Here is a 144179-nt window from a genome sequence, read left to right as displayed (position 1 = left end):
TTAGAAGACCTGTGCAGATTTGGGGAATAAACTATCTTGATGTAGCCCAGGGGTTGGGTTATTTCATGCAAAGTACTTTGGCAAATACCTTCAGAGAATCACCCAAGCAAATAATGTTTCAGATCACTGGGTTACTTTTCTAGCAGAAGACAAGAAAACATCTGACAGACACCATCAGGACAGCTTTTGCATCCATGCTTAAAAAAAAGTCCTGTGAGTTAAAGGACTGCATTAAACAGCATTTAATTAGTACAGCAGTTTCCTTTCTAGCTTTTTAAAAAAAGGGCTTAGTTCCTTCATCTAACGCTCATGTCATAAATATTGACATATTAAAATAATATTGTTTATTAAGCTATATATATATTTTAATTAACAGTAGATGCAACAAAAAAGTAAAATGTACAAAAACTATATGGACAGAACCATTGGTTTCACAAATATATTCATGTTATTCTACTCAAAACATTTACACAGGAAAAAAATGGAAAGTTAACTATTTATGATATGTGCATTTCTAAATAACCCTCCAAATGGGAAATCTTGCGGAGAAAATATATGCCTTTCTAGCATTGTTAGATTTTATTTTTTTTGCAATCATAAAAATATGCCATATACCTTTCTTTTGTACTCCATTGGTTTCCAAACTATTGGTATGTAATTGACAAACGTCATAAATATGTGAATAAAATAACATCATTTTATTTTTCTTGCTTTTGTATTGTTACCTGTAAGTATCTTATCAGAGGATGCAATGGACATGTTCCCTATTTCAGGGAATAAAAATTTGGATATTTTGCCCATTACATCTGAACTCACCTAACTTGGAGTCTTATTAATTTAATGTTTTACTGTATTAAAGTTACTGTTAGTAGTGGTATTAATGATAGTATTCAGTTCAATGACTAGTTATTCTATTTCCTTGTTTCATGACTGACTGTACTCTTTATCTGATCTTAAGCAATTATAGACTATTTATAAATCAGAACTATAGTTTTATTATTTTGTGAACAATATGGTTAATAAAACTGTGAAGATGCAAACCAGCCTTCCTCAGATTGATAATCTTGATTTAGTTTTAATGTTATTTAGTTTTCTAGTCTGCATCTCAAAGGAATTTCATTTGGCACTTCAAGAGAGTATACCTGGTATTCTATCGCCCAATATTCTCTCCTCAACAACAAACCTGCAAGGTAGCATTAGCTTTGAAAGTAGTACAAAGTTGTGCAGGCAGTTTCCAGGCTGAATGTGAAGTTAAGGCGAGTCTTAATGGTCCCAGTTTAATATACTCATCCTCTCCTGCCAAATATGGTAGCTAGCAGCACCATTCTTACCACTACATTCATTTCTCCCCCTAGGCAGCGGCGGCGGTGGAGGAGGAGGATGAGGAGGAGAAGGAGGAGGAAGTTGTGTTCTGAAAAGCAGAACCCAACTTTTCAAGGATATTAATTTCAAATCTGTCTCTAGGCTTCACAAAAATCACAGGATTATTCTTAGAAAATAACTAGAGTGTCCAGAAAAAAACACAGAAATGGTGGAAAGCATCCTGAATTGTGAAAAGAGTAGCAGGAAACAATCTCATTGATTTGTCTTCTGGTAAATATATATTTTGTTATTATTTTTATCAGCCTTAGCAGATGTTTTGTGAAAGCGTCCATATCACAGACAAGATTTGACTTGACAATTGGCACTCTAATTCTTATTGATTCAATTACATCTAAAGCTGTCTATATTATGACGATTTGTATTTCACGGCAGGATACATTCTAGCCAAGGATTAGAAGTATAAACAATGCTACATATCTCCTTTTTGTTTTGAACTTTGCCCAGTCATGTGTACTGCTTTTAAATCTCTATTTTCAAAATGTGGAAATAAGAGCTATGTCATCGATGATCTGAGTTGAATGATACGTGCATTAATTGGCTTTATGTGATCATTATGCTATTAGCAAGAAAACAAAAACAGCTTTCATGAATAATTACAGTTTCAACGTACTCAGAATATCAATGACTAGTGTTGCCTGATGAAAGGCTGAAGAAGTATGGCCATAACAGACTTGTTGCATCAGAACTACACTTGGTCTCATCATTTGGTCTCCAGTTAGAACATCCAGGATGTTTGAAGGACAGGTAGAAGGACAGTTTGAAGGACAGGTTACATTATAAGGTAAAGATAAAGGTTCCCCTCGCACATATGTGCTAGTCGTTCCTGAATCTAGAGGGCAGTGCTCATCTCCGTTTCAAAGCCGAAGAGCCAGCACTGTCCGAAGATGTCTCCGTGGTCATGTGGCCAGCATGACTAAATGCCAAAGGCGCACAGAATGCTGTTACCTTCCCACCAAAGGTGGTTCCTATTTTTCTACTTGCATTTTTATGTGCTTTTGAACTGCTAGGTTGGTAGAAGCTGGGACAAGTAACAGGAGCTCACCCCATTATGCGTCACTAGGATTTCGAACCTCTGAACTGCCGACTTTTCGATTAACAAGCTCAGCATGTTAGCCACTGAGCCACCGCATCCCTGCCAGGGACATTATACTTAGCTTTTGTTTAAACAATATGGCTAATTGATACAAGAAGATGTAGCCTCCTATATTAGCCTTTGTTTGGTCTCTCAAGATACTAGCCATCACTAGCAGTGCACCTTGGACCAATTCATTGTCTATATATCTGCCCCACAAGTAAACTACACATATCAGCAGGCAAAACTGCACATCAGTGTATCAGATAAATATCTCTTTCTAAATCACAATGTTTTTTTTCATGACAATAAAAAAGAGGCTAACTTAATATCTCATATAAAACATTTATTGCCCAAATAGAAAATACCATAAATCATGAAAATACATTTATAATGATGGCCATACAAAGAAATATCTCAAAATAGTAGATAATAAATCTGGTTGGGAAACATGCTCCTCCCTCAATCAGCTGTAGACTACAGCCACAGTTGTGGACCCATGCTTTGTTTTTACTTTTTAGTGATAAGGAAGTCAAAAAGCTATCAATAAAGTCAAAAACATTTGTCAGCACTCCAGAAAACCCTTTGGAAGCCATACTAGGCCAAAGGCTTCCACGCTGCCACATTTCATCCATTTTTAGTGAAAAGTTTGTTGTTTTTTATTTGTAGTTCCATGGTGCCTTCTTCTGCCCTTATTTCTGTCAGTGTTGAATATATTGTCAGATTAATTAGAGGGCTAAGGAAAATCTATAGCTCCGGACTATTTTTCTTCCTAAACTCTTAACAAAGAAGATACTTTATCCTTATAGATCTTGGAGTGGGTGGAGGTAGGAGAAGGAGAGGACAGGGGCAGCTGCAATAAGATGGGATTTCATCACAATTATAAAATATGGATCATGAAGTCATAACATAATTTAAAAAAAAATATTTGAATTTTGCACAGGGTCCTTGGGATGCATGTTTCCTTCCTTATTTCCTTTGGTCAATTCTGTGCATGTCTTTAGGTGAAAATATTGTACAGCTAGACACACACACACACACATGAATATTGGACTTTTCTTAGTTAAAAAAAAATCTCATGACTGAGGGACAGACCATTTCTTCTGCTGTTCCAAAATGAGTTTCAGGATCTACACAGACAAAACAGTTGTACCCACACTAAACAAAGATAACAGATTCTGGGGGACTTTGAAACCGTACATAAATATAAAACTACAAATAAATGGGAGACATATTGTTCAGAGGCCAAGAATGGGAATTGTTGAATTTGTTTGTATGAACTGTTGTGTTACCTCACTTCAGCAATGGTTTTTTGCAATATAACATATAAGAGAAAAAGCATTACAAAATATGCTCACTGACTCTCCTGTGTCAAAAATGAGGTAATGTTATACTTGTACATAAGACAAGTCAATACTATGACCATACTAATATTGACATTTGTTTTGTTATTGCTACCAGTGAAACAAAGAAATGTCAATCTTGAAACACATACTGGATCACAGTACATTGAATGACTGTTCCAATGGGGCAACAATGAAATATAATCACATAGGACACAAAAATACTCTAAAGTGAACATTAAAACAAGTTACAGAAATTAGATCTGACATTCCTGATCTGTGGTGTCTCTGCAGCTGGTCTGGGTCTTCTTTGTATGAAATTGTATGGATTTTGGTTTGGCTGTTGGTCACCATGGAGACTTGCATAGGTCTCTGCATCATGCAGTTCACCTGTAAAGACATGTATGTTCCTTTGGTGATAGATTAAGATCATGGATCTGGTGGCAATAGTTACTGTACATCATAAACCACCTTGTGCTTAGAAATTGGGCTGAGTTTAAAACTATAGCATAAATTTTAAACTTTATGGTCAGTATAGATAATCAGTCTGATGCGAAGCACAGTGCTCTGATTCCAACAGAGTCATGCTACATGACAGGATATCTCCCCAAATTTTCTTTCTTAAAGAATCATAAAGAATCACATACAATTGATTACCTCATGTGCTCTGTTATAAATACTTAGAAAGGATTCTCAGAGCTTCAATAAGGTAAAGATAAAGGTTCCTCCACACATGCGCGCTAGTCATTTCCAGCTCTAGGTGCGGTGCTCATCTCTGTTTCCAAGCCAGCGAGCCAGTGCTGTCCGAAGACATCTCCACGGTCATGTGGCTGGCATGACTCAATGCCAAAGGCACATGGAGTGCTGTTACTTTCCCACCAAAGTGGTTCCTATTTTTTTACTTGCATTTTTTGCATGCTTTCAAATTGCTAGGTTGGCAGAAGCTGGGATAAGTAATGCCATTACGTCACCCCATTATGTGGTGCTAGGGATTAGAACCGCTGAACTGCCAACCTTCTGATCGACAAGCTCAGCATCTTACACACTGAGCCACTGCATCCCAGAGCTTTTATAGAAGCTGCCAAATGCAATGTTTCAATGCTTTTTCAAGAGGCAACTGGACTTTCTGATTTTTCTTTGAAGACATTTCACTTCTCATCCAAGAAGCTTTTTAAGCTTTGACTGGATTTAGAGAATGGAAGATTTATTCTCCTTGCAGACAGCTGGTCATTTGAATTCTTTTATTGAGTGGTTAAGGCCACCTGGAGGTTTATCTGTGTTGTCAGGGTTACCTGAGTGAGGCAAATGGGAGTGGAGCCTTCTTAGAACTGTTGAAAAGACTGTGTTGTAAACTGGAGATAGATGATGTCATATCCCGCCCTGTCTGTTGAGAGAGAGAGCTGTTCAATTTTGACATAGATGGCCTTTTTGACCCCACTTTTAAACCAGTGGTCCTCTCTGTCCAAAATGTGGAATTTGGTGTCTTCAAAAGAGTGACCTGTGTCTTTGAAATGCAGATGGATTGCTGAATCTAGTTCTCATGGGTTTGTTCTCCTATGTTGTGCCATGCATTTATGAAGTGATTGTTTTGTTTCCCCAATGTATAGATCTGCAAATGGCTCACTGCATTTTACTGTATATACCACGTTGCTCAATTTGTGTTTTGGTGTTTTATCCTTGGGGTGGACAAGCTTCTGCCTTAGTGTATTCTTGGGTTTGAAGTATGCACATATGTTGTATTGGCTGAAGATCCTCGTGAGCTTTTCTCACATTCCTATAACGTATGGAATGACAACATTGCTTTCTTTATTGTTCTCTTTGTTGTCTGTTACAACAAAGTACAGGTCTTTTTTGAGATTTGATGAAGGCCCACTTGGGATAGCCACACATTTTTAGGGCTTCCTTGGTGTGTTTCAGTTCTTTCTCTTTCCCATCTTTGTTGGTAGGCAGGCCTTCAGCTTGGTGGTGTAGGGTTCTAATGATTCCCATTTTGTGTTCCAGTGAGTGGTGGAAATCAAAATGCAAATATTGAATATTGTGTGTGGGGGGAGGGTGTTTACAACACAATCCTTTCAATAGTTCCAAGAAGGTTTCACACCCATTTGCACCACTCAGGTGACCCTGACAAACAGATAAAGCTCCAAGTGGCCTTAATAGCTCACTAAAACAATGCAAATGACCAGCTGTCTGCAAGGAGTATAAATCCTTCCATTCCCCACCATCCAGTCAGAGCTGAAGAAGCTTCCTGGATGAGAAGTCTTCAGAGAAAAACCAGAATCCAGTTGCCTCTTGAAAAAGCACATTTGGGACAACCATGACCTGGATGACTGAGAATCTCCATAGACAAATTCACCATTACCTTTATTTTTTATTTTATTTATTTATTTTGTCATATAGTATATATAAGCATAAGCATGAAATAACTATATAATATATAAACATATATATAAGCATAAGTATGTAATAACTATATTAATTGAGTATAATGAAAGGAAACAATAGAACAGAAACTGTAGGCACGCTTGTGCTCTTATGCACGCCCCTTACAGTCCTCTTAGGAATGGGGTGAGGTCAATAGTAGACAGTTTTTGGTTGAACCTTAATTCAGTTTCTCCTCCTGATTCATTCTCTTGAATATGTGAGAACCTGTAAGCATTTTGCTGCCATTGGATGATGGATTACTTGTTGATACCTTCATTAGTTTAAGACACTGAATGGTGAAAAAATGGATATTATGTCCATTAATGAAGAGGAGATGGAAATTAATGAATTTATGGTCCTAATCTTATTAGTGTACCTTTTGTCTTATTACCTGTTAAGTCCTTTGTTCCTGATTCATGCTTTCCTTTAACATTGGTGTGGTTTTCTATGGGTGTATCTGCATATTTCATTGCTACGATAGGAGGCAATTCCTTGTCTGAATTTAGTGGAACATCTTTAAAGAAATGACAAAAAGAAATGCTAGAAAATGTGTAGTTTGAAATTCTCCATTTCAATCAGTCATACTGTCCATAAGGATGGCATTCCCAGCATCTGTCAGTATTCCAATACCCTCTTGTCATTTCTATCACTCCTAAGATTCCCTCCTACACTAGCTAATACTTTCATTTTATGCAAGGGTGGTATGGTCTGGATACATAAACTGTGGCATCAGAAATTGGGTATCAGAAAGAGAAAACGAATTAAATAAAATAATGCATTGCTTTTCCTTTCCTGTACCTTGTGAGAAAGAGTTTTGCATGCCATTAGCTGTGCAATCTTGAGATAATTGAGAAGATTCGTGGTTGAGGCCAGCATCTTCACTTGATCTTCCCATGATCTCATTCTCAGTTGCAATTGTGTTTTGGATGAGAAAATAAGTGTGCATTTTCCCTTTGCCCTTCACATCAATTTCTCCCCTTTCCTTAATGTCAAAATTCTTTTCTTTGAGGCATCTGAAACATAAAAGCAGTAATGGACAATGTTTGTCATTTTTTTTACTACAGGAAATCAGAAATCAACCTTTTTACAAATAGTTTTATAGAAAATACTATAGTTTTATGGAAATTGAAAAGTTCTATGGAAATAATTCCCCCCCCCCCATATTATTGTTCGAGAAATTTTAGATTTTAAGGTTTGTCTTTACTAAAGCAATAGGGACGCGGTGGCTTAGGGGCTAGGACATTGAGCTTGTCGATCGAAAAGATCGGCAGCTCAGTGGTTCAAATCCCTAGTGCTGCCGTGTAACGGGGTGAGCTCCCGTTACTTGTCCCAGCTTCTGCCAACCTAGCAGTTTCGAAAGCACATAAAAATGCAAGTAGAAAAAATAGGGACCACCTTTGGTGGGAAGGTAACAGCATTCCGTGTGCCTTTGGCATTGAGTCATGCCGGCCACATGACCACGGAGACGTCTTTGGACAGCGCTGGCTGTTCGGCTTTGAAATGGAGATGAGCACCACCCCCTAGAGTCGGCAACGACTAGCACATATGTGCGAGGGGAACCTTTACCTTTACCTTACTAAAGCAATGGCAATAGTGACAATCACCATTACTACACAACTGACCATTTTACTGGATGGCTTTATTGGTAAACCTGATAACAGTAAGATCTGCTAAAATTCGAGGTGCAAGAAATGAATCATCACTGCAGAAAAATAGAGAGAAACTTTTACAGCTATAACTTTTCTGCCAATCCTGCCAAGACCATGCACCTTCAACATCATTACTTCAGTATTAGAAACCTAGCATACTGTTGTGAATCACTATGAATGTTTTAAATTGTAAAATGGAATGTGATATACAGAAATCTCATTTTGATAGACGTTGAGATATGGCTGCCAGAAAAATAACAGGAAAAGAAGTAATGGAAAAACAAGGCAGCAAAACTTAATAGTGGCAAAAAGACTTATCCAGATTTATTTATACGGTGGGGAGGGGAAACAAGAGTTAAACCAAGATGCAAAAAACAGGTGAAGTTTGCAGAAATAGCTAGATTGACTTGTTTGATCAAGAAAGAGGTTATTTTTATAAAAGACTGGAAACCGTTTATAGATTTTTTGCTGAAAATGAATAAAAACAAACATTTGGGGATTTACTGATTAAAAATATTTATTTATGGAAAATAAATAATATGATGTGCAGTATGGAAGAGTGGAGATGTAACATCTCCAAAAAAGTGACTTCTTTAGATATCTTTGTTTTTTATTATTCCAACAATTCTTTTATTCTTTTATAATCTTTTCCTATTTTGCCTTCTATGTTTCTGTAGTTTTTAAAATCTTTGTAAAAACTTCTTTCAGTATAAATTATTTTTTTAAAAAAAACACAGGAACAAGACATCAAAACTTCACAAAGAGAGGATTTCAAGTTAGAATTGGTTAAGGAATTTAAAAAGTGGCTTTCAAGCAAATAGCTTAATAGCAATACCACTTAGACTTATATACAGCTTCACAGTGCTTTACAGCCCTCTCTAAGGTTTACAGAATCAGCATATTGCGTCCAATAATCTGGGTCCTCATTTTACCAACATTGGAAGGATGGAAGGCTGAGTCAACCTTGAGCCTGGTGACACTGAAGCCGGCAGTCAGCAGAAGTAACCTGCACTACTGCATTCTAACCACTGCGCCACCACGTCTCTTAATATCATGGAACAGAATACACATTGATCAAATTCTTACAGATTGCATTATTGTATTAATGATGTAATACAACAGAGTTTTTTTCATTTAATATAAGCTAGAATGTTACTACAGATATTTCCATTGGTGTATATTCCATAAATATTTGACACCATCAAAAACTTGCTGCCAAAATTGCTATCAATCCAACAAGCCAGGAGAGGAAGTTTTATCATTTCCTACCCAAGAAATGGTACAATATAGCAATTAGCTATCCTGGTTGTGAATTCTGGGAATCATAATGCAACTCATCTGAAGTTTCTCCACTTAGGAAATAAGCCCACTGAACTGAACAGAATGACTCTGAACAGATGTGTATAAAGTTATACTTATATGTCACTCATTCTTCTTGTGGGAATCTTTGTATCACCATATTACTCTCGGTCTTATATTTTTAATGTCACAATAAATTCAGTAGAATATAATTTATAGTTTTAGTTTCCAGAGTTACTATACCAAATTAAAAAGTAAGGTGCATTTTAATTTAGATTAATGCTATTTAAAAGTTAGAAAAACAGAAATTGGTTTTTTTTAAAAAGCTTCAAAAAAATTTGAAGAAGCCTTTAAAAGAGAGGAGAGGAGAGGAGAGGAGAGTTTTGTTATAATTTTATCTTATTGATACATGGGAGGAAGAGAATTATTCTATCCTTTGGACAAGTACAAGGAATTAAATCTAGACAGGTGAATACACCTTATTATTTTAAAATGATATTTTTGTCTTATTATATTTGTTGCTTTTTTATTTGTATCCTTACGATTTATATTGATATGGACTGTTTCCTGATTGCTTATTTATACCCTATGACTATCGTTAGGTGTTGTACCTTTGAATTATTGATGAACATATCTTTTCTTTTATGTACACCAAGAGCGTATGCACCAAGACAAATTCCTTGTGTGTCCAATCACACTTGGCCAATAAAAAAATCTATTCTATTCTATTCTATTCTATTCTATTCTATTCTATTCTATTTTATTCTAAGACAATTTAAAACATTTATAAAACACTCCATAAAAGAATGTATATTATCCCTAATCTAAACTATGTAACTGTAAAGCCATTTTCCCTAGTCCAATCCAAACTGATGCTTTCTAGTTTTCTTAAATTTCTTTCCCTAACTTCCAACAAGCCAGTCGATAATAAAGCAATGGTTTAAGAACAATAATATTACTCACTGATAAACGCTGCCACTGAGGTGGATTTTGTTTGGCACTCCATGGCTCTCCATCCGGGATGCTATATTCACTGTATCTCCAAACAAACAGTAACGTGGCATTTTTTCTCCAACAACCCCTGCAAGGACAGACCCTGTGTGGATCCCAACCCTAATCTGAACAAGAGTTCAAAATAATAATTAAATAAACAAACAAACAAACATACTACTGAATCTATTTGCTCTTTTTTAAAAAAATCATAGAATCATAGGGTTGGAAGTGACATTAGACATCTTCTAATCCAACCCCTGTTCAAGGCAAGAGACCTTATACCATCCTGGTCAAATGGCTGTCCAGTCTATTCTTGAAAATCTCCAGCAATAGAACATCCACTCCTCTAGGGGGTAATATATTCCATTGATTAATACCTATCACTTTCAAGAAATTTCTCCTTAGGTATAGGAGAAGCTCTTTAATGAGCTTCAACCCATTACTTCTCATCCTGCCCTCAAGTACTTTGGAGAATAATCGACTCCCCACCAGACAGCTATAGTGTCACTCCAATCCTTCTTTTCAATAGGTTAGATCTACCTAGTTACCTTAATTGTTCATCATATGGTTAACCTCCAGACCCTTTATTGCTCTTCGCTGTAGTCTTTCTAGGGGCTCAGCCTCTTTTTTCCCCCCTATATCAGGGGTCTGCAAACTTGGCTCTTTTAAGACCTGTGGACTTCAACTCCCAGAGTTCCTCTGGGAGTTGAAGTCCACAAGTCTTAAAAGAGCCAAGTTTGCAGACTCCTGCCCTATATCATGGTGATCAGAATTCGGCACAATAATCCAGGGATGGCCTCACTAACGCTGTATAAAGTTATACTATCACTTCTCGTGATTTTGATGCTATCCATCTCTTGATGCTATCTTAATTTAGACAAAAATCATGTCTTTTTATATTTCTATTTTCTACTCACTTGAATAGGATTTTCAGAAACAGGGTTTTTTATGTCTTTGGCTGCTATGATCATTCCCAGGGCAAAGTTGGCAATCCGTTCAGCATGGGTTGATACCGGGACAGGGACACCCCCTACAACCATGTAGGCATCCCCTATGGTTTCAACCTAAACAAAACAAATAAACAGAGTGAATTTCAAAAGACCATGTTGAGTTTCATTCAATATATTGTTTACAGCCAGATTGAAGATAGAACTGCTCAGGCTTTCTCTTTCTACAAATGGAAAGCAAAAGATTGCTTTAGAGCAGGGGACTCCAACCTTGGCAACTTTAAGACTTGTGGATTCAACTCCCAGAATACCTCAGCCAGCAAAGCCGGCTGAGGAATTCTGGGAACTGAAGTCCACAAGTCTTAAAGTTGTCAAGGTTGGAGATCCCTGCTTTAGAGGTTCTCTCACAATTTGCAAGTGAGGTTTTATGTAGCAAGATGAAACTTCCTGGCATTGCAAAAGGAGACATATACTTTATTTGTTCCCTTACATTTTTTAAAATATGATATTTTATCAGCATGGAATTTTCACATTTTAAATATGAATTATCTCACTGTGCATTAGTGTTTTATTGAAAAATTATGTAAATATATTAACAAACATTGGGAGTCCTTGGTACTGTCTGAGCTTGGTTACTTGTCTGGTGTTAACTCCTGATTATCTGGGTGTTGGTTGCTAGAGAGGATTGTTTACTTCTTAGCTTTTTTATTGTGTATAAATGTGGTTTATCTCTTATTTATTTTATTAGGATACAAATAATCAAGCAGAAAATAATATCCTAATCATGGAACTACCAACAAGAAGTTCCCACCGACACTGACAGGGGACTGTCTAGTATGTTTATTTGTGCAGACACTTTAAATTTTAATTTATGCTTTATTTTTTAGAGATTGCTAGGAACCTGTAAGCAAATACAGGTCTCTAATGATTCTCTGACAAATCAGAATAGGGTTGCAAAGGAGCTATTTTTGACCTCTCTATTCCTTTCTCCCCATAATATAACTTTCAGGATATCAACTGAAAATACCTTGTAGACATCATGTACTGTGGTTAGCCTGTCAAATCGTAGATACATTGCATTTAACATGAGGACTATCTGAATAGGCTCACACTGGGCACAAATGTTGGTAAAAGTCACAACATCACTGAATAATATGGTACATTCTTTGAATTCTCCTATAATTAAAGAGGAAAAAGAAGAGAGGGGAGTTTTAGAAATCACGTCTAGTTTCATAATTAAATTGATCACAAAATTTATTTATTTATTATTTATTTATTATTTAGATTTTTATACCGCCCTTCTCCCGAAGGACTCAGGGCGGTGTACAGCCAGATTAAAAAACAGTACAATATATAAATTAAAACAAAAGTTAAAATAACATATTCTATAAATGGCCGAAAATTTAAAACCGTCAAATTTGACCCATAAAATTCATAAAAATACCCCAATTAAAATTATTAAAATTCAAAAAGTTTAAAAAATTAAGCCAGTCCCGTTTGGATAAACAAGTGCGTTTTCAATTCATGGCGAAAGGTCCGAAGGTCAGGTAATTGACACAAACCACGGGGAAGTTCGTTCCAGAGGGTAGGTGCTCCAACAGAGAAGGCCCTTCCCCTGGGGGCCGCCAGCTGACATTGCTTGGCAGACAGCACCCTGAGAAAACCCTCTCTGTGTGAGCGTACGGGTCGGTGGGAGGCATAAGGTAACAGCAGGCGATCCCGTAAGTACCCAGGCCCTAAGCCATGGAGCGCTTTAAAGGTGGTAACCAACACCTTGAAGCGCACCCAAAAGACCACAGGTAGCCAGTGCAGACTGCGCAGGAGCGGTGTTACACGGGAGCAACGTGTGGCTCCCTCAATCACCCGCGCAGCTGCATTCTGAACTAACTGAAGCCTCCGAGTGCACTTCAGGGGTAGCCCCATGTAGAGAGCATTGCAATAATCCAGACGAGAAGTGACAAGAGCGTGAGTGACCGTGCATAAGGCATCCCGGTCAAGGAAGGGGCGCAACTGGCAAACCAGGCGGACCTGGTAAAAAGCTCTCCTGGAGACGGCCGCCAAATGGTCTTCAAACGACAGCCATCCATCCAGGAGAACGCCCAAGTTGTGCACCCTTTCTGTTGGGGCCAATGACTCGCCCCCAACAGTCAGCTGCGGTTGCAGCTGACTGTACCGGGGTGCCGGCATCCACAGCCACTCTGTCTTGGAGGGATTGAGCTTGAGTCTGTTTCTCCCCATCCAGACCCGTACGGCCGTACAAAACTTAACAATACTGCATAAATGTATTAATATACTTAGTATTTTAGCATCTATTTACAAAATTGTCAGGATTCCAAGTAATACATCCATAGAAAATAGAACTCTGAGGCAGGTCAGTTCCTCAAAGAATAGTTTTAATGGATGTATCATATTGGCACGATCTGGTAAAACTGACTCTGAATGTTCCCACAGTTTTCACCTAATTAAAAGTTTTCCTCTCTTTTTCAAACAATCAGTCACATGTATAATAAAACATTTATAACACATTTATAAAACATTTATAAATTATAAAACATTTGCTAGACCAATTTTTGAATACAGCTCGCCTGTCTGGAACCCATACCACATTTCAGACATCAATACAATTGAAAGTGTCGAGAAATATTTTACAAGAAGAGTTCTCCACTCCTCTGAATACAACAAAATACCTTATGCCACCAGACTTGAAATCTTGGGTTTAGAAAACTTAGAACTCCGCCACCTTCCACAGGACCTGTGTTTAACTCATAGAATCATCTATTGCAATGTCCTTCCTGTTAAAGACTACTTCAGCTTCAATCACAACAATACAAGAGCAAACAATAGATTTAAACTTAATGTTAACCGCTTCAATCTTGACTGCAGAAAATATGACTTCTGTAACAGAGTTGTTAATGCTTGGAACACACTACCTGACTCTGTGGTCTCTTCCCAAAATCCCCAAAGCTTTAACCAAAAACTCTCTACTATTGACCTCACCTCATTCCTAAGAGGTCTGTAAGGGGCGTGCATAAGAGCACAAACGTGCTTACCGTTCCTGTCCTATTGTTTCCTTTTGTTATATCCAATTAATATAGTTATTACATACTTATGCTTATATATATGCTTATATATTATATAGTTATTTTCATGCTTATGCTTATATATACTGTTGTGACAAATAAAATAAATAATAAATAAATAAATAAATGTATTCTGTTTTGGCTACAAAACCCCAGCTATCTAAATTCCCCCCTCCCTATCCCTCAGCTCCAGTGTGGCAACACTGAAGCCTCAAAATAGCTCCGGTCAGGTCAGCTTCAAGATTGACAAAAATATTAATTGTAAAATATTTTTCAAAATATATTAATCCAGCTTCTTTGTTACTTTGAAAATAGAATCAGATAAGAAAATGGGCAAATGCCAAAATTCATAAAGATATGCAAAAAAAAAAAATCAACATACTGTGTTATATTAAAATATTTTCTAACTAGTGGTCCAATAGATTCAACATTAAAAAATACCAGCTTTACAAGGTATGCATTCTGTAAGAAAGCCTAAATTTATTATATCAATTGTTGTTTGCTGGAAATGTTAAGAAAGGCTTTTAACTCTCACCATGTGAAGTTAGAAATGACAGAAAGTAGCATTCTTAGAGCGAAGGCCATGGGAGTTTAAAACAAAAATTACTGAAAAATAAATTAGTACTGAGATGGAATCAATATATCAAATTTCTTTGATAGCAGTGTATTCGGGAGTGGGGGTGGGGGGAGGACCTAACATAGCTTTACTCTTGGCCAGGGGTGAAATCCAGGTTCTGGAGAACCGGTAGCGGAAATTTTGAGTAATTCGGAGAACCAGCAAATATCACCTCTGGCTGGCCCCAGAGTGGGGTGGGAATGGAGATTTTGCAGTATCCTTTCCCAGCCATGCCCACCAAGCCCACACCCATAGAACTGGTAGTAAAAAAAAATGGATTTCACCACTGTTCAAGGTCCATACATTTTGAAGGTAAAAACATTTGTGCACTGGCTGTACATTGCCCTTAAATGTCTACCACTGATTCCAAGCAACAGATATCATAGTAATTACTGATCACAGTCTTGAATATATCTAAACTTGTCTGTATCTCATTGCATTCACCTGCCTCAACTCGTTTCCCCTCTTTGAGCTGGTTGGCAACATGTTTAGGCAGCATGGCATACAGGAGGGCTTCTGTTTTCTTCCTTTCTTCCTCCAGGTGCTTAGACAGAATCCGCAGCTCCTCTTTTTTCCTCTCCAGTTGATTGGAGAGCTCCATCTCAGCCAACCGCTGTTGGTTGAGTAAGATCAAATCTCTAGTGACATCATGGGGAGCTATATCAGAAATGTGCATATGTCTTTCCTCCAACTCATGCAATGTACGCAGCAGAGGAGAACAAAGGTACAGCATGCATTGAACAGACTCCATCCAGATCATCTGTCCTGTTCAAACAAATGAATAATGATGGGCAGGCATTAAATATTGAATATATTATATTCTTCCCAATCTGATTCCTTTCTGACCCACCCAGAACACACAAAAAACCCACAACCCATCTACTGGGAAGACAATCAAAGGCCAAGGCAACACTGTCATATAATGGCCATAATATTGGCCAGATTTAGGCAGAGACACCAAATTGCCACTGATATGTAAGATGCCTTTGTGCAAAAAGCTTTTTGCCATCAAAAGACCAAGTCACATGGCAGCTGTGACTTCGTGGCATTTCATTCTTTTTTTTCTATTATGCATGTGCAAATGCATAGAATACTCACTGGATGGGCATTTCCCCACCCTGCAATAGTGCACCAGGCTTCTACCAATCTCACAATTTGCTGCCCCTGGGACATGGTTATTTTCTGCACTGTGCAATTTGCACACTTGCTTGTGGCAGCATGCATCAGCATAATGTGTACTATATTCTTATCAGAAAAGCAAGTTCAGGGTTTGCCTATGGAAAACAATCAGGAAGGAAGCCAGGTTCTCCATAATATAAAATGTTTGTGTTCAGAGGTTTTATATTTTATGGAGAAGCCTCTACCATTTGTAATAAAGCAATTCAGCCTATGGAAACAGAAGTGTAACTTTAGAGAGAAATTGTGTTTTTCACATGACATAGTTATCTCTTCAGTGTGTTATTGCCTAATAGCTATTGAGAAATGGGAAAACTACCTCTTAGTTCTAACATAGGACGCTGCTTCCAAGAGTCCGGCATCATTTCTCTCTTGGTCCGGAAAACAAATTGGCTGTTGATAAATCTTTGAACACTGGAGATGGTAAATTTCACTTCAGGGCGTACAATAGTGAAGTACTGATTGAGACGGATGCCCAATGTCTGAAGGCCAGGCACAATCTTTTGAATGCTAACCCCAGCTTGTTTCACTCTAAGCTTTAAAAAGAAAACAAAACAGGATTCTTGCTGTATACTTTCCCTATTTCTTATTCCACTGTCAATAGAATTTCATTTTATAAACATTACATGTAGCTTTCTATAATTGTTACTAATTGCATAAATTTTCCAAAACTGCTGGATTGTATTATCAGTTGTATCATTGCCATCTTCATCATTACATCCAATCTATCTACAACTGAAGGACTCATTTCTTCCTTGAATCCCTACAGAAGGGATGAGCCAGTGGGCAGACCTAATTAACTGCTCTATATGCAAGTTGCCTAGCAGCAGGCAGAATTAAAGATGTTTGCGCATAGCCAATTACAGGGCAGGCAAGCATGAAGCAAATAACAGGTTCATCATGACATCATCAGAGTAGTGATGCAATATATGTACTTGCATCAAACATCATAAAGCAAATACATGACTGACTCATTCATTTGAAGATATTGGGATGCACATGTAATATATTGATGTCTTTATACCTTGTTATGCATGTCTAATGCCCTTCTGTGCATATATTAAAAAAATTACCATTGCTGTTTTAGGATACTGTGTGCCAAAGAAAATTTGTGCGGATAAGCATATTTGCTCTATTATGATATCAGCTTCTGTTTGAATCTGTTTTCCCTGTTTTGAATTTGCTGCTTGGTTTATTACTGTGTGAAATAAAGTCTGCCAATTTTGAATTTAGGGATCCAGCCTGCTTACTCATATATTTTTATAATAAAAATAGCTCTACACCTGTTTTCTTAACCCTTCTTTCATTCTATAACTGTTTTCTTAATCTTTCTTCATCCTTTATCTTGTATTCTCCAAGACCACATCACCATGTTATGCATAACTGTTAAACTGCTTTAGTGTGGGAAAATGTAAACTAGGTACGTATGCATGCACTCTAGTGAATAATTTGGCAACACAAATAGAAATGGGATGAATGGATAGGGATTATTATCCCAGAATAATTAATCTTGTAAATAAGCTTGTAGTTCTCAGTAATAAATAATATAGATAAATAATGAATGGATGGACGGACGGACGGACGGACAGAAAGACAGACAGATACTGTAGATATAGATAGATAGATAGATAGATAGATAGATAGATAGATAGATAGATAGATAGATAGATAGATAGATGATAGATCACAAATGTAGCATCCATCTTTGATGCAGTTGTACCTTCTTCCATGGTCCCGAAATCTGTGTCAACTATTCATTTACATGGGAACAAATCCCACTTATTTATGGAAAGACATACATGCACTTTAAAACAATCCAATGTTGATTTTCTTACCAGTTCATCAAAAACAATATGAAAGGGAAGACCGACGCAAAATGTCTTTGGGTCAATCCAGAGAGTCCTGGGATAGACAGGATCAAATCCTTTAAGAAGTCGACCTGTAATATGAAAAAGAAATATTTTCATTGTCATTTTAAGTCACTGACAGAATCAGCAGCAGACTAGTGCTTGTTGTTTATTTATAAATATTCATTATTCTAGTCACTCCTGTCTTTCAAGAGCTCATGTCTGTTGATGGGGATTTTTTTAATATGTATATGAATATGGTACAGTTTCAAGCACTGAAATACTGAAATAATATTTATTCTAAAATTAGTTTTGAATTGGAGCATTAAAAGAAAAACATACATAATTTGGTTGAAATGGAAAACTAAGAGCCTGTAAAAAATGAAGATGCAGTACATTCCTTTAACTCTTTGCACATCAGCAGTCGTGTCATTTATTTTTTAAATATATAACATCCCATCTCCTGCCCTATTGGACTTGTACTACCAACAATTCATATTTTAAAAATAAAATTGATTATATAATCAGAATTCGGGATCAGTGATGGGTTTCCTTGTAAAATGCTTTCAGTTTAGTTTTTTAATGGAAACTGGAGAGCCTGGGTTCAAGGGTGTTACTTGCGCCAGCTCCTGCCAACCTAGCAGTTTGAAAGCATGCAAATGCAAGTAGATTAATAGGTACCACTTTGGTGGGAAGGTAACAGCATTCTGTGCACCTTTGGCATATAGCCATGCTGGTCACATGGCCATGGAAATTGTCTTTGGATAACACTGGCTCCCTTGGCCAAGAAACCAGCTTCTTAGAGTTGGACATAACTCACAGGGTAACTTTTACCTTTTTCATTAAAAGAACAACTGACATTATAGCTAACCCATTTACCTTTTCCAATTGTCACAATTCCTCTGATTGTTTCCCAGTGGCTCCTTTTGACACTTGTTTTATCTCTGATCTTATTCATGGTTCTTTCAAGTTCCTGTGGAGTACATCAAAAGCTATCACAAACATATTTTTAAACATATTTTTAAACTAAGAAATAAACTATTTCCTAACAAAAGAATAAATGTAATTGCAAAACACAATTTCAGTTTAAAATGTTGGGCTTCATATTTGTAACTACTTGAAATAAGTACAAATATGCCTCATTATTTCAAAAAATTGAAACACTTTTGGATGTACTTATCCATGTATACCTTCAGATTTGTAAGCATGCACATTTGATCATTCAGCTCTGTACCATATCCTGCAGATACATTTTTCAGAGTTGGCATGTGTAAATTGATGCTTTGTATATCACTAAAAATATATGCATACACAGATATACATTGATATTTCTGACCAAAAAACCCATTATTTTTATGACCCTGTAATCCCCTAATTTTGACCCTCTAATCCCTTAGAGTCAAGGTGACTGGAATGGAGCTGAGGCCATATGTCTTTCCTAAAACCTATGTGGAGCTTACAGTTCATATTCTTTCCTGAGAGAGAAAGATCTGCTGCTAGCTAGAATTGAACTCTCAACCTTCAGACTGAAAGGTGAATGTCTTCACCACTAGGCTATCACACCCCTCCCCCCAAAAAAAGCATTATAGTACCTCTTTATTCAATCTTCTTTCTGCCTGAGCTCCAGAATTTGGAAGGTAATGTGAGGAAGAGAACTTGTTTCTCCTTTTGTACGTAAATACAGGTTTTTGTGTTACAAGAAATACAATGTGTTCTTTTTTCCCTGTTCTTTCTTCTTCTTCTGTCTGATTGACAATTTCCATTGAAATTTCAGTATTGAAAAAGTCCAAAGCTGCTGCACCAATGATTCCTGAATCCAAAGAGAAAAAAAAATCCAGGTGATATTACATATGCTTATGTAATATTATCTTTAGCATATTTACTCAAGCACTCAAGCAATGTTTGTTTCCTTACACAGTGAGTCTGCCAACAACTACAATCTCAATTGTCAGCCTTAATAAACAGATTTTATTTCAAACAAATGTCGGTTTCATTGGTTCAAATCATACAGCTCTGGTGCTCATTAGGTTACTTCGGGTCTAGGACTTTTCGCCTCAAACTTTTGGCTCTGCCTGTTTCTCCACCAGGGTTTCTCCTCTGTGTTATTATGCCTCAGCACTTTGGGCCATGGCCCCTCTGTCCCAGTCCCTTCGTGGCAGCCCATTCGTCACAGTACAGTTCGCATCGGACTTTTGGGCGCACAGGACAATTTGAAGCCAGCCAATCGGTGCAGGGGCTTGAGGGCTTCCTTTTGTTTTCCTAATTGGCCACTAATTGGTCCCCTATTAACTCAACGAAAGGTGTGTGGATTGTTAGTTATGTCCTAGGGAAACAGGGTGGCATTTAAGAAAGAAAAAGGATTTTTGAAGGATTTAGATCTTAATGCAGGAAGGATACAATTGATTTTATACATATGTTTTACATAGGTACATGTGTTATAAATGCTTAACAAATAAATGCTTAAAAGGAAAATGCTTTTTTTAGCAGCATAAAATATATTATACAATAGACTAACAAGTTTTTACTATTCCTTCATTACTGTTTTCTTTTTGAATTCTCTCATTCCCTACACAGGGGAGCTTCCACCACCACCCCTTCCATCGCCTAACAAGCACCTGAGGCCATTTAGCCTTGTCCTAGTAAACTCCTTCCTTTTTCTGGGAATTTTCCTCTACAGCCCCCTTCCCCCCTGTCTTTTGTGGCTGGATCCCTCCCCTGACAGAGCCTCCCTATGAACCGCAGCCCCCGCTCTACTCCCAAAGCCCTTGAGCCCCCGCACCGACAGGCTTCGAACTGTCCTGTGTGCCCAAAAGCCCAACGCAAACTGTACTGCAACGAATGGGCCGCAGTGAAGGGACTGGTACAGAGGGGCTGTGGCCCAAAGTGCTGAGGCATAATAACATGGAGGCGAAACCCTGGTGGAGAAACAGGCACTGCCAAAAGTTTGAGGCGAAAAGTCCCATTCCACTCCATTTCAGTTCAATCTCTATCCCTCAGACTGGTGGTAGTAGAATAAATTGAAGTGAGAAATCATGATCTCAGAAAAATGGACAAAAATGTAATATTTTTAAAATATTCATTAATCCATTAATTATTTGGCTATTCTAAAGAAATAAAAAAATCAGAATACAATTGAAAATACAATAAAATAAAAGCTGCTATATCTTACCAGTAATAAATGTTTAATCTAGTTTCATGTTTTTTCCATACAAACCTCCCAAAGGAGAGAATTTTTCAATAGAGCATGAGGATGCTAAATGCTACCATCATTATCTTATGTTAAACAGATCTGATGGTCTACCACAAGAGCAGGAAATTTAGTGATCACTGAAATTTGAACTTAACATATCTAGCTAGCTAGTTAGCTATCAGAAGGAAAGTACACAAATATTAACATAATCATTGTTAATAAAACTTCAGCATTTCAAACTCCATATAAAACTCATTTACATAGAGCAACTTACCTGGAACTATGTGGCATAAGCCTCTTCTGTCTGAATAATAATGCAGATACATTGACCCATCTTCATTCTTTTCTACTCTAAAGGAAGGAGCGTTCATCTCCTGAAAAACACTCAAAAGGAATAATATTACACTTGCTGCAGAGAAAGGTATAAAGATAGAAAGAAGTGGCTTCTGCTATATTTCAGAAAGATTATATGTACAATGATATTTTAGCCTCTCTTTTTAAAGTTACATCATGACTCTCTTCTTTCTATAATATATCCAATGAGCAAAACCATAAATCACAAGTTCATTTTTTTTCACTTTTACGCCAAATGTCCATAAGGTGTTTCCAAATCACTAATAAATGTAGGAATTGTCCTTTTTCTCATCAAATAAGCATCTTGTTCAACTTAGCAAGTTTTGTCCAATCATCAACCATTCCTCCATGGTGGCCCACAAGCATATTTTAATAACTGATATCGGAGTAAAAGAAATCTTGCAATTGTTGCTCTTTTTGAGGCATCAGAAATCTGCTCCCTGATACTGGTAGCAGTGTGGAAGCATTACAACATCTTTCAACATGTCCATCATCTTTATAATACATCAGATTAATTTTCGTCTAATCTACTATCACACACCAAGTTCTAGAGGCTTTCTTTCCCACTGCATACTACAATTATTTTTTTTAATTGTGAGCCCCAGTGGTAGAAGTGCAAGCAGGGATTCTACAATTAAGTCTTTCTATTCTTTCTGTCAAACAACTTGCTACTTTTCATACAGGTTTCCTTTTGATAAACATCATCCCCTAGAAAGTCTTTATGCATTGTGGGAATTTAATGTTTTCCTGTCTGTTGCACTCTTAGGAAAAATCTATCATCTGAAGCTGGCATTTAATGGAAAGTGAGGGAAACTGTAGTATCTCACTGATGTTTCCTGAATCCAGTTAGAATCTCCAAAGATAAATCTTTCTTAGGATTACAACAGAAGTGCCTTGATTCTGACGATAGTAAGGTCACAGTAATAATAAAAATATTATTGCTGGTTGTCTAATGAAAAGAATTTGATTTGATAAAAACATGCATATTTAAAATGGGAATCAGATTTTATCAACCAAGTAAATCATCAGAATTCATAAAATACATGTATTTATGTGTGCCCATAGATACACACACACATACTCACACATGTACACACATATATATACATCATAATTTTCCTATCTTATTATTGAGAAGATGAGTGAATTCATAATGAAGAATCAGATTTCTCTTCTGTTCTTATAGAATTCATTTCTACTTGCCTGGTAAGACAGACTGAGGTAACTGTGTAATGCATCCAGGTTCTCTATAAATTCATACAGATTTCCTCCCAGCGTTCTCAGCATATGGTCATAACCTGACTGTTTACAGAATTCAAAGAAATATTCTCCAAATTGTTTTAGGACCATATCAGGGGAAACATCTAGGAAAATAAATATATATTACAATATTACAATTTCATGTTTCAAGATTAGAAACCAGTTAATTCAGGTTAATTCAGAACACGCCCACATCACCACCAATATTGTCCCCCAATTCTTCAGAAGCAGTTTGATGCACACCCATAATTTACTTTTTATGATCTCCAGACATTGAAAACATGCAGGGAGCATGCTATGCCAATTGGATATGCCATACACACACAAACACATACACACATACATACACACTCACACACAGAGGGAAGGAGGGAGGAGGGAGGGAGGAAGAGAGATTTTCATTTCAATCTACATGCATTTGTTCAGTTGTTTGTCACAATTTCTCCATATCTAATATCAGGGGAAACTTTGCTGCAAAGCCTCAATTTGCCTGCCCTGAAAACCTATTGCATTGTAATGTGGGAGAAAAATGACAGCATTTCAGGAACATGTAACTGGGTCCTATTCCTGATAATTCTAGCTTGTAGCAATGGTCACAGGCTACAATAGGATAAATGGTAAGATACATTAAAAAAATACTTATCAAGATGATAATGGTGGTTGTTAGTGGTAGCGGGGGTGATGATGTTGATGATAATGATAATGCCTTGTTCTTGGCATTAGCTCAAAACGATACATACCTAACATTTGGCATGCCTTGTCAATAAGTTGCATTGTGATCTCATCTTTATAAACTTCAAAAGTAAAAAAAGTATCCTGTACTCCAGTTTGGACTCTATAGCGAAAAGACAAAGCAAACAAATCTCATAACTGTGTGTGTGTGTATATATAAAATTAGGAAGTTAAGTTTTCAAATCTAATGAGAAAAGTAGAAGCCATACTTTCTGATCATTTTGGGAAGAAACAAACCTATGTCTTGATTAACATGGAAGTGCAAAAGTTATAAATCTTTAATCAAAGAGAAGCAAAGTGTGACTGATGGTATACCTCGAGCAAATTTTATATATATATATATATAGATTTTATATTGCAAGTACTAATTCTATCTTCTTTGTTCATCAGTGTAACAACACAGGCAACATACAGTATTATATACAGCATTATATTAACACTATTTATGAAACCATCAAAACAGTAACCGAGCAATGACATCATAACCTAATTATTTATGACCTATTCATTACATAATGATAGAATATGTTTTCTTCAGAATCTGCCATTCAGTATATTTTTATCAGTCTGTGGAATATAACTGAAGTTCACTATCAGTCAAAGGAATGTTTCTGCAAAAACAGTCTTCAACAAGCAAAAGGATGGAAACAAGAGAGTTTAAAAAAAGAAAAGCAATCCAGAAATAAAAATTGGCAAGCTGGAGAGAAAAGGTCTGGTACAGAGAAAGTGGCATTTGTAGCCTTCCCACCTCACCTTCTTTGATGAACAATAAAAGTTTGGGCCAATGCTCATATTTAGAATTCTGAGAGCTAAGCTGAACTCCCTGTTGGAAAGTCCAGCACGGGAGCATGAATTCAACAACCCAAGAGTGAGATAGTTAACATTAGTTTCATTATACAGAGTTTATTGAAGTGATCAATCCCATTAGCTGGCGTTTCATGCTATTGTCAGAAAGTCTATTCCACTACAGGTAGTCCTTGGTTAATGATGATAATTGGGCCAGAATTTCCATTGCTAAGCAATATGATCGTAACGTACAACATCAATTGATTGCACTTAGCAACAGCAATCCCAGCACTTCTCATTGTCATTGTTAAGCAAGAATTGTAGTCATTATATGAGCTCAGGTGATTTAAAAGCAGGCCAGCAAGCAGGTAACGTTTGGTGTGAAGCATGGCATGAGAACGGCAAGGCTGCTGCTGAGCAGGGGAGGATGTGAATGACTTAGTAGAGCAACTCACAACTTACTCTGCTTTCTCTGCCATTGACTTTGCTTTGGAAGCTGATAGTAACAAATGACAACTATGTGACAAAGGGATGCAACCACTAAGTGCAAGCTGGTTGCCAAGGACCCAGATTGTGCTTTCAAGTGACCACAGGGCTGCTGGGATGGCTAGTATTTTGAGGACCAGTTGTAAATACTACTAGTCCAGCACTGTTGTAACTTTGAACGGTTGTTGAGCAAGTTGTCAAATGAAGACTACCTGTACATGATCACCTTCTCAGTGTTCTTCATATATGGAACTGAAATTGCACCACTATAATTGTCTGTAAGAATTCCCCAAAGCAGCAGAAAAAAAGTGGATCCTTCACATGCTTTATTTGGAACTATGTAATTTGATTTATTGCTTCAAAATAGATTTCTACTTTAATCTAGAACTGCAAATGTGCATTGAGAAAACAAAACAAAACAAAACAAAAAAAGTGATGTTGTAAATATTATCAAGGTAGGTGAGAAAGCTAGCTTGGAGTCTGGATTCCCACATGGGTCAGTCAAGAAATCTGACTGTGAGGGATAAGAACACCATATCTGAAAATCTAGAGTAATTAAATACAATAGTGGAGGGAGAAAAAAGAATGGTGAAAAAAAGGAAGGAAGGAAGAAAGGAAGGAGTAGATCAGGGATGGGATCCTACTGGTTTAACAACTGATTCACTAAACATCTGTGCACCAGATGTGTGCTGTGTGTGAGCGCGCAGTTTGCAGAAAATTGAACTTCCGTGTTGCTGAGACCAAGGAAAACAGCTGAAGAGCAGCAATCCACTCTGCCACTCTGATCAGCTGGCTTTGGAAGCAGAAATATAGGTTTGTGGGCCCACTTAAAAGAATGAAAGAACCACTTCGCGCATGGCTGAAAGTCGGAGCTAACAATTCACCAGAATTGGTTGAAACCCACCACTGAAATAGATGAGGGAGGAAAATGATTCTATTTCAAAATTAGCCGTTTTGCAGCAGCTAAAAGCAATGCCGTCAGAAGTTCAGGTGACTTCCTTGATGGTTGCAACTTATCTTTATCACTCTTTAGCTTATTTCTGCTTGTAAAGCATATGGAGTGAGAAAATACAGTAGACCTATCATGTCTGGGCTGAAAAAATCCAAACAATCACTAAATGGTTGCAAAGAGATAAAGGAAAATCCCCATAGCCAAAGTATGGCACTAGGTTTTTTTTAAAGAGTCTGAAGTCAGATGGGATTGAAGGATATATGCCTTGTATTCCGGGTGGCAAAGGAAGAACAGATTCTCCTTGCACAATAGTCAAGAGAAGAAGACAACATTTAGGATGATAAAGACAGTAATGGGAAGCCTTCATTGGTCTCAGGCAGTGGTGAAATCAAAAATTTTTTACTACTGATTCTGTGGGCGTGGTGTGGTGAGCATGATGTGGCTTGGTGGCTGTGGCTTGGTGGCCGTGGCAGGGGAACGAAATTGCAAAATCTCCATTCCCTCCCCACTCCTGGGGGAAGGATATTGCAAAATCTCCATCCCCACCCCATTCTGGGGCCAGCCAGAGGTGGTATTTGCCGGTTCTCTGAACTGCTCAAAATTTCCGCTACCGGTTCTCCATAACCTGTCAGAACCTGCTGGATTTCTCCCCTGGTCTCAGGCCTACTGTTGCTGTAGTAGTGGCAGACATGTGATATAACGCTTCCTTTTCTCTTACCTATCCTCAATTACCATAGAGCAGCAGGGTTTACCATTTGAAGATTGGCCATGAGACCCAGAAAACTACTTAACAAGTAGGTCTTTTGGAAGTGACTCTGTTCTGCATCAAGGCCTTGCCTCAAATCATATTGCCATGGTGAGTCTTGCTTTAACATGCAAAACTGAATTGCTCTGCCTCTGGTGCCTTGAACCAAAGCAACAAGGCAGGAGGATTAGTTTTAGCTGTAGCCTTTGACTGGATTGAAAAAAAGTTGGTTGGGGGGGGGGGTTTGCTTCTGAATTGAAACAGGATGACTGGTCCAATGTAGTGCTTCAAGGGGTAATAAAGTTCAGGATTTCCCTTCAGAAGAGAACTTCATTCAAAATTTTATCAAAGAACCCCATCAAAGCTTGGCTCAGCCGTATTAATAATAGATTAATTACTGCATAATCTGTCAAGCCCCATTGCATAATTTCATGAGTCTAATAAATCTGTTAGACTTTGTCAAAGGATTTGATACACCTTATTATAATGGCTTTAAGCAATTCCTAACATTTGAACTTTCTGAATAATTTTTCTAGGGCTAACTTACCTTAAATTTTCCCATATTTCTTCACCATATTTTTCAACCACCAGAGACTTTAGGCATGTGTTTATAAATCCATACTGTAAAAACAGAAGTAAGAAATATAGAGAAAGAGAATTAATATGGCACTATATGATTCTCAATAATTCTTACATTTGTATTATATTTCTTTACAAACCCTATACCTGGATCTTTTAATGTAGTAGAATTGCAATGGAAAAGTTATTAACATTTATAAACAAAGACATTCCAGTGGATTAAAACACCAAAATAAACATTAATAATAGCTTTTTTCAGTAGGTTATCTTCAAGAAATATTTTGCTACATTCTCCATGATCTGTAACCAAAGTGGCTATTTCTCCCATATTTATTTTTCATTGGTAAAAGTTGTATCAATTTTTGCTGAGAGATCTGTAGACTTCTGTTGAAAATCAAGTCTATTTTTGATTGAATCTATCTGTGTGTTGAGCTTCCATCTAAGTTTGTTTTTTACTGATTGTGACTAAAGTACATTGATGTTTGAACTCCTGATCTCTCCATCCCACTTTTGTTGCTCTTTCTCTTCTTAATTAAAGTAATATTAATTCATAGGTATCACTGTAATTCTGTTACTTGCTATACTCAAAGATTATTAGTAGGTACTGATATTGTTATACCTTATGTGAAAAATAAAATTGCATTACTTAGATTTCAATGTTAATAGTAAAATTCCGTAGTTCTTTACTGAAGGATAAATGAATTGTATTACAGTTGCTACTGTTTGGATTATATTCTCTTGACCATCTAGTATTGCTTATAATACAATAGGCTAGAATACTATAACTGTAGATTCAAACAACCAGCTTCAAACAACCAGTCACATGTAAATTCGAACTAACTACTTTATTGCTCTCTGTCTTTAATACAGGAATCTCCCTGAACTGGCAGCTTATACAGGAAAGACCAAATAAGGCTCAAAGGCATTTGGTGGGAGGGGATGTCAGACCTTGCCATCTTGTGTTTATGTGGTAAATCCACACTAATTCCCCTCTCAAGACCTCCCTCTGACTGGGATGGTTGCTCTCCAACAATATTTTTGAAAGCAGAAAGAGATAGTTGGAATCCAAATGTTAACAAGAGATTAATGAAATAATGAAGGAGAGCCAAGACTGGTATGGTTTTCACAGATTTTGGTTGTCAATTGTAGGGTATGTTTCAGAAGATGTAACATTTTTCTCTAGTAATCACAATGACTAAAATTTGGAAGATGGCCATAAATATTGAAGCTAAGCTAAGTGAGATCAATCTGAAATAACAGAAAGAGAATAGAATAGAATAGAATAGAATAGAATAGAATAGAATAGAATAGAATAGAATAGAATATGTCTGAAGGCGATCACGTGCTCCGGCCCCTCAGTCCCTACCCGTTCCTCGGGCAGCCATGATCCTCAGAGCTTGGATCTTCGGTTGACGTTATGTAATGCCCGGTCTGTGGCTAATAAAGCTTCCCTGATTTGCGATCTTATTCAGGGGGAGTCCGCGGACCTTATGGGCATTACGGAGACCTGGTTGGGTCCAGAGGGGGGGGTTCCCCTTGTTGAGCTATGCCCTCCAGGTTTCCGAGCATTTCATCAGCCGAGGGCCCAAGGTAGGGGTGGGGGGGTGGCGGTTGTCATTAAGGAAGATCTAGAGCTGAGGGAGGCCACTGTTCCTCAGATTGCCGGCTGTGAATCCCTCTATGTGAGATGGGGCCATAGGAATCAGTTGGGCTTGTTGATCGCGTACCTGGCTCCTTGCTGCGTGACCACAGCCCTGCCCGAGCTGTTGGAGGTACTTGCCGCTGTGGCGGTTGAGACCCCCAGACTCATAGTCATGGGGGATTTCAACCTACCATCAGCTGGCTTGTTATCGACTACAGCTCGGGAGTTCCAGGCTTCCATGACAGCCTTGGACCTGATTCGGGTAAATGATGGCCCTACGTACATGGGGGGAGGCACGCTGGACCTGTTTTATATCTCTGGACAGTGGTTAAATGATCTGGAATTAGATGATTTAGTAACAGAACCGATGTCATGGTCCGATCATTTTCTCCTTTGCCTAGACTTCCGAACTGCCATCCACCATCGCAGGGAGACGGAACCTATACGGTGGTTCCGTCCCAGGCGCCTGATGGACCCTGAGAGGTTCCTGACGGAGCTTGGGCCATTCCCTGAGGATCTGGCCCACGGCACGACTGAGGAACTAGTTGCGGCCTGGGAGCAGGCCGCGGCTGGGGCCTTGGACCGTGTTGTGCCTTTGCGGCCTCTGACCCGGCGCAGATCTCATCCGGCCCCTTGGTTTTCCGAGGGGCTGAGGGAGATGAAACGCCAGAGAAGATGTCTAGAGAGCACCTGGAGGTCCAGTCGTTCCGAAGCTGATCGGACACTAGTTAGGTCCTATTCTAGGACCTACCTAGTGGCAATGAGGGAGGCGAGGCGCTCCTACGCCTCCACCCTCATTGCGTCGGCAGATAACTGCCCGGCCGCCCTGTTTTGGGTGACCCGCGCCCTCCTTCATCAGGAGGTGCGGGATGACCCGTTGTAGGGACATGCCGAGGAGTTTAGTGGTTATCTATACGATAAAATCGCTCAGCTCCGGGATGGTCTGGACCGAAATTAGGATGATTCAAGCGAGGGAGAGGAGGCACGTCTTGTTGAGTCTGTTTGGGATGAGTTTGACCCTGTGGCTCCCGAGGACGTGGACAGGTTGTTGGGGAGGCTTCACGCCACTACATGTTTACTGGACCCGTGTCCTTCCTGGCTGGTACTGGCCACTCAGGAGGTGACACGAGGCTGGCTCCAGGGGATTATCAACGCTTCTTTGTTGGAAGGGGTTTTCCCTGCTGCCTTGAAAGAGGCGGTGGTGAGACCCCTCCTCAAGAAGCCCTCCCTGGACCCAGCTATTTTAGGTAATTATCGTCCAGTCTCCAACCTTCGCTTTGTTGCGAAGGTTGTAGAGAGTGCTGTGGCGCGACAGCTACCCCAATACCTGGATGAAACCGTCTATCTAGACCCATTCCAGTCCGGCTTCCGACCTGGATACAGCACGGAGACAGCTTTGGTCGCATTGGTGGATGATCTCTGGAGGGCCAGGGACAGGGGTTATTCCTCTGCCCTGGTCCTATTAGACCTCTCAGCGGCTTTTGATACCATCGACCATGGTATCTTGCTGCGCCGGTTGGGGGGATTGGGAGTGGGAGGCACCGTGTATCGGTGGTTCTCCTCCTATCTCTCTGACCGGTCGCAGACGGTGTTGACAGGGGGGCAGAGGTCGACCGCGAGGTGCCTCACTTGTGGGGTGCCGCAGGGGTCGATCCTCTCGCCCCTTCTGTTCAACATCTATATGAAGCCGTTGGGTGAGATCATCAGTGGCTTTGGGGTGAGATACCAGCTGTACGCTGATGACACCCAGCTGTACTTTTCCACCCCAGGCCACCCCAATGAAGCTGTTGAAGTGCTGTCCCGGTGTTTGGAAGCCGTACAAGTCTGGATGGGGAGAAACAGGCTCAAGCTTAATCCCTCCAAGACGGAGTGGCTGTGGATGCCGGCACCCCGATTCAGTCAGCTGCAGCCGCGGGTGACTGTTGGAGGCGAGTTATTGGCCCCAAAGGATAGGGTGCGCAACTTAGGTGTCCTCCTGGATGAACGGCTGTCGTTTGAAGATCATTTGACGGCCGTCTCCAGGAGGGCCTTCCACCAGGTTCGCCTGGTTCGGCAGTTGCGCCCCTTCCTTGATCAGGATGCCTTGTGCACAGTCACTCATGCGCTCGTTACCTCTCGCTTGGATTATTGTAATGCTTTCTACATGGAGCTCTCCTTGAGGTGCACTCGGAGGCTTCAGTTAGTCCAGAATGCAGCTGCGCGGGTGATAGAGGGAGCTACGCGTAGCTCCCATATAACACCGCTCCTGCGCAGACTGCACTGGCTACCTGTGGCCTTTCGAGTGCACTTTAAGGTTTTGGTAACTACCTTTAAAGCGCTCCATGGCTTAGGGCCTGGGTACTTACGGGACCGCCTGCTGTTACCGCATGCCTCCCACTGACCCGTACGCTCTCACAGAGAGGGACTTCTCAGGGTGCCGTCCGCCAAGCAATGTCGGCTGGCGGCCCCCAGGGGAAGGTCCTTCTCTGTGGGGCTCCACACTCTGGGCAGGCTTCCCTCAGGTTTACGCCAAATACCTGACCTTCGGACCTTCCGCCACGAACTGAAGACACATCTTTTCATTCGCGCGGGGCTGGCTTAAATTTTATTAATTTTAAATTATCTCTTATTAATTTTAATGGGGTTTTAGTTTTATATATTTTAAAGTTTTTTAGGCCAATTATAAAATAAGTTTTTTAATTTGTATTTTAAATTGTATATTGTATTGCTTGTTTTTATTTTTGGCTGTACACCGCCCTGAGTCCTTCGGGAGAAGGGCGGTATAAAAATCGAATTAATAATAATAATAATAATAATAATAATAATAATAATAATAATAATAATAATAATAATAATAATAATAATAATAATAATAATAATAGAATAGAATTTTTATTGGCCAAGTGTGATTGGACACACAAGGAATTTGTCTTGGTGCATATGCTCTCAGTGTACATAAAAGAAAAGATATGTTCATCAATAATTCTAAGGTACAACACTTAATGATAGTCATAGAGTACAAATTTAACTCTTAATGATACAACACTTAATGATAGTCATAGGCTATAATTAAGCAATCAGGAAACAATCAATTTCAGTATAAATCGTAAGGATACAAGCAACAAAGTTACAATCATAAGTGGAAGGAGATGGGTGATTAGAATGATGAGAAGATTAATAGTAGTGCAGATTTAGTAAATAGTTTGACAGTGTTGAGGGAATTATTTGTTTAGCAGAGTGATGGCGTTTGGGAAAAACACACTGTTCTTGTGTCTAGTTGTTCTGGTTTGCAGTGTTCTATAGTGTCGTTTTGAAGGTAGGAGTTGAAACAATTTATGTCCAGGATGTGAGAGATTTGTAAATATTTTTACAGCCCTCTTTTTGATTCGTGCAATATATAGATCCTCAATGGAAGGCAGAAAGAGAAAAAGAAAGAGAAATGTAGCAATGGACTTTAGCCAATAAAAGTAAACTAGAGCAAGAATCTTGAAGCAACCAAGATATTCTAGAACTATAAGGCCTCTGTTTTTAACCTATTTGGCAAAGGGGCTATTTATTTTCTAAAATATGCCTGCCCTCTAGGCTGACTTCCAGATAACAGTAAACTGAAGCTTCTTTACATTTTTCTAAGCAAGGCTGTGTTGAATAAAGAGCTGATGAGTCATCTAGTGCTTGGCTCTGCTACTATGTACTGCATATTTTTGTATCTTATTGTTTCTGTACCAATGTATAAAGTGATTATATGCCTGTTATGCAATCTTTGCAAACATTTCTTAAGTGAACATATATAAAAGATTTTATACTTCACGACTTTGCTATTCCAATGCACTCTACATGGGGCTGCCTTTGAAGGCCACCCAAAAGTTTTAACAGGTCCAGAATGCAGCAGTAATGGGCATGTCTCAATAAACTGATATAACATCTCTGCTTTACAAGCTACACAGTTGCCAGTTTGCTTCAGATGCAAGACAAGATGCTAGTTACTATCTATAAACCTCTACATGGCACAGGTTTAGTGACTTGTCGGATCTCCTATTTTTCATACTACCTGTCCAGCTGGCTTGTTCTGGCAATATTGGATTTCTTCAACAAAACAATGCTATCTTTCGGTAGCCCAAAAGTACACCTTCTCTGTAGCAGCATCTGCCTTCTGGAATCATTTCCCCTGAAATTTGAATATCTTCCATTCTACTGGTATTTTGAAGGGCCCTAAAGACCTGGCTTTTCACCTAGGATTTGGAAAAGACAACTGACACCCCTTTCTTTCTTTCTTTCTTTCTTTCTTTCTTTCTTTCTTTCTTTCTTTCTTTCTTTCTTTTTCTTCCTTCCTTCCTTCCTTCCTTCCTTTTCTCCTCTGAGTTGTTTTCTTAGCCAATGTTGGTCTTTTGTGTTCCACTGTTTTTGTGCTTTTATTTTTATTGTTCTTTGTTTTTAAACCTTTCAGCAATTATAGACCACACATAGTTGCTAGGATTCAGAGAGCTTATGAATTTAATATATTATTATTATTATTAATACTACTATTATTGAATTTTTTTCTTTATCAACATTTTGTCACATGGTTTCACCCATATAGTATTGTCTGCTGCTATTTGGGGTAAAAGTGGATATACCATTATAGGACGAGCTTGTCGATCGAAAGGTTGGCAGCTCGGCAGTTCGAATCCCTAGTGCTGCCATGTAATGGGGTGAGCTCCCGTTACTTGTCCCAGCTTCAGCCAACCTAGCAGTTTCGAAAGCACGTAAAAATGCAAGTAGAAAAAATAGGGACCACCTTTGATGGGAAGGTAACAGCATTCTGTGCGCCTTTGGCATTGAGTCATGCCTGCCACATGACCGCGGAGACGTCTTCGGACAGCGCTGGCTCTTCGGCTTTGAAACGGAGATGAGCACCGCCCCCTAGAGTTGGCAACGACTAGCACGTATGTGCGAGGGGAACCTTTACCTTTACCTTATAGAAGGTTGTATTGGGAGACAGTGGCTCACAGTCCCTGGACTAATCCTCAATCATCTGAACAAGAACATTGAACCTTAGAAATCAGCAGTTTATAAAGAAAAATAATAAACTGATTAGGATAAACTGTGGCTCCATCTTCAAGAATTCATTGCAAGTATCAGAGTGTGGTTTGACCACTCTTTGATACTGTGATAATTTCAAGGTATATTTTTGTTTAGAGGCAAATAATATACTGCACAAACATTGTTGACAGTAGGAACACAGTTTTAAGTGGGATTATTAAGAATGCTTACCAATAAAGGCGTCATATCTTGCATGAATGTGTTTACTATAAAATGGGAAATGTCTTCAATTTAACACTTCACTGGAGAATGGCAAGAATTTCTATTACAGGCTGAGTTATAATAAAGCACTCTATGTGGAGCTGCCGTTAGTGCCAGATTAGAAGCTTAGTATGAAGTCAGTTTATGTGACTATATCACTCCAACTAGTTTTATCTAAAGGAACAGTTTTCCATGGGTCTTGTATATCGCCACGCCTGGGTTTGTTTATTGTTTTTGTTCATCTGCTTATTTTTGCTAACCATAGCTCAGCACAGGCACAGCACATGGAACAACTTTTTCAGTAGATTTTACAAAAAGTCACATTAATCCAAAGATCACCATCCTTCAAGTATTGAACTATTTAGCACTTGAAAGGTAATACCAAACATAGATAGATTATGAACTGGTAAACTTGTTGCAAATTATTTCATTAAATTTCTCAAAACAAAGTATTGAATACTACGTACAATTGAAAAGGAGTTGGTCAAATAATTGTTTTGATGAAGGAGAAAGCCTTTGTGCATTTCTTTTTTGTTGACTATATTTTTATTTTTTTTCCTTTCCATTTTTCTTTTCTGCACTTTTTTGTATTAGTTTTACCTTTGTAACTGTAATTTTTAATAAAATTAGTATAGAAATGAAAAGGAATTAGTCAAATCATCATCATCATCATCATCATCTTATTTTGTTTTAAAATTATCACCTATGATATTACTAATTCTAGCTCCATTTTGGTCCTGACAATAACTTGTGAAATAGAGAAAGGTACATAATTTTACTTTTTCAATTTTATTTCAATTTTACAAGTGAGCATATTTAGTTGAAGGCATATAGCATTTGATTTTTAAAATAATGGGAAAATCAATTTTAAATTAGGATCATTACAGCATCTGTGCTTCTTAGCTTCAAGACATCATTGTGGCAATTATACCATCAATTAAAATCTTTGTTTCTTAGATACAATTGCACATAATTCTTAGTATAATTGCACTTACACTAAATTTCATATATAGCTCAGTTATGATTCAATAACTCCTTTTAAACAAGTTTTGTTTTGCAGCTGGTATTACAAGCATTAGAATGGTAGAGCTGAGCTAGACTACTGTGCTTTGGAGAGAAAATAATGCTATATATTCCCATTTAAAAGCACAGTGGGACAGAAAGAGGAAGAACATTAATGAAAGACAATTAGGTTTAAGGTCTCAAATTATCTAGCATATAGAATGTAAGCACATAGCAGTTGAAAAATAAACTGCCATTTTAAATCTTAATAATAAAAAGCAGTACATAGTTACATAAGTACATATTTACATAAATAAATCCCAGTGTATTTTAGACTCATCCTTTTAAAACTGCAAGTCTTTCTGTTTTAATAGAGATGTTTAATTGATATTTTAAAAAAATTGGAGGGATATAAAGAAAAACTCTTAAAGCCTTTTGTGGGTCACTGTTTAAATAAATAAACAAACAAACAAACAAATAAATAAATATGCTTTTGCTCCATTGATCCAGTGGGATTATTTGAAATACTTGTCCTATCTAATTATATTGTGATCTGTTGGCTGGCAGGGCTGTTGGTTTGGAAACAGAATTCATTTTATAAGAAGTCATCATAGAAAATATAAAGATTTATATTATTGGTAGCACAATTTACAGAATATTACTTGATTTTAGGTATAGATTCTTTCAGGTAGTTGAATGAATCAGTGTAGGTTCATTCTACAATTTCGATCCCTCAGTAGCTTTTGAACCTGTCGCTATTCATTTTTCATGATTTAGTAACATGTACATCTATCTGGCTCCTTAGTATTATTTTTTTTAAAAATTAGAAAACACTAAGTGTCAGACATACAAGATCAACCCAGCTTTCATCATTAAAATTGTCCACCTCTTATATGATTCATATAAAAAGTATCTGATCACAATATCACAGAGATACAGAGCCAGTTAGATGAGTTAGTCGGCAATCTCTTTTATCCCGAAGAAAGCTTTCTGGAGAGAATTGTAATTTAAAAGGTCTGAAGGACACCAGGTATCCAAGTACTTCATCGTGAAATGAGCTCCTCCTTTTGTTGCTGTTTTAAAGATGGATAGGTAAATATGCCCCTTAATACCATGGACGCCCTCTAGAGATAGCTAAAAGTCTTAAATCTCAGCACCAACCCTTCTCAGACTTTATAACCTTGACACGTAATGAGAAAGGGAAACGATTATTTCCACCACGCTTGCTTATTTGCGCTTCTCCATCGCCGTCCCCGAGGAGGAGATAAAAAAATATTAAACGTTCAGAGGAACGACACTCAATGCCAAGAATTTCAGCCAGCTGCGAGCTCAACGTAAAGCTGTGTTTAGAAATTCGGCTTTAGTATCCAATGTCCCACGGCACAGCTACTATCTTTCAGATGCATTAACCGTATAGCCCCCACACCAGGCTAACACGTACTTCATGGGGAGCAGCATGCCGAACAAGTAATTTCCTTGCTATCGCTATTCAACCTACTCGGAATTTGATGCGAGCAACTAGGACAGCGAACACAACCTCCGAACCGGGGTGGGGGGGAAGCAAAATGTCACCTCCAAGAAGGAGCAATATTTCTTTGACTTCAACTCGCGGGCGCAGACCGTTCTACTACTCGTAGTACTTATGTTTGCTCTCTCCTAAATCTAAAAAGGTTGACCCCACGCCTTCTCTTTGACATCAGCGGCATTCCTCCGACTTTATTGGAGATTGGACTGAAGTTGGGGGGGTGGGAGGAACATCGGCTGCATCGGCCCCTCCAGAGACCACTGGAATGGGATCGCAAACCACTTAATCGGAGATAGCGCTGACAAAGCGGAATCATTTTAGAATGCTTCAAAGAAATCGGTCCGAAAGCATTCCCTCTAAAGTTAATAAAGCTGTTCTGGAGTGACAGCTATGAGGATCGAGTTTCCACCCGTCCTTCTCTGCTAGAAAGGTAACAGAACTGAACTGGCATATATCGGCATAAAGTCTATGGCTCTCCTCTTCCTCTCATCCCTCTCCAAATAGAAATAAACCCACGGGGAGTGATGGTGGTGGTCACAGAGCAATCGCTACTTACCATTCTGACGCATGACTCAAATGACCGAATTGTGGAACACTGTCATATTCCCGAAGATTGGGATTCTTGGTCTAGAGAGCTAGAATGTCTACTGTTTTGTATATGGTGGATATAGCCTTTCTTTTCTCGAAAAATGCCAGATGAAATCTAGACATCCCCCTTAAACAGCTTCTCCCGCAGACTGGGAGGTTGGAGTCAGCAGCTAGTCGGGGAGTCAGCAAGCTGGCGCGGCTTGCTTACAATCCCATGCTCTCCCTCACCCCAACGCGCTCACGCATCCCGCAGCGATCCAATGACTCTGTTCTGGGATCCACTGCAATTGTGTTCTATTGGCCTGTCTCGAGGAAAAGACTGATCAGCGCAACTGGATTACGCCAGCGCGGAAAGATCTTCTTTCTGATCCTACCTCCTCTCAACTTTCTCTGATTTAAGCTGCAATACGCCAATAATTGGACATCGCTGTCCAGGGGTCTGTGGTGCTGAAGTTGAAAACTGAAGTATAGGGTGGCTGGGTGTTTTCCAGTTAAAAATCCAAATGAATGTCAGCATTCTAGAGTGCCTTCAAGCGGTGAGGAGCAACTGCATGGCCCACTTAATCCTTTCGTCAAATTGCATATTTTTGGTAGGATAATTTTAATGAGCAGCCAGTACACTATGAAAGCAGACAAAATTGTCTATGAGTCAGGTCAGAGGTTTTGTTGCTAAAAACCAGTAACTAAACAATAGTTTTTCATGTAGAACTGAACTATAGAAACATAATTAGTTGATCAGATGCCAACAAACCAGGCTTGACTCCTGGTGATTCCAGAAGACATCTTGATATATCATCAACAAAAACTTTTATTTTTCTAATTAATCTACTATTTTTTTATTACATTCATCTATCTTATTTATTGTCTTTCTCTTCTTCTGCATCTCTTTGCCTTAACATGCATATTATTTGTTTTTAGACTATCTTCCACCCTATCACATATTATATAAATTTCTGCTTACAAAACACCTTAAGGTTGAACCTTCTGCAACCCTTTTGTAACACAAGTCATAAACCACATATATTTTATGGAATAACAAATCATTCTAAACCAAAACAAAAAACCCCCCTCAAAATTAGGCTTCAATGATACAACCATGGCCAAAATCCTTCAGCTTTACTTGATGATGTTCTGCTATTATCATCAAGCAAGAGCAAAACAAATGAAGAGAAAATGGCTGCATTTTTAAACAAACTGATGGGCTGATTCACTTTCCTTTGCTTGAATCCCATTCCTTTTTAAAACTAATATTTACGTACATCATACAACTTCAAAAATATTATAACTCAAATTGCAAAAGAATCAACTGTAAACCAAAAGATAATATCGGTTTATGTTTTCTCCTTAAGATTGCTGATGAAAAATAAAGCACAGAAAATCACATTTAATTTGGATCAAGAATGTGCAGATCTTAGTTGCTGAGGAACACAGAAAGTTTGCTTCTAATAATTTTAAACCACTTGCCTCCAGACTTTTTCTTTAGTTCCAAAAGTGGAATTGCTCTGCCTACCATTTCAGTTGCAAGTTAAACAGTAACACATGGATTCTGGAGAAACTGCATTAGAATAAATTCTTCTCATCATATTACCCATGGTCAATGAGAATCTACTTGATGATTGCAGATTTATATAGTGAATTGGAAGTGCAATGGTGGCGGAGCACATGGGCAACATAATTGGCCTTTCCAGCTTTCTATCAAAGCTACTTATTCTTATAAAAAAGCATAGCAGGACAACTCAATCCCTTAACATTCTGTGTACCAAAGGAAATGTCCCAAAGTGAAAACAGTGAAGAAAAAGACCTACACTACATATACTAAAGTTATGCTCTTTTCCTTTGATTATACCAATAAATAATAATATAGTAAATGTATATGCCACCTATATCCCAGCAACTGGATGGTCCTAGCAGCTGTATAGACTACAGATTTTTTTTAAAATCTGCCAATATTTTATCTTTGTTTTTCATACAGATATGATATGGAAAACTGTTACAATTTGCCCACTAGAGGGAGAATTTCCAAAATATGCCTTTACACGAATCGCAGATTAGAAAAGCATCATACATTTAATAACATAACATTTCAACATTGTAAAATATGGTAGTAATTATATGTTCATAAGAAAATGTTTACTTATGAATATAGTAAAGTCTCTGCCTGCTACATTCCAAAACTAAAATCAGATAGTTTATGTCTGAGCCAAGTTAGTGTTATTATTTGCCCTTTCCTTCAGAATTTAAGAACGCATGTGCAGCACTTTTTTCTGTTGTTTTTTTTTACAACAGCCCTTTGAAGAAAATTAGACTACAAAATAATAATTGGCCCCAAGTCCTTCAGTGAGTGTGGGGTGCGGTAGCCTAGCATTTAAGATGCTGGGCTTGTCAACTGGAAGGCTGGCAGTTTGACACCCAAGCTGCATGAGATGGGATGAGCTCCTGTTTTTGCTCCAGTTCCTGCCAACCTAGCAGTTTGAAAGCAGGCAAATGCAAATAAATAAATAAATATTATTTTGGTGAAGGCAACAACATGCTGTGCACTTTGGCGTATAGTCATACCAGCCCTTATAAGTTGGTTTAATCAGTCATAGGCAATTAAAGAGCTGCCTGAAAAGGCAGCATTGTCTGTGCATTTTTAATAATAATTTCCTATTACAAAAGTCCCACATTGCTCGGTTACAGTCATCTCTTTAATCTGTAGTAGTGTCCTTAATATCCTTAATATCCTCTGTTGGGGAATAAAAATAGAAACAGCTAGGTAGGAAATTGGTAGGTAGACCAATTAAGACTGTGATTGGTCAGTATGGGGAAATGAAGTTGGACTATATGTCTGTCTAGCCCATGCTCTTTGTTCTATCACGTTTGTATTTGGGTTTTGTTATATAGCACACAAGTGCAGAGTTTCTAGGCTTCAGAAACGACAAGCCCGAAGACTACCTATATAAAACAATAAAAACACATAAAAACAGCATAAAAACAATATTAAAAAACTTATTCTAAAAGCCCAATAACTAAAAAATATATAAAAATAAAACCCAATTTAAAACCCGTAAATTTAAAATCTAACTCAGTCCTGCGCAAATAAATAAGTATGTTTTAACAAATGTTTCGCCTAACAACAGAAATTTTGGGCTCAGTTGTGTTTGTAAGTCCAAGACTACCTATATAAAACAATAAAAACAAGAATTAATAGTTTAGGGGGATGTAGATGGCAACAAATATTAAGAATTATGAATGATCTGGACTCAAAATTAGTATCTACTGTGAGATTATTTCAGTGCATGGCACTTGGAAATTGATATTTAGTATTACAGGAATTAGAACACTGGAGAAAAAATGAAAGATTGGGAAACATTATTGAAAGAATAATGTTATTAGTTATAGCAGAACTGAAATGCACAGCAAAATCAAATGTTGCATAAACACTACTTTAACAAATTTCTAAGAAGTGTAAATGGTTGCTTTTTTTCTTTTCTTTTTTTTAGTAAAAATAAGAAATATAACTGGCAAAAGGCAATTTCCTACAGCAAATATACCTCTATTACAGCAGTGGTGCTGCCAAAGACTGAAATCTAAAGTAATAATATGTGTAATGCAGTACAAAGTAGCTTGATAAATGCACCTATCCTCAGAGGTCAGCTCTCATTTTCATGTGTTATTTCCAAGATTATCATAGTTATCCATTATATCTGTGCTTGTTTCAACAGTCCACATACTAAAATTGGATTAGAAAGTGTATTTTAAATTTTAAAAACCTCCAAACAGCATAAAATATAAGATATTTTAAAGGAATCTTCAAATGTATGGTAGTGTAAATAAATTACTGTACTTATATATGGTATTGAACCATAATCAATTGAAGAAGCCAAAATCCAGCATATTCAGTCTTGCAGATCAGTAAAGTATGCATAGATTGCTTGGCCAATTCCTGATTTCTTTTGCTTATAGATGGTCATTCATGTCAATGGAATGGTTGAAAACTTGAATAGGTTATAAAACCAGGCAAAAATAAGCCAAGAAGTTAAGCTAAGAAATTAACATGTAATTGGTTAGTGAGACATATTAGCTCATCACAATAAGAAATTAATTTCCTTGAAAAATAAAATAAGGTTCATACATAATTTTTAAAAATCCAAAAATTCATATAACTTAATGCTGTAACTTTCATCCTAAATCAGAGTTTAATTACAAATAATAGTAGGGGTATTTCACCCCTGGTTTGGACTGGAGTATTTCGGACCTGGTTTGGACCTGGTTTGGACAGGGTTATTTCACCCTGGTTCGGTCCCGGTTCGGACCGGATCACCCGATCTGGTAGCGATGGTGGTGGGTGGTTCAGAGAACCAGTAGCAAAAATCCCTGGTGCCCCCCCATGCCCAGCTGAGCCATGCAATCGTCAGAGCCTTTTTTTTTACTTTTAAAAGCATTTTTACAACCTATTTGGCCAAAGAGGTTGTAAAAAATTCTTTTAAAAGCCACGCAATCATCAGGGGCCTTTTTTTTATTTTTAAAAGCAATGCAAAGTTAAAAAAAAGATTGTGTACCACAGCTGATCACACACACACACACATGTCCGCTGTTCTACTTACTGCATGCCTCCTTTTGGGGCGCACTGCATGGTGCACCTCACATTTTGTGCGTGGTGCGCACTGTGCATGCACACACAACGTGCATGCGCAGCCAACGAACCAGTAATAAACCAGTTCAGATTTCACCACAGAATAATAGTAATTATTATTTTACTATTTTACTATTATTTTTACTATTAATAGCAGTAATGCTTTCACCAATAGAAGAGACTATTTGTAGATCAAGATTGACTGTGGAATCCTTGGTGCTTTCTGAGATTGGTGGTTTTCTTGAAATTATTTCACTACTGAACCAGTTAACATTATCAGGGCACTGATGATGTTACCTAATTTTATAATGGAACATCTGCAAGAAAACCATCAAATTCAGAGAGCACCACGGAATGCTTTCACTTGCAGTATTCTAATTCTAATTCCAATCACTAGGGAAAATAAAACACCTAACAGGAAACAAAATCCCAATTCTGTCCAAAGGCCTGGGAGAACAACCACGTTGTACAGTTTACAAAAGGCCAAAAAGAGGGGAAATAGAATACAATGGATGCAATTCCAGAGAACTGGAGCCATTCAGTAAGAAGACATACTTCCTGGGTCCCATAAAATGACCTGCTTAGCTGATGGTACCTGGAGGCTGCCCACTCTGTCCTGCCTCATGGGCAGGAATATATGGAGACAGTTAGTCCTTCAAGTACCAGGCTGTGTGCCATGCAGGGCTTTACAGGTGATAACTAGCTCCTTGAATATACCCAAAAGCCAGCTGGCAACTAGGACAGCTCTCAAAGCAGTGGGAATACATGCACACCACTGACATAGTATAACCATCATTGCCTACCTATAGCTTCTGTGTGGTCATCAAAGGCAGCCCCAAGAACAGAGTGTTACAATAATCCAATTGAGAAGTATCCAAGGCATGAGTGACAGTTTGAAGATGCTCCTTTCTCCAGGAATTGAAATTTCAACACTCCCCAGACTATATTCTGATATTAGATTTAAAAGCTACAGAAGTATCACATCATTTTAAAATTGACCAACATTTCTGAGAATGTTGCTCTCAATCCAGTCTCTACAAGCACAGCCTAAAAAGACATTCTCTAAGATTTCTGTTTCATTTGTTTCTCATGTTACTCCATTTAGCCCACAAAAACTCCATCATACTTTCTGTTGGAAGATGTGTATATGAAAATTACCAAACCAAAACTAAGCAGATTGAAGGTGACAAAAACATCTGAAGTTCAAATGTGATATTTTAAAGAGGGTGGATGCATGGATGCGCAGATAGATAGATAGACAGACAGACAGACAGACAGACAGACCTATCAAAAAACCAAAAAGGAAACTAACAATCAAGAAGTAAACAATACCCCATTCAAGGAACTACTAATGTAGACAAACAAGCAAAAGCAAACAGCAGCCTAATCAAGGAACTACCAAGATCATTCCCATCAACACCAAAGTCAAACCACTAGTATATAAAATGAGATCAAACCCCACTCCCTTCTTGCACTAATGCCATTATCTAGTTTGGTAATCAAATGTCTGCAAACAGTCAATCTCAGAGAGCACCAAGGACCCCATGGATACAGATACATATTAGCTAGCTATACAGAGAGAGATAGGGAGAAAGAGACAGAAATTGAGAGACAGAGACAGAGATAGAGATAGAGATAGAGATAAAATGATAAGTGTTAGAAAAAGGTCCATTCATTCTTCTCCCCACTGCCTTTCACAACTCTATGCACTCTTTACTAACTAATGTGTATGTTGCTGAAAAGAGAAAAATATTGTCATATAACCATTGTTATGACAAAGTTGATGCAATTATTTTACTACATTTCAAATGAACAGTTGTCACAAAGAAGACTTGTCCTCTCTTGTTACAGAGTGCAGAATAAAGCCAGTGCATCTCTTACATGTGGTTCAAACGGCAGCTGTAAGGGTACTTTAATTTGAATTCCTGCAATGAGCACATGATTAAACTAATAACTTAAATACAGCAGCCACTACCAACTCCATCTTGTAATGTTGTGGGTGCTATGTGTTAATGAATGTTACATTGCTAGTCTTTGTAATAAAGTGAAGTAATAAGCTTAATTTAACTACTTCACTGGTGTAATATTTTTTCCATTACTTAGTATTACCTTATCACTAGTTTTTTGAAATTGACAATGTTTTGAGATTTTGTATAGTCCTTGGAATCTTTCATGTTAAACATGGTCATAGAAATTTATTTTTTGTTTAGAAAAACCATTTTTAATTTAGAAAAAACATTATTTAAATTGTGAAAACCTGCATATTCTTATTATGAAGGATAGAAGAAACCAAAGCAGTAGTCCAGTCTATTCTGATGATTTCAGGAATATGCTTCATTTACACTGGATAAAAATAGCACAAACTTCGGAGTAGGAGCCCAGGAATTTACTGAGCAGGATGAACAGGAAATATTACCCAACACATCAGGACTGGTTTGCCATATTGTGAAATAACTGAAGCAATCTAAAGAGATGGAAGAATACAATCATTAAATCTATATAGGGTCTCTGTGAAGCCACTTAATCAAGGAATTAAAATTACCCAAATCCACACATAAAAATACAAATGACTGGACTAAAATAATACTGAAGAGGAAATTGTAAACAATCAAAGGGATATTTAAAATAGTGGTACTGTTTTGAAGTCTTCGCCATTTCAGAAATAAACTGACTGGCTTCCCTTAATTTCACTTCATCATGAGGAAAGATTAAGCCCTTTTAGCAGGCTGCCTGCTCCAAATGTGCAATTACAGGTTTGGCAGTAGATGTATATCACTAATTAACATGAAGTACTAAATTAAATTAGCACACTTGTGAACAACTATACACCATCCACCCAGTTTCAACATGGGGCAGTAGTAAGCATATTGTCACCCAGCTGGTTTTAATATAGCTTAGTAAGTGTGTTTTTGTTTTCCTTTTTCACCTAACCTTATTTTCAATATCAATATTATGCAACAGACAATATTAAATATGCATCTGTAAATGAATAAGATACAATAAGTTATTTTTATTTATTTTTTTCTCTGCAGTGCAACTTACTAACATTCATTGATCTATTTTTGAAACTCCTTTCATTTTCAGAAACAGCTGGCCATGTGGCATAATGGCCTAGTACACATTTCATTTCTCAGAGACAGTCCACTTTAGGGAACTCGTGAATATATTTACAAATGGAAGAGCATATTTGAAATGGCCATGCTGAGCTTACACAATGGCTGCCCTATGGGTTCGGCCAATCACAAAACAACTATTTACCAAAATGCCAACTGTTGAAGTTGTCTTGACTGCAGTAATGCACAATACAATTTGCCTTTCTCAAATTGATGTATAAAGTTTATATGTCAACTTTTCAGGATTTTCAAATAAGTACAGTGTTTTGGTGATATGGACAAATTTATAGTTTCGCACCATTTCACTTTGCAAATTATATTGCTCTGATCATGGTTAGCCATTTTCAAGCTTGATTTAGAGTTTAGTAAATGTTTTACATTATATAATATACAAGGGTTTCGATAAGTGGATTTTACTATCAAAGTTTCTTACAACTTACCAATAATTTTTATTAAATGTTTTTAAAAAAATAACTATTAAAAATATTAAAAATAGTATTCATTACTAGCCAATTTTTTCCTGTGCAATTAGGATATGGACAAATATTGTAATGGGTTACAACTGAACAGCGTTTACAGGGCTCATACAGGACCTAAAGAAGTTTTTCTGTAAGGATAATGGCTAATGCACTAATTTTCAGTATTCCTTAAATATCTTAATTTAAAATTTATAATGAAGGTAAGTGGAGCAACGGCCACTCTTAGGATTCTAGCAGGCAGAGATTTGAACTTGATTGGCAAGGAGAGATTGAAGGATATCATTCTTGATAAAATCTAGTATCTTTCTATTAAAGATTCAAATCTAACATCATTTTCTCCTGCCTTGAGTCCAAATCAGGGGTGAAATGCTACTAGTTCACTCTGGTTCGGGTGAACCCGTAGTGATAAAAACTATCAGTTCAGGCAAACTGGTAGTAAAAAAAAAGCTATTGCTTCAGTCAAATTGGTAGTTAGCTACCGGGTCCTACGAACCAGTAGTTAAAAAAAGCTATGATCCAACGATCACCTGTGCTTTGCTAGAAAGCAGGATTTCCTGCACAGTATGTGCCAAAAGGAGGCTTGGGAAGGTAAGTAGAACAGCCAGGGAGGAATCAGTTGGGGCGTGCAGTTTAGCTTTGCTAGAAAGCAGGAAATCCTAAGCTAGACCGCGCGGCACAGGTCGTAGCTTTTTTTAACTACCGGTTCACCCAAACCGGTAGCTAACTACTGGTTCGCCGAAAAAAATAACTTTTTAAATGCACAGCGTGCATTTGGTGCACATTGCGCATGTGCATGCAGCACGTGGTGTGCGCACTGCACATGCGCACATAGTGTGTGTTTGGTGCGTGTGTGTGCACACGCAGTGCGCACTTGGTGTGCAGCGCGCATGCGCAGCCAGCGAAACAGTAGTTAAAAAAAGCTATGATCCAACGATCACCTGTGCTTTGCTAGAAAGCAGGATTTCCTGCACAGTATGTGCCAAAAGGAGGCTTGGGAAGGTAAGTAGAACAGCCAGGGAGGGATCAGTTGTGGCGTGCAGTTTAGCTTTGCTAGAAAGCAGGAAATCCTAAGCTAGACCGTGCGGCACAGGTCGTAGCTTTTTTTAACTACCGGTTCACCCAAACCGGTAGCTAACTACTGGTTCGCCGAAAAAAATAACTTTTTAAATGCACAGCGTGCATTTGGTGCACATTGCGCATGCGCATGCAGCACGTGGTGTGCACACTGCACACTGCACACTGCACATGCGCACATAGTGCATGTTTGGTGTGTGTATGTGCACACGCAGTGCGTACTTGGTGTGCAGCGCACATGCGCAGCCAGCGAACCAGTAGCAAACCAGTTCAGATTTCACCACTGGTCCAAATGTCCAAATAAGAGATATTTGTTTTTAATCAGGAAGAATGGTTCAAACTTATACATTGTAATAAGAAGATTCAGTCTGAATTGAGATCTGCTGCTCCTGACTTCGCTTCTGATCTGCCTTTTACCACTTGAAGAGTATCAAGGACAATTCTCTTTGGGTGCTCAGGAGTATTATGCAAGTAATCCTTGTATTAACTGCATACTTAAGTGTCTCTAAGATCAGTAGATTCATTAAGTTCACTATAAATTAGAATCCCTGGTGCCAGTAAGGAACAGAAATTTACATAATATACTTTTCTTGTCAAATCTCCTTTTGATACCAAGACACTGGTTCTTTGTTGCAAGTAACATTTTTGGATCTCGGAGATCAGCAGACTCAGAACAAAACTTAAATTTGATTTGAATTAATTTGATACTTTCCATGTTTTAACTATTAAAGTTAAAGTCTCTTTTGAATTATTAAAAATTGCAATTCAGTTTGGCTTTAGTACAGATTCTGAACACATAATGTTTTAGGAGGGCTGTTGGCAGCTCAAGTATATAGGATTTTAGTGTAAAATAATTATTTTAAGCATTTGTCCATGTGATTCAGGCATTCCTTTGCAAACATAATTCCAGCTAATCCAAACTCTAATTAAGCCCATTGTAAGGAAAGGATAGCATAAGCACATATTAAACAAATGCATAAATAAATAACAAAGATATAATTCTTCTGATAAATACTTTTTCATGAATGGGTACTTCATGAAAGATTTCAATAATATAAGTTATTGACTAATTAATAAGCTGGATCAATGTTAAACTGAACCATGGCAACAATATATTCTAGTCTTGTACTTGTTTACATGCAGCTCCTTGCATTTGTGACTGGTATTTTGGATATTCTATGACCACCTGAGGAAGTTTATACATCAGCTAACAATAAATATTGCCTGATTTGAGTCAAAGTATTTTGCTACTATAATCAGAACAATTATTTCCATATTCACAATGTTTATATTGGGGCCAGTGGTGTCTGCAATAAACAGTCACCGTGCCACAATGATATACAGAAATACCACGATTGTGTACTTTTGTTGTGATTGCTAATGCAAGTATGTAAGCCATGGCATTTGTGTGACTAAATGATTGTGCACGTGCTGACATTTGTACTCACACACCAAATGCCCATAATTGGGGGAGCTATATTGTTGGTTATCTTAGTCTGGTGAAACCAGGATATAGCCTCTTTTTCCAAATCCTATGTATTCCTAAAGATTTAGCTGTCAATGTTCTAATTGTACCATTCTGTCTTTCCCCAGAATCTCTTTACCTTGTACTTTTGAAACAATCAGAAATGTTAAGTTATTATGTCCTACTTTTGCAGCTTAAATATTTAGTTCCAACTAAATCTAGATTCCTACTCAAGATGAAGGAAGAGACTGCTGAAGATATCGTTAATCAAGGAACTCTGACTGATGGGATACAGGAGAAGGGCCTTCTCTGCTGTAGCAATAGCCAGTGGTGGGATTCAAGTAATTTAACAACCGGTTCTCTGCCCTAATGATTTCTTCCAACAACCAGTTCACCAAACTGCTCAGAAAGTTAACAACCGGTTCTCCTGAAGTGGTGTGAACTGGCTGAATCCCACCACTGGCAATAGCCCTATGGAAGATCCTGCCTCCCCACCCCCCTCCTATCCTTCCACAAGGGCCTGAAGACCTGGCTTTGCTAGTTGGCCTGGGGACTTAATCATGAAGTACATCATTGGAGATGGTTGCTAGACTAACTTGCTGGCTCACTCCTCCCTCTGTGCTTACTGCTCCTATCTGTTCATCTTTTTAAATTTCAAATTACTATACTTCCACTGTTTTTTTTTAATTGTTTCATTCCTTTACTATTCTTATTTTTATATTTATTTTTTTAACCTTTTTTCCTGTTTTATTGTTGTAAGTCACCCAGAATAGGGTGGCAAATAAATTTAACAATCGATCAATAAATCTCATGCATGAGAAAAATAGGGAAACAGAATCTAATACACAAGGAAGCTGTGGAGGATGACATACTGACACCAAAAAGCAAGAGGCAAACTCCACCTATATGCTTCTGTGTTGCATATTTTGTCTTGCTCAACTTGTTTTGAAAATGTGTCATGGCATGATGCAGTAATTAGAACACCTTCATGAGTTAAGACTTCAAGGAAGTTGGGCAGCAGAAATTGCTCAGAATAATGTAGACATAGTCTGGAAGAATAATATGGAAGCTGTATTCTCCTGTTTGGACTGACCTATGAAATTAAGAAGGGAGGAGAAAAGGGAGAAGGAGGAAACAAAACACATAACGAAAAATGTTAAACATAAACCAGCCAAAGATATGTGTAGGAAAATCTAATTGGATACAGGACAGCAGTATATTCCTAAGCATCTGTATTTGGAAGGAAGACTTACAAGTACTAAGCTGAATGCGAGATTTCCAAATCCTTCAAGGACCAAAGTCTTAATTGTCCCAAACTTTACTTGGTATTTCCTTTTTCATCCTACATATTGTTTTGTGATGAATTTACGTTATGATAGAGAGTGGGTAATAACAGTTTTATATAGTTTCTTCCCAAGAATGTTTATTTGTATTAAAATGATAGATTTAATTGGCTGAATTGGATGGGAAGCCTCCAAAAATATTCCATTTGGAAAAGCTGTATCGATCAATTCTAAAAGTCTTATTTTGAAAGTACAGAAGTAAATGGAAATATGTGATTGCAGAAAATGCTAACATTGTCATACAACTTTTTCAGAATGAACTATATAGTTATTTGGAAAAAATAGGCAACACAAAGGACAATAATCAGAAACCCTATTGTGTCAGTTCAACTGCACCTTTGGACTAGGGTAGTGCTGGCGAACCTTTTCGGCACCGAGTGCTGAAATGGGAGCTCACACGTGCATGTGGGAGCACCGGAAACCGGAAGAGCAGCTCCCCGGTGCGCATGCACATGCTGGGAAGCTGAACTTCTGGTTTCTGGTGCACATGCATGTGCGTGTGCAAAGACCAGGTGCACTCTGGAACCTGGTAGAGCAATGGGTGGTGGCTAGAGTGCCCAGAGAGGTGGCTCTGCATGCCACTTCCAGCACGTGTACCAAAGGTTTGCCATTATGGGACTAGAGAGATCCAAGTTCAGGTCTACTCTCAATAATGTAAGTATACTAAGTGACTTTCAGGATTGTTGATACAATTTGTCTTCACTTATGACAGTAATAGTGCTTCCCTTTATTATTGTTAAGTCACAATGGTCATAAAGTGAATCACCCAGTGACTGACCCAATTTTACAACACTTTTTGCAGTGGTCATTAAGTGAAACACTGCAATAATTTAGCAAAACCATGGTCATTAAGTAAACACTGTGGTCGTTAAGGAAATCCATTGTTCACCGTGGGGTGTTTTGCTGAATACCAGAAGTAAATATCTGTTTTCAGCAAAAGCAACATAAATTGCAGTCACATGACCATGGGATACTGCAAATAATCAATAAATGCAAGTCAATTGTCAAGAATCCAAAATGTAGTCATGTTACCACAGGAGCTGTCCTGGCTGTTGGAACTTTGGAACCGGGTCATAACTTTTAACGGTCGCTAAAAAGTTGCATGTCAAGGACCACCTGTATGATGAAAACTGGAAGAGGAATTCCATTTGAGTTCCTGAAGGAAGAGGAGAATATTACTCTTAAGGTAAAGGTAAAGGTTCTCCTTGCATATATGTGCTAGTCGTTCCTGACTCTAGGGGGCAGTGCTCATCTCTGTTTCAAACCCGAAGAGCCAGCACTGTCCAAAGATGTCTCCATGGTCATATGACCGGCATGACTAAATGCCAAAGGCACACGGAACGCTGTTACCGTCCCACCAAAGGTGGTCCTTATTTTTCTACTTGCATTTTTTACGTGCTTTCAAACTGCTAGCTTGGTAGAAGCTGGGACAAGTAACGGGAACACAGCTCATTACGCGGCACTAGGGATTTGACTCGCTGAACTGCCAACCTTTTGATCGACAAGCTCAGCGTCTTAGCCACTGAGCCACCGCATCTCTATATATTACTCTTAACAAATGCATAAATGAATTAAACATATTGGTTTCAAATACATGTAGAGAAATATATATAGAGAAATATGAAATATGTATGTATTCTTTAGTGTATGTATTATATGGTTCTCCAGTTTTCTTTTATTTTCTATTGCCTCTTGGGTAACTATTGATGTAAATGTAGGATTTTATTTTTTGACAACATGATTGATCACTTTGAATCATTGTTTCTTCTCCCTTGAGATCAGACAGGGGAAGCCATGACAGCAAGAGCAATATCCTAAAAATCATTTAAAGTGGCCAATGTACTTTGCATTCATCATCCTACATCGCTACATATTTAACAAAAACCATGGAATCAATATTACAAAATGTGTAATACCATTTACCTCAAACCAATTACCCTGCAATATTTTGCTTTAAACAGAAAAATGGAGATGGCTGTCTTGGATAAAGGGGCAGAGGGATAGAACGTTGGCTGATGGGGACTAGAACAATGGTCCCTAACCTTTCTGGTTTGTCAGCAGTGGTGGATTTCTACCGGTTCAACCTAGTTTGGCCAAACCGGTAGCAGTGGCGGGAGGCTCCGCCCACTCACCCAGATGTTATCACAGACACTTTGTGCTTACGCGCAAGTGAAGTGAACACATGTGCGCGTGCGCTCACAGTTCCAAACCGGTAGTGGAGGTAAGTGAAACCCATTACTGTTTGACAGCCTTGGTGGGAGGGGATGGTTCTATCAGAGTGGCAGGTGCATGTACAAATGACAGGCACACGCCCCACTGCTTGCACAAATGAAGCTCTGAGCGCCAGTCCGAGTGTCCACTGCTTGCACAAGCATCCTCTGCTCATATAAATGGAACTGCTCATGCATCTGCATGCTCGCCCGCTGCTTGCATAGCCCAGTTCCAAACAGGCCAAGGCCCAGTAGTAGGCTGCAGCCCAGGGCTTGGGGACCCCTGGACTATAAGACAAACTTTTTCTTCAGCAGCCCCTGGTCTATGGAACATTCTGCCTTTAGAAATTAAATGGCCCCAACCCTGTTAGCCTTCCATAAAGCTTTAAAGACTTGGGTATGCCTCAGGGGTAAAATCTAAAATTTTTCCCTACCGGTTCTGTGGGCGTGACTTAATGGGTGGGTGTGGCTTGGTGGTCAGGTGACTGGGAGGGCATGGCCAATAACAATAAATAATAAAAATAATAAAGTACACAAAACAATAATAGATACCAAAAACCAACTTTCACACTTTACACACACACACCACAACACAGCACAACTGACTGTCTCTCACACACAAAATGCCACATAGAGCTATGTGAGATTTTGTGTGTTTGTGTAGTTAGAGTGAAACACTACAGAAACACACCAAATCTCAGAAAGCTGCACAAATATTTTATTATTTTATTTTATTTTATTTATATTTATATTTTTAGATAAAAGCAGCTAAATTTAAAACTTCCTTAACTTTAAATTTTCCTTAACTTTAAATTGCTATATCTAAAAAAAAAACTCCTAAAAAAACCCCAATTAAATATTTTTTTTAAAGCTCGCTCCCTTTACTTACCTAATTCAAGGGAAAAGGCAGGCAGATTGAGTTGCTCACCGATGAGATGGATTGCAGGCAGGCAGATTCAGTTACTAGCTGAAACAATTGATTGCAGCAGCCGAAGTAAGGCTGCAATAACGAGCGAGACCGAAAGAAGCAGGAAAGTAGGCAAGTGGGGACCGGGCGGTTGGGTGGGCATGGGTAGTGGGGGGCAGGGATTTTTGCTACCGGTTCTCCGAACTACTCGCCCTCATCACTACTGGATTGCGCGATCCGGTCCGAACTGGGAGCATTTCACCCCTGGTATGCCTCCCCCGTCTGGGGCGCTACATGCACCAAGGGCCCCACCTCCTGGCTATATTGTTAATGGGCTAGATGTCTTACTTTATATGTATTCAAATTAGACATTTTATTGTTTAGTGTGTTAATGGCTTTTATTGCTTTTATTGTTTGAAAATGTTTAAAAAATTTTAATTGTAATACATGTTTCTGAATTGTGAGCCACCCACAAGTCATTTGTTGTGATGGGCAACTATAGAAATCAACTAAATAAATAAAAACATGCATGCATGCATGCATACATACATACATACTTACATACCAGTACATACATGCCTACTGGAGAGGAATAGTATACCTGTAGCTTATATGTAGCTTGAGAACCACCCTATTGTGGCATATGTCCTCAAGGTAGGGAAATGGAGGAGGGAAAGGTAGCCTTCAGAATGAAAAATATTCATTAGTTCTACATTACAGGATGGTAAATGGATGGAACTGAATTTCTGCTTTCCACATTCATAAGGGATAAGGAAAGTCTAATCTATATTAGACATAACAAGCAGGAAATCAGTAATTATGACTTCCAAGTAGATTTCAAAGGTAAGTTCTTAATATGTGTCATAGATTTTAAAGGAAGTCAACAACACACACATGCACACACACAAATACACACACAGACACATATATAAAGAAGAGAGGGAGGGAGGGAGGGAGGGAGGGAGGGGAGGGGGGGAATGTCTTTTAAAATAACCGGTACTGCAACTTGAATCTTCAACATAGCACCCTCTCTGCTTTTTTGGAAGTCCTTAATTTCATTCCCAGCAGGGGTGGGCATGACCAAAATGCAGAACAGATACCAGTGGAACCAAACTTCTTCAGCAGACATAATGTACCAGCTCTTTTGGGGTTTTCCTTGATAGTCCTTGACAGAACTGAGGAAGGGATGAAAACAGGACTACAATTGCTTTCAGATACTCTTCTTAAATCCTTTATATTTAACCTGTTCACTATGAAAACTTGGCTTAAGTATTGATATCCAATACAGCTATTCCTATCTTTTAAATATTTATTAGCTTTTTGAGTCCTGCCTTTATGAACATGAACATGAATACAAGGTCATTGATTTTGAATGAGGAGTCCTTTGCAGAACAGAACTGAATTCCCAGAGAACCTGTAAACTTGTTCAGCTCTGAACTATGAACTCCCTCATGATATTTAAATGCATGCAAAGAATTGGCAAATCTAGACAGCTATGGCAAATCTAGACAGCATACTAAAAAGCAGAGACATAACCATGCCAACAAAAGTCTGTATAGACAAGGCTATGGTTTCACCAGCTGCAACGTATGGTTGTGAAAGTTGGACAATAAGGAAGGCTGAGAGCAAAAGAATTGAGGCCTTTGAATTAAGGTGCTGGAGAAGATTCCTGCGAGTCCCTGGGACTGCAAGGTTGTCAAACCGGTCAGTTCTAGAGGCGATCAACCCTGACTGCTCTTTAGAAGGCCAGATCCTGAAGATGAAACTCAAATATTTTGACCACCTAATGAGAAGGAAGGACTCACTGGGGAAGATCCTAATGCTGGGAACGATTGAGAGCAAAAGAAGAAGCGGGTGGCAGAGAATGAGGTGGCTGGATGGAGTCACTGAAGCAGTTGGCGTGAGCCTAAATAGACTCCGGGGGATGGTGGAGGATAGGAAGGCCTGCAGGAATGTTGTCCATGGGGTCACGATGGGTCAGACACGACTTCATGACTAACAATAACAAGGAAAGAATTGGAGGTTATGCACACTGACCTCTGTTCCAAGTTCCAAACTTGGCCATTTTATGTTGTCATCTATGTGAATGTCCTTAACACAAACAGAATTCCCTATTCAATCTGGAACACAAACACATCTTCCACTGAAGGCTGACAAGAAACAGGACCAGCAAGCTTGGGGCCATTCTTTATGCTACCTGCAGATGTTTAAATATTTGTTTGTTTGTTTGTTTATGTGGCACCATCTCATCTAGAAGCAACTCTGGGCAGCTTATATTAAAAATCAATAAATATTAAAATGATAAAACAATAAATGATAATGATAATTTACATAGATGGGGGGGGAAGACAGCATGAAGTACACAGGGAGAGGTGAAGTCTCCTCTTAATCCAAAAGTCACCTCCAGAGCATTCACCCCCACTGAGGCCCCAGGCCAACTGGCAGGACTGGGTCTTCAGGCCCTTCTAGAAGATCAGGAAGATGGGTGTGGATGTCACTGTGGGGCAGGGATGAAATGCTCCCGGTTCGGACTGGACTGCCCGATCTGGTAGCGATGGCAGCGGGTGGTTCAGACAACCAGTAGCAAAAATCCCTGCCATCCCCTCCTGCCCCAGCTGAGCCGCGCGATCATCAGAAGTGTTTTGTTTTTACTTTTAAAAGCATTTTTTACAAAAACCGAAGAGGTTGTAGAAAAAATGCTTTAAAAAAAAAAAGTTGGCGCGCCCACCAAGCCACACCCACAGAACCAGTAGTAACAAATTTTACATTTCACCCCTGCCTTGGGGGCTACAATGCCCTAAATGACAGGAGCTATGATAGAAAAAGGTCTTCTCCTGGACTCCTCAGCTGAAATTCCTTGACTGACGATGTCTGCAGTGTGTCCTTTTTACTGGTATGGGTAGGACAGAACAATCCCATTGGGGGAAATGATTCCTCAGATAGCTTGGACTTTTGTCACTAAGGGCTTTAAAGATAATAACCAATACCTTGAATTGTAACCAGAAGCAAATTGAGGCCAATGCAGCTTGTGGAACAGTGATGTAACATGGGCCAACTTAGGGGCCCCAAGAACTGCCTATGCTGCCACATTGTATACCACTTGCAGGTTCTGAGTAGTCTTCAAGGGTAGCCCCATGGAGAATGCATTGCAATAATCGAAGCATGAGATGACCAGGGCTTGAGTGACTGAGCACAAAAACTCTCAATGCAAGAAAGGGCACAACTGGTACACAACATGAAGTTGTATAAAGGTTCTTCTAGCCCAATTGCCACCTGCTCTTCAAGCAGAAGTTGCAAGTCCAGAACCCCCAAATTAAATATCTTGTGTGTGCACATCAGGAGTGAAATTCAGCAGGTTCTGATAGGTTCTGGAGAACCAGTAGTGGACTATCCTTCCCCCAGGTGTGGGGAGGGAATGGGGATTTTGCAGTATCCTTCCCCTGGAGTGGGGTGAGAATGGAGATTTTGCAGTATCCTTTCCCCTGCCACGCCCACTAAACCACACACCACACCCACCAAACCACACCCACAGAACCGGTAGTAAAAAAATTTGAATTTCACTATTGGTGCACATGCTTTCAAGTAATTCTTGATATTGGTGACTAGTTAACTATCTATATAGAGTTTTGGGAATTAGTTTGCCATTATTTCCTTTCTGGAGTTGAGAGTGTATGACTGGCCTCAGGTCACCCAACTGCCTTTAAGCCTAAGGCAGGACTAGGACTCTCTGTTTCCTATTTTGTAGACTCATGAGTTTAACCATTATATCAAAATGACTTACTTTAAAATATCTGATTAGTTTATTTGCTAAATAATGTTTAGATGTAAGCAAGCTAAGTTGTCTCTACACATTAGTAATAGGTAATTTTATGTGGTTGAAGGCACATACATAATACAAATTATATCTAGGAGAAAAATTATTTCCCATTATCAGTCTGAAATGATGCAGGCCACTTTTAAGCTTTGCATATTGTATGAATCAGTTTTGCCAAACTGCAAATTGTATTTAATTTTTCAGTCTGAAAAAGCATGTTCAATTCTTCCATATTATGTTATATATGCATTTAATTATGTAGTTTATGTTAGCAGTTCAAAGGAAGACCTTAAATCCCAAAAAATAAGACCTGAATGAAAACTGGGAATCGAATTTCTGAGTAACTTCATAGTAATCCTTAACTAAAGCTTACCTCTTTTTTAATCCATTTAAGTTCCTTGATAGCTGTTGAAATGTTGGACATATTTCTTATTATTATGGAAACAAGATGGCTATAATATGAATACGGAAATTACGTTTCTACTTCATTTTCCAGATTATCAGTTGCTAACTGGAAGCTTTCTTACTTTGCTATTTTCTAACATGTTTAACTTTTGTATTTGTATTCTGTATTTATTTTGGGGATGTGCATAATGGTGTAGGACTGATCTTGCATCATCTCAACATTCCATTCTGTGGTTCTTGGTTTAAGAAGTCCATGTCACAAATCTGTCAAACAACAAACAGCCTAAAGTTGGTACAGAGATGCCATAGGAATTCACCTACATAGGAATTCACCTACAAATAGCAGCATGAGCTGTTGTGGTGCTGACTGTCGGCTGACTGCAATTTGGCAATTCAAATCTCACCAGGCTCAAGGTTGACTCAGCCTTCCATCCTTCTGAGGTGGGTAAAATGAGGACCCAAATTGTTGGGGACAATATGCTGACTCTGTAAACCACTTAGAGACGGCTGTAAAGCGCTGTAAGGTGATATATAAGTCTAAGTAGTAGTAGTAGTAATAATAATAATAATAATAATAATAATAATAATAACAACAACAACAACAACAACAACAACAATAACAATAACAACAACAACTTTATTGTCATTGTACTTGTATACACAGTATACCCATAAACAAAATTACTATTGTTGTTTCATTCATCCTTATAAATTCCACTTTTTTTATTTTTTTATTTATTTTTATTTTTCAAATTTATATACCGCCCTATCTCCCTAAGGACTCAGGGCGGTTCACAGGCAGTTAAAATACATATAAATACAGATTAAAAACAACAATTAAAAAACTTATTCTATTGCCCAAATTTAAAATAGTATAAATAATAAAAACCCCTTAAAACCCATAACTTTAAAATCTAATCCAGTCCCGCGCAGATGAATAAGTGTGTTTTAAGCTCGCGACGAAAGGTCCGGAGGTCCGGAAGTTGACGAAGTCCTGGAAGGAGTTCGTTCCAGAGGGTGGGAGCCCCCACAGAGAAGGCCCTTCCCCTGGGTGTCGCCAGACGGCACTGCCTAGCTGACGGCACCCTGAGGAGTCCCTCTCTGTGAGAGCGCACGGGTCGGTGGGAGGTATTTGGTAGCAGTAGGCGGTCCCGTAAATAGCCCGGCCCTATGCCATGGACCATAGCTAGAAGTAAATAAACCATAGCTAGAAGTAAATAACAAATAGAACATATATTCTGATATATATATATTGCAAATTACAGACAACCTGTAGAAGAGGCAGAACCTGGGGACAGAGTCAAGAGATGACTCAGTCTAGAATCATTATGTGTTCACAAATACTCCAAATCCAGCCCCCCCTTGAATTCCATTGATGCTTACCTAGCACCAATTTAGTGCTGACCATTAGTTGACTAGATTTTTATGTATATGTTTGAACAATAAATCTTCTTAACGGGAACTTAAATTATCGTCCTGCTACTTTGTACCTGACAGAATAAAGTTTTTTAAAATTACATTCTTAATTTCTCCAAACAAGGAGATGGATGAAAGAAGGAGCTCATGAACCAGAAGCCTATACATTTGTTAACTTCTGAAATGACATTTCCACAAAATATTCAATTTTATGCCAATATGCAGAATTACAGAGTCACATTTATATTATACCATTTCAAACTCAGTAATTCATGTGATTAGTGGGGGAAGTATAATTGTTACTATTTTATCAAGAAATGAAAAGAATTAAGTCATTTTCTTTTTTGCTTGTTTTGCATTCTTAAAAATAATATCTATATAAATGGTCCTATAAAATTAATTAATCCACCAATTAAACTAGAATTCTGATTGAATCCAATAGTAAAAATACTTGCTTTCATAGTTGTCTAATCCAGATTTGGGTAGAAATGCAATATATTTACAGTGGCATAATTAGATTCAACATATTCTAACACTACTCCTTTATAAAAGATACTTTTGTTTCCTATTAAAAGAATATTGATAGCTAGTAAAAATGTAACAAGAAATATATGCTGTTGTTTTATTTTGACATAAGCAATTCATTTCCTGGTGTGTCATTCAGTCTTAAACCTTTAATAGAAAACTTGCATAATGAAAGGACACACCTATCAATGGTTTGTTAAACGTTGTTTTCGCGAAATGTCCTTCCTTACTGTTATGACCTTATGTTTATGACTTGTATTTTAGCTTTTTACTGTGAAGCAGTATTTTCATTTCTCCATCATGTTCTTTAGTCAATTTGAAAGTTTTAAGGGGGAAAATATAACCTCAGCACTTATCCATGAATCTCTGAAGAAGCAAAATACTCATTTATGTCCCTCAAATGGCCCCCGAACATGTTATTTAATGTGAAAATGTACATATGAATGTACTGTTGTCCTTCAAATTGGCTACTTGAAAGTTTATTTGTTATAACTATTTATTCCACTAAAAATGTAATGTAACAGAATTCACTCACAGTAATAGCCTTAATGTGGTTGGTTTTGCTCTCGCTTAGCATTCGTATGATAAGCTCCCACACTGTGGTTTGTAAAATATGATTCCTTAACATGTTGAACAAGATGCACAGATTGAACTTACTACATTTTTTTACATGGCTCAGCCAGTACAGGGAGTCCCTGACTTACAACAGTTCATTTAGTGACGGTTCAAAGTTACAACTGCACTGAAAAAAGTGACTTGTGACCATTTTTCACAGTTACAATCTTTGTAGCATTCCCATGGTCACATGATCAAAATTCAGATGCTTGGCAACTGATTCATACTTATGACTGTTGCTGTATCCCAAGGTCATGTGATCCCATTTTGCAATCTTTTGACAAGCAAAAGTCAATGGGGAAGCCAGATTCACTTAACAATCATTTTACTAACTTATCAATTGCTGTGATTCACTTAATAACTGCACCAAGCAAGGTCATAAAATGGGGCAAAAATCACTTAACAAATGTTTCACTTAACAACAGAAATTTTTGGCTCAATTGTGGCCATAAGTCAAGGACAACCTGTAATGATTTAACTCAGGCCTGTTTTTGACCAAGCAAACATTATATCTTAGATAGAGTTAAATAAATCATTTTACCTCACTGGAATAAACTCTGGAAGTAGTTTGAGATCTCAAGTGAGATATGCAGATCAATCCTGTACGTTTCTACTCAAAAGTTAAGTGGGCAAAGGATTATATTATTGCTAATTTGAAACAATTGGAAATGAAGGCATTAAGTTCTGTTCATAAAAAAGTAAACAAAATAAAGTTTCTGCTATGATTTTGTACATTTCTTTTGATATAGGAAATATGTTCTGTTCATCTAAACATAATGCTTCTTTCTACATATAGCTGTTATATTCCCAAATATACCTAATTTATTTGCAGCTGCTTATTAGCTGCCATTATGGTTGATCTTAAAGACATAATCCTACTCTGGTAAATAATAGAATTCTGGGCACATGTAGGGCTTACAAAGACATAGTGGCTTAAACAGTAGACATAGAAATGAGATATGCATATCCTAATTTAGTTTCACAGTGACAGGAAAAAAATCAGTCTTAAAATGGAGGCTTAAGTTCAGGTGTGTGTTCAGGCAGAAAGCAGTCTGGTATGCCTGTTGGTTGACAACACACATTTTGCCTTAATACAGGTAGTCTTCAACTTACAACAGTTCCTTTAGTGACCATTCAAAGTTATAACAGCTCTGAAAAATGTGACAAGCTATGATCATTTTTCACAGTTACCACCTTTGCAGCATTCCTATGACCATGTGATCAAAATTCAGATGCTTGGCAACTGGTTCATATTTATGACTGTTGGGGTGTCCCAAGATCACATGATCACCTTTTGCAACCTTCTGACAAGCAAAGTCAATGGGGAAGACAAATTTACTAAACAACCAGGTTATTAACTTAACTCCAGTGATTCACTTAACAACTATGCCAAGCAAGGTCATAAAATGGGACAAAACTCACTTAACAAATGTCTCACTTAACAACAGAAATTGTGGGCTCAATTGTGGTTGTAAGTCAAAGACTAGCTTTGTATATGTAGCCTACTTTTTGTTATTTCAGAGTTCTCTCGAAACATATATGGTTTTGAGGTAGATGGCAGTTAGGATGAAAGCTACTCTTTACAATTTTCATATGGATCTGTCTAAAATCAACCTGAGTTTTGATTTGCTGTAAATTAGTTTATTAGAAGCCTGAATTAGTTCTGAAACTGGTTTTGCGATGTAATACATACGGGGGTGACATTCACTGGATTAGATTTGTGAAAGCCGCCACGATTTCCATAGTTTTCAGCCCATTAAAAACGGTGTCATTTTTGTTTTTTGTCAGACAGGAAAGAAACCAAATAGATCACAAAAGATGTGTGGATTCCCAGAACTAGGTATTGATGTACGTGTCAGGCAAACAAGAAGGGCGGGCGAAGTGGGGTGAAAACCAGTCGAGCAACGCTACGTATGAATCAGCCCTCCTCTTTCTGAGCTTTTACCGCGTGACAACGAAATCCTGTCGCCACCGCGCCGCCGTCGTCCAATTACCAGCCCCGTTCGCTCGCGCGCCCCCAGCGGCAGTCGAGGAAAAAGACAATACTTCCTTCTTCCCCCCCCACCCCACTTTTCGTTTACCGCGGCAGCCGTTTGGAGCTCTCGCGAGAGTTTCCGAATCTTCCCCCTCCTCGCTGGGTTTCCACGCCACTCCCCCTCATCCCTCCTCCCCGCCGGCTGTGCTCCTCCCCTTTCTCCTCCCTCCCCCCCCTCTCTCTCTCTTGCGCCGCCGCCCCCGCCTGATCTGTCTGTGTCTGTGTCTCGGGGAGAGGGGAGGGGGCCTTCTCGGCCCTGCGCACTGAGCGATGTTTGGCCGCCATCGCGGCGGAGGAAGAGGAGGCGCAGGAGGCTGAGGGAGTCGCCGCCGCCGCCGCTTACTACCGACGCCGCTGAGCGAGAATAGACGGCCGCCTGGGCCTGCCACGGCTCGGCTTTTTACTGTCTACTGTCTTGAGTAAAGGTCGCCGGCGCCTCTGTTGTTGTCGCCGGAGGGAGCTTCTCCCCGATCCCTTTCCCTCTCCGTTTCCTCCTGGTCCCCAGGAAGGGGCTCCGCTCTCGCCGGGCCCCAAAATGTCGAACCTGAGCAAGGGGACGGGCAGCCGGAGGGACACCAAAATGCGGATCCGAGCATTCCCGGTGAGTGAACTGAGGCTGCGTCGGTTGCGCAGGGCTCGGCTCGGCTCGGCCCGGCCCGGCCTGGCGAAGGGACGAGACGCCGGCCTCTCCTGGCTAATTTGCCTGAGAGCCTCGCTGCGCTCTTTCTTTCGCTCCTTCGACCCGGGCTGTCACTGACCCTTTAAGGCTGGGATTGGGGGTGGTGGGGAGAGGAGGAAGTCGGCCTTGCAACTAAGGGATACAGCAAGCCCGGGTGCCGCGGTTTGGCGAGCAATGGAGAGCCCAAGTTTCCGTCACAGGAAACGAAGAGGGAGGTTGGAGGGGCCGTCATTTGCCCCAGGGAAGGACGCTTCTCCCAGGCCTTTGTGAGGGATCTGTTGTTTCTTTTAATTTCCGTGCTTAAGTGGCCGAGCCTTTTTTTTTTTTTACACCTAGAAGAATAAATTAACTCACGCGATTCCGCCTCGTACCTGTCGCGCCTCAGTCAGCGGACCCACCTGGGATGTTTGCAAAGTTGGTTTTTGGAGCCAGTATCGATAACCGAAACGGCACACAGTTTGAAATCAGCAGGCAAAACCAACCTAGTTCTGAAGTAGGGCACAGTTGTCATTTGGGAGGAATTTTGGGGATGATTTCTTCCATAATTGCTTCATACCTTGTGAGATGATTTCAGTTGACAGTTGCTTCAACTGAAGGTTGGAAACACAAACATAAGGGCATTCTCACATCAAGGATTTTTGTAACATGAAGGCTTGGGGATTTTCAGTTGTTGAATCTCTTGGTGTACACATACCTATAAATTTGAAAGACAATAGCTGTTCATTTTGACCTAAGCCAAAGCTTCACTATTGATTAAGGAATATAATGACAAATAATAGTTGGCCTTCGTAAAGGTATAAACTTTGTCCATTTAAACAAATAATTTGGCAACTGTCACTGACAACAGTACAGTCTATAGCTCCTTATCGAAAATATGTTTTGAAGCAGTACTTAGATTAAAAATAAAATCTTAGTACCCACTCCAGTTTACATAGAAATTTAGTGGTTTTCTATAGTTTCGCCTGAGTTCATGTAATTCACAATTTTAACCTCAGCTTTTTAAAAAAAATATTACATTTATCTTCTGCCTATTTTACTAGATATGCTTTCAAAATGCTCTTTAAATCTTGTTGCATTTTTAACTGTATTTGAGTAGATGCTTCTTAAGAACCAATGAAATACAGTAGTATTTTTTAATTTAATTTAGTTGATTTTGAAGTGACTATATAACCAGTGGGATTTTTTCAGAGATAAAATGTACTCTTTTTTAAGGAAGTTTTGTTATTTTTTACTGTAATCAATGTCTAGTCATATTAATAACACATTTAGTATTTTAATATATTATGTGGAAAGTGTTCACTGGATGTTCTAGTAAATGAGATCTGTGCAGCAAATACTTTAGTGTATACAAAAGTTAACTTGAACAAGAGAAACAAAGTTTGCAGTCAGGATAAATATTCTTCATTCTGCTTGCTTTCTTACAGATGAGCCTGTAAAATGTTGGTGGGTGAACATTGTTCACAGAGTATTATGTTCCTGCCATGAAATTGTTTCATATTAGTGAATATTTAAAAGTTTTCTGATAGTAACAGGCTTAGAACTGTTACAACATGCATAGAGTATATGGATGCCCCACATAAAAGTCAGTGATTCTGTGTGCAAAGAATATCAAAATTAATGTATAAAATCTATTTCTGATAATAGAGAATATTTAGAGAACAATAAAAATCAGGGTTTTTTTCTGATGTATATGTAGCACTGAACCTCAGCGTGGTATGTTTTGGTTAGGCGATATACTGATCACCCCACAAAAAGACCCCAAATATCAATAAAGAAATGTAGGTAGGTCTGTAGATTATGTTAAACTAAAACTGGATCTCATGGCTTAATGCAATATGCATTTTAATTGGCTTCATCAGTAATGTCACGTTACTAGAATATGTACTAGTTCAGGCATTTTAATTTTAGAAAGTATTGAGTCAAGTTTAATGTATTAGGTGAGTATACAAACATGGATTTTTTTGTACAGTAGCATGGATATTTTTGAAATAGTTCTAATTTTTCTGATTTTGTATAGAGCAATACAATAACTGTAAATTGTTCAATTTGGGTATAATATCAGTATCAGTTATTTAATTATATATACAAATTGACAGCCCTACCTTATGATGAGTTGATGTGCATAGAACCTAAGAGCAGATTATTTATATTGGTCACTTACTTGTATGAATGCATGATTAGGCACTGATTTAATTTATGAGGTTATGATCTTATTACCAATTATTTGAACAGGTTCTTAATATGTTATTTTGATGAGATTAACCTGTCCTAAAAGTTTGTTAGAAAATCCTTGGTTCATGTTTGTGCTAACTTTTATACCTGTTTTCTTTGGAAAAGGAGCATACATTGTATGTTTTGTGCAAATCCTGTTGGCCTGTGAACTTTCATGCATCTGCACCCCCACCCTAAGAAACTTAAGTGATAAATTCTTAAGAACATATTTTCCCTGAAAGGAGAAACCACTCTGGGGGAATTGTGAGTGGGCATACATTTAAAAAATGTAATATGAACAAAAGTGGAAATGTCACATTGCCTTTAATTATATGCCATTGACAAATATGTAATGTGTATTTTTTGAGTGTCTACTCTCAGATATAGTGATATATTTTCAGCATTCTTTGAATCATATTTCTGCAGCTTTGCTTTTTATTCACGTTGTAATTGCTTCATGTTTAATACATGGAGTCAGTCTATAATTGTTTATGTGTCAATTTTCTTTATATCCAGACATGGGTTTAACACTTTTTCAGGTTGAGAGTTTCGTGGTCTTAGCAGTGCAAAAATATAATAGGTTTGAAAATACAAAAACTTGTTCACATTTAATTAAATATATGTTTTGTTAATATGATTTATTGTGTTAGGGATTTTCTATCTTCATTGTGAATTGTATGATGTTGGGTGTATGTGCACTACGGGAGCCTAACCAATCTCATTGTACATATGTTGTGCACTGACAATAAAGATTTTAAATTTAATATGAATACAGTCCGATCATATTGTAGTTTAGTATCCATTTTATAATTTTTCCTTGAAATCAGTTAAAAATTGCAGCTTATTAGCATCTTTTGAAAGCCTGTGGACGGCTCACTTTAGATTTCCATGGTTTAGATTTTGTAAGCAACCTCTGGTGTAGATAAAACACAAAAATATGTAGTTTAATGTATTTGAGTTATTCTGTCCCTCTTTGAAAAACGCTTAGAAATATAATAATATGAATAATAGAAGAAAAGATGATCAACCATTTTTGAAGTATTCACAGTGATTTCAGTCTAGATATTACATTGTATCAAAAAAAGATTACAGAGGTTCTTGTGATATCTTAAAGATTCACATTTATGATTGGTAACTATTTATGAAAAAGTTCTTTATTGTGGCCTGGACCTCAACATTTCAAATATACAAAATGCTTCATCCATTGCATTATTCTGTCCTAAATAATTTGTAATTTGCACCATAAAATCATGTAGATTGACATAAGGATTGTTGATGACTATATTCACAGATAGCACTTTTGCCATTCTCTGTGATCGGTACATTTAGCTTATTTTTAGTGTAAAACCAGGAGTTCTCAAGTATATAGCACTAGATTTCATTGGGAGACTTCCAGTTTGACTCACTCAGAGAAAATCAGACCAAGTATAGTTTTGTCAATGCCTAAGTAAAATTCCAATAAATGTTTGCTGAATAATTCTATTTATGATGCATAGTTAATGCTGCACAAAGCATTCAGTAAAGATGCTTCATGAAGCAAGTTGCCCCCCCAAAAAAATCACCTGTTCTTTAAGTATTAAAACATCTTCATCCTCTATAAAACTTGATATACAGGCATACATAGCTGTTTCATTAGTAATCACAGTGCTAATGTTGTTTATACCTATGCACATATATTGCATAGAAAGTCTTGGGAACAACCATCTTCTGGAGATGCCTGCATTAATAATTTGACATATTACACCAATGTTCTTTGCAAATGTTTTGCATAGCCTTTCTAGATATAAATACAAAGGATTTCAGTGGGATCCCAGATTAATTATATTATTTTTCTTAACATAATGGAGGCAGAAACAGAGTACAGTAGTTTGAATTATATTTTGATATTTTATGCTGCTTTGTTTCATTCATTGATTTGCCATTTTTGGCTTAAAGTGTTCTTATCCTAATTTTTAGATTTTCAGAATGTGGCACCCGATCAAAATGTAGATCATCATTCCCATATTTATATAGAGAAAATTATATAGAAATATTTTTGGTGTGCAAGTTTTTCTTAATCAAAATGAAAACTATTATGGTTTACAAACTATGGTTTGTGGTACGACGACTAGTAGCATTGTCACATTACACTGAGAACACAACCAATTGTTTTGAAGTATGAATAATTTAAGGTAACAACTCCATTTTCCTCATTGTAATATAAAAAGGATGGTTTGATCTATTTTTTTTGTATCATTATCACTTATAAAACTTATCACTGATTTAAAGTAATTGGGCAGTTGAGAATAAACATTATTATCTTGTTCCCAGCCTTTAGCATGGATCCATAAATTCTGATTCATTCTGCTAATCCCATCTTTTGTGATATCTGCATGGGGGCGGGCATTAAAATAGGCATGATGGTGCAGTGTGGTTAAACAGTGTGCCTGTTTGTATATGTATATGATGTCAATAAAACACTCTTTTTATGACCCTGTAATCCATGCCTATACTAAATGGTTAAGCTTTGATGGTACTATGACAACTGACATTTTGCTTGTTCTGTCACATACACATACATCTCTTAACCCTCACCATGATTGCCACTGCTCAAGTTTGACCTGGAGTAAAAACAGTCATTCTCAAATATTAAGGCAGAGAGTTGTATAAAACCTGAAAAATAATCAGGTTGTTATATATTAAAGTTTGTTTGACTCATACTGCCATCAAATTATTTTGTATTTTCTTGCAAAAGATCAATATGGTTAGTTTTCTCCTGGAAAGTATTACAATAAAATGTAATACTGTAAATGTAATGCCAGTGTTTCCCATTAGTGATTTGTTGAAAGCACATCACCAGCCCAAACTCGTCCTACTTTTCAGTTTTCATTCAGGAAGTGAATTAAGAACTGTTAAAATATGGATCAACTGCTGACAAACTCAAGAAAAGACTGAGGTTGTTTTCTAAATTGTATTTGATGACTTACGGTATTTCTGAAAAATGCAGTGCAAGTGTAGTACAAGTAATTCTTGTTTACTGACTGTATTGTACAATGACTGTCACAGTTACAATGGTGTTGCGACAATGACTTTGTGATCAGTGCCCACATTTATGACCTTCACAAATATGCAAAGCAAAGACAGCTGAAGACTATAAACACATCCGCAATGTCGCTCAACAACCAGTGCACTTAACAACAAAATTGCCTTTTCAGTTGTGGTTGCTAAATAAGGATTATCTTTATTTGTCAGTCATTCACTTCAGAGTTATCAAGCTCTGATAGATATTAGTTTGTCTGGATTGTCTGTCAGTAACTACTACAATGAGTTATTGTCATCTTTTCTTTTTCAATTGTCTTCCTTGCCATGTATTTTGAGAGCTAGAAAGTCTACAGAGTAGCCTGGCTGACAGCAGTTGCTAGTTTATTTAGTTCACACTGGTGGATATCCAGAGTGTACCATGAGGAGCTTCACATCCCTTCACACAGGTTGTATTGAAACATAATTCCAACAAGGCCCCAAAACCACAGCTGTGTTCATATACCTATCTGCACCATAAAACACAGTTTGGAAGGATGGGTTGTTATACAAATTGTGCCATACTATCCCCTGCAAAAATGTCTGTTGACTAATAACACCCTGATAGGTCCTTTCAGATAATAATGAGGGATAACAAAAGTAAGGTAAAGAAGATTATACAACAACTCTCTTCTATAAGATACATTTAGAGAATACAGCAGCAAAAATAAATATTAGAAGTAACATACTCCAGAAATTACGTGTAACTAAATGAGGAGTTTCAGCTGTCACCCTCAGGTCATCAGCATTAAGGTTGGTTGACTCTGCACCAGAATACTGTGTCCCTATATAGCTTAACAGCTATCGTACTAATGTTAAACGCTAGACTCCACAACACCATAAGTGAATATATTTAAACCACTCTGATTTGCTAGCTTCCTGTTCTGAGCCATATAGCACCACCAGCTGTAGGAAGGCAAGATGCACTAGTGAGAGATTATAGAAAAAATATGAACACTGCACTCTTACTGATGCATGCCAATCTTTCTAATTCATAGTTGGAAGACTCAAATCCAGGAAGCCCCCATTGGTACTTGCACAACAACTTTAACATCAATTCCCAATGGAAAGCCATATGGTTCACTGAACGCCCAGACATAGGTAGACATAAATGACCCCACAAAAAGGTTCCAAGCTTTGAATTGCCACATCAGTAATGGACAGTCCTGAATAGAATTTGCACTTCACATACCGTCTGCCAGGACTCTCTGCATAGGTGGGGCATAGAATTCTCTCAGTGTGATGTGGGGTCCAATGTCAAACTATAGATCATGACTGGCTGTAAGCTGAGGGCATATATTGGTTCAGTACAGGTACTCCTTGACTTTCAACCATTCGTTTAGTGACTGATGAAAATTGTAACAGCTTTGAAAGTGTGACTTATGAGTGTTTTTCACAGTTTTGACCTTTGCTGCATTCCCATGATCATATGACCAAAATTCTGATGCTTGGCAACTGGTCCATATTTATGACTGTTGCAGTGTTCCAGGATCTTCTGATCATCATTTGCAACCTTCTGACAAGCAAAGTCAATGGGGAAGCCAGATTCACTTAACAACTGGGTTACTAATTTATCAACTGCAGTGACTCACTTAAAAAGCCGTAAAATGGGATAAAACTCACCAAATGTCTCACCAAACAAATTTTGAGCTCAATTGTGGTGATAAGTGGAGGACTAGCTGTATCTGGTTTTTTTAATGTAAATAATGCTGCACTTCGATAGTTAGATAACTTAGACATTGGTATTTGAATATAGAACTTTTTAACATTTATATTTTATTGTGTTTTACTAATCTAAGTGAAACCAAATACTTTTTCAAATACTTGGTTTTTTTCTAGTGACTGTTGTCTTTGCACTGTATTTAGAAAATATTAAGGCTTTAACTTCATTAATGGTGTTTTCAATACCGAGTTTCCCCGAAAATAAGATCTTGTCTTATATTTTTTTGAACCCTGAAATAAATGCCTCGCCTTATTGCCATGCGCTCAAAAGCCCGATTGGGCTTATTATCAGGGGATGTCTTATTTTGGGGAAAACAGGGTAGCTTACTTGACTTAGTATTGAATTTGTTATTCTAGTGGTCCAAGATACTCTCAATATTTTCATTCAACATTCAAGGCATCAGTTTTTCAGCTCCTTAAAATCTGGCTTTTGCTGTTATTTCTTAAAATTGTTAAAGCCATAGCCTGCTAATTTCTCCCTGATACGCAGTTAGAAAGTTTGTTAGGGCTTGTCTTTCTCATTGGATGAGAGGAGTGGAAACTTGGAGAGATTTTTCTCAAATACAGTTTGTTTTTACCATTAGTATTCCATTATACTCCATGATGGCATAGTAGTTAGAGTGCAGTACTGCAGGCTACTTGTGCTGACTGTCGGCTGACTGTAATTTGGCAGTTCAAATCTCACCAGGATCAAGGTTGATTCAACCTTCATCCTTCAGAGGTAGGTAAACTGAGGACCCAAATTGTTGGGGGCAATATTGCTGACTTTGTAAATCGCTTAGAGAGGGCTGTAAAGTGGTATATAAGTCTAAGTGCTATTGCTATTATGTGTAGTTAAAAATAGCAAAAATTAGCAAAATCAGAACTACTTTTAGAATGAAGGACCAGGCTTACAAAAATATAATGTGAAAGATCAAATATCCAAACACTTTCCTAATTTCTTGTATAGAAATGTAGTTGTTTTACATTTTATTGCTGACTTCTTCGTTACATTTGCTTGACTCATTGGGTTTTTGTATGAGAAAAGGAAAGGCTTTGTACTTTTTATTAAAAAAAATGACTTGCAAAAGCAAAGCATGGACTTTGCTTCCTGGAAGTATTTATTTTGCTTTTTTAAAAATTAGTTTATAAATGACAGTTTGGAAAACAATACAAAGAATTTAGGCTTAATCTGAAATTTCCTTCTTCAGGGTAATGGCCTTAAACATTTGTTTTCTGAAATATATGTATAAATACAGTGCTTCAAGCAAACCGTGCTGCTGAATTATAGCAGTAATAGATACAGGTTGCCTATTGCTGATGGAGAAGGAAACAGTTCCAGAACAAGAGAATCTGTATGAGAATTTTTGGATAGGGTAAAAACATTTAAATTAATATTATTTGACATTAAATGTAAACCATTCACTAAATATTGTAGTGAATCATAAAATAATGAAATTTAAATGCAAAAAAGAAAAAGTTATAAATTTGTCTATGTTTATAAAAATAGAGCCTCTACAAAACAAAATACCTCAATTAATGAATATATTTCCAAATGGAAAATGAATAGAAATCAGTATAGCTTTGATTTATACAGAAACTATTAACTGATTTGATTGGTTTTACAGATCAGATAATTCTCTCTGAGTATGGCAGAGATACGTTTCTCATATTTTCTATTTTTCAAAGATTCAGATATGTTTCTTCTAACAACTTGGCATTCTCTTCCTTCTTCCCTGAGTCAACCCAACATTTTGTGAGACAGAAATTGATTCTTCATTAGCATAAATCAGTGGTAGTCAACCTGGTCCCTACCGCTCACTAGTGGGCGTTCCAGCTTTCATGGTAGGCAGTAGGGGTTTTGTCTGATACTGAAGCACTTTCCTTTTTTAAAATTTAATTGACTTTTTAAAAATTTTTCATAGCATTATTTAAAAACATTTTCATTAGGTTTTCATAAAATTCCCCATGCAAATTAAATTTCTGAAAATATACTATTTGTATCGCCCGCGCATAAGTTCACATTACGTAAGTAAAACTAAATGGCGCTGTAGTGCAACCGCAAACAAAAGAGCCTCGTTGCACATCTCCCCCCAAACCACCCAGCTGTAACAGACAAGCAGAGCTGGTAGCCGGTGCCCCCCCAAAACCCAATCCACGATACGCGAGAGGCATGCGCAGACGACGATACACGGCGCATTACTGTGGAACCGGTGGGCGGTTAGAAAACTTTACTACTAACAGAGACACAAAACTGGGCGGTAGGTATAAAAAGGTTGACTACCCCTGGTGTAAATAGTATGAAAATTTTCGTATAATTAAAAAAAAACCTGCAGGAGAACATAAGTACTTCAAAAGGTAGAAAAATTCAATTTTTTTTCTACTTAGTGATTACATTGGACATACAGTATATGTTAACAGAATAAAAATATCAAGAGCCAGTGCCATGTAGTACTTTAATGAATGTAGGAACCATCTGTAAAATGAAATAATTTGTTGATCATACATATTTTAATAAAGAATGTAATACTTCTCCTAGATGGCCAGTTTAGCTATTGACTATGATTGTGAAAAAATTCTTAGAAATTGAAGTCCATAATTCAAAATGTTTTCATTCTTGCCATATTGACAACTGCAAAGTGGCTGTTGGGTACTTGAGCTTGTATAATCATATTTGACACTCAATTATGTACATATATCAAATATAAAAAATGGTTGAATGAAATCTGACAAGTTGTCAGATTTATTATCAATTTATAATGTTATGGGATCACGTTATAAAATTGATTGTTAACCTCACCGTTTCAAAACCCACGATAAAGTATGTGATTATATGCCTGGCAAGGGTCAAATGGAAAAAAACTGTGAAAAAAAGGAATACGGAAGAGCATTACAACCAAATCTGAATTTAACAGACTATTTAAGAGACAGGATTCTGTTAAATCAAAATGTCCATTAAATTTGAAGGTGAGGAAAGAGAGGAGTATCTAATAACAGGAAGATTCAATATTGAATCACTGTGATCTGCTACTGTAGAATAGAGGACTATACTTGCATCCTGGGTGAAAGCTCGGCTTTGAAGAAAAGAATATAAGGAGGGGCGAGGACAGCGAGGAACGTAGAGAGGCAAGTTATTTCTTTCCTCAGGCTGAAGTGAGAATGTTGTTAAGAGATGGAAGGATGCCAGGGATGGAATAGTCAGAAGGAATATTAATATTACTAATTTTTAAATGTTTTGTATTATATTTTTATCTTATTATACTGCAGACTGCCCAGAGCCACTAACAGTGCAGCATGTAAATTTAATTAATAGTGGAGAAGGGTAGTATAAATGTTTACTTGTTTATGTAATGTACTCTGAAGCTTCTCAAGTAGTATCAGAATTGCAGCTCCACAAAGGGAGGAGGAGTTATGCATGTAAAAATCTATGAGACTGGTGAATGGTTTTGACGATAGCACTAGGAGGACTGGGATTAGTTGAATATGAGTATATATTTTTTGTGTGTAGCTATTAGTGGGGCAGTTGGAGAAAGTGGGTTTGAGTGGTTGATGTATTTCATTTTGTCTATACAAAGTGGTCTTGAACTTTGCAATGTAGAACTGAGAATACTGAGTTGTGTCAGAACAGATTATTGGAAAGCAAAAGAGACAGTATGTGTGTTGTGACTATAGTCAGTGAGCCAATGACAAGCACAGGAGAAATATGGTTCTGAGTGGCCATTGCAGAAGAGGGTCTCATACAGTGATACAGGGCCCTTCTTCTAATTTAGTAGTTCCATCTAAGTGGTTGAATTTTAGGGTTAAATCTTGGTAAATGCCAAGTCTATATGAAACCAGACTATATCCATTCGCAGTGTAGAGATGGATGCAGATGTAGGCTTGACATTGCATTAAGAGACTTGGTTGTGCAATGATGGTGATGTTGTTTTGTTGAGGGACTGTCTACCTGGGTTCACATTTTATAGCAGTAGCTGCCATATCAATGATAGGAAATGGAGATAGATTCAGCCCCTTGGCAGCGACCAATATCATTTTTCCTGAGATGAATGATGAAAAATTGTGTCTTTATTTATTTATTTTATTTATTTTATTAATCAAACTTATATACCGCACCATCTCCCGTAGGACTCAGGGAGGTTCACAGGCATATTAAAACAGTATAATAAATAAACATTAAAACCCAATTAAAACTAAATATTATCATGGCCTGATCACTAAAACAGTAAAACCTATAAAAACCCCATTAAAATATGCTAAAGCCTTCTATCTTAGGCTAGTCCTGCACGCTGAAACAATAGAGTCTTCAGTTCCGGCCTGAAGGTCCGGGGGCTGGGAAGTTGCCGTAATCCAGGAGGAAGCGCGTTCCAGAGAGCTGGTGCTGCCACAGAGAAGGCCCTCCCCCTGGGGGCCGCCAACCTACATTGTTTGGTCGACGGCACCCTGAGGAGGCCCACTCTGTGGGAGCGCACAGGTCGTTGGGAGGCAATCGGCGGCAGAAGGCGGTCTCGAAGGTATCCCGGTCCTAAGCCATGGAGCGCTTTAAAGGTGGTAACCAAGACCTTGAATTGCACCCGAAAGACTACCGGTAGCCAGTGCAAGCCACGCAGGATAGGTGTTATATGGGAGCAACGCGGTGCTCCCTCTATCACCCGCGCGGCCGCATTCTGGACTAACTGGAGCCTCCGGGTGCTCTTCAAGGGGAGCCCCATGTAGAGAGCATTGCAATAGTCCAGGCGGGAAGTGACGAGGGCGTGAGTGACTGTGCGCAAGGCGTCACGGTCAAGGAAGGGGCGCAACTGGCGAATCAGATGGACCTGATAGAATGCTCCCCTGGCGACGGCTGTCAAATGATTCTCTAAGGACAGCCGATCGTCCAGGAGGACGCCTAAGTTGCGCACTCCCTCCCTGGGGGTCAGTACTTCCTCCCCCACAGTCAGCGATGGTGTAAGCTGACTGTACCGGGACGCCGGTACCCACAGCCACTCTGTCTTGGAAGGGTTGAGTTGGAGCCTGTTCCTCCCCATCCAGACCCGCACGGCCTCAAGACACCGGCCCATCACCTCGACAGCTTCGTTGGGGTGGTTCGGGGTGGAAATGTACAGCTGCGTATCATCAGCGTACAGATGATAATCCACCCCGAAACCACGGATAACCTCACCCAGCGGCTTCATGTAGATGTTGAACAGGAGAGGCGAGAGAACAGACCTCTGAGGCACCCCACAAGTGAGGCGCCTCGGGGCCGATCTCTGCCCCCCTGCCAACACCGTCTGCGGACGGTCAGAGAGATAGGAGGAGAACCACCGATAAACGGTGCCTCCCACCCCCAATCCCTCCAACCGTCGCAGCAGGATACCATGGTCGATGGTATCAAAAGCCGCTGAGAGATCTAAAAGAACCAGGACAGAGGAACAACCCCTGTCCCGGGCTCTCCAGAGGTCATCCACCAACGCGACCAAAGCCGTCTCGGTGCTGTAACCGGGCCTGAAACCGGACTGGAACGGGTCCAGATAGACAGATTCCTCCAGGTGCTGAGGAAGCTGATATGCCACCACACTCTCAACAACCTTCGCTAAAAAGCGAAGGTTGGAGACTGGACGATAGTTCGCTAAAATAGCCGGGTCCAGGGAGGGCTTCTTAAGGAGGGGCCTCACCACCGCCTCTTTCAAAGCGGCAGGGAAAACACCCTCCAACAAAGAAGCGTTGGTAACTTCCTGGAGCCAGCCTCGTGTAACCTCCCGGGTGGCCAGCACCATCCAGGAGGGACACGGGTCCAATAAACATGTGGTGGAGTTCAACCTACCCAACAACCTGTCCATGTCCTCAGGAGTCACAGGATCGAACTCAGCCCAGATAACATTCTCAAGACTCGTCTCCGCCATCCCACCTGAATCTATCCAATCAGTGTCCAAGCCGTCCCGAATCTGAGCGATTTTATCAGACAGATATTGAACAAAATCCTCAGCACGTCCCTGTAAGGGGTCCTCCTGAGCCTCCTGCCTAAGCAGGGAGGCGGGTCACCTAAACAGGGTGGCTGGGCGATTATCTGCCGATGCGATGAGTGCGGAGAAATAGTTATGTTTCGCCACCCTGATCGCCACTAGGTAGGTCTGAATATATGACCTCACTAGTGTTCGGTCTGGTTCGGAGCGGCTGGACCTCCAGGCGCTCTCTAGGCTTCTTTTCCGGCGCTTCATCTCTCTCAGCTCCTCGTTATACCAGGGAGCTGGTCGAGTTCGTCGCCGGGTCAGAAGCCGCAAAGGCACGACACGGTCTAAGGCTCCAGCGGCCGCCTCATCCCAGGCGGCCGCCAGTTCCTCAGCCGAGCCGTGGGCTAACTCCCTCGGAAATGGCCCAAGCTCCATCAGAAACCTCTCAGGGTCCATCAGGCGCCTGGGACAGAACCATTGAACCGGTTCCGTCTCCCTGCGGTGAGGTGCAGCGGTCCGAAAGTCTAGCTGAAGGAGCAAATGATCAGACCATGACAAGGGTTGAGATATTAATTCCCCTAACTCCAGATCATTTAGCCACTGTCCCGAGACAAAAATCAAATTCAGTGTGTTACCCCCGACGTGGGTGGGGACCACAACTACCTGGGTCAGGTCCAAGGCCGTCATGGAAGCCATGAACTCCCGAGCTGCCATTGACGAGTCGCCCGCCGACGGCAAGTTGAAATCCCCCATGACCATAAGCCTGGGGGTCTCAACCGCCATCCCGGCTATCATCTCCAGCAGCTCGGGCAGGGCTGCCGTCACGTAGCAAGGAGCCAGGTACGTGATCAGCAAGCCCACCTGCACCCCCCGGCCCCACCTCACGAAGAGGGTTTCACAACCGTTTATCTGCGGGACAGTGACCTCCCTCGGAGCCAGACTCTCGTTAATAACAACCGCTACTCCCCCACCCCTACTCTGGGCCCTCGGCTGATGAAATGCACGGAAACCCGGCGGGCACATCTCAGTGAGGGGAACCCCACCCTCTGTGCCTAGCCAGGTCTCCGTAATGCCCATTAGGTCCGCTCCCCCCTCTTGAATAAGATCGAATATGAGGGGGGCCTTATTCATGACGGACCTAGCATTACATAACATCAGCCGAAGGTCCAGGTTCCGGGGGATATAACCACTCGGGACCTGAGTCAAGCCTAGGGGCCCGGAGTGCGGTATCGCTTGGTGTGCCATCAGGACAAAACAGGACTTCTAGTTGTCCTTCAATTTTTGGACTATGCTGAGACTGGTTTTGGGATATCTCAGGTTTTGATGCTGTAAGATTAGTCTCCATGCCTTTGAGGGTCCTGAAAGACTAGGGTATTTATAGCTGCCATAATGACCATGATTTTGTCCCAGGAAATCTCAATGCCCACAAACATAGGGCAGGCACAAACTAGATCTGGTCTTTATTTTAGAGAAGAGTAGTTATGGTTTGAATTATACAATTGATATTTGTCCTTTTTCAAAGATAGAACATTTTCTGGTCAAGCAGGAGATTATCAGAATTTTTAACCTGTGAGGGCAAAAGATTTACTAAGATGATCCCATGATTTTGGTAACTAGTTAAAGCTGTTCCTGGCTAGAAAGCCTAGCTAATGGTAATTCATATTACTGACTACCACCACATGCTGAATGTGGAGTACCCTTTGTAAAGACCTTGAAAACTAACTGGTACAAAATTCAATGCTCAGACTGCCAGTGGATTATACATACTGTTGCAGGATAACACTTATTTTGTAGTTATTACACTGATTGCCAATAAGGTTTTAAGCTCAATTCAAAATGTTGATTTTTTTACCTGTAAAGTCCTATGGATAATATTAGGCACTGCCTTATCCAAATCATTTTTTTTCCAACATCAGCAAAAAATAACCTGTCATTTTGATCAATATAAAAGTACATGGGAAAGACAGCTTTCTTTGGTCTATATTATTGGCTTGCAGAGTTCAGAAATTTCAATCAGTGAGAATACCATGATCTTACTCATATCCATATATCTTTTAGAAGAGCTAGGATTTTAAGAGTAGTCTGAAAATGTGGAAGTATGAGGATGATCCATATATTGTGGGAAGCTGTTCCATAGGAGAAAGCCAGCACTGAGAAGACTTGAGATCAGGTCCCTGAAGATGATGTTCCCTTGCTGGAGTGGTTTTCAGTAAACCTTCTGTCTCAGCTCTTGTTGGATGGATAGAGACAGAGAGTAGTCATAGAGATATCCATACCTTGAGCTTATTTATCTTTAAGATTGCTTTATTTCTTCAGATGGCTAAGTTGACATACCTGGTTATTCCAAATATATCTGAACTTTCTTCATCTTACTTTGAAATAGAGTTTAATAAAGTCTTCTGCTGCAGTGGTACTGTGACATGTAGCCATGTATGGTCTAACACATTTCATTAAGAGCTACCTGAACATTCTAATGACGTCACAGACTGTCTTATGCCTCTTAGTAACCAAATTAGAATTTTGAGTTCTGTATGAATGGTGTATACATGTTTAATGAAGACGGTTTTTATAAAACTATCTGAAATACTTGAAAACAATCCTTTTAAAGGATTTTTAGAAAATGATTGTAAAGAAAACACTTCAGAGGTAATACATTATTGTCAATGCTTGATTTGGAGAAAAATCTATTCAGTATGCATATTGCCTATAAATTTTCTGATCTTAGGTGGTCCATTATTGGATGTGATCCTTAGTTACTTTAATTGCTGTACCTTAACTTTGCAGTTGCTCGTATTCTTAAGCTTAGTATATTCTTTGAAGTTCAATTTTGTGCTTGACTTGTTTCACCTAGCTTCTTGTGTATTTCTCAGCAATGCTGATAGGTCGTTCTGTGTGTAACTGCTGGGTTCTTGAAAGTAATTCATGATTATGGACAGAATTGGAAATAAGTTGATCTGAAATGGAACTTTGGTAACTGTTTAGACTCTTAAATTGCTGACTAAGTCTATTCATTCTGTGTGGACTAACCATCAATAAATACGATATTAAATATTTGAACTCTTTCTGAACATATACCGTATTTTTCGTAGTATAAGACGTACCGGAATATAAGATGCACCTTAGTTTTGGGAGAGGAAAATAAGACAAAAGCTGATTGGCAGTTGGATTGACCTCCCAGAACACCCCCAATCAACTGTTCCCAGAGGTGAATTTTAGCAACAGGTTCCTTGGTTGTGAGCTCTGTGCCTTGCTTTTTGTTGTTGTTGTTGTTTTGTGCCTCTGAAGCTCTGTTTGGGAGCTTCTTTTCTGAAGTTTCTGATGCTTTTTTCAGCCTCTGAAACCTCAGTTTGAGAAGCTGGGCTACATTCGGAGTATAAGACCCACCTAGATTTTCACCTCCTTTTTTGGGAGGGGAAAGGTTATGCTCTGAAAAATATGGTATATAAGCGGTTTCATGTTTATACAGTGAATTGTTGCAGTGTCCTCCACAAGTATTGGTTTCAATATGGGCAAATAAGTGCTAGATGGAAAGAAGATCAAAAAATTGGTATAATGCAAAGGGAGGAAAATTTAATAAAGCAAATTAGAAATCAGACCCAGGAGCATATAAAGAGATTGTATAATGTGTTGCTTGAAATAGATTCGGAAAAGGATTTGGTAAAGGATTGTATGATAAAATGGGCACAGAATATTCAGGAACCAATAATGTTGGAAACATGGGAGAAAATCTGGGTTAGAAATGTTAAGTTTACACAAGCACAGAATTTAAGGGAAAATTTTTATAAGATGTTTTATAGATGGCATTTAGATCCCAAAAAATTATCATGTATGTATCCTAATATCCAAGCGAAATGTTGGAGGTGTGATTGTGATGATGCTACATATTTTCATATTTGGTGGACTTGCAAGAAAATTAAGGTCTTTTGGATAAGAATTTGGTGGATTATTCAAAATGTACTGAAGAAGAAGATAAAGTTCCTGCCACAATTTTTCCTTTTGGGAATTATAACGGATTGTACAGGGATTGAGACTAAATTGATTCTGAACTTAATAACAGCAGCAAGACTGTTGATTGGACAATACTGGAAGAAAGAAGAGATACCTACAATAGAAGAATGGATATTGAAAGTTATTAATTTGGCTGAGATGGCTAAAATCTCAGCGTTTTAAAAGACAATACGCAGGAAAGATATTTAATTGAATGGAAAAATGGATTGATTATCTACAAAACAGATATCAGATTAAGAAATATCAGATTGCCTTTGAATAATTAGAAAGTTATTTTATGTAATGGGGAGGGGGTTGGGAGACGAAAAGCTTTGGATGTGGTTATTTGGATTGGAAGGGAAAATTTTATTCTATGTTTGGTTTATGTATAACTTTACCTTGTGATTGACCCGGGAAGCCGGGGGGTGGGGGAGGGAGGGGGGTGTTTTGTTTTGTTTTTGGGAGGAGGGGAAAAAGGGGGAAAAATGTTTTTGTTTTTTTAAAAACTCTTTCAATAAAAAAAAAAAAGTATTTTCTAGGTAGTACAATTCTAAAACAGACATAGCCATATACATAACCTATAGCTTGATTCTTTCTGATCTTTGGCTTAATAATATATTTGTTAATGTATTTGTTGTTCCATGCTGTAATGTCAACTGTTTTATATAATTTCTTTCTGAAATACATTATCAGTTTGAATCTGATTAGTAACTTATCCATCCATCAGGAGTATAGGAGTATTTAAGAAAGAACAGTAAACCAGTGTTTGCTATTACTTCCTTGATTCTGATCCTCCATCCATTTCTTCTATTGGCATAGTCATAAGAGAATAACACTTATATTTTCTCCCATTTTCAACTAATTACAGATTAACATACTGTCTGAAAAAATAAATTGCGTTTAGCTTTATGTAACTAGATTAAGGTTACAAAACTGATTTGAAATTTTCATTCTTAGACACATATTAGACACTATTTTCTCCCAATTTAGTTATAAATAAAATATGTTTGAGTAAAAAAAAGGAACAAATATTTTTGATATCCTGTGGCTATGCTAGCAAATAGCACATTAGCAAATGATATTATATTTTGCATTGTATAGTTTGTTAACATTAAAAGCAATTGATTCTTTGATCACTATTATCACTGATGTTTGTATATTAATGGAATATGTTTGGAATATGTTGTATTTTTCTTTTGACATTTAAATATATGCAAATAATGTGTGTTCGTATGTGCGTGCATGCATTTGACATTAGTTCTGATCATCATCATGTGTTTTGTTTATTTGAATTTATTCTGGTGTTTGAATTTGCTCATTGTGATTTAGTGTACTAGAAGCAACTACTATGGCTTCTTCAGAAAACCATGGTGAAAATAGTTTTGATTTTCCTTAAGCCATTTTACACAAAAGTAGATATCAAGACTGAATTCTGACTTCAGTCTTTCTTTATCCATAATTCATGTATCTTATTATAAGCAGAGGGATTTTGGTATTATCTTTGAAGTCCTATTTTTGAGGAATCCTATGCATGCTATCTCTTGCATTTGTCCATTTAAAACATTATTAGTTTTGTAAAATACATTTTACAAAATTCCTGATGAAAAATTTTAAATAAAAAGCAAGCAGCCCCAAAAATTCAGCCTAAATTAAAACAAACTTTTCCCATCTTTCTATCATACTGATTTTGCCGAAATACTCAATGTTTGAGATTTAAGAGATATCTTTTGCTTAAATACTCAATGTTTGAAATGTATAGAAAATTAGTTGAGTTGGACAAGATCAACATGCTTTTGAATTCTCTTTAAACCAGGATTGCAGCATTATGTTCCATGTCTTAAGAAAATAGACTGTGAAGTTGCTATCAACTTGGAGTGAAGAATTAGTGAGAGTGTGTGCTTGTTGACTTTAACCATTAACAGCCTGCTCCTTCTTGACTTATGTAGACATTAAATTTGTATCTAGTACCATAAAGTAATTAAAACAGCTACATTGTCTTTCCTGAATTTTAGGAAGTTATTCCAATAGCCTTTCAGTGCCAGCAGAGAGTGCTGCTTTGGGTTTCTGTATTCAGCACAGAATTTTTATTTGTCTTTATAATTTGTCTTGAAGTGTAAACCTGTTTGAATAGTAGATTTAAAAAGAATAAATATATCCTTAACAACAATTTATTCACCATTGATTTTATAGCATGGTTTGAGAGATTGCATCTCCTCTTAATGTGAATAACTGCCCCCCCTTTAAATATAACTCTTTTGTTTCTCTCTTTGTGCTATTGCTAAAATCCCTGTCAGTTCAATTGGAACTATTGTCAGTTTTAGAACAGGTTTTCAACCCTTTCAAAAGTTGATTAGATCCTCTTCTGTTTTAATGTCAGGAACCAGACATTCCTGTTTCAATTGAAATTGAACTAAGGGAAATGTACATATATTCTTTGGTTAATCTCAGTTTACAGAAAAGCTGAAGTAAAGAGATTGTGCTTGTAGAAGAAGCAAAAAAAATATTGCATCCATACATTCATTGTATCTGACTGATTGTAGTAGGAAATACATAAAAAGGCAAATTACACTTTTGAGATCATTAGATAGGGAACTAAAAATAAAACAGCTACTAATTCATTTAAGTTTTGTAATAATTGTATACAGATAGTCCTTGACTTATGGCCATAATAGAACCCAAAATTCTGTTGCTAAGCATGACAGTTCTTAAGTGAATTTTGCCCCATTTTATGACTTTTCTTGCCTCAGTTAAGTGAATCACTGCAGTTAAGTTAGTAACACAGTTTTTAAGTGAATCTGACTTCCCCATTTACTTTGCTTCTCAAATGGTCACAAAAGCTGATCCATGATCCTGGGGCATTATAGCTGTCATAAATTTGAGTCAGTTGCCAAGCATCTGAATTTTGATCATATGACCCTGGGGATGCTACAATGGTTGTAAGTTTGAAAATTGGTTATAAATCATTTTTTTCAGTGCCTTTGTAACTTTGAACAGTCATTAAATGAACAGTTATAAGTCAAGAACTACCCTATTTGGAATACGATGGATAAGTGTTACAATCACATTTTAGAGAGGCAGTTAAAATAATTAAGAGGCTAGAAAAGCTCAGTGAGAAAAGTGAAAAGATAAGGATAGAATATGTGTATAAAACCATAAATTGGATAGAGTAGGTACTGAGATTTTTTTTCTGTGTTGCAACTAGGGATCCCCACTGAAACTAAATGAGGGAGATTCATGATTAGTAAAAGAAAGTGCTTCTTTTACACAATGCATATTTAAGCTGGGATTTACTAGAATGAAATGTTATATTGGTCTTGATTTAAATAATTTTAAAAGAGCAGAAAACAAAATTTTGGAAGATCAGGGAATGACTGGATAACTTGAATATCTATTTGCAAATTCTGTAATCACAGGCAAAATCTTATAAATTACAGTTGTTAAAGAGTAACCATGGAAGAGAGTTAATCATTCTAATATACCAATTTTAAGAATGCAGGTAGTCCTCACTTATCAGTTCTAATTGGGACTGGAATATCCATCACTGTGCAAAGCAGTTGCTAGTGATGCCCAGACACATCACATAACCTCACCACTTAGTGACAGCAGTTCTGCCACTCTACTAGCAGTCGTCCCTGTTGTGCTCATTAGGGCAGGACTCCAATATTATTAGGTGAGGACCTGACACTTCTGCCCTGCTGCGCTCACCTCCACTTCAGCTACCCTATCCGTCTGTCTCCCCTACCATTTCTGCTGTTAATATCAGCTTACATTCCTTCTTTCCCGTCACCGTGCCCTCTGCTACTCCCCAACTGACCTTTGCAGCCATCTTCTTTCTGCTCTTGACAAGACTTCCCTCCCCCGCGTCCTTCATGAGTCAGCTACTGGCTGTGTGTGACCTTTCCAAGATCTCAGAGAGGTGCCACTGCAGCAGCTGCCTAACCCAGGCCCACCTGATCAGCAGTGGGAGGAAGAAGTTGGTGACGGTATTCAGCTGGAAAGAGTGAGAAAGAGTGAGAAGCCAAAAAGACAGACAGGGAAATAGGTGGGGAGGGGGTGGATTAGCAGTTTGGTCTCATAGTGATCAACCAACTGAACCAAAAAACCCACTAGTTTTCCAGCAGATGGCCTTTAGATCCCCTTTACTCACACCATTCCTCCATTGCCAAAAGAAGGGGGGGGAATGGCTCAATATTTGACCCCATTCTTCCCAGTTAAAAATATAAATTCTCCTCCAAATGAAGTTTGATTCCTAGGGTTTTCATGAAGATACTACATAATTTTCTACGTACATGGACGTTGTTTGCCATTTTGTTTCTAGGATGATTTTTCAAATTACCTGTTTAGCCAACATTTCTGCTGTTTCTTCATAATACAAGTATTAGCTAGGACTGACTTTATTAGCTTCTAAGTTCAGTTATGTTTATCCAGTCCTATCATTTTCTAAGACCAATCCCAGTTAAGGAGGTCAATGCCCATCAGAAAAGAGTCCTTGCCTATATATCCATGATGGAGAACCTATGGCACACTTGCCGGAAGTGGCACGTAGAGCCGTTGCCCATTGCTTTTTCGGGTTCTGGCTCGCTGGCCAGCTGGTCTTCACGTGTGCGGGAGTGCCGGAAGAGGCTGCTCTTCTGGTTTCCTGAGTGTGCCTGTGCACCGGCCAGCTGGTATTTGAGGGCGCCTGCATGCCAGAAGACCAGGGGCCTTCTAATCAAGACAATATAGGAATTTTGTCTGTTCTTTCTTTGGGGGGTTTCTCTTAAATGCAGTAGCATCTACCTTTTAAGTAAATTTGATCCTTAATATTTTTAAAGGAAATACATTTTGAAAACCTGATACCAATAAACTCTTGTCTTAACTGTACTTTTTTATGTCCATATACAGATGACCATGGATGAAAAATATGTTAACAGCATTTGGGATCTATTGAAAAATGCAATTCAAGAAATTCAGCGTAAGAACAACAGTGGTCTCAGCTTTGAAGAACTGTATAGAAATGCATATACTATGGTATTACATAAACATGGAGAAAAATTATACACTGGATTACGAGAAGTGGTTACAGAGCATCTTATAAATAAGGTAACTGAATGCAATAATGTACTGAAAATATAGAAAGTGATACCTACTTAGAACATTTGGTTGTCTTTAGAACAGAGACAGGTATACTTTGGCTTTGGTACATTTCTTTCCTGCCTGGGGAATGCAGAACATGACTGATGACAGTGTAATGTTGGTGGATTAAGGAACTCAAATTTTGGGATTTGGCTTTATGTTGATTTTTTATTTTGCTTTGGAGAAAATTGAAAAGATAAAATTGACTCCTTAAAATGCAAGAAAAGGGCCCAGTTTATGAGATTTAGGTTTTTTAAAGAGCTATGCATATTTAAATTTCTGCAAAATTTAAGTTGCCTGTTTTACCCTTTTAACTTCCTAAAATACAACAGAAAGATTGCTTTTTGGGCACAATACAATTCAGTGGGATGTTAGGGCCTTAGGATGGAATGCTGGCTTCAGCATGTTTTATATTTCCGGTGGGTTGTCTTGTTGGTGAATTACAGAATGAAAGAAGATTGATGATAGTAGTCGATGAAAGAGAAAAATAGTAGTGTGTCGATGGAGATTCTAAATCATCTAAGTTATGATCATCCCAAAAGTGCTTTTTCTAAAAGGCAACTGGACTTTTTGGGGGTTTTTTTCTTTGAAAACATTTCACTTGTTATCCAAGAAGCTTCTTCAATTCTAGCTGACCGGTGGGAGTGGAAAGATTTATATTCTTTGCATTCATCTGCTTGTTAGCTCTATGAGAGTCATTGCAGCCACTTGGGAGTTTATCTGTATCCTCTGAGTCACCTGAATCGGAGTGTAAACGGGTGTGGAACCCTTTTGGGACTGCAACCTTTTACCATCCCAAGAAAGTTCCACACCTGTTTACACTCTTATTCAGGTGACTCAGAGAATACAGATAAATTCCCAAGTGATCCCAGTGACTCTCAGAATACTAATGACCAGATCAGGGGTGGGTTCTAAATTTTTTTACTACCGGTTCTGTGGCTGTGGCTTATTTTGTGGGCGTGGCTTGATGGTCATGTGACTGGGTGAGAGTGGCTTGGCAGTCATGTAACAATAAATAATAAAAATAATAAACAAAGTATACAAAATAATAAGAGGTACCAAAAACCAACTTTCACACTTTATACCCACACAACACAACACAACGGACTCACACACAATGTAAAAGCAGCTGCACTTCACCCAAAATGTGTAAGGTTCCTGCAACAAGCAGGAACCTCACATAGCCACAAAAAGCTCAAAAACCAACTTTCACACTTTACACACACACACACAACACAACACAACACAACTGACACACACAATGTAAAAGCAGCTGCACCTTACCCAAAATGACCCCTGCAACAAGCAGGAACTTCACACAGCCACAAAAAGCTCAAAAACCAACTTTCACACTTTCACACACACAACTGACAATACAACTGACTCTCTCTCTCTCTCTCTCTCTTACACACACACACACACAAAATGCCACATACAGCTTTGTGAGATTTTGTGTGTTTGTGTAGTTAGAGTGAAACACTACAGAAACACACCAAATCTCAGAAAGCTGCACAAATATTTTATTTTATTATTTTGTTTTATTTATATTTTTTAGATCAAGGGTCTCCAACCTTAGTAACTTTAAGGTTTGTGGACTTCAGCTCCCAGAGTTCCTCAGCCAGGAAAGCTGGCTGAGGAACTCTGGAAGTTTAAGTCCACAAGCCTTAAAGTTACTAAGGTTGGAGACCCGTTTTAGATAAAAGCAGCTAAATTTAAAACTTCCTTAACTTTTAATTGCTGTCTAAAAACCCTCCTTAAAAAAAACCCAATTAACTATTTTTTAATAGTTTACTTACCCAATTGAGGCAGGTAGATTGAGTTGCTCACCGAGGAGATGGATTGCAGGCAGGCAGATTCAGTTGCTAGCTGATGCAACTGATTGCAGAAACCATGGTTTTGCGAGCCCAAAAGGAGCAGTAATTAGGTAAGTGAGGAATGGGGATTGGGTGGGCATGGGTGGGGTCTGTTGTAAGAGGTTGTAAAAAAATGATTTTAAAAGCCTGTGATGATAAGGAAACTCATCTAGGATCGCCAGAGGAAAAAAAGATTTTAAAAGGCTCCTCTGACGATCCCAGCTGAAGTTGCCTGATGCAGTCCAGAACCTCTTAAAAGGATTTTTTCTACAAGCTCTTTGGCTGAAGAGCTTGTAGAAAACATGTTTTTAAAGGATCTGGTAATCAGGCAATTCAGCTGGGATAGCCAGAGGAGCCTTTTTAAAACCTTTTTTTTAAACAACTTCTTTGACCAAGGGAACCGGTTTGGGGGCGTGGCCATCTGGGCATCGTTACCAGTTCTGTGAACCTGGCCAAATTTTTGCCAATAGTTCTTAAGAATTGGTCCGAACCGGTAGCAACCCACCACTGGACCAGATGACTGCAAAGAATATAAATCCTTCCAAACAGTAATGAAAAGTTACCAATCCTTTTCAAATGATTGGCACATGATATTCTTACAAAGTAATCACATCTCAGAGAATTTTGAAATTTCTCTTCATCTGTTCATATTCAGAGGGACAGTAATAGGAGAAAGGAAGTGGCTGATGGAGCAGTAGTTCTATAGTAGTTTCAAACTGCATTCATTTGTCTATTTGTCAGGAAAGCAGAGTCCTTCAGATGATTACCATTTTCCTGTTTCAGATAATAAAGGGGATGCTATTATTTTCTTTCTCTATGCAACTACTTAATGAATTCAGTGTAGGAAAAATATTCCCTATATTTTGCGCCTTAAATCCCCCTTCCCAAAAATCAGGATTTGACCTTATCCATTCTAGATAATGCAGGGTATAAATGCCCATTTCTGATCAATATTAAACAATTTATTTAATTAAATATTTTGTTGCAGGTGCGAGAAGATGTATTAAACTCATTAAATAACAATTTTCTTCAAACATTAAACCAAGCATGGAATGATCACCAGACAGCAATGGTGATGATTAGGGATATTCTGATGTATATGGTAAGTAAAATCTGAAATTCTTGTTACAAAATGGACAATTAAAATCAAAAAACTTCTACTGCTTACTGTTGGAAAAATTGATTTAAACTGACATAATTAACTGATAACACAGAGGAAAAAACTTTTGTTTCTATATTTTATCTGGTTTTAAAAATACATTATTTGACACATGCTTTTATATTCTTCCTCATTATTACATATTGTTTGTTTTCTGAATTTATATCTCATTTTGTGTATGCCAACCAGGTGGATTTGATTTAAATCAATTTGATCTAAAACACCATTTAAATCATGATTTAAATCACTGTAAAAAGGCTTGATTTAAATCAACTCTATTTAAATCATAATTTTTACAGAGTAACTGTCATCTCTGTCCCGCAGAAGCTCCTCCTCTGACCCGCTATTGACTTAGCAACAGTTCCAATATTGCAGTATATACAGCCTCATACTATCTAACTAAGCTCCATTTCATGCTGAATAAACTAAATTATTAATATATCTTAAATAGAAAACTATCTTTAGATAGATTTTTACTCCAAAATCATTTTATTAAAATAAATTTGATAAAAATCAAAAAAATCCAATTTAAATTTTAAAATTTTATTTTTTAATTTTTTTAAAAAAATGATTTTTATCCACCCTGATGCCAACCCTAAAGACAGCATATAACAATGAAAAATTATATCTGTTCAGTTTTAATCATCCTAGGTTATTTCTTGTCCCTCTTTTTTGTTTTCATTTAAAGAATACTGCTTTAAGGATTGCAAAAACTGAGTTTTGCTAAGCCTGTTTTATATATTTAATGTTAAGTTTTTATTATTCCTAGCCTGGAAGGTTTGAATATATTGGAGAAAATTTCCATATTTGTATTGCATTAGTAGTTCCACATATAGTAAAATACAAAGAAGTAATTCTTTTTCCTTTATTGAGGTTGGGATTACAACTAATAAGGCTTGGCAGAAATGCAGATTTGATAACTAAATAGTGATTTGGAGTACATGAGAACAGCCACGCTGCACTTGTTAATATTTTTAAAGAAGCTACATCTTGTTCTGATTCTAAGAAAAAAATGCCTTTGACCTAAGAATGTTCTGCTAGATAATTATCTTTATCTTTATCATGCATATTCTAGAGGCTTTATGACACTTTTTCAAATTTAGATCATTGCACAATTCTAATAGCTAACATTGTTACCATCCTATATAAGCTTGGAATAAATAAATAAATTTGTCATTTACCTGATTAATAGGCAAACATGCACCATCCAGTTTAATTGTTCATGGCTTTGAAACTGTAAAACACTAATTTATTTAAACTATTTTACCATTTTTATGTTCTGATTAGGATATTGTGTGAATATAAGTAGGTTGTGGCATTATTTTATAGTCATATTTTGTACATAGTTCCTTTTGTTTACTACATAAAGTACTTAAAAGGATGTTATCCTTCCTCTAAAGGACTCAAATGGTCATCTTGAAATATTCCATGTAGTCACTCTTTTTGCAGTTGTAATTGTAGCATCTGAAACAATTTCACACTTTTTTTTGCTTTTTAATCAGATATTGTAGTTTCATACATGTGAAGACACATGTATATTCTATTCTATTTGAAACAATTAAAATTATATAAAATTTGAAATGGTGTGCGCGCGCACACATTTGTTAACATAATTTGTTATATGTTAAATTCATATGCATTGTAAACAATGGATTGGAGCCCAGTTGAATCTAGATTATATATTTTGTTATCAGTGAACTCATTCCTAATTTAAGTCCCTTTTATTTCAATAGATCTATTCCAAGTATGACTAGGTTTGAATCCAACCCAATAATGATTAATTCAATATACATTTTTTAATAAATGTAATAGTAATTTTGATAATATTGAATGCAATAATTTGGTAAGAAACTGAATAAAAGCATATTTTAGAGATGCTGATCTCTAAAGATGCTTATCTACTATAGATAATATATAGATGCTTTGCATTTGTATTTGTACTTTGATTTTAGGACCGTGTGTATGTACAACAAAACAATGTGGAAAATGTCTACAATTTGGGATTAATAATTTTTCGAGATCAAGTTGTACGGTACGGGTGCATTAGAGATCATCTCCGACAGACTTTGTTAGACATGATTGCAAGGGAACGGAAAGGAGAAGTGGTAGATAGGTATGTCTCCACAAATAAATTACATTTGACATCATTTTGGATAAATCTATGGGTTTGGGGCTTTTTTGCTTTACTTCTCAATCACTTTTTTGCTATTAGGTTTTATTGTGTGTGGGGTTTTTTTTTTGTTCAATCTCATATTTCATTTTACATTTTTCAACTCTGGAATTTTAGTTGTTTTGGCTTATTATGAGGGAGATCAACCTAGTATCTACATAGTTCACAGTGCCTACAGCAACTGAGTTGAGGTGCTTCGTAATTCATAGCTGAATATATAATCACAACTCTACCTTATCTTATATGGCTATCAAACTAGTGGAATTCTGGACAGCAAAAGAATAAAATAATGACCAATCTGTTGAAAAGAAACAACAACTTGAGGCCTCTTTTCAAACAATTCACATGTATACACCTAATTGTTCCATTAAATTAATGCCCAGTTACAAAAAGCCAACAAGTCAGGGCTGTTGGTATCCCTGAAAGGAGGCTATTCCATAAGGCATTTACCATGAAAGAGAGGAGGGCATGTTTCCAAGGTACCAGGTGACAGTGCTTCATTGAGTGAACTCAGAGTTTGCCCACTCTGCTGGATCTGGTGGGATGTGCAGAAACCTTTGGGAATAGCAGTGTTCCATGGAAATTGGCCTAATGTCATATAGGGCTTTAAAGATGAAGACAGGTGCCTTGAATTGTACGCAAAAACTTCTTGTCAATTTATTATTCAGGAATAAAATGAAGTTATTTCCAAAACACACACCAATAGATGTTGGGGTAAACAATTTTCTAAAAACCGACACTTGATTTCTTTTTTCCTTTTTTCTTTCTTTCTTTTTTGGCTTTGGTAATGATTATACCTTGGGTGATAATAAAAAAGACCTTTCTCAGTACTGTTCTAGCTATTTCGTTTATTGAGAGCTGTGGTACATACAGCATTTACTTTTGTGTGAAACATAGAATAGATATGGAAATATTACAGTAAACACTTATTGAATAGTTAGCAAATATTAATTTCACTAAAATTAACCTAATCTGCAAATTCTACTGTTTTGACAGAGGAGCAATCAGAAATGCTTGCCAGATGTTAATGATTCTAGGCCTTGAAGGAAGATCAGTCTATGAAGAAGACTTTGAAGCTCCATTTCTGGAGATGTCAGCAGAATTCTTTCAGGTACAATGCTGGTTTTCAGTATTTACAAATGGGAATAAGAACACCAACCCCAAATTTACAAATTCCAGTTATTTAATTCCAGATTAATAAATGCCAGTCTGAAGAATTGTTATTGGCCCCTAACGAAGACTGGTACTTGCTTCAGATTTTCCCTTTGCTCTGAACATGAGCCTGTGCTCATTCAGCATTGGCCTTAGATGATATTGGATATTGGTGGATATTAATGCATGGCAGATACAAGAGTTAACACAGTAGGGTGATGATTTAATCACTTAAGCAATTACTGCTAAGAGCAACTGAGTGGGTTTTGGTTTACTTTCTGTAGTGTTTCATGTAGTGTTTTATTTCTCTTTATTTTATTACAGATGGAAAGTCAGAAATTTTTAGCAGAAAATAGTGCTTCAGTTTATATAAAGAAAGTAGAAGCTAGAATTAATGAAGAAATAGAACGTGTGATGCACTGTCTTGATAAATCAACTGAAGAGCCAATTGTCAAAGTTGTTGAGAGGGAGCTTATTTCCAAGCATATGAAGACCATAGTGGAAATGGAAAATTCTGGTCTAGTTCACATGTTGAAAAATGGAAAAACAGAAGGTAAGTCTGTGTAGTGCTATCTGCAACAATAGTGAAGCCCCATGTGGGTGAATGCTAATTGAGACATTCCAGGTGATTTCAGAACGATAACAAAAAAGAAGCAAAGTAAGCTGATTTCAGATGGAGAGGGCTATGATCAAGAAAACCTGCTTTTGGAAAATTGGAGAATTTAATGAAACATCAGAAATATCATGTTTGGATTATTTGCTGTGTAATGTTACAAATATATTAGTAGTAGATAATATAAAATGTATATATATATTTACTGCAGATCTTGCGTGTATGTACAAATTATTTAGTCGTGTCCCAAATGGTTTAAAGACAATGTGCGAATGTATGAGTACCTATTTGAGGGAACAAGGTAAAGCACTTGTATCTGAAGAAGGTGAAGGAAAGAACCCAGTGGACTATATTCAGGTAATCAAAGCCTTTAAATACTCATTTTTTCTTATGATGGAAATGTTTCCTTTAGCAGAAATGTACTTACATAATTCAAGTACTGCTTTAGCAATGTTTCATAGTAGAGATAAGCAAAGAGAAATTATTGAGAATAATTTTTCCTAAAATTTAAATATGTTTTAATTTTTTAATTTTAATTCATTTTATTGGCTTCTCAAATTAGCCCATTTTTTTCATATGATAAACTAGATTTTTCATGACTGTAAACAGACATTTCTCAGAAAAATTATTTCCTCTCAAATCCTAGGAAGCTTATAATTTTAATCTGAAGGAGGCATTTTGAATAAACTTTCAATTTACAAGAGCATTTTAAAAAAGTATTCACAAAGCAAAATACCAATGGAGATTCTCAATCATCCAGGTCATGATTGTCCCAAAGGAGACAATCAAAAGGCTCTTCAAAAGTCCACTTTCTTGATTTTTTTCTTTGAAAACATTTTGCTTCTCATACAAGAAATTTCTTCAGTTCTAACTGACTGGTGGGGAATGGAAGGTTTATATTCTTTGCAGACATCTGCTTGTTAGCTCTGAGAATCATTGGGGCCACTTGGGGTTTCTCTGTATCCTCTGAGTCACCTGAATCTGAGTATAAATGGATGTGGAATGTCTTGGGACTGCTGAAAGGACTGTGTTGTAAACAGGAGATAGGTGGTGTTGTATCCCTCTCCCTCTATTGAGGAAGGGCTGTTCAATTTTGACATAAGATGTCAAAATTATCTAGAGTACCCTCAGAGTGCTATCAACCAGATGTCTACAAAGAATATAAATGCTTCCATTCTCCACCAGTCAGTTAGAACTGAAGAAGCTTCTTGGATGAAAAGTGAAATGTTTTCAAAGAAAAAGAAACAAAGTCCAATTTTTGGAAAAGCATCTTTGAGACAAAGAAAAATAAAAATATTTTCACTTTCAGTAAAGTAAACAGTATAGTGAGACATCTCCTGCATAGATCATGCCATCTGGCATCCAGACCAGCATATCTGAAACCGAGAAAATAATTCTGTTAAAGTGCAAGTTTTCCTCCTCTAGGCAGCTTCTTACTATGGTTCATGCTAGGTGCACAAAAATCTCTACATATCTCCCATTTTCCTTCCTCTGAAACCTTTCTCTAAACTAGTTTGTCTCTAGTCTAGAAAGTCTCACTCTGAAGAACATAATTGACCAGATTCTCTAAACTGATAGTAAATGAGGATACTGCATTTATTATACAGTACTTGGGTCCACAAGTAAATCTCTGTTTGTCCAGGAGTAGTTAGAAGTATGTGGGATGTAACTGCTTTCCCAGTCTGAATTTCTGGCTAATTTGTCAAGTGGTTTAAGGCACTGTCTGTTTCAGTGAAATGCTTTTTTACTTGAGAAACAAACAAAGCAGGGGTGAAATGCTACCGGATTGGACCGGATCGGACGAGTAGGTAGTGGAGATTGGTTCTGGTTTGCCGATCCGGTAGCAATTGCTGGCTGGCCACGCCCCCGAACCAACCCACAGCTCGTAGTCCAGCCTTCGCCACCTGCTCGCCCTTAGGTCAGGGGCCGGGGCCCCTTCCCCGAGGCCCCGGAGCCGCCACCGGCCCCAACCAGGTCAGGGAATGCACCATTCCCCAACTCCAGCCTTTCCCCGGAGCTGCCACCCGCTCTTCCTTCGCCCACTTGCTGCCCGCTTGCCGCCTGTTCGCCCTTCGCCTTTGGTCAGGGCCCAGGGATACTCATTCCCCTGAGACCCAGAGCCACCCCCTGCTCGCCGCCTGCCTCAACCGGGTCAGGGAATGCACCATTCCCCGACACCAGCCTTGTCCCGGAGCTGCCGCCCGCTCTTCCTTCACCACGCAGCATATACTTAGTTTCTTCCAGCGGCTGGCTGCCAGGAAAGGCAAGCGTCCAAAAGTTACTGGAGTCGCTCTCCTTGAATATGCCGCCGCCATTGCTGCTTGTTCCATGCACCGGCTACGCAAGCGCACACCTTTATTTCATTTATTTATCAGCGGCAGGTTGGGTGTGCGCTGGCGCAGCTGGCACATAGAACAAGGCGGCATATTCAAGGAGAGCAACTCCGATAACTTTTGGACACTTGCCTTTCCTGGCAGTCAGCCGCTAGAGGAAAGTAAGTATATGCCGCGTGGTGAAGGAAGAGCGGGCGGTGGCTCCAGGACAAGGCTGGTGTCAGGGAATGGTGCATTCCCCGACTCGGTTGAGGAGGCGGCAAGCAGGGGGCGACTCTGGGGCCTCAGGGAATGGGGCGTCCCTGGGCCCCAGCCCCTGACCAAAGGCGAAGGGCGAGCAGGTGGCGAGCGGGCGGTGAGTGGGCGGCAGCTCCGGAGAAAGGCCGGAGTGGGGAATGGTGCATTCCCCGACCTGGTTGAGGCAGGTGGTGGCTCTGGGGTCTCCGGGAATGGCACATCCCTGGGCCCCGGCTCCCGACCCTAGGTGAAAGGAGAACAGGTGGCGAGTGGGTGGCAAGCGGGCAGAGAGGCTACAGCTGCAGGCATCTCGCAAAAAGGGAAAAGGCAAAATGGAAATTATTTTTTTTTCCCTACTGGGTTCTGTGGTGTGGCTTGGTGGGGGGCGGGTTGTGACTGAGTGGACATGGCTGTGAGTGACATTGAGTTGGTCACACCCACTCAGTCACAGGACACACCCACCCACCAAGCCACACCCACAGAACAGGTAGCAAAAAATTTTAGATTTCACCCCTGAAACAAAGCTTTTCTAGAGACCTCTTTTCACAGGAAGAGAAGCAGGTTACTGCACCTTCCAGTATTGTAGGAAGCATGATGGCTGCTTTTTGGGTAAATTCTAAATCAAAATTAAATATGATTCATCTTCTCCAGAAGATATAATTTTGGGGATTTAATTTTAAGTATATTATGGAATGAAGAACAAGAAAAACACTAAAACAAAAAGCAGCCTTAATCAGTAACCATACCTTAATACTAGTAACAGGAGCCCAGCAATAAAGCATATATCATCCAGAAGAATAGTATAACATCAGAACCTCCTGATATTCAATTTTACTTTTATGATTTCCACAGTTTGAATTATTAGGGATTTTTTTTTCTTCCTAAGAAAGCATTTCTTGAATTTTTTTTTAGCTTGTTGGAGACAATTGTTCCAACTTCAGAAACATGCCAAACAATGCAGGATCTTCTAAACAAGATCTTGCATCATTTTCTGCAAATGTCAGTCACATAATTTACCTCTACATGTTAAATTAATAATAGTTTTATTGGAGTGAAGGGATTCCCATTTCCAAGAACTCAGCTTGAATAATTGTGATTGTAAAAATGGTGTGGAGTAGAGTGCATTGGAGACTCAATTCATGAGAATGAACCCCAAGTCATTATCCCCAGAAGAGTCTGTGAAGAACATACTGTAAATTGTCTTAAGAGATACTCATCAAGCCTTAGTTTGTTTTATTATGATACTGCAAGAGCAACATGTCTATGAGAATATAAAATGTGACAGGATAACAGGCAGGGAAATTTCAGCATCCAAGTTAAAGAATTTTTGGCAACAATAAAAGTTATCAGTCCTATAAGTTCTAAAATAATAGTGACTATGATTTTCATTTAGAATGTAGTAGAAATCTTAAAAAATAATATGCTTTGTTATTCTAAGGGCTTACTGGATTTGAAGAGTAGGTTTGACCGCTTCCTTCAAGAATCTTTTAATAATGACAGGCTCTTCAAACAAACAATTGCGGGTGATTTTGAATATTTCCTTAACCTCAACTCTAGATCTCCAGAGTATCTCTCATTATTTATTGATGATAAGCTAAAAAAAGGAGTCAAGGGAGTAAGTATACTTTCTATTACAACTATGCAGTTTTTCTGACAAAACAGCTACAAAGATATGTATTTCTATATGCTAATTTATTTCCATAATGCAATAATAAATATTACAAATTAATGTGAATATTTAAAAAATTAAATATGTGGATTTTTTTTTAAAAATAGACTGAATAAGTTCCTTGTAGGACTAAACATCTGCAAAATACTGTATGCATGTGTACATACTTAAACCATATTGAAATAGATATATTCATTTGTTAGAATTAAGTATGTATATAGAAAATTACTAATAAATTAACAATATGTTCATATAAAAACCATATATAGATATTAAACTAGACATGGAGAGGTCAATTATGAGGTCTTAGTCAATTGTGGGAGAGTCAGGATTTGAAGACTGATGTAAATCATTTGCCTTTCAGTTACTCCATCCTCATATCTTTCTCTTTGCTATCACATCTTGAAGGAATTACATTATTTAGATCCCTTTCAATTAGTTTTCACATCTGTAAGACTTTAAGAAAGCAGCACTGGTCATGCTTTTTCCATGGGTGGGAGGCATGGTGATTCTCCTTCTTCCTCCAGGGCTGGTTCAGGATTATTATTGATTTGGAGTTGGAAGGGCGGGGCAGAGATCTACCATTGCTTCACAGAATATGTCAGGGTTTGGTTCTCCCTGCTCCAAGTTAACAATTATGTTCATGGCACAGAGCTACATATCATCAATATGCTGATGATCCTCTGTTGCGCAGCTCAGATCCAGACCCTCCAATGCTGATGAGGTTCTGGGATATGTAGGGATTTAGATAAAGAAAAAAAGGCTCCAATTCATCTCTTGTAAGAACAAGTGGTTATGGATTCCCGAGGGTATGGAGATTTTTTTATCTTTGGTCTTTGATGGAGTAGTACTGCTGCAAACAGATCCAGTGCACAATTTCATGGCTCCTATTTGAAGAGCAGGTGGCAGCTGTGACCTTTTCTACAGCTTTGCCATATTCACCAGTTATATCCACTTCTGAATTGGGAGGCCCTGCTTACAGTCACTTCTGCCTTACATCATAATTGGATGGATACAATGCAGTCTACATGAAGCTGCCCTTGGTGACTATTTAGAAGCTCCAGCTGGTCTCTCACTTACATGCACTTCTAATTGTGAGCTGCACTAATAACCATTTGATTCTAGGTACAATTCAAGCTGCTGGTTCTTACCTATAAAGCCTTTCATGGAAACAAAACGAGACTACTTATGGCATCAAAGTTGTTTAAGCTGTTCCTTTTAAAGATTCAAAACTAAAACATTAAGTAACTTTATTTTATTAAAATGAACCTTGTAAATCTTGCAGTCATATGCAGTATTTATATGTGTTGATTTTTGTTTTGTTCATAAATAGAATGGATCAGTTAATTTATTTATTTTATTTATTTATTTATCATATTTATATATGATCAATCTATTTCTGGTTTTTCAATCCCAGCCTAAATAAAAAACAAGATAATTTAGTTTTGAGAAATATTTTCTATACAAATTATAGTTTTGATTATTCTAATAATTAATATATTGCCTATTGTTTTTATCTTTATAGCTAACTGAGCAAGAGGTGGAGACTATATTGGACAAGGCAATGGTTTTGTTTAGATTTATGCAAGAAAAAGATGTATTTGAACGATATTATAAGCAGCACTTAGCAAGGAGGCTTCTGACAAACAAGAGTGTTTCAGATGACTCAGAGAAAAATATGATATCTAAGCTAAAGGTAAGAGCAGTATAACAATTTCTCAGTGACTTTTCCACTTAGCTTTAATTTTATGATAATATCTATTCAGTGGGATAAATTGAAGTGTAATTAGTTGATTCAATTAATCAATGTAAATGTTATGCAATGTTAAGCAAGCTATATTTAGTTCAAACATTTTGCTTTTGTCAGCAAAGAATTATTAAGCTATTATGGTGGAATGGCTAAGATGTTACACTAAGACTGAGGATCCAAGTTCAAATGCATTTTCAGCCATGAAATCTCAACACATTGTACTAGTCACACTCAGTTCAGCTAACCTCATAAAGCTATTGTGGGTTGTCTATACATAAGCCCATGTGCACTCCAGTAAAAATGCAGAATATAAATCAAATATCAATACTACATTAAAAATCCGATAAAATTAAGATATTTGCTTCCTATTAACGTTGACTATGCATTTACACTGGAAAGATGGGAAATGTTGCAAGAGTTGTCATTGTAGGGAGTCCTAGTGGATAGGGAAGTATTTTTTCTTCAGGCTGCAAGTAACCCCCATATCCATAGACCATGCTTTTTCCTCTTTGCTCGGAAGAAGCATTTTGATTCTTTAGACCAGGGGTCAGCAACCCACGGCTCTGGGGCCTCATGTGGCTCTTTCATTCCTCTATGCGGCTCCCTGTTGCTGGTCAGCCGCACAATTGATAGGGCTTTTGGTTAGGACAGGTAGAGGAAAAAGGATGCCATGCTAGGAGGAGACTCTATGGTGGGGGAACCAGGCTTCTGGTCAGCAGAGGAAAAAGGACGCCTTGCTAGGAGGAGACTATGATGGGGAACCGGACTTCCGGTTGGCTCCAGGATCGAAAAGGGACTTCCGGGTTTTTTTTTTAATTTGCATTTATATCCCGCCCTTCTCCGAAGACTCAGGGCGGCTTACACTATGTCAGGCAATAGTCTTCATCCAATTGTATACTATATACAAAGTCAACTTATTGCCCCCCAACAATCTGGGTCCTCATTTTACCTACCTTATAAAGGATGGAAGGCTGAGTCAACCTTGGGCCTGGTGGGACTTGAACCTGCAATATTGCAAGCAGTTGCTGTTAATAACAGGCTGCATTAGCCTGATGAGCCACCAGAGGTTAGGACCTTTGTGGCTCTTTGAGTGTTTAAGGTTGTCGACCCCTGTTTTAGACTAATGCTTCCTAAAAATAATCCTCCTAAAAGGCAAAATTCCTACCCCATCCCCCAACCATAAAATTTTACATTCCTGCTTTTAGTATGCATTTGAATTAATATGTATCCGCAATGATACTTTAAGGATGATTTATGTTCCTAAAGGGCAAAGTGAATATTTACTACATTAATTTAGAGAGATTTAATGGGAATATTCCCAATCTCTATTCCATGTTAAATTTTAAAAGATTGGAATAGTAAATTCTTATTTTCAGTAAAATTTATTAGAATAATTAGATGTCTGATAATCAAGGTATAAATTAGCGTAATTGCCTGTTGATATTTACTGCTGATTAATTAGTGCCTGGAACCAAATAGAATGTGCTATTTTTTTCATAAATTTCTTAAATTTACTTAAATATTTTTATTGAAATTCTAAATAACCTAAGAGGTTTCTCTCTGTTTAAATGATGCTATAAATAATTATTTCTTTTGCAGACTGAATGTGGATGTCAGTTCACATCAAAATTGGAAGGAATGTTCAGGGACATGAGCATCTCAAACACAACAATGGATGAATTTAGGCAACATCTACAGGCCACAGGGGTAAGATGCAGATTTTTGACTTATTTCAACATTCACAGGCTTTTTGACCTGGTGATCACATTTCAAATTTTAAAAAGAGGATGTCAGAGCCTTTGTCAGGTTTGCCCTTGCTAAGGCATAGCAAATAATTTATTAGGAAAAAAATCTTAAGAAATCTTGCAAAGGAATTCCTGCAACCACTGGGTATGAAAAGTGCATCTTTTATTTAGCAAAATCAAAATGTTTATTTTAGTGCCTTTCTTTTTGTCTGAGCTATGCAATAGACTGGAGAGCCTTCTCTTTGGAGGCTGGAGTTCCAACTGTATCTTGTTTTGGGCAAGATTTAATACTAGGTCATTTTCTTCTGACTGAACGAGAAGTGTCTCTTAATAACTATATTGCAGAATATAGTTATTTCGTTGGGGGTGTTCCTTGGATCCCTGACATGCTACTCTTAGTGGGGGGCAGACACATTTCAGAGCACCAGTTTCCAAGAGTCTATATACTATTCTATATATTTGGTACTTCTCTCATAAATGCTTATCTTTCTGAACAGGTAGCCACACTTCAAAACTAGGCTCTGTGCTGTGGCCATCTATTTCATATAATCCCCCCAGTCGTGTGGTAATTCTGGGACTTAAGTCTTTTTCTGGAGCCAGATGTTGACTTATTGAACTTGCTTGCTTGCCTGCTTGCCTGCTTTCATTATTTTTACAAATAACTGAAGGCAGTGAATTCAACATTTTAAAAAATGAACTTGGCAGATACAGGAGTTTGGATTCTTTTTCTCACTCTTGTAGAACTTTGCCAAGGAATAAGTATTCTGTGGTCTTTTCACATGGACTGTATGTTTATTATTTCCCCACAAATTTTCAGTGTAAACTCCCACCCAATTTTTTCAGCTTTATAACTCATTTGAAAAAGTAAGAGTAAAAAAAGAACTGAAAACTGACAACAGTAATGTTTTGGAAAGCTGTTAATTCTACAAAAGGAAGTGATACAACTACTTGTAATAAGGTGTCAGAATTTGCTATTTACCTTTTTTTTAAAAAAGCAGATATTTAAAAACACAAACCAGACAAACCCCACCCCCCAAAAAATCCAGAAAATAAATAAGACAAAAGAAAAGTATAGAACAGGGGTATCAAACTCAAGGCCTTTTGGCCAGATCTGGCCCGCGAGGCTGCCCTAGAAACAGCAAAGGACTGGCTTCAATGCTTCTGCCAGTGCAAACAAAGCCCGCGGCCCTCGTGAGCTCTGTTTTTGTTGGCAGAGGGTTGCAGGAAGCTGTTGCAGCCAAAATGGAGCTCAGGAGCCTGTTTTCGCTTGGCAGAGTGCTCGGGCCACCACAGGCACCCCTGATATGAGTGATGTTGAGCTGGCCACGCCCCCTGGCCACACCTACCCCAATACCTCAAGGTCAAACACAACCCTGATGCGGCCCTCAATGAAATCGAGTTTGACACCCCTGGTATAGAAATTAAGAACTAAGTAAAACTAAATAAAAATGTCAGAGTAACATTAAGCTCGAACTGCAAATAAAAGAGAATAAAACTATTTAAAAATAATAATTAATAATTAATAAAAATAAGTAGTGAAATTATATCATTTAAACCATTACCCAGAATTTCTGTCTCATCTAGAAAGTTCTATCCTCATATACTAAAACATTTAGAGAAACCTAGACTACAAATGCTCAGCTTAATATGTGAAGAAAGATTTGCTGCCTAATACAATTTTTTGTTCTGTTTACTCTTTTGTTGCCTTTACTGTTACTCTTATTGACTCAAATATTCTATTGGCACATCATTAAGATACAAAGACTTTTGCCAATTATGAGTTAGATTATTCTGAAACTTCTTGAATTTGTAGTGATATATGCTGATAAAGTCAATGTTCTATTTCTCTTTCTAAGTCTTCTTTTCTAAAACCTTCAGGTATTTTTGTGAACTTTTAAGTCATTTCTATACAGGTCTATTCCTGCTATTTGTAGTCTAGCATCAATAATACCTTTAAATGTTCTGTTCTCGGGATAATTCTTGATGTCTTGTTTGCATATTCTGTCTTGTTTTGTTCAAATTTAGTCATAAACATCTGATCTAGTCTTATATTGTATTTGTAAGCAATTTCAGATAATGTTTTCAAAATTGAAGAAAGACATTTTGTTTCATTTTATATCTTGTAAAGCTTATGCCATTCTATTAAATTGGATTTAATAAAACATTTTGTTTGAGCAGGGCCTTCTAAACAATTGTGTACATTCATACCACAGAAGACAACACCAATTATTTCCTCAGAAAAGAAATGTCTTAACATTTTGATCCTAAAATAACTATTCTGGCCCTGAAAATAAAATATGAATAATATGATTCTTTAAAGATAATAAAAGTACTAAGAAGTTCCCCTTGAGAATTAAATTCTAAAATTGGAGAAAAACAAAACGAAATACCTTTTCCCTGTTGTGATGCTTGCCTAATTTCCACAGGAATGATAACTTGAAAAAGGATTTGGGTGAAAATCCTAGCTGCTGGCTAGATTCAGACAGTTATATGTCTGAATCCTTCAGACATACAGGTGAAACTCGAAAAATTAGAATATCATGCAAAAGTTCATTTATTTCAGTAATGCAACTTAAAAGGTGAAACTAATATATGAGATAGACTCATTACATGCAAAGCAAGATAGTTCAAGCCTTGATTTGTCATAATTTGTATGATTATGGCTTACAGCTCATGAAAACCCCAAATTCACAATCTCAGAAAATTAGAATATTGTGAAAAGGTTCAATATTCTAGGCTCAAAGTGTCCCACTCTAATCAGCTGATTAAGCCCTAACACCTGCAAAGGGTTCCTGAACCTTTAAATGGTCTCCCAGTCTGGTTCAGTTAGAATCACAATCATGGGAAAGACTGCTGACCTGACAGTTGTGCAGAAAACCATCTTTGACACCCTCCATAAGGAGGGAAAGCATCAAAAGGAAATTGCAAAAGAAGTTAGATGTTCCCAAAGTGCTATATCAAAGCACATTAATAGAAAGTTATGTGGAAGGGAAAAGTGTGGAATAAAAAGGTGCACAAGCAGCAGAGATGACCGCAGCCTGGAGAAGATTGTCAGGAAAAGGCCATTCAAAAGTGTTGGGGACTTTCACAAGGAGTGGACTGAGGCTGGAGTCAGTTCATCAAGAGCCACCACAAGCAGACGGATCCTGGACATGGGCTTCAAATGTTGTATTCCTCTTGTCAAGCCGCTCCTGAACAACAAACAATGTCAGAAGTGTCTTACGTGGGCTAAAGAAAAAAAGAACTGGTCTGTTGCTCAGTCCTCTTTTCTGATGAGAGCAACTTTTGCATCTCATTTGGAAACCAAGGACCCAGAGTCTGGAGGAAGAATGGAGAGGCACCCACTTTATTTATTTTATTAGATTTTTATACCGCCCTTCTCCCGAAGGACTCAGAGCGGTGTACAGCCAAATAATAAAAACCCCACAATATACACATTAAAACAAAAACTTAAAACCAAGCATATTACATAAATAGGCGAAATTTAGAACAATTTAAAACCCTAAAATTCATAAAAAACCCCAATTAAAATTTAATAAAACTTTTGAGCCAGTCCCGCTTGAATAAATAAATGCGTTTTCAGCTCACAGCGAAAGGTCCGAAGATCAGGCAATTGGGGTAAACCAGGGGGAAGTTCGTTCCAAAGAGTAGGAGCTCCAACAGAGAAGGCCCTACCCCTGGGGGCCGCCAGCTGACATTGTTTGGCGGACGGCACCCTGAGAAGACCCTCTCTGTGTGAGCGTACGGGTCGGTGGGAGGCATAAGGTAACAGCAGGCGGTCCCGTAAGTACCCGGGCCCTAAGCCATGGAGCGCTTTAAAGATGGTAACCAAAATCTTAAAGCGCATCCGAAAGACCACAGGAAGCCAGTGCAGACTGCGCAGGAGTGGTGTTACATGGGAGCAACGAGTGGCTCCCACTATTACCCACGCAGCTGCATTCTGAACTAGCTGAAGCCTCCGGGTGCACTTCAAGGGCAGCCCCTTGTAGAGAGCATTGCAATAATCCAAACGAGAAGTGACAAGAGTGAGTGACCGTGCATAAGGCATCCCGGTCAAGGAAGGGGCGCAACTGGCGGACCAAGCGTACTTGGTGAAAGGCCCTCCTGGAGACGACCGCCAAATGATCATCAAACGACAGCCGCCCATCCAGGAGGACACCCAAGTTGCGCACCCTTTCCATTGGGGCCAATAACTCGCCCCCAACAGTCAGCTGCGGTTGCAGCTGGTTGTACCGGGGTGCCGGCATCCACAGCCACTCCGTCTTGGAGGGATTGAGCTTGAGTCTGTTTCTTCCCATCCAGACCCGTACGGCTTCCAGACACCGGGACAGCACTTCGACAGCTTCGTTGGGGTGGCCCGGGGTGGAGAAGTACAGCTGAGTGTCATCAGCGTACAGATGGTAACTCACCCCGAAGCCACTGATGACCTCGCCCAGTGGCTTCATATAGATGTTGAACAGGAGAGGCGAGAGAATCGACCCCTGACGCACCCCACAAGTAAGGCGCCTCGGGGTCGATCTCTGCCCCCCTGTCAACACCGTCTGTGACCGGTCAGAGACATAGGAGGAGAACCACCAATAAACGGTGCCTCCCACTCCCAAACTCTCCAACCGGTGCAGCAAGATACCATGGTTGATGGTATCAAAAGCCGCTGAGAGATCTAACAGGACCAGGGCAGAGGAACAACCCCTATCCCTGGCCCTCCAGAGGTCATCCACCAACGCGACCAAAGCTGTCTCCGTACTATGACCGGGCCGGAAGCCGGACTGGAACGGGTCTAGATAGACAGCTTCATCCAGGTACTGGGGAAGCTGCCATGCAACCACACTCTCTACAACCTTCGCCACAAAGCAAAGGTTGGAGACTGGACGATAATTTCCCAAAATAGCTGGATCCAGGGAAGGCTTCTTGAGGAGGGGTCTCACCACCGCCTCTTTCAAGGCAGCGGGGAAAACCCCTTCCACCAATGAAGCATTTATAATTCCCGAGCCAGTCTCGTGTCACTTCCTGTGTAGCCAGCACTAACCAGGAGGACACGGTCCAGTAAACATGTAGTTGCATGTAACCTCCCCAGCAACCTGTCCACGCCTCGAGAGCCACAGAATCAAACTCATCCCAAACAACCTCAACAAGACGTCTCCGTCATCTCATTTGGATCATCGCAAGTTTGGTCCAAACTATCCCGGCTGAACGATTTTATCGATAGATAACCGTTAAACTCCTCAGCACGTCCCTGTAGGTCATCCTGCCTCCTGATGAAGGAGGGAGCGGGTCACCCGAAACAGGGCGGCCGGGCGGTTATCTGCCGATGCAATGAGGGTGGAAACATAAGAACGTTTCGCCTCCCTCATTGCCACTAGATAGGTCTTAGTAAAAGACCTCACTAGTGTCCAATCAGCCTCGGAACAGCTAGACCTCCAGGTGCTCTCTAGGCGTCTTCTCCGGCGTTTCATCTCCCTCAGCTCCTCAGAAAACCAAGGAGCCAATTGAGATCTACGCCGGGTCAGAGGCCGCAAAGGCACGACACGGTCCAAAGCCCCAGCCGCAGCCCGTTCCCAGGCCGCAACTAGTTCTTCAGTCGTGCCATGGGCAAGATCCTCAGGGAACGGCCCAAGCTCCATCCGGAACCTCTCAGGGTCCATCAGGCGCCTGGGACAGAACCAACGTATTGGCTCTGTCTCCCTGCGGTGGTGAGCGGTGGTCCGAAAATCTAGGCGAAGGAGAAAATGATCTGACCATGACACCGGTTCCGTCACTAAATCTCCTAGTTCCAGATCATTAAACCACTGTCCAGAGATAAAAATCAGATCTAGAGTGCCTCCCCCAGTGTGTGTAGGGCCATCAGTTACTTGAATCAGGTCCAAGGCCGTCATGGAAGCCTGGAACTCCTGGACCACCGTTGATGACAAGCCGGCCGATGGCAAGTTGAAATCCCCCATGACCAAAAGTCTGGGAATCTCAACCGCCACCCCGGCAAGCACCTCCAGTAGCTCAGGTAGGGCTGTAGTCACGCAGCAAGGAGCCAGGTACGCGATCAACAGACCCATCTGATTCCTATGGCCCCACTTCACAAAGAGGGATTCACAACCAGCTATCTGAGGCACAGTGGACTCTCTCGGCTCTAGGCTCTCTTTAATCACAACTGCCACCTCCCCACCCCTACCTTGGGCCCTCGGCTGATGGAATGCACGGAAACCCAGTGGGCACAGTTCAACCAGGGGTACACCCCCCTCTGTGCCCAACCAGGTCTCCGTAATGCCCGTAAAGTCCGCGGACTCCCTCTGAATAAGGTCACAGATCAAGGGAGCCTTATTAACCACGGACTGGGCATTGCACAGCATCAGTCGAAGACCCAAGCTCTGAGGGTCTTGGCCATCCGGGGAACGAGTAAGGACTGAGGGGCCGGAGCACGTGATCGCTTTTAAACATCGAACACGTGCTCCCAGAGAACAATACGGCCCCTTGCCTCTGCCATATCTGCCTCTCCCACTTACTGTACAGATGGAATGACATTCTACGCTCTGAACACCCCCCTCCCCCCTGTCTTCGGACCAAATAAAGTAATGCCGTGAGCACGCACTGGGACTGGGCATACCCTCCCCGACGGGCTTCTCCCCCTACCTGTCACTCCCCTCCCCCCCTTAAAAACCCCTTATTTAAAAACCTATTAAAAAACCCCCACAGATTCTTCTTCGATGCATGCCACCTCTCTGGGTCCCAAGACCCTTCATTAAGGTAGGCCCTCGATAAAGCAGAGGGCCATTCCTGCGAGGCGGGGGAACCTCGCAGCCGTAAAAGCTCGAGAGACAAGTAACTCATGGAGGATTAACATAACAGTAGAAGAAAAGGGCATCCCAAGCCGGCAAAGCAACTGCAGATGTAATAAAGCCGACCCCACTGTCTGCTTAGTCCCTATTCCATAGTTGTTCAGGCAGTTGTTATTGCTTAAACTTGTCGTTGATGTTATTACGTCGCAGATGGAAATTTGCGACCAGGGTCAAACCATGGCCAAGACTCCAGATAGGGAAACAGTCGATGACTACCACGGCCAAAGTCAGGCCCCACCAGTTCAGCCGTGGATGACAATTACGGCCTGGGACACAGGCCCGACAAGGCCGGTAAAGCTGCCCCATACCGCAACGTGGTCACAGGACCCTTGGAGACCCGACAAGTCCAAACAACCGGAGGAAAGTCCACAGACCAGATGTATTAATCAGGGATTGAACTGTCCGAAGACTGCTGATAAAATTAGCGGTCTGGTACGCCGCTACCAGGCAATCACCATATGGAACAACCAAAATTCGGAGTTTAATTACCTCGGACTGATAAAAATTATGTCCGCAAAGCCGCCGATGCCAGATATAGCGGCAAAATTCCGTTTGCCAAAGTCAGCCACAATCCAGGCCTTAATGCCTGGCGTGGCAGGAAAAGGCCACCGATGTCGTTCCCAATTAAAAGATGGTAATCCCGCCGATGTCATTCACGGTAAGTAGGTGATTACCACATGCCAAAACTGTCAGGGCCGCCGATGCCCAAGCCGATGTCCAAGCCGATGTCCGGGCTAATGACCAAACCGGTGATGTTAAGTCCGGCTAAAAGTTCCAGCCGCCAATGTCTTTCGCGGCAAAGCACCAATCCGGCAGACCAACAGACCGGCAGCCAGCAAGCCAGTAGGCCAGCAGGCCGTCTTCAGGGAGCACCGTTCCGCACCCCCCAAAATGGCCGCCGCTGCCCGCAAGCCAGCAATCTGGCAGGCCAGCAGGCCGTCTTCACGAAGCGCCGTTCTGCACCCCCCAATATGGCCGCCGCCGTCCGCTGTCAGGGCTCCAGCCTCGTTCTCGGCGGCCGAGAAACCAACGAGGTCCAAAACCTCTCCATCGGCCGCCGGAAAGATTAAATATGAGGCGGAGGTCTTCGGCAGCTCGGCAGTCGGCTCCACGCAGCTACCCGACTCAGGAAACCCGACCTGCTGTCTCCACGGAGCTCAGGACGCCGCCATACTCAGGCATGCGCAGAAGAAGAATCTGCAAGATGCTTGAAGTCCAGTGTGAAGTTTCCACAGTGTTGGTGTTGGTCCACTGTGCTTCATTAAGTCCAGGGTCAACGCAGCCGTCTACCAGGAGATTTTGGAGCACTTCATGCTTCCTTCCGCAGACAAGCTTTATGGGGATGCTGACTTCATTTTCCAGCAGGACTTGGCACCTGCCCACACTGCCAAAAGTACCAAAACCTGGTTCAATGCCCATTGGATTACTGTGCTTGATTGGCCAGCAAACTCGCCTGACATGTACCCCATAGAGAATCTATGGGGCATTTGCAAGAGAAAGATGAGGGACATGAGACCAAATAATGCAGAAGAGCTAAATGCTGCTATTGAAGCATCCTGGTCTTCCATAACACCTCAGCAGTGCCACAGACTGATAGCATCCATGGCACACCGCATTGAGGCAGTAATTGATGCAAAAGGGGCCCAAACCAAGTACTGTGTACATATGCATGCTTATACTTTTCAGAGATCCAATTTTGTTCTATGTACAATCCTTGTTTTATTGATTTCATGTAATATTCTAGTTTTCTGAGATTGTGAATTTGGGGTTTTCATGAGCTGTCAGCCATAATCATCAAAATTATGACAAATCAAGGCTTGAACTATCTTGCTTTGCATGTAATGAGTCTATCTCATATATTAGTTTCATCTTTTAAGTTGCATTACTGAAATAAATGAACTTTTGCACAATATTCTAATTTTTTGAGTTTCACCTGTATTTCTTCAAATATGTATTCGTGCTTTAAAGATTAAAAATAGCACTTTGATTAGCATGCTCATGAAAAACCTGGTTCTCTAAAAACTAATTTTCAAAGTAATACTCTGTTCTTTTCATACATAGCCTTCTTGCAATATTCTCAACCAGCTAACATTTATAAAGAATACATAAATAATAGAACTCGATTCAATATTTGGTTAGTTTAATCTTTGTTATGGTCATATTCAAGGTGTTGCGCACATCTAAAGAAAAAGTGCAAAATTTATCATAACACTCAGATCTATTTCTACATTTATCTTTCTGCATAGGAAATTAATATCCATGCATCATCATCTTTAGAAGATACAAAGGAAAATACAATTTATTAATAGGCTTTAAAAAGTTAATAACAAAATGAAATTTTTTTAACAAGAAAAGCAAAATAAATCAATCTTGGAAACAAAATGAAAATTCTTTGTCTAAATCCTTATATTTCAATTACCATTAAACCAATCCCACATTATTGTTATTGCTCCATTTTTTCTTCTCTGATTTGAGAGTGTTTCATTTCTTGCACCTGGTACTTTTTTCAGATTTTCTTTATTCATTTAGACAGTCTTTGAGAGTCACTGAAACAAGCTCTAAAAATACAGTTCAATACTAAATGCCAATTTAAAATAACTATGCACTTCTCCTTTGAGAGCCTATAATTGGAATACAGCTTAAATCCCTTAAGAAGGATTCAGATGGAAGAATGATTCATATCAATGAGGAGAATATTTGTAGCTTAGAGATGAAATGAGGGGTCCTTGCTCCTCTCTGAGATTAGTTGTTTTCTTGCAGATATTTCATTATCCAAACTAGGTAACATTATCAGTGCTATCATATGAATGATGCATATGATTTATCCAGCACATTTAAATCATGGTATACTGATGATCCCATTTTTAAAATCAGATTTATTTTAAAATAAATATATCTCAGTTTATTGTAATTAATAATAGCATGGAGTGACCTTATATTTGCTATGTGACTTTCTCAATGTATGTCATTCATTTCTCTCTTTCCCAATTCTTGTAATTTGGGGTCCTTATATTTTTCCTTTACACTCTTTCTCTAACTACTTAGAAATGAACGCTGCTGTCATTTGCTTTACAAGACAAAGGAATGTGTTGGACAATATTACAACCCACATACATATATTTAAAATGATATTTGAACTAAGAAAGTTGTTGCATTCTACTTCCAATCAATTTGGATTATGAAGCTAGTATAAGCAAAAAGTATTGGATAATATTGTGCATGGTATTTTATTTACAAGGGAAAATGGTAGTTAATGAACTATAAAGAAAACAGTTTCTCTTGGAATTCTTATATTCACATTATAGTATGTTAGGATATCAGCTAACTATGTTAACTTTTAAAGTTGTCTATTATTTCAGTGTAAAATTATATACAACTGTTACATCTTTGGAAATTATAAATTTTCGTCACCCTATATATACTAACCAAAACAGAAAATATTTAGAGAATGGGAGAGACATGCAAAAAAAAAAACACCCCATAATCTAGATATTCATTTAGGAGTAGTAAATAGTTCTGATTTTAAAAAAGGTTAGAGAGAAGACTAATCATATTTTTCCTTGATTATCAAGGGCAGAGAGAAATATAAAGAAAAAAATAATGACTTGATGACAAAGAAAAAAATATAATGTGACTTTAAATGCTGTATTGGCAGCTGTAAATGGTTACAGGGGCAAGATCAGAATTTTTGTTTTGGATATACTTAATTCATAGCAATGTATAGGATTAAATGTAGAGCCAGCAGTATCATATAATTGTTCAGAATGATAGGTGATTTTATGAGGCCAGCCAGGAAAAATGCATGAAGTTAGAATTTGAAAATGAAAGTTAATAAAATCATCTCTAAGCATGAAGCAAAGAATCTTTCTCATTTCTAGCAATGTTGAATGTTCAGTTAATCAGGTAGAGAGAAAATTGGGTGAGACAAAACTAGATCAAAATAGTGACGGTCCCAGAGAGGCTACAGAATGTTTGTGAGTGAACAAGATTTGCAGTTGTGCAAACATTTGAGAGGGGAAATCCAGCGCTGCTGCTGTAGCCCTTAAAGCAGAGTATCTAGCAAAAGATGAGCGTAGCAGAACTGTTCCTGTCAGATAGGGGGGCCAAGATTGTGTAAGGGCAACTAGCTATGGTGCTTGGGGGAAAGGTAGTTGTTTTCTAGATGCAAGAGCAGAAAAAGAGGCGAGGCAGTCATGCAAACTGGGATAAAATGCAGCCTGAAAGGCCAAGCTAGAATGAAGCTAGAATAACCAACTCAAAAGCTGAATAATATTAAATTAGACTTGGATCGACTAAGAAATAAGATTCTCCAGAAACAAAATTGTGAGACTGAAGGCTGTATTTCCATAGTATCCAGAGCATCATTATGTATCAATGGTATCAAGGCTTCCTATCTTGTAAAGTCAAAATAACTAAAATACGAAAGAGTCCCGTAATCCTGTAATTCTACAGCTGAAAGGAGTATATAATTCTAGGAAGAGATATCAACTTCTGTTAGGTGCTTCATTCTAAAAATCACTTCTTGCATACTGGAGTCTACAAAAGAAATGCTTGCTGTAATTCTGAGGGTTTTAGGGACAGGGTGTTGTACACATAATTAGTATTCATTAATTTGCATATAATTACTCATTCCATCCTTACATGTGAAACCTGGTTTAGATATATTTAAAAATCTAACTGAATTGCTTCACCAGCAGATGGCAGATTTTGATTTTTGTAATGAAAATTAATTGAATAATTTAAAATCTGATAGTAAGTTAGGGCAGCACTGTGTTGCATTGAAAGCTTTTTGTAATTCATACATTTTAAAAATATAACAAAATCTCTTATAGATTACAATAACTTGAAAGTTACCTAACTGAGATATGAGGACTTTCTCATCTTGTTCTGGATTTGGGATGAAACATAATCTAGGCAACATGAAGAGGGCAAGGTTAATGTACAGGTAGTCCTTAAATTACAACAGTTTATTTAGTGACTGCAAAGTTACATCAGCCCTGAAAAAAGTGACTTATGATTGTTTTCTGCACTTATATCAATTGCCATGATCACATGATTAAAATTCAGATGCTTGGTAGCTGACTCATACAGTTGCAGTGTCCCAGGGTCATGTGATCTTCCTTTTGCGACCTTGTGACCAGCAAAGTCAATGTGGAAACCAGATTCACTTAACAACCATGTTACAAACTTAACAACTGCAGTGATTCACTTAACAATTGTGGCTAGAAAGGTTGTAAATGGGACAAAACTCACTTAACAAATATTTATCAACAGAAATTTTGTTCTCTATTGTGGTCTTAAGTTGAGGACTACTTGTATATTGCTCCCTTTCTCTTTTCAGCAATTATTCATGTGTATCATTTGCCATTGACCCATCTATGTTCTCAGTTACTGTGCACTTTCCCTCCTTCCCATCAGCTACCTACCTTCTTGCATTTCTCCCTATTCCTTCTGCCCCAAACTACTTATGGGACAGAACAGTTCTATTTTGCTTCATATGTGAACAAAATACCCAATATGTACATGTTTCACTTTGAAAATGGACCACTCAAAACTAGTTCCTTCACAAAATAGATCACATGCAGAATATTTTGCACATTGTTATATTCAATCTCCTCTATTGTTTTTATCAGCTATTAAGGTGGATATGCTGTTTGTGAATTTGGAAACTCTAGCTTTCATATATAATAGCTATATTCTCAGCATTATGAACAAATGAAATTTAGCTAATGGTTAGTAGTTAATACTGATGGTAAACTCTGGAGCAAAATTGCATGGAAAGGTAAGAAAAATATACAGGTAGTCCTCAATTTATGATCAGTCGCTTAATGACAGTCGAAGTTATGACAGAAAAGTTGAAAAAAAGTTACTTACAACCTGTCCTCAAAGTTATGACTGGCATACCACCCCCACAGTCAGCATGATCACATTTCAGGCACTTGGCAACTGGCTCATATTTACAATTGGTTGCAGCATCATGTGATTACAGATTGCAACTTTTTTATCATTTTTCAGCAAAAAACACCTGTTGTGACTAATTTAACTGTGGTAAATTAAATCCAGTCACATGATGATTCCACTTACAACCTGAATGAATCACAACAATGAATTCTGGGCTTAATTATGATCATAAATCAAGACTACCTATATGGGAAAGTGTTAAGAATGTCTATCAGTTCTGAAAGCTTCAAACGAATTTTAGATTTAAACTTTCATTTACAATTATAGTCCCAATGTTTGGAGTATCTGATGAAATTGATTTTTCAGTTTCCTATCTTCCGTAGAATGTTTCTTTCAGCATCACTTCATATTTTACATTATGGTATGAAATACAGTCTCTTCTGGTCAGCTGGGTGGCTGTATAAATTTGATAAATAAATTATGTGCCAGTATAATGAAAACTAGGAATATAAATTCCTATATCTAGATATATAAAATATGTTGAATAATGAAAGAGCAGAATTATAAAAGAATCCAATGCATTGCTTGCCTTTATTTTTATAGGTCTCACTAGGCGGTGTTGATCTGACGGTGCGGGTTCTCACAACGGGTTACTGGCCCACTCAGTCGGCCACACCAAAGTGCAACATTCCCCCAGCTCCCAGGCATGCTTTTGAAATATTTAGGAGGTAAGAAATTCTTAAGATTTTTTTTTTGCTTGGAATTTGTTTTAAAACATAGTTAATGCCCAGATTTTTGTGAGCGTTCAATATGTGCTAAATTATTCTGCATCCACACTAGTTATTTCAAAAATAGTATTTTACTATTATATAAATAGTATATAAATTAGAATAATAAAATAAATAAATACTATTGCAAGATTTTTTTGAAAAAAAAATGTAGACATTGACGGCTTATAAACATTTTTTGGATTGCATGCAGTTGTTTTAATAAGTTCTTATTTATTAATAGATTTCTGTGATTCTCATATGTGGACTCTGGTTGGTTCACAATTCTAAGATTATAATTAGTATGTCATGTTTAAGATAACATAACATTTGAACTATAGTTTTTGAATGATTTTTTTAAAATAGCTGATGTTTTGTAATAAATTAAATATTGTTAATAAAATGTTTATGTGGACTTCAAAAAACCTTTTGTTGGAAATTTGCAATACAGTTGGGCAGCTGTCGATTGATTTTCTTTAATTTTGTAGATTTTATTTAGCCAAACATAGTGGACGGCAGCTAACACTCCAACATCACATGGGTTCTGCAGATCTTAATGCGACCTTCTATGGCCCTGTAAAAAAAGTAAGTGTCTTTGCTTAAAAATTGTGTGGTCTGAGTCATCTTTTAATGACAATTTACTATATTTGTACTTTCCAAAAAAGGTTTAATTTGGCATTCATTTGTTTTCAGAATATCCACTTTCCAAATTTCACATGTGCTTTAAGCAAAAAATGCATACAAATGTGCATTATTATGAAATAATTGACATAAACATGAACATATTAAAGTAATAAAAATGCATCTATTAAATAAATATATTTTAAATACATTTTTAAAATGTATATTTGGGAAACTTGCATACAAAATATGCATAAATGGAAAGGCTTTTTAATGCATTCTATTTAAATTAAAATTATAAAAAGATATAGAAGTACAGCGAATCACACTTAAATTAGAAAAAATGCAAAACTTATAAAGAAATTAGGCCTTTAATTTGTGCCACTGACTGCCATTGTTAATCTTATGCTACACAAAGTTATATTTTGGGAGATTTACTATATGACGTAGTCTTGTGAATCGACCGATGAACTTAAAGATATAACAGAGGCATCTAGTTTTTCTGCCAAAAATTCTCAGAGAATCAGAACCGCAGAAACTTCAAATTTCTCTCTATCATAGATGTAGTCCTTAATAGCTGCCCCATTTAGCAACTATTTAAACTTACAATGGCATTGAAAAAATAACTTTACAACTGATCCGCACACTTGTAAGTGCTACAGCATCCCTGAGGCCACATGATCACAATTTGTGACCTTCACAGCCAGCTTCTAACAAGTAGAGTTAGTGAAATCACAAGTTGTGGTCATATTTATTTATTTATTTATTTATTTATTATTTACATTTCTATACCACCCTTCTCCGAAGACTCAGGGCGGTTTACAGCCAAGTTAAAAAGACATATACAAAAATTAAAACACAATATTTGAAATTTAAAAATCTGAAACCATAAGGTCGAATATTAAAATAACAAGAAATAAAACCACTCAATTAAAAATTACTCTTAGGCCAACCCTGCTCGTTGAAACAAAAAAGTCTTGAGCTCGCGCTTAAAGGCCCGGAGGTCGGGAAGAAGGCGTAGCCCCAGAGGCAGTTTGTTCCATAGGGTAGGTGCCCCAACAGAGAAGGCTCTTCCCCTGGGGGCCGCCAGCCGACATTGTTTAGTTGACAGCACCCCGAGGAGACCTTCCCTGTGGGAGCGCACAGGTCGATGGGAGGCTATTGGCAGCAGTAGGCGGTCCCGTAAGTAACCTGGTCCTATGCCATGGAGCGCTTTAAAGGTGATCAACACCTTGAATCGCACGTGGAAGAACACCGGCAACCAGTGCAGCTTGCGTAGAAGAGGTGTTATATGGAAGCTCCGAGACGCTCCCTCTATCCCCCACGCAGCCGCATTCTGTACCAGTTGAAGTCTCCCGGTGCTCTTCAAGGGGAGCCCCATGTAGAGAGCATTGCAGTAATCCAGGCGGGAGGTAACGAGGGCATGAGTGACCGTGCATAACGAATCCCGGTCCAGGAAGGGATGCAGTTGGCGGATCAGGCGAACCTGATAAAAAGCTCCCCTGGCAACGGCCGTCAAGTGTTCTTCCAACGACAGCCGTGCATCCAGGAGAACGCCTAAGCTGCGAACCAGCTTCCTGGGGGCCAGTGACTCGCCCCCCACAGTCAGCGATGGAACTAGCTGACTGTACTGGGACGCCGGCATCCACAGCCACTCCGTCTTGGATGGGTTGAGTCGAAGTCTGTTCGTCCCCATCCAGACCCGAACGGCTTCAAGGCACCGGGACATCACATCGACGGCTTCGCTAGTGATCCGGGGTGGAAATGTACAGTTGAGTGTCATCAGCGTACAGCTGGCAACTCACCCCAAAACCATGGATGATCTCCCCCAACGGTTTCATATAGATGTTGAACAGGAGGGGCGAGAGAACCGACCCCTGCGGCACCCCACATATGAGGTGCCTCACGGTCGATCTCTGCCCTCCCGCCAACACTGTCTGCAAGCGGTCGGAGAGATAAGAGGAGAACCACCAAAAAACGGTGCCCCCCACTCCCAGGCTCCCCAACCGCTGCAGCAAGATACCATGGTCGATGGTATCAAAAGCCGCTGACAGATCAAGTAGGACCAGGATAGAGGAACAACCCCTATCCCGGGCCCTCCAGATGTCTCACTTAATTACACATGGTGATTTGCTTAACAATCAAGTGGGAAGTCATATGGTAGGTTCATTATGGTCCTGTGATACTTGCTTAACAACAACAGTGCTTAGTCATGGAGTTGCTGGCCACACTTGTGGTTATTAAGCAAGGATTACCTGCACTGTTCTGCCTCATAGTTTCTTTATGGGGATAGCAGCCTTCCCAAAGCTAAATGTGTCCAGATATATTGTGTTGCAATTTTTCAAAGATATGCTGGAAGTTCTAATATAGCATAGCTGGAAATTGCCACATGGAATTATTCTGTTTATAGCTTTTTAATGCAACCATTATGATAAGCTATGTATGTTTTTTTTCTTGGCACAGGATAATCTGTCAGTGGACAGGGATTGCACATTTGGTTGTTTGCTTGTTTTGGGTGCCTATGGCCATTAGGTTATATGGTGGTTTCATAGTCTCAGATATGTTATTTCTTCCCGACTTGACATGCCTATCTTGTTTAACTTTATTTTAAAATATTTTTTTCATTGGCCACAAAATAACAGAATTACAGAATTGGAAGGAACATTGGAGATCTTCTAGTCCAACCCTCTACTTAAGCAGGAAACTTTATACCATTTCAGACAAATTGTTGTCCAATTTCTTCTTAAAGAGCACCCACAACTTTATAATTTTCATAGTGTGATTTTACAGCATTCTAGGTCCACAAATAGTATTGTAGAGATCACAGCTGTAAATTGTATATTTCTAATTTGCTTCAGAGTAACAAGGCACAGCTTGACAGTATGATCTGTTGGGAACTTAACTGATAGCAGCACTGTGATGTACATATGATTTATTTGTGGCTGCTTTGTGGTTTGTTTCTGCTCTTTTCTGAAAACCATCCAGAGACATGCAAGACATCATTAGCTAAGACAAAAAAGAAATAGACATTTTTGCTATGCTTGTTCCACAGATTACATTCTTTGTCAACAAACTTTGGTTTAGTTTAATATACAGATACTTTTGCATTGCATGCTTTCAGCTACAGTTTGAAAGGTTTTTTAAAAGAAAACTTTGATTTTCCAATAGCTTGTTAAAAAAAATAGGCCAACCATGCAAAATAATTTAAGTCCTGTGACAAGAAAACAAAGATAAATACCTTTAAATGAAAAGTATGTAACAACTTAAGCTTTTTAGTAAGTACTTAAATATTTAATCACTAAGTAAATGAAAATATTCCTAGAATGACTGTTGATTTTTTTATAATTAAAACAGGAAGATGGTTCAGAGGTTGGTGTAGGAGGTGCCCAAGTAACTGGCTCTAATACAAGGAAGCACATATTGCAAGTCTCTACTTTCCAGATGACAATACTCATGCTTTTTAATAACAGAGAAAAATATACTTTTGAGGTATGAGCTTTGTTAGCTATACACTTTCCTCTATCTCTTGAATATGTTTTTATTTTCACAAATCATGGGAAAATGGGATTGTTCATATCTTCACAAATCATGGGAAAATTGAGATTGTTCGTATCGCATATAGGAATTTTACAGAAAATTCCTATATGCAATATACAATGTTAATATCTAGAATACTAATTAATTGTCAGGCCTGGAAACCATACTAGGCCTTAGGGTTCCAGACACTACCACATTTTTCCCCTGAGGGGAAGAAGGTTTTTTTTTCTGGAACCTTGACATTAATCTTACTAACCATTTTCACTTAATTAAATTTGAGAATTCCTGTTCGTTATGATTTACATTTTTTGTTTAATATAATCTTGAAACTATATTACACCATTGTAAATGAAATTGATATGCTGCAATTCCTCCCTCCCATTATTTTTATTTAGAGTATTTAGTGACACTATTGCCATTTTAACGCTGTGCATTTTTTCAGTAATGTTCACTTTTTTTGCCATGTAATGAGCTGTAAAATGCAGGTGACATAGGTATAACATTTAAATTATTGCATTTGAATGTCACCATATATGGCATTGAAATTCAGTGTGAAATTAAGAACAAAGCTATCTTAAAAGTGAATATTTAGTGGATTGTCAATTTAGTTAAAACTTTTTTTAAAAAAATTATATTTTAAATCAAGGTTGATTTTGTTGTATAAATTAATATTGTTTTAGTTTGGTATTTAGAGTATTTTGTGAAAAATCTTGCTAAAAACAATGCTAATTACTAGGCAAGTGAAAAGAACTTTCTCTGAATTTAGAAATTTGGAACTTGAAATTCAGAATTGTGTTTTTGAATGTACTTTCATATCTTTGTTTAAAACATCTTTATTTTGAGAAACAATGGATATTGCAGGTTATTTTTAGTGGCCTATTTTCTGAAGTGGTAAAGGGCAAAAGAGTGAGGAAGAATGTTATTACTGTTATTATCTGTGTTAAAAATATACCATGCCCTTGTACAGAATGTACAGACTGTATACAGCTCCCCAATTTTAATTGGTCACCCCATATCTTAAGTACACACCACATAAATTCATACAAGTGACCAATTTTGAGTAAGTGTTATTTTTTTCAGTAACAGTGGGAATGGGAATCTTAAACCTCTGAAGAGAAAACCATTTCAGTTTTCACTCTTTACCCAGCTACTTACAGTTTCTCTGTCATTCCCAGTTCTAAGACCCTTAAAAATGCTAAACATAGACTAAAGTTTCCTTAATGCTCTTTTGGTGACACCACAACTCAGATTCTATTTTGTGACCTCCGTTTGATCAGGAGATTGATCAGGAGTCCCCCAAGGGCTCTTTTTATAAAATTTGCCTTTCTGTGTACAAAATCTTTATTCAATTTGATATAGGAGATACAACAAGAGACAGATATTCCTGAAAGAGAGCTTGTACGAGCGCTGCAGTCCCTCGCATGTGGAAAACCTACACAACGGGTTCTTACAAAAGAGCCAAAATCAAAAGAAATAGAAAATGGACATATATTTACAGTGAATGATCAATTCACATCCAAACTGCACAGAGTCAAGATTCAAACAGGTATGTTCACTTTCACTTAGCTGTCAGTTTCACTCTTTATTGACTCCTGATTGCGCTCTCACACACTCTTCATCACAGCTCCTCTTCTCTGGCTTCTTCTCCAATAATTTCAAATATTTCACTGTCCTGACCAAAAACAAAAACAAAAAACAGGAAGTGGGGGGACAATTCTTAGTTTATTTTCCATTCTAACACCGTTCTTTCTAGAATTGATAGTCTCTCTTAGACATTCCACTGAATTGCCAAATCTAAAGGTTTTGATTCTCGTATTTCTGGATGCAGTCCCGTTTGATTCACTTTGTTATTTATCAGTTAGATCTCTGATTCTGTATCAGATAATTCTCTGTCTAATCATTCTTTCAAATTCTTCTTTTTCTGGGTGAGGGTTTCTTCCAAAGCTCATCCTTTTGTCTATTTTTGTCTGTTAATATATTACCCCAGGAGACTTAAAACAAAATGTCTCTCATTAAAGTATTCATGAAAAGCATCAGTCCTCATTTAAAGGAGGAACAAACTACTCTTGCCTTCCAGATATTGCCAAAAGACAATTTCCAATATTTTCTGGGTGCATAATCAATTAAAGATGCTGGAAATTTTATCTGGGAAGAGCATAAGGACCTCACCTTGTTTAAGGAATGAAAATCAAACAGGTTTCATTATTACACTACTGGATCACTTTGACTTGACTTATTTTCAAATTGTCGATGATTACTATTTTTAAAAATGCTACTTTTATTTTAATTGTGCGAGTCTATTCTATTCTTTCAGTTGCTGCCAAACAAGGAGAGTCAGACCCCGAAAGAAAAGAAACAAGACAGAAAGTGGATGATGACAGAAAGCATGAGATAGAGGCTGCTATAGTCCGGATAATGAAATCTAGAAAGAAGATGCAACATAATGTGCTAGTAGCAGAGGTAATTTAATTAATGACTGAAAAATTGAAATAAAAGTGTTGAAGTTTCTAAACAATTTAAATTAAAATTTCACAGTTAAAAGATTCATGAAAACTCTCCCAATTAAAGTGAGTTAAAGCAGTTCTTTAAAAGTACTCACAAATGGAGTTAGGCACATATCCCTGAGGAAGGACTTCTGTAGGATTGGGTGATACTCTAGTTCTAGCTCCAGTTTATAATCTTAATTACCATAAAGTAGTTTGTACCACCAATAAAAAACTTATACACTGACCCCTTTTTTTTCTGGAAGTAAATAATTTAGACCCAGGCAACTTCAGTCTCAAAACCAGTCCCTTAAGTTAACTGTGGAAACACTAGCTTCCATATGATGTATTATACTCAGTCAAATCTTGATGTAATATCGCATGTATAAATGTATACAGGCCTGCTTTTCCTAAACAGTTATAGCTGACATGGAGAGGAAAAAAGTAAATATATCTCAATATTTCAGTGTATGGATGCAGTCATGACATTTATAGTGGTGAGATTGCTGTCCATCATCACATTTCAGAACTTTAATTTACTGCCCTAGTACCAAATACTAGCATGTCCATCTCTGATTACCTTCCAAACCCAGTGCTTACACCTTAGAAACAGTCCTAGCTCCAGCTGCCATATATTTGCTTATAGTCAGTGATGTTTACTGTAGGACCCCCAAAATACAGAATTAGTTTTCAGTTTATGAAATTTGTGAAAGCATCAATAATTGAAAAAGCATCCTACATGTTTTGTTTTTCACACAAAGTCATATCGAGGCTTGCTTTCTTGCTAATATAAATAATATTAAAATACTTTTTCTTCTGTTTCAGGTAACTCAACAATTGAAGGCACGATTCCTCCCAAGTCCAGTTGTTATTAAAAAGCGTATTGAAGGACTTATTGAGCGAGAATATTTGGCACGAACACCTGAGGACCGCAAAGTATACACTTACGTAGCATAAAACGTGTCCCACAACTATGATTTATTCTTGGACTATATTCTTCGCATGAACTGAGAAGTTCTTTTAAAAATCATTAAATATTAAGACGACCATATCTTCTATTAAATTACAATACATGTTCTAGACCAGTCAGATCAAGCCTTTACTCCTTCAGAAAGTTTTTCAACATCAAAATGATTGAGCTTCAAGCTTCTCAGCATTTATCCCTGTAGAGATCATCCTTACAATTTCCTCGGGAAAATGTGAATGTGCCGCGTTTTTGTTTTCAATACTGTATGAAAACAGGAAAAAAAAAATAAAAACGAATTTAGAAAATACAGCTCATTAAAAAAAATAAAATTGTTGAAATTTCATTTCCCCGAATCTTCAGTGTTGATGTAAATGTGTTTTCTGTAGTGTTGCTTAGCACTTTGTGCACTGTATAGGTTGGGTTACAAGAAAAACACATGATGGTAAGATTGAATTTCAAAAATACTGCTGTTTTGGACATTTCTTTAAAGAACTGTGTTTAATTTACTATTTGGTAAATTTATAAAAGCCTGGTGATTTTGGCTTGGTTTTTCTTTCCACCTACACTCATTCATATTCCAGTTAATATGAGGAAGAACCTTTTTTCCGGCACAATTATGGGCTGTAATATTTGGCCTTCCCTTTTGTCATTTGAGAAATTCCAAATGAAGTTGCATACTAATTAGGTTTGTTCTGATTCCTTTATAGGAGAAATGGGAAAACATTAGTCTGTATAAACTGTATCATACTTTTTGCTGTTGTATTCACTGCTCATAGTGGATTGTACAGAGCGATGTTTTTATTTCACTCAATGTAGACAAAACAAATTTAAAATAAATGGATTTAGTGTACCCAGAGCACTAATTCAAATGTATTACAGCACAGGGATGGCAATTTATTAAACCAAATACTGCCCCTTGGAGAAGCACATTAACCTATGCTCTGTTCATGAGGTTAGAAGGGGATTTTATGCCTTTTTAATTTCTCACTTTTCAGGAGGTTCAAATGAAGCCACTGTGCACTATTAATTTACTGTTTTAAAATGCAATCTTAAAATGCAATAAATATTGTTACTTTGATCTTATTAAATCTCCAGTTCTTGCAACAACTACTTTCTCCTTCTCAAGGTGGGTAAGGATGAAGTTTTGACTACTACTAACGCTTTTAAAATTCGATTTTTTAAAAATTGCAGTAGCATTTTACTGTGTAATCTGATACCAAATGAAATTTTATGTAGCTCCTATACTGTATAACCTAGTTTTACAGCAATGAGTTCACAAAGATTCTACCCTTTTGTGCACAAATTGTGAAGTGCTGCTGAGCAATTTAATTTTAGCTTAAGTTCATAAATAGTATTCAGATGTAACAGAGTAACTTTTTTAAAATAAATGTATAGCATGTACAGGAAAGAGAACTAGTTGAATTCTGTTTCAACCTGTAAAGTTGAAGTTCTCACTGAGCTTTTCATGTATTATTGCTGTATTTCATTTGTACATTTGTATAACAGATACGTTTTCAATACTGAATATTACAGCTCGCTTAGGCTTAGATAAGCTTGGTTCTGCATTGCAGGGTTGCTATTAGTAATGGATGTAAGATTTCTGGTTTTTCTTTTTTTTCCTGCTATGGAGACGATTTTGAGTTATTGTCTGCAATATGAAAAACTGTAACAGAAATATAGGCATTATTCTCGCAGTTGGGGTTGCTAATGTAAATTAGACCAGTTAATGTGTACTTAATTGTTTTTTGATATTGTGTGATTGTTTTTATTCAGAATATTATTTTTTACAAAATATATGTGTAGGCAGTTCTTGGTTAATGACCATTCGTTCAGTGACCGTTTGAAGTTATGATGGCACTGAACAAGGAGACGTGCAACTGACCTCAAAGTGGTGGCCAATACTGATTCTCATCATCACATGAGGGACAACAGAACTTTATATAACACAATGGAGACTTTCCCCTTGGTTAATATAGAGAGAATAATTAAGTAAAGATGTGAACTCTGCAAAGACCTATGGACTTATCTACAGTACTGTGCAAGTTTTAGGGAGTTGTGCAAAAATGCTATAAATTAAGAATGCTTTCAGAAGTAGAAGTGTCAATAGTATGTTTTATTCAATTAACAAAATGGAAAGTAAATGAACAGGAGAAATCCAAATCAAATCAATGTTTAGTGTGACCACCCTTTTCCCTTCAAAACAGCATTAATTGTTCTAGGTACACTTGCACATAGTTTTTTTAGGAACATGGCAAGGTTCTTTCAAGGTTGTTCCAAACATTTTGGAGAACTAACCATAGATCCTCTGTGGATTTAGGCTGCCTCATATCCTGTCTCTTAATGTAATCCCAACAGACTCGATGTTGAGATCAGGGATCTGCGGGTCAAACCATCACTTCCAGGACTTCTTGTTCGTCTTTACTTTGAAGATCTTAATGACATTGGCTATATGTTTGGAACCATTGTCTTACAGGATACATTTGGGGCCAATCACACACCTTCCTGATGGTATGCATGATGGATAAGTATCTGCCTGAATTTCTTAGCACTGAGGACACCATTGATCTTGACTAAATCTCCAAATCCATTTGCAGAAATGCACTTCAAATTTGCAAAGAATCACCACCATGTGTCACTGTTGTCTGCAGACACTCATTATTGTACCACTCTTCAGCGAACAAACTCCTGCTACCGTCAAATAATTCAAATTTTCACCCAACAGTCTAGAGCCCCTGCTGCCATTTTTCTGCATGCCAGTTCCGATGTTTTTGTGCATAGTTGGGTTGCTTAGCTTTGTTTCCATGTTGGAGTTATGGTTTTTTGGCCACCATTATTCCATAAAGACCACTTCTGGCCAGACTTCTCCAGACAGCAGATGAGTGTACCTGGGTCCCACTGGTTTTCTACCAGTTCTATGCTGGACATCTTCCAATGTCGAAAAGTAAGCATGATGTGTCTCATCTGTTGCATTAAGTTTCCTTGGCCAACCACTGCAACTACAATCCTAAACATTGTCTGTTTTTTGTGTTTCCAAAGAGTTTGAACAGACTTCTTGAATCCCCAGTCTGCTTTGAAATCTTTGTCTGGAAGAGATGCAGGATATAACTACCTTTAGTCTTGTTCCTGTGCTCCGTTTTGCCATGGTGTATGACCAGTTACAATGAAACAAACTGTCTTCCACAGTCTTGCCTTAATAGCAGTTTGGTTGTTAACACCCAGTGTTAAGCTTACACAGGTGTTTCTGTTCCAGTTAATTATTGTTTCAACCTATATATGAAACTGATAATCATTAGCATCTGCTTGGTGTAATTGGTTAATCATACACATGACTCTTATTCTACAAAATCCCTGATTTTGTGCAAGGGTAAGAATATATACCATTTTGAAGAAAAAGAGTAGTCATACCAAATGTTGACTTGATTTGGATTTCTGTTCATTTACTTTCCTTTTTGTTAGTGGATAAAAACACTTCTATTGCTGAAAATAGTCTTAATTTACAACATTTTTGCACAACTCCCTAACACTTTTGCACAGTACTGTTATACACTATTACAACTCACATCATTATCTTTAACTGAAACAGTGCATCGTATGGCAATAAGTTTTGAACCAAGGTACCTCAAATAGGCTTAACTTACAGATTCTGGGAACCATGATTCCCTCTTGAATTCCTAACAACTTCCTCATTTACTTTGTGGAAAGCCTGCAGGAAAAATTTAGATGGAGGAAGGAAGGTTGGTTTATGATCGTCAGCTTTTCACAAAGTTCACAATGGGGAAGTTGATAATTACTCTTGCTCTGGTTTTTGTTTTGTTTTTCTTACTCCTGTGGTCATTCTGTTTCTCTGTTTAGGTAAGGAAATATCTTTGAAACAATGACCCAATAAGTTATGGGTTTTCTAGTAATTACCTAAAAGTCTTCACAATAAAATGAAGTATATAAGGCATTTTTAGAATTTGATATCCTGAATATCTAAATATAAAAATAAACACTTCTAATTTGGTGGTCACATGGAGGCAACCATGTGCTTTCTAGGCAATATTATGAAAATCGTTACCCATTCCCTTCTTCCTGGATGCATATATCCATTTTTGTTTTCAGTTCAGGCCGGGGATTTCTAGTGGTTACTCCTAATAGTAACCAGGTCTGATCCTGCCTATCTTTCTTTTTATAGCAGCCACGTTTGCTAGATGGAAAACAGAATCTATTGCAATATAGATCCTGTAACCATACAAGGTTAAAAGTGACATAAATTGCTAATCACTTTGGATTCTTGTAATTTAAAAGTTATTGAATTAGGCACCTCTAGCACACAACTATGTTTGCTATCTATTAATAAAACTAATGAGATTTTTAACCTAACAGTAGGCAGAATTTCTCAGACTTTCTAACTGCTTTAACTCTTCCCCCAACCTTAACCCTTCCAGCAACTTGATTAAATATAAGTGGCCTATTAATTTGGACACACACACACACACAAATGCATTTGTATAAAATTGTTCTGAAAGGGAAAATTAAATCAAGTAATTTATAGACTCTTATGAATCAACCTTTTTCAATAAGAGGCAAAATAATAGTTTCTTACAATTTTTAAAATATACTACAATTTTCATATTTTAATTTAATCTGCATTTTAATTAACTTTTTAAACAGAGCAGCTTTATACAAAGGTAAGTTTTAATCAGCATTAATATGTTCCTTAAAAAGGGGCATTGGATTTGAAGATTTATTCTCTTAAGGGGCTCCATGTTTTAAAAATAATTTGAAAGAAATGCTTTGGGCCTTATGTCAAAGCAACTATTTTTATGCTACTCATTAAAAGAGATGGTGCTGGGATTTTTAGTTTTATTTCCCCAATTTCCAAGCCTGAAAAAAGGATTTTTCTACTTTTAACAAGTTGATATAAACTCAATATTTATCAATTTATTCAAACACTTGGGGAAAATGTTTTAACAAAAGAAAGTTGTGTTTGCACAAAATCTGTTTTCCCAGCCATTTTTAAAGACCACAAAATCTTATTCTCAAGTGTACCTTTTGCCAACTGATGTCATTGATATCTGTTGGTACATTAATTCCCAGAATATTAGACCACTATGGTCTCTTAATTATGAAATTCCAAGAATTTCACCTTTTGGAGAGTAAATAAATTAAAAATTTACAGCTGAAAATAAAATATTTTTCCATGGAAGATAGGAACAGTTATTTTTAACTTTGCTTTGTAAAGTATTTAACACATGATTATAAATTTAAGAAACAATTATTTGGGAAATAATTATGCAATGTATATATTGTTTCTTAACAGATGATAACTGAAAATCCTTCCACTGGATCTACAGTAGGCATAGTGCTTTGTGAAGATGAAGGTTTCCCTCCATTAATGAAGGGAATCATCATCGACTTCAGAGGAAAACTGGAATGAAGGATTTTATTCTCGTTTTCATTTTCCAATGCCACATAGACATGTCATATTGTAGGGATCCTTAATTTTACCGTTCATCATTTAAGTTCATCTGGAGAAGAATGAATCAACCAGAAAGACAAGTTGAATTTTGACAAAGCAGGATAGGAAGAGTATGAATAATTTTGAATTTTGATGTTGAAGACTCTTCAGAATACTTGGACAGCTAGGAAAACAAACTGAAAATTGATCAAATCAACCCAAAGTTATCACTGGAGGCACTTTTATTTATCCTATTTATGCAAATACCAAGCTCTCTGGAGAAGGCTGGAATTCTATGCTATTTAGAACTGCTTAATTTTCATTATTTGTTTTTCTGTATTGGTGTTTGTATGTATGAGAAAGATTATTTAGATTTAAATGTAAATTGATCCAATAATAGCAATTAGTACTTCAGTCCTAATTAGCTTTCATTTTAAGCTGTAATAATAAAAGAACATATTGTATTGTTCTTAAAGCTGCCTATACCTGATAACAAAAAGAATGTGAGAATATGCATGCACAGGAAAAGTTTGTTTTTGTTTTGTTTATTCTGGTTGAATGTAGACTCAATAAAGGCAGGATAAAATAAGTAATAAATATATTGGTGTAACTTAGAATATGAAAGATTGAAACCACTAATTTAGTTAACCCAATATCCTGTCTCCCACAGCTAGCCACATTTTAGCCTTGAATCCAGCCAGTTTGATTAACTTATGGATGATTTGAAGGCCAACTAAATAAGTCCAGAAATTCTAGGAACAAGGTATAAAGCAAGTATAAAGCAAGAACAAGGTATAAAACATAAATTTTTTATATGATGGCATGTAACTCTACCATTCCAAACCTTTAGGAAGCTTTGGCCCTTTAATTTGATTTCCATATAATCCAATAGTATGATAAAGTAGGATCATGCTACATTAAATGTGCATTAAATATAAATAGTTTTATAACTAAAACTACAGAAAGCAGAGAGTTAATTCTTTTTGGAGAAATCTACATGTGCATGGTCATTATTTAGGGCTTTGATAATATCAGTTAGTTGCCTTATCTGAAATAATCTGAGGTCAAATATCATATATAACCCCTGGAAGTTTTGGGTATGATGTGAGAGACCTCCTAAATTCTTAGACTTAAATGAAATGTGTTGCCCTATCCATTAATTGGACTCCTTCCATACCATTCAAAAGCTAAATGCAATCCCTGGTTTAGAAAGTTTAGACCAGGCTATTCAACTTGTAGAGGGGAAAGAGCCACACTCAGAAATTAAAAACCATTGTGGACTGAAAGGAATATCTGGGTATCAGCTGTCTGATGGGTGGCAAGGGGAGGGCTAGAAACACAGCAGTGGCAGCAGTGAATTTATTAACATTTTACAAAACGAGGGAGGACAGCTCAAGGCTGCTTGGGAGCTTCAGGTTACACAGGACTGATTTGGACCCTACTCATCAGAGGGCTTCCATCTTGTGTTTTGCAATGCTACCCTCCCAGTGTCTCTGCGTCCTGCAGGCAGACAGGCAAAAGTGTTGCACTGTCAGAACCTTTCATCTTTAAGCGTTCTTCAGACGGCAGGCAGGACTTTACTCACACCCTCTTTGGTTTCCACTTTTCCCCTCAGCTGAATTATCTTTTAGTGATTGTTGAAATCATTTTATTTAGACATTTTATAATTGAGAGAGCCTATCGTTCCATGGAGTCCATGCGCCTGTTCAAATCGATTTATTTTCCCAATTAGGATTTCACTTTCAACGGAAAGTCAGACCAGAGAAAAAGGAAACAGAAAAAGCTGTTTATCCAAGCCTTCTTGTTTGGGACCGGCTCATCAGAAGTAGTTTCACAAGCCAAAACACAAAGGGACTGTATTCCCACAACATGCTTAACCGAGGAATAAACCACAATCGGCTGGCTACCTTCAACCTGCTTAAAACCACCAATCGAAACTTCTGGCTTCGCGTGGCACGCCAACGCCGAGCAACTGCCCTTTCCCAACTTCCCCCTCGAGATGTCAAGGCCTCCGGGTCTGTCCGGCGCCTTCCGTGTCCAGCCGGGCCTTCTCCTTGCCCCCACCCCACTCTCTCTCAGACGTTACCTTGACCTCGTGGGTGGAAAAAAAGCCTCCAGCGTGGACCACCCCTGCGTGACGCGCAGAAGAGGCGGGCCCGCAGAGCGGATGGGCACGCGAGGGCAGGCAGCGTCTCCCTTCAGTTGTTGCCCGAGGCGTCGAGCGAGGCTCCAAAGATGCCCCGAGATGCTTTCCCCGTAGAGGCTGCGGGGAATGGGCGAGGGGCTGCTGGCGAAGGTAGGACGCTGCTCGCGAAGGCGCCTTGTTGTTTCGTAGCCTAGGCAGCACCAGCGCCGCTTTTTCTTTTCTTTTTTTAAAAAATTCAATTCTCCCCATCGCCGTCCCTTCATTTGCAGCTGGGCAGAACTGGCCGGAGCTGGACCGAGGAGACGAGATGTCCGCGAGTGGCAGCCGCTCAAGTTCTTCGTTTGTTTTTCCAAGTTTTGCCCAGGCGCTGCCGTTCGTATCTCCACACACACACGCACACGCAATAACGTTCAATAACTTTTCAATGGCGAAAGACGATGTAAATGGGCTTTCTTCCCAAATGCGGCCTTCCCGACGCCTTGGATTACGAAATCCCATAATTTACAGTCAGCCGCATCTGACAGCTATTTTGGTTTGGCGTGATAGGGGTTGGAGTCCAACTTTTAAAGAATGCCGGGCTGAGGAAGAGTAACATAAAGTAATCGATAAGTTTTAAATGAAGTTGAGAAGCAGTAAGGAGGGTGCTTTGGACTACAGGGATGGCCTTTCGATTTGTAAAGCAATATTGTTTGAGCTGACCAAAGGCTTGTCTAAACCATCATTGTCTCCTGGAAAAACCACTTACATATATCTGTTTTGTTTTCATCAGTTTATACACATTCCCTTTTTTCCTCTATAGATGTGAAAAATCAATTTGCTGGAGAGAAAACCAAGCATGGTTTGCATTTGAGATAATTTCAGTAATAATTTGACAGTTTAGAGGCCATTTGACTCCTGACAAGTCTGGACTGCTTGTAATTTTAAAAGGGACACAGAATGAGAAACATGCAAATGTTATTGTAATGAACCTGTTATAAATGCTAGCCAGCTTTTTTGCTGGAAAAAAAAAACACGAAGGGGATACTATGTTTATGCTTACAAGTAGTCCTCAATTTACAACTGTTGACTGTTTAAAGTTACAATGGCACTGAAAAAAAAGCAATTTATGATTGGTTTTCACAGATACGATTATTGCAGCAGCATGTGATCAAAATTTGGGCAACTGGCATGTATTTATGACTGTTGCACTGTCCTGAGGTCCTGTGGTCACCATTTGTAATCTTCCTGCTAGCTTCTGACAAGCCAAATCAATGGGGAAAGTCAGATTCACTTAACAACTTCATGATTCACTTAACAACTGGAGTAAATTGTTTAACTGTGAAAAAGATCATAAAATGGGGTGGACTCACTCAATAACTGTCTTGCTTAGCAACAGAAATTTTGGGCTTATTTGTGGTCGTAAATTGAGGATTACCTATATTTTATCTAATGGTATCTGAGAAATACCATGCATTTAACTCTGGTTTGTTTCCATGTTCACAATTTATTAAGAATGATTATATGAATGAGCACCCATGGAACTAAGGGGCAATGAACTATTTAGTGAAAAATAATTAATTTGAAATGTAGTGCTTTTAGCTTACGGTCAAAGAAATTATCAAAAAAATGTAAATTAATCCCTGCCCCAAGTTAGAGAAACATAGACAAATGTATTGTTTAATGTAGTTGTGTTCTTATAATCACATTTAGCTGAAAGCACAACTCATTAAATACAGCGGGCTTTCAGAACAGATCTGTAAGATTCTGCTTTTAAGATTCTGCTGTGTTCCACTATGAACGATAGTCTACTTTCTGCCTATTTAATGTCAGGTTTCTACTGACTTCTATTTCTAGGCATTTGATTGTCCAATTGTGTCTGGGAGTTGAATGGTTTCTTGTAATCAGTCCAAGCTACATTCAAGTTGGTCTTCCTTCTCTTGCAGTTTTCCAAAATCATTTTGTCAGTTAGGAGTTGATCATTTGTTCCTCTGCTGTGCGGGCAATTTTCTTTCTGTTCAGGTGGAAAGGGCTTGTTTTCAGCTAGGTGCTGTTGAACTTTATCAGCTACACACTAGTTAGCAATTTGAAAGTTGGTAAGCAGATAATTGGTCAGTAATTGCCTCTGCTACCCCTTTTGCTGGATCTTTCATTATCATGTAGGTTCTATCAGATGTTAACCCATTTTCAATTTCATCCTTTTTTAGTATGTTGTTAAACTGCTTGGCAACAAGTGGATTAGACAAGTCAGATGTTTCAACCAAAAAATCATGCAGTTCATCTCCACCTGGTGCTGATCAATTCTTGATCTTTGTCTTTTTCTCTACCATTTCAGTTATACAGATATTACATGTTATTTCATTTCATCTTTTTTATTTTTATCCACCTCCTTTATCCAAGCTGCATTCTTGTTGTATCTCTTTGGGTTGTCCAATAGTTGCACCCAAAACTGCATTGTTTCTTTGTTGTCAAGTGTTGACTAGTTCACTGAAGCTTCTCCATTGTGGTTTAGTAGAAATGTTTCTGATTCCACTGAATTTGGATATTCTGCCTATAGTGTTCAATTCAAGTTTGATTATGATTATCTTCTTAGCTAATAAAGCTACAGTCACATGGCAGTACCTGGAGACAGCGAATAGAAAAGGAAAAATTGAGAAAATCTTAAAATACAAAAATCTGCAAATAGAATTAGAAAGATTGGCAAGACAGAGAAAAATAGTACCAATAATGAGAAATGTCTTGGGTGCAATCGCAAAACATCTGGAACACCACTTTTACCCACTGGCATTGACAAAATCATCAGCCAACAGCAAAAGCAGAGTTTACACTCTGCAACAATGCCTTTAACATAAACAGGCAACAACATCTGCCTCTCCTAGGTTGTTGGGAAGGATTTTTAGAATAGAATATAATAGAATTTTTATTGGCAAAGTGTGATTGAACACACAAGGAATTTGTCTTGGTGCATATGCTCTCAGTGTACATAAAAGAAAAGTTACCTTCATCAAGAATCATAAGGTACAACACATAATGATAGTCATAGGGTACAAATAAGCAACCAGGAAACAATATCAATATAAATTGTAAGGATAAAAGCAGCAAAGTTACAGCCATACAGGAGATGGGTGATGGGAATGATGAGAAGATTAATAGTAGTGCAGATTTAGCAAATAGTTTGACAGTGTTGAGGGAATAATAATCAAAGAGCATTAATAGCTACTTATCAAACTGGGAATAACAATTTGATCTTTGCCGCAAATTTGAGTACTTTACTCTTGACTATTTTTATTAATAACTTAGATGAGTGAATGCTTAGCAGATCTCCAGATGATGCAAAATTGAGTGGGGAAATAGAAATAAAAATGTAAACAATATGGATGGGTTGCAATTTTGTACTGTATAAATAGTTCTCTATTTTGCATTGATCATACAAACTCCAAACTGAGTATTACATTTTAAGAAAACAAATGCAGAGAAGCACAATGAAGTTGATCTGGGGGCTAAATATTATGTGGAGAGATGACGGTAACTTTTAACTTTGAGGAAAAAAATGACTGTTTAAAGAGAAATCATATAAAGACAGATCAATACCTATTCTTGTTTGCTCAGTTTCAGATCATAGAAGAATGGTCTTAACAGATGAGAAGGCAGAGGCCAACTGAAAGTAAGGAAAAAATACTAAAGAGCAACTATGGCAATGGATCAAGAGAGTGCTTCCTATGAGCTTCTTCAGTGGATATGCTTAGGTTGAAACTGGATTAAGAATCATTAGATTAGTGTCACTTTAATAACCATAGAGACAGATCCTTTCCAGGATCTACAGCATTCATAGATGTTATAATAGAGTTTATTCTAAGATGATTAAATGCCTGGAGACAAAAACATATGAAAACAGTTTCAGGAATTGGATATTTTAGAGAAAAGAAGGACTTGTGGAGACATGATAGCAGTATTCCAGTATTTGAAGGGCTGCCACAAAGAAGAGGGGGGTCAACTTATTTTCCAAAGCACCAGAAGGCAAAACAAGAAACAATGGATGGAAACTAATCAAGGAGAGAAGCAATCTGGAATTAAGAAGAAACTTTCTAACAGTGAGAACAATTAACATGTGGAACAGCTTGCAATCAGAAGTTGTGGGTGTTTCATCACTGGAGATTTTTAATAAGAGATTGGACAGCTACCTGAATGAAATGGTATAAGGTCTTCTGTTAGAGCAGGGAGATTGGACTAGATTCTTGATTCTTCCAGTTCTATATTGATTGACTGAGCCTTGTTTTTTTCTTTTCTTCATTATAGACTTTTCAAGGGTTTTCAAACAATGTGTTAAAATACGATATTTTGAGTCCAGTTATTTGTGCCCCAGCTGAAAATTCTGCATCATTTGTTCTATGGTGTGTTTGGTGGTTTTCATGGCTTTCTGTGGTATCTTTAAAAGTCGTCTGCTATAACAAAGTTCAAATGTGTTGATATTTGCTCTGCCCTGCTTTTATAAGTCCTAACTTTTGCATATATAGAGAGGGGTGGGTTCTACTTACCTTTACTACCGGTTCACATCGTGCCTGCATGCGCTCACTCCGCTCGTGCATGTGCGCACTCTTCTGTGCATGCGCAGAAGAGTTTTGATAAAGTTTGGGTAGTGGGAGGAGCCTCCCACCAGTTTTACTACCGGTTCTATAGAACCAGTCCGAACTGGGGGCAACCCACCACTGATATAGAGTCTCACAAGAAAAACCATAATCTAGAAAATTCTGATCTTTGTAGGTATAGAGAATTTTGGATTTTGAATATAAAATAGAGGATATTCAGGTTAAGGCTGATAAGGCAGAGGAAGAAAGGGTTATATTACAATATAAATTAATGGAATATGCTATAAGGGTAAGGGGTTTAAGAGAATTTAAAGAGGAAAATTTGAAAGAGATTTTTATTCAGGCCTTTGCCCAGATAGAGGGAATGGAACCAGAAGATTTTGAAGTTAATATTGAAAAATTTATCGTGTTAATTCCTGGTGGGCAAGGCAGAAGTGTTTACCGAGAGATGTGGTTATTTATTTTACAAATAAGAGGATTAGGTATGGAATTTTGCAAGCATTTTATAAAAATAAATTTCAAATATTAGGACAAGATATAATAATGATGAAGGAAATTCCTCCTAAAATGTTAAGAAAGAGAAAAGAATTTGCCTTTCTGGTGGATGAGCTTAAGAAACATCAGATATATTTTAGATGGGAGGTTCCAGCAGGTTTAACACTGAATTATAAAGGAAAAAAGTATTTTCTCAATACAATTTGTAAAGCACGAGATTTTTATACTAATGTATTAAAGATTGGGAATTCTTTGTTAACAGATGTTAAGTTGAATGGTGAATAGATGGTTGAAAATGTGTAAGATAGAAGAAGGGGAGGGAGAATGTTTAATTTTATTAAATATGATTATGGTTAATTTTTGTAAATGACTTATTGTGGATATAAATGTGTAATTTTAGGGGTACTATATGATATATTAAAGGTATAAAGGAATAGGAAGATGGAATATTGTTTAATTTTGGAGGATAGATAGTAAAATTTAGGAACTTGGATTAAATATTATATTTAAGAGATGGATGTAATGTTAATTAGAATGTAATTGTTATAATAGATATATTGTGGATGATATAGGTGTAATTTTAACAATGTTATTTGACATAAGTAAGGTAAAGTGAAGATTTTAATTATTACAATTGACACTTTGGATATTTGTAATATTATTTGTTGTATATATAAATGTTAAAGATGTGAAAAGATGGACTATTGCTTACCCCTGAAGGTTGGACAGAAAATTAAAGAAACTAAGTTGGAAATATGAACTATTTTTGAGAGATTGCTAAGGGAAGAAAGACATTTTAGAAGAAACCTTGGTGAATATTGGAAGATGGAACGTTGTTTTGATATTGATTGATGAAGGTTGGATATTAAAACTACGTACTTTATTCAAGAATAAACACTAACTCAATTGGAAACTTTGAGAATTCTAGGAGTGGAATGGTCTGATATATAATGGAGTGGAAGAAAAGTATCTTCTTTGTCTTTGGAAGGGAGTGGAGGTTTTAAGGAACGACTATGGATTATGATTTGTGCTAGATTTTAATTTTGTTGTTAGTTTTATACCCTGTACTCGGTTCTCGGAAGTCCTGGGGGTGGGGAGGAAGGAAGGGAGGGAGGGGTAGAAAATGGATTGATAGTTAATGTACAAAGATGATTGAAGATGTATAATTAATGTAAGATCGGACCTGCCTGGTTACTACTTTAGAATGAAGGGAAAGAAGGAGTAGAAGAGAGAAGGAGGAAAGAGAAGAGGAGGAGGAGGAAAGGAAGGAAGGAAGAGGGGAAGAGGGAGAAGAAAGGAATAGGGAGGAAAGAGGAGAGGATGTAGATAAGAGAGGGGGAGGATGGTTATGGAAAGTAGAAGAAGGTAAAGAAGGAGAGTAAAAGGAAAAGGAAGGGGGTGGTGACCAGGCAGATCCAATTAATTGTATATGAGGGTACATTAAATATGTTATTGGATATGTTATTGGATAAGAATGTCAAAATAAAACTTTTTAAGACAAAAAAAAAAGAATTTGAACTAAGATGAATTTTAATGAAGCATTTAATTCTACTTTGAAATGCAAGTGTTCAAAATATCCAATTAAGCTATTTTGCATAAACTACTAGATTGCAGCAATGTGATTGCATGATGAGTAAAAGGGAAGAGAACATTCCAACTGTTTCAGTTTCTGCACAAATAAGGCCATAAATAGGAGGATGAACAAAAGACTGAACTTAAATAGTACTGATCAAAAGGTACAATATTTCTTTTAAAATATTTTAAAATCTGATTTAGAAAATAAGGTATTCCTTTTGGTGTCTTGAATTTCACTTGTCAGAGTATTATCTGTTGGTATGTAAATACAACAGTTCTTTAAACAAGATATGTTTTGAAGCAACTAGCTAAGCAATTTGATGGCAAAGATAACAGGCGTACATAATGTAAGAAATCAAAGTAATTTATACTGTTTTATGTATATACTTTCCTCTAAATAGACTTGAATGGTGAAAAACACACAGAGAATTTTTAAAGCTTTTAAGAACTCCCTGGCAATAGAAATGGTGACAAATGAAAAAATATACTTCTCCCCACCTGGGTTATTCTTCTCTTTAAAAAAAGTAGACTACTATTTTCATCATTCCCAGCAAAATGGGAGGAGGGGGGTTGGGGCTGGTTATATGAAGCACGAAGACATTAGAAGAATTAAATTTTGAAATAACATTAACGAACCCACCTGATTAATTGCTAGTAAAATAAAGAAAACACTATGCAATATACGTTCATGGGAAAATTAGAGTTTTCAGTTAGCTAGAGCAGTAGCATACACCCACATGAGAAAGTTGTTCAGGAAAACAAAGCAGGTGATAATTAAGGGTAATAGAATAATTGTTATATAGCATGATTTTTCCTAGCCCACGTCTTTTGATTTTAAAGCTCTCTAGACTGGTCTGGAAAATACATGGTAAAATGTAGCAGAATTATGAGCAAAACTATTCTTTATATGTCATTTACAATTTAGAAAGGAGATTTGCTACAGTAATATAATTTACTTGCTTCTAAAATTTTTGGATCTGTTCCACTTATGATTCTTGTTTTTGTAAAAAAAACACTACATACAGAATAAAATTACAGTTTTAATTTTGAAAAGAGGGATATTGAAGTACATCCCCTTTATTCTATTTACTATACAAGTGAGGAATATAATCTTTTGAGAGAAAAGCCACTGTGAAATTACTTCAGGTCATGCAGAATTTTTGAGAGACCCCAAATTTTTTATACATTATTATTTTTAATTCATTAATTTAAGACAGAGTATTGCCCTCAGCTAAATTTTTAAAGTCCTCTAGAAGGAAACAGTTTCTACCTCTGACAAGACCAACTTACTTACCCCATAGCATAGTGGAGAAGAGATGGAGAATAACAAAACTTGTCCACTGTTTGCTCCAGCAATCATAACATATAGCATATCTACAGATTACTCAAAAAGTTTGCCATCTTTGGTTTAACAGATACTAAATCACTGGTTTTATGTACCACTGAGATATCTTGGTGATTATAAAAACCTATTGGCTCTAGAATTGGGTGGTATTATTAAAAAGTCCTTTAGAATTATCCCATTTGGGTAAGGATTAATTGTAGATTATTCAACTAAAATATTGCTCTGGATCATGTGCATATATTATTTGTTTTAAATCTTCATTCATGCTTGCTGTAATATCCAGGAAATTTTAAAAAGCAAATGTGGCTCTTTTAAATGAAACTGGATTTGCTATCCATGGATTATGTTTTCCCCCCAAGTGATTCTAAGTATTCTAAGCAAGGAAAACAGTTGATTATTTAAGAAAAGTAAAAACTGCAAATAACTATGTGATATGACTTCTGAAACTATAGTTTAGCAAGGAAGCTATAGTTTAGGACAAGAGATTGTGAATGACTATTAGGTGATAAACAGTGTTAATTTTATGGAAATTGAACTCTTATTTAAACTTTACTGTGGACAAGCTTTTTTTTCATATCAGGGTGTTCTTGTCCATGGAATGACTTGCCTCTAGAAGTTGTGGGTGCACCAACACTGAAGAAGAGATTGGAAAAATCATTTTTCCGAAATAGTATAGAGTTTCCTGCTTGGGGAGGGGATTGGACTAGAAGATCTCCAATATCTTTTGAAAAAGCAGCTTTGGGACAACCATGACCTGGATGACTGAGAATCTCCATAGACATTCAAGATTCCTTCCAACTCCGTTATTTTGTATTATTTAAATACTTGTTCACATGGTTGATGACCACTTTCCATGAATTGGAACTACCCAGTCCAGCTATTGTTCTGAAATATCATATCAGAGTGTTTTGCATTTTCAAGGTTGATTCCAAATCCATGAACTGGTAACTAGTTCACAAACCTCTTCAGAAGGCAGAAATGTTCAATTCTTTAGTGTGATAAAACGACCCTCTGGAATAACTGGAAGAGAGCCAATTGGCATAGTAAGGAGCAGCAGTTAGTCAAACTGGCATTTAGAATCTGTTTCCATCACGTCTTGTCTTTCCTGACTGACATTCTTCCTGTTATCTTTGGTATTCACTTCGACTCTCTGCAATTGTCCAATTTCCTTTCTTTTTTAAAAAGAATAGTTTATCAGCACAAGCCCAGGAAGGGTGTTGTCACAGGAAAATTGCTGCCTTTGTAGAGTGGGCATGCACACACAGATGGAGGGAAAAAAATCTGAGCCTTTAAAATGCAAACATCACCTTGTATTTACATAAGATGATGGCAGGATCCAGGCAAGTTGATTACTTTTCTAAAATTGACAAGATTTCACTTGATCATTTATATAATAAAATATATAATTATATTATTATATAATATATAATATAATACATTATATAATATAGGCAGATATTTATGTATGTATGTATGTATGTAATAAAACCCTGAAAGAATTTGAAGAAGGATGCAGAGCATTTGAAATCATTGAAATTGTATAGTATATTAACTCTTGCTTGATTTAAAAAATAGGAGACCTTACTGTATATTCCTGTTTCCCACTACTTGAACTTTAGATCTAATATATAAATAATAAATCAAGATGAAACTGTGGGTCTGCATTGTACAGACATTTGTAAAGCTTAGAGAAGTGCTCCTATGAGAATTAGCTGAGAAGAGTTTTATTCTTTTTAACATGGCTATTGTATATGTATGATCCTGTAATCAATAAAGCACTGATTATGTTACTACTTGTATTTGAAGGTTACAGTGCAATGGATGTGAGAGGAGATTCCATGAGGATGACTGTGCACCTGCTTGCCAACACTGGACATGCAATACACTTGCAACAAGCTCTTGATCAACTCCAAGAATGGATCTGCCTGGACATTCGCCTCTTCCTTGTCTCAGAACGCCCTTCTCCAATTAAGTATTATGAGACATACCGCCAAAAAAGTTCCAGGTTTCCTAGTACTTCTGTGCTCCTTTTTTTGCATGAGGACTTTGGAGAAGAACGGTTTTTCCAGGTCCATGACTTCTTCCAACATCCACCATGGCAGCCTGTCCACATTGAGTGTCCCAGTAGGAAGCTATCCCTCCATGCCCTTGATCATCAGGACTTCTATGGACTGGATGAGCATATGCCAGTATGGGGCCTGAGACAAGTTCACTACGGCATGGAAATCCTGCGTGTCACTCTCTATTGTAGCTTTGATAATTATGAGGATGCAGTAAGGCTTTACGAGACAATCCTGCAGAAAGAAGCATCTGTCCAAAAAAGCGGCTTCTGTGCTTTTCTACTATACACAACACAGAGTCTTGTGGTTCAGTTCTGCTTGAAGCAGTTGCCTTTGGGGATGAGTGTTGACCTGAAGGAATCTTCAATATTACAGTTCAAAGTGTATGAAATTGGAGAACTGGTTCCACTTTTGCCCAATCCCTGTGTCCCAATAAGCAATACTAGGTGGCAAACAGAAGACTATGAAGGAAATAAGATCCTGCTGCAGGTACTTCTTGTCACTGCAATAGATACCAAAAGAGTGATGGGAGAACTTTGTATTGTCCTTAGCATGGATGCAATAGGTGATACTGCTGTTTTCACAGAAAATGTTGTTCTTCAGATATTTATTTATTTGATATTTGGTATAACTGTGCAAAGTAATTGTAGAGGCATTTTGTTCATTGGCATAAGAAACCACCACTTTGTCCCATTGGTTGATTATTGATTGATTAAATATATTTGAAGTGTTGAAACAAGACTGTCTTCCAAAAAACCTAATGTGATTCCTCTGAAAACTTTCAGAGATACAAGATGATATTTCTGTTTAAATTGCATGTGGTTATGAATTTAGAAAGCATTCAAAGCCAAACTTTCTGAATGTTGCAGCTGATTTGCAATGGCAAAATATTAATGCTCTTTGCAATTATATATGAATCAAACATTTTAAGATTCTGTCTTAGTTTGTAGTCATTAAAAGACAAACAAAACTCTTCAAAAAACATATGGACTTCAGCAGGCTTGTGGCTGGCAACAAATCCAATAACATGTAAAGTGAATGTCGTGTCTGGAGTTACAGGCCTTTTAAATATTATAAGCATATGTAAACAAGCAGGCCAATAAAAAATAAAATTGTTCAAAAGAACATTTTAGGGTAACAATCTATCCTTTGATTTGGTACAGGCGATGAGACAACTTTTCAGTGTTTGTTTGCTTAATTATTCCCACTACTATCCCACTTCCTATGCCTCCCCACCCACCCCAACTCTTATTTCCTGATATTTGTCACAAGGCAGCAGCAGGTTGCAATGGAGGAAAAGGAGCCATAGATTCATAAGACCTTTTAGTCTCCTGCTCTGCCGTGGGACCTCATTAGCTGCCCATTTGTACCTTTCATGCCATCTCATATTAAATTAAAAATACATTAAATATCCCTTAGTTTTCATTGAAGAATAGCCAGAATACACACTAAAATGTGAGGATCATGTTGACAGGTTCAAAAAAGTTTAATTCAAGGCTAGGTATGTGTTTTCCTTACCTATGTCCTTATCAGAACTCTTTAATTACTGATTTGTGGTTGATGGTTTTATAGGCTCTATAGGTGTAGATCTGACTTTATTGCTATTGTCAAGATGCAGTTAATTTATTTTCTTTTCCACAGGTTCAGAGCAGAGGCTCAAAGCACAATGGAACTCAGTCTCTACCTCCTAATTGGCACAACACCACTGATGAGAAAGGGTCTCGTCATTACTGCTGTGATTTATGCTCCAGTGTACCTTCAATGGCTCCCAGAACTGCTGTTCAGCAGAAAAACCGGACACTTCGAGCCATGAAAAATAAAAACAAATCCTCAAGGTGGATGGGGCAAAATCCTGCAAGCCTTTTCAGCCCTTCACAAAGCAATTTTAATTCTTCCTCCAGTTTGTATAATATAGCACATTCTTCTTTGCAAGATCTAGGCCCTTCCCCAATGAACCTGGGCACTAAATTGAGACATTCCAGCCATGAGCTCTGGCTGTGCCAGAACAAAGGAGAGGAGGAGGAAGAGACTAATGTTGACACAGGCAAGAGAGTAGCACCTTTTAAATGTGCTAACTCTCCCCTAAACAGATTTTCCAAGGACTTACAAAAAGAACTTCTTCAGTCCGAGGCACCAAGCAGTTCATTTATGGGAGCAGGTTTGGGTTCTGAGGACAGGAACTCTCTATTGTCCTTGCATGTTGCTGCAATTAATAAAAGATCAGGATTTAATCATTTTCAGCTGAGCACATCAGGAGCAAGTGATGGGAATGAGAAAGATGAGGAAGAGTTTTTTATATGATTTGAAACTTCCGTGTATCTTTCACTGCCGTATTTTTGGAATATCAGAAAGTCCAATTGATCTGTGCTTCTATATAAATAATCTAGCAGTTTATGCTATGCTATCTTTTTATATTAGCGCTACAAAGAAAGGTTTATAAAAAATACTTGGAGGAAACAAGAGAAAGAAGTTTGCAATATAAATTTCATGTCCTGGAGAACATTGTGCAATAGATTGGAAGAAGCCATTTTAATGCACCAGATGATCTGATAGAAATTCACTAAAAATCTAGGAGAAAACCCCAAACCTAGGAAAGCCTAAAAGAAATTTGAAGGCATCAAGTTGGGATGATAAGAATAGTGCTTTAGTTAATCTTGACACATCTGAGAAGCTCATCAGAATCTGACCTCATTAATTCTTGGGTAGGATCTCCAGGAAATATCCTAGAAGAAAACAATGGGAAAAATATTGCCACCAAGAAAATACTTGGACACATATTTTTTTTTTGTTTACATTTATACCCCGCCCTTCTCCGAAGACTCAGGGCGGCTTACAGTGTATAAGGCAATAGTCTCATTCTATTTGTATATTTTTACAAAGTCAACTTATTGCCCCCCCAACAATCTGGGTCCTCATTTTACCTACCTTATAAAGGATGGAAGGCTGAGTCAACCTTGGGCCGGGCTCGAACCTGCAGTAATTGCAGGCTTTGTGTTCTTAATAACAGGCTGTTCTTAATAACAGGCCTTACCAGCCTGCGCCATTCACTGGCCCATTCACATTCATGGAATCATGAAGGTTCAAGCTTAACTTTTCCCATACCATAGAAATTAATTTAAAGATACAGAAAACGAAATAGCCATTTTCATTTTGCCATGGTTACTATGCTAAGCCTGTCCTCATTTTCCCCATGCTTCCTGTACTACATCTTGATGTCAAAAGTACCCTGTTTCCCTGAAAATAAGACCTCAGATAATAAGCCCAAATGGGCTTTTGAGTACATGCACTAAAAATAAGACCGCCTCCAAAAATAAGCCCGCCCTGAAAATATTTCAGAAGCCAGATTGATGTATGCCCCTCTGCTTTATAAGTTGCATTTTCAACAATGGAAAGACTTCAGTTCCAAAGACCCAAAGTTGCATTTTCATACCGTGTTTCCCCAAAAATAAGACCCTGTCTAATATTTTCTGAACCCCAAAGTAATTTCAAATAGAATTTCTTATAAAGCAGAGGGGCATACATCAATCTGGCTTCTGAATGGCAACCCAAAAGCTACACTTTTTAGAATGGACAAGATTAGACAATATGTCTAAGGCCAGGATAAATGCTACATTTCATTAAGCATAATTTAAATATGTCAACTTCTTTAAGATAAGCTGATTATTCTACTGTTCATTTATTTTCATTACATTCATACTGAAACTGAGGAGCAATTTTTCCAGATTGCTATGGAGAATGAATCAAAGCTTCTGGAGCTCAGTTTTTGCACCTTGATGGAAAACTTAGTGCTACTGTTATGACTACTGTATTAATATTACTTAAACTATGAGCTACTTCTGTCTAGCTGATGATACTTGATGATGAGTTCTAGAGAACAGGAAATGAACACTGAGCTTGTTAAGTAACATGCCATATCCATTTCTCAACCTGTGTATCAGAGAACTTATATAATCAGAAGGCTGAGCTACATTTGGAATTAAATGTAACTATAAGAACAATGGCAAATATAGGTGTGACTCTGTGCACTTGCTTTAACAGATGAGTTAAGCTTGTCAATAAAGAAGGATTGGCTTGTGAACCCATCTTTTATTGCCGAGTGTCTCAATGCATTTCTGGCTCACCTGCGCTTCCCTGCCTCATCTCAAATATTGCTACAAATTTCCTTCCTATTGCTTGTTGATATACTTCACACTACAAACTTTTGCATGTCAAAGAACTGTATTTGATGTCATATCGGGAATAAAACAATCCCAAATGGTTTGAGATATGAACTAAAATGCAGCTGGGTTATTGTGGCTTTGTTTTGTGGGGGGCATGGATCATTTGAAACCAGCTACACTGGAATCGGCAACACCAACCTACTCTGTGTGGTTGGAAGGAATCCCAGGCAGCATTCCAAATAGGGAATGTGAAGGGACATTACTTGAATTCTAATAATAAAGTATTTAGCTTGGAAGCCTGAAGGAGAGCATTAAAATTAAAATTTATATTTATTTTCTGTATCATTCATATAGAAGAGCTGACCTATTTGGATTTAAACATCCAAGGTTCAAATTTCCACTTTACCATAAAATTCACTGGCTTTGGCCATTCATTCTCTGTCTACACAAATAATCTAAGTTCTTAACATAAGATGAGAAATAAACCTCATCAACTTAAGGGAGGGAGGGAAGCTCGGTGAGAAGGAGAAGGAAAGGAGGGGAAGGAAGGAAGGGTTTAATTTAAAAGGCTCTGTCTAATTCAGGCAGGGAGATCAAACCCAGATCTCTCCATTTCTATTAGAGAGAGAAAAAAAGTTTGAAAGAGAATAGAATAGAATAGAATAGAATAGAATAGAATAGAATAGAATAGAATAGAATAGAATAGAATAGAATAGAATAGAATTTTTTATTGGCCAAGTGTGATTGGACACACAAGGAATTTGTCTTGGTGCATACGCTCTCAGTGTACATAAAAGAAAAGATACGTTCGTCAAGGTACAACATTTACAACACAGAGTGTCTATCAGAGTGTCTATCAGAGTGTCGTGTCCCACTCCTCCGCTGACAGCTGGGTCAGGGAAATCCGAATCAGGCTTGCCTCTGCAGCTCTGCCCAAAGTCCTAGCAAAGTCCTCAGAGAAGGCAGGAGACCAGTAAGTGACTTCAGCAAGATAAGTTTGACTTTTGCCTGACTCAGAGACTGCCAGAAAGTAGCTCCTTTATATAGGCCATGGGGTGTGGCTCCATGACTCAGCACTCATTAAGGCCTGCCCCTCCCTTCCCTCTGTTGCCTCCGCCTGTCCAATCTTCTGATGCGAGGGTCACTCCAATCAGCTGTTCTTGGGAGTAAACCCTCCTCAGGCTCACCTGCTGTGGATGAGGGGGAGGGGTCTAGCTGCTCCGTTTGCCTGGGCATGGAGTCAGGGCTGGGGCAGGGAGATGCTCCTTCTTCTGCAGTTTGTGGGGGCATGGAGCCAGGACTTGGGCCGGAAGGCATACATTCCTCAGTGTTGGGGAGCAGGTAAGAAGGCCCCGGCTGCTCTGAGGGCGGGCAAGACACAACACAGAGCTCAGAAAAAGAAAAAAATAACTTTTATGATACACAAAAATCTCAACATATATGTGTGTGTGTGTGTGTGTAGGTCTTTGGTTATATATGTATATATATGTATATATATATTTGTTTTCTGAGGTTTTCGCGGGTGTTTGTATGTAGGTCTTTGGTTATTCGAGTTTTCTCCTGCATAAAATTGGAAGTGTCTTGGCGACGTTTCGACAAAGTCTCATTCGTCATCTTCAGGCTTCAGCTTCGTGCTTCTGGGAGCAATGTGTGATTGCAGCTGTTTCTTCCTTTTAGGAAGACTATATTTGAATTTATATCCCGCCCTTCTCCGAAGACTCAGGGCGGCTTACATTGTGTTAAGCAATAGTCTTCATCCATTTATATATTATATACAAAGTCAACTTTTATTGCCCCCAACAATCTGGGTCCTCATTTTACCTACCTTATAAAGGATGGAAGGCTGAGTCAACTTTGGGCCTGGTGGGACTTGAACTTGCAGTAATTGCAAGCAGCTGTGTTAATAACAGACTGCTTAGTTTGTTGAGCCACCAGAGGCAGGTGTGTATTATAGGACAGGAGTGTCCAAACTTGGCAAGTTTAAGACTTGTGGACTTTAACTCCCAGAATTCCTTAGCCAGCTTTGCTGGGAGTTGAAGTCCACAAGTCTTAAAGTTACCAAATTTGGACACCCCTTTTGTAGAAGGAAGGCCTTCACCAAGTAGGAAATTTTAAAATTATTTTATTTTAAAACATCTTAAGCCCAATAAGTAGGTTCTTAACTGTTCTCACAAGCTGATTTTTGAAAGCATTATTTTAGCTAAACAAAATAATGGAACATAGTTGCTTTTTAAAATTGTCCTGCTTTGAAAAGGATCCAGGGTTGAAGTAGGTGGGAAAGGCATTTGCCTGAATTTTACTTTTGTACAAGTTCAAAAGTAAAGACTTCAAAATATACATGGAAGTCAGCAAAGTTACCTTCCGCTGTCCTAATTATAGATGAGGAAGAAATAGCATTACAGATAATACCAGTTGCTAACAAATCAGAATAACAGAGCTGGAAGGAACCTTGGAGGTCTTCTAGTCCAACCCGCTGTTCAGGCAGGAAGTCCTACACCATTTCAGACAAATGGTTGTCCAATTTCTTCCTAAAAACCTCCAGTATTGGAGCACCCACAATTTTCAGAGGCAAGTGACATCTTCACCTCTGAAGCAGTTCAAGGTTAAAAACCAACATCAGAGATGGTTACTATACTGTATATTCAACCAGTAGTTCATTTTTTAAACCCGATCCACCTTGTATGAAATTATTAGCATTTTAATTTCATTCATTATTTTGGTACCCAGTTCATGCTTAATTGTCTCTATAGATATAGCTAGTAGGAATTCCATGGAAAAATTGTTTTGATGGTGTGAATATTTCCTAACTCCACTAAGTTACTTCCCCCAAATATTGCCAGCCAAATCTGTGTTCCTGAAATTCCATCTCGGTTCTTCCAGAATGGCTTTATATTTGCTCTAATTAGAGGTGAACCTGCATAGACAATTCATTATTCTGCAGTTGGCACTAACCAGATAAGTGAGAGAGATGCATAGGCTTGTGATGGCCTGCA

The 144179-nt window shown here is 38.1% G+C and overlaps 3 protein-coding genes across 4 annotated transcripts; 2 read left to right on the top strand and 1 right to left on the bottom strand.

Moving 5' to 3' along the window:
* Nucleotides 1-2821: 2821 nt before the first annotated feature.
* LOC131201263 (guanylate cyclase soluble subunit beta-2-like) lies at nucleotides 2822-44243 on the bottom strand. Its single transcript, XM_058189067.1, has 17 exons — nucleotides 44177-44243; nucleotides 43958-44005; nucleotides 26879-26952; nucleotides 23371-23465; nucleotides 22574-22734; nucleotides 21291-21390; nucleotides 19419-19636; nucleotides 18706-18799; nucleotides 17815-17918; nucleotides 16299-16515; nucleotides 15248-15568; nucleotides 12135-12283; nucleotides 11078-11224; nucleotides 10131-10285; nucleotides 7018-7232; nucleotides 6611-6733; nucleotides 2822-4188 (listed from the first exon to the last, which is right to left on the bottom strand). Exons 2-17 carry the CDS (start codon nucleotides 43964-43966, stop codon nucleotides 4037-4039), a joined length of 2334 nt encoding a protein of 777 aa, XP_058045050.1. The 5' UTR covers nucleotides 43967-44005; nucleotides 44177-44243; the 3' UTR covers nucleotides 2822-4036.
* A 16894-nt stretch (nucleotides 44244-61137) lies between these two features.
* CUL3 (cullin 3) lies at nucleotides 61138-120491 on the top strand. The gene is made up of 16 exons (XM_058189056.1): nucleotides 61138-61543; nucleotides 83389-83586; nucleotides 86461-86574; nucleotides 88584-88744; nucleotides 89798-89912; nucleotides 90278-90506; nucleotides 90778-90923; nucleotides 94575-94751; nucleotides 96331-96501; nucleotides 98155-98262; nucleotides 111632-111756; nucleotides 112284-112380; nucleotides 115771-115905; nucleotides 117313-117499; nucleotides 118268-118413; nucleotides 119262-120491. The coding sequence occupies exons 1-16, from the start codon at nucleotides 61478-61480 to the stop codon at nucleotides 119391-119393; spliced, it is 2307 nt and encodes a 768-aa protein (XP_058045039.1). The 5' UTR covers nucleotides 61138-61477; the 3' UTR covers nucleotides 119394-120491.
* Nucleotides 120492-126936: 6445 nt separating this feature from the next.
* FAM124B (family with sequence similarity 124 member B) lies at nucleotides 126937-141611 on the top strand. 2 transcript variants are annotated; one of them, XM_058189059.1, is made up of 4 exons: nucleotides 127001-127139; nucleotides 130575-130629; nucleotides 136773-137515; nucleotides 138668-141611. In XM_058189059.1, exons 2-4 carry the CDS (start codon nucleotides 130605-130607, stop codon nucleotides 139325-139327), a joined length of 1428 nt encoding a protein of 475 aa, XP_058045042.1. In that variant the 5' UTR covers nucleotides 127001-127139; nucleotides 130575-130604; the 3' UTR covers nucleotides 139328-141611. The 2 variants fall into 2 exon arrangements, with proteins under 2 accessions (XP_058045041.1, XP_058045042.1); XM_058189058.1 differs by lacking the exon at nucleotides 130575-130629 and having other exon boundaries at nucleotides 126937-127139; nucleotides 138668-141610.
* Nucleotides 141612-144179: the final 2568 nt, after the last annotated feature.

This window comes from Ahaetulla prasina, chromosome 6 (genome assembly GCF_028640845.1).
Source record: "Ahaetulla prasina isolate Xishuangbanna chromosome 6, ASM2864084v1, whole genome shotgun sequence".
In the NCBI taxonomy this organism is placed as follows: Eukaryota; Metazoa; Chordata; class Lepidosauria; order Squamata; family Colubridae; genus Ahaetulla; species Ahaetulla prasina.
This window is presented reverse-complemented; position numbering and strand designations above follow the sequence as displayed.

Coding starts and splice junctions, on each gene's coding strand:
- CUL3 (XM_058189056.1), top strand. CDS start 61,478: ATGTCGAACCTGAGCAAGGGGACGGGCAGCCGGAGGGACACCAAAATG. Junction 96,502..98,154: donor ATATGATATCTAAGCTAAAG/GTAAGAGCAGTA, acceptor TTTCTTTTGCAG/ACTGAATGTGGATGTCAGTT. Junction 117,500..118,267: donor CAGAGTCAAGATTCAAACAG/GTATGTTCACTT, acceptor CTATTCTTTCAG/TTGCTGCCAAACAAGGAGAG.
- LOC131201263 (XM_058189067.1), bottom strand. Junction 17,919..18,705: donor AATTGTGACAATTGGAAAAG/GTAAATGGGTTA, acceptor TTCATATTACAG/GTCGACTTCTTAAAGGATTT. Junction 4,189..6,610: donor AGGAACAAAGGACTTAACAG/GTAATAAGACAA, acceptor ATGTCTTTACAG/GTGAACTGCATGATGCAGAG.
- FAM124B (XM_058189058.1), top strand. CDS start 127,079: ATGCCCCGAGATGCTTTCCCCGTAGAGGCTGCGGGGAATGGGCGAGGG. Junction 127,140..136,772: donor GCGAGGGGCTGCTGGCGAAG/GTAGGACGCTGC, acceptor TTGTATTTGAAG/GTTACAGTGCAATGGATGTG. Junction 137,516..138,667: donor GAAATAAGATCCTGCTGCAG/GTACTTCTTGTC, acceptor TCTTTTCCACAG/GTTCAGAGCAGAGGCTCAAA.